Here is a 144,179-nt window from a genome sequence, read left to right as displayed (position 1 = left end):
TAGGCAAAACACAATAAACAGAAAATCACTCCATAGGGAGGAAAAAGGCAATAGCAAAATTACACACAAATCTTCTAACAAAAGAACAACAATCTATGATTAGCTAAAAAAAGGTAAATCACTCACACGGAGGAGACAAGAAACTTTTTACAGAAAGTGCGCTATAAAAAGCTGAGAAAACTACAAACTAAAGCGCTCCAAGAGGAGGGGAAAAAAAGAAGGCAAAGCACTGAAATTAGACACAAAATTCTTGACCAAAAACTTTAACAAACAAAATCACTCTTTCTTAGAGGAAACAAAGAAATCAATAAATAAGGCAAGGCAATACTCAGCAAAACTTGGTACAAGGCTGGAGGCACGTAGCGAGACGATATACTCTGGCACAAGACCAGAGGAAGACCAGACATTTATACACATGAGGGAGGGTGACACAGGTGGGCACAATCAGGCAATCAGGAGAGACATCAGACGAGTGAAACAGGAGGAAGGGCATGTGACCTGAAACGAGAGGGAGAGTCAACCTTTCAAAATAAAACAGGAAATGACAAGTCAACATGAAACCAAACAAAACCCAGACAATACTTCACCCAGGTGTGACAGCATGTGATATTGAATTTATGTGAGTTTTACTTGAATCAGGTATTTTGGTAAGGTTGCGTTGAGTTTAGTTCAGTTGAGTTGAGTTTGAGTTTATTTCGAACATGCAAGCATACAACATGATACATTACAATTTCTAGTGTCTCTTTTCAACATGTTCAAAAAGGAGTAGGAAGAAGCAGAGCTTATTTAATCATACCCCTTTCCTTTTACATAACAGTTGCAAAAACTTTTGTTCACTTCCTGTTCTCAATTTATTCACAATATACTCCATAAGTAATCACAATAAAAATACATAAATACATAATAATTGGTGAAGTAAGTTATATTTCATATGATAGGTAAGATTATTTTGAGAATGAATGAATGGATTAAAAACATTCAGAATGTTTATCATGGTTCTTCTTCTTTGTACTTTGTAAACGCTTTAAGTTTGAAGAGTTTCTTGAAGTGAATCATATTAGTACATTGTTTGATTGTTTTGCCTAATCCATTCCATAATTTAATTCCACATACAGATATACTGAAGGTCTTAAGTGCTGTACGTGCGTACAAATGTTTTAAATTAAATTTTTCTCTAAAATTATATTCCTCCTCTTTTTTTGAGAATAATTGTTGTATATTCTTGGGTAGCAGGTTATAGTTTGCTTTGTGTATAATTTAAGCTGTTTGCAAATTCACTCTGTCGTGGAATTTCAGTATATTTGATTCAATAAATAAAGGATTTGTATCTTCTCTATATCTAACATTACGCATTAATGTAACTGATGTTTTTTGTAACACCGTTAGTGGATGAAGAGTACTTTTGTAATTATTTCCCCATATTTCGACACAGTAACTCAGATATGGTAACACTAGTGAGCAGTAGAGAATATGAAGTGATTTTTGGTCCAGAACATGTTTTGTTTTGTTCAATGTTGATGTGTTTCTTGCTACTTTATGTTGTATATTTTTTTACATGAGCTTTCCAGTTCAATTTATCATCAATCATTATAGCTAGAAATTTGGTTTCATTTACTCTTTCAATTTCTATTCTGTCTATGAACAAAACACTGTTGTATCATCCGCAAATTATACTAACTTGAAATCTTTTGTAATTTTACAAATGTCATTTATATAGAGATTGAATAATTTACGTCCTAGTATTGATCCGTGAGGTACACCACAGGATATATTTAGCATTGTAAAAGTGTGTTCGCCTAGCTTCACGTATTGTTTCCTGTTCGTTACAAAACTTCTTATCCAGTCAGTTTAAGGCTAACCCTCTGATGCCAAATCGTTCTAGTTTTTAGATCAAAATAACGTGATTAATTGTGTCAAATGCTTTAGTTAGATCCATAAACACCGCTGCCGCAAATTTTTTTACTATCTATTGTATTGGTAATTTCTTTTGTAATTTCAATTAAAGCCATTGAAGTTGAAACATTAGCTCTGTATCCATATTGGTTCTCTTTGAGTATTTTATTTGTATTTGTGAAACTCTCTCATCCGTTATTGAACAGTTTTTCAATTATTTGAGAAAATTGTGGAAGTAAAGAAACAAGTCTATAAATTGTAAACTGATGTTTGTCTCAAGTCTTATAAATTGGTGCGACTATAGCTATTTTCATTTTGTTTCGAAATGTACCTTTTTGAAATAATAGGTTATTTATGGTCCTGAGATCTCTTCAATAATATTTTTTTATCGTTTCCATATCATTTCTGTTACAATCAGTTGAAGTCTTAGATTTACATTTTTTCACGATTATAGCTATTTCCTCCTGTGTCACATTACTGAGGAACATGCAGTTGGGATTTCGCTCAATGGTATCATTATAGTCCTCAATTGAAACTGGGTCTAGTATCCTTTTTTCCAATTTTGTTCCAATAATTACAAAGTAAATAAACTACATCCTTTATGTTTTATTTTCCGTCTAAGATGTATTTGGGGTAATATTTTCTAAGATAGCTCTGCTGTAGTGGTTGCTGTTGCCAGAAGCTCTGTGCTCTTGATATATATATATATATATATATATATATATATATATATATATATATATATATATATATATATATATATATATATATATATATAAATATATATATATATTATTATTATTATTATTATTATTATATTTTTTTTTTTCTGCCTTTTGGTCCAGGACCCTTTGGGACTGTGTGACGAGGGGTGGCACTTTTTTGACCTCTGCGGTGCTTTTTTGTCGACTTTTGGATCTGTCTCTCGGAAGCCTTTTGGCAATGGAGACAAGCTGCTGGGTCTCTGCCACACCAGAGTCCGTTTGGAGAGACTGGAGGAGATGAAGATGAGGGGACAGGGCTGCAGAGCTAGCACTGAGCGCCGGCACGGAGAGGCTTTGCGGTGTCTTGGTTGGGTGAGCAGGTGTCGAACACCTCAGTCTCCTTGGACGTATCCTCGCTCATCCATGCGGACTTTTATTTCATTTTATTTGATTTTAATCTTCTATTTTTTTCTCCCATTCCCCCCCACTTGTTTACCTGTATCTCACCTTTGTTGTAAGGGGCGCTAGAAGCCGGCAGACCCGTCAGCGATCCTGTTCTGTCTCCCTGTAATGTTTGTCTGATCTTGAATTGGATTGTGCTGAACATTTTTATTTTCCTGAACGAACTCTCCTGAAGGAATAAATAAAGTACTATCTAATATAATCTAATCCCTCTTTGTGAAATTTTTAATAATGCTATTGAGGATGCCCCATTTTGCTCTAATATTATTTTTGTTCCTGTTCAATAATTCACTGTAATATTCTTTTCTACATGATCGTAGTATGTTTGTTAACTTGTTTTTATACTTGTACTTAATTTACTGCCTTTGTAGTTCTTTGTTCTATATATTTTCTACATAGTGTATTCTTCTTCTTACAAGCATTTTTTAAATCCTTTTGTCATTCATGGTTGATTATTCTTTCTCTGCTTACTACTGAGTTGTTTCCATGGACAATGTTTGTCATAAAGTATTATGAACTAGTTTAAGAAATTTTCATATGCTTCATCAACCTTTTTTTTATTGTACACATTGTCCCAATCTTGCTTTTGTTGCTCAATTTTGGAAAAAATCATTCTCTTCTCTTCTTGTAGTTTCCATCATGTATTGTGAAAACTGGCAGATGATCACTAACGTCGGTTATAAGTAGACCACTTGGAGTGTTATTATCAAAATCATTGGTAAAAATATTATCAATAAGTGTGGCACAGTGTCCTGTGATTCTGCTTGGCTTTGTGATTTTAGGATATAAACTGATGCTGTACATTGTATCAATGAAGTCATCAATAGACTTTTGCTTGTTAGGGTTCAATAAGTCAATATTAAAGTCACCGCATGAGAAAATTATTTTTTTTACCATTGTTATGTAAGTTGCCTTGATCCATTCTTCAAATGTTTCTACACTTGACATAGGTGATCTATATATACAACTGATGAATATGTTTTTGCTTTTTTCTCAACATATTTCAATGGTTATACATTCTAAGATATTATCTATAGCAAATGACATGTTTTTCAGCACTTTGTAGTTCAGGTCCTTCATCACGTACACAGCTACTCCTCCTCCATTGCTGTTGTTTCTGCTGATGTAGTTTATCCCATATCCTTCCCGATCAAAATCTATTCCTTTTTTATCATCAATCCATGTTTCTGTGACAGCGATCACTTTGAAGGGTTCGTTGATGTGTTCCAAAAAGTTATTAATGTTGTTGTAGTTTGCATACAAGCTTCTGCTGTTAAAATGTATAATTGACAATTTGTTATCACATTTAATGTTGCTATTATATTGCTCATCTGTATAATAAAAACAATTATTACTGATGTGGGAGAAAAAAAAAGAAAAAATATGTTTTTTACTTCCATATTTTGTTGTTCAACAATTGTTGATGTTGTTTCAATTATCTCTATAAGTGTAGGTGAATGAAATCCTTAATCTATGTCTTCTTGTTTAGTCGTCCCTTGGAACATAGTGTTGATGAGGAATTTAGGTGTTTGTTTTTCGTCCGAGTCCATTATCATCATTGTTGTGGAAGCTGTGTAAACTTTAAAAATTGTCCAGGTCCTTGATGTCCTGGACAACAAGTACTCTTGCTTCTGCACCTCCATTTAGCTTGATGTAGATTATACAGTTGGAGCTCCAAATTCCCTGGATTTTTCCCTGCTTTAGGTCTACAAATACAAAAAAATGGTTTTACTCATAATGGCAGTATAACTGCCACGCTCAATATGACAGTTATTTAAGCATAATTCCTAAACCACACACGAAAAATGGCTCATAATGCCTGAAATAATGCATCCTTGTATTGTTCTTTGTTTGCCATGGTGCCATACAATTCAACATTTGACTTTACTATGGGGAGTTTTGACGGAGCAGAAACGTGTGAACTTGTTGGGAGTTTCCTCCTCTCCCAGCTCGCTAGCCTCAACCTGAACCTTGGTACTTACCGTGATGACGGACTGGCAGTGTGCCACGCCTCGCCAAGTAGCCGCGAGAATACCAAGAAGCGCATATGCCAAATCTTCAAAGAAAACAGCCTACGGATCATGATTGAAGCCAACAAGCAAACCGTCAACCTCCTCGACGTCACTTTTTTAACCTGAGAAATAACAGCTAACATCCATTCACGAAACCCAATACAACACTCCAATACGTGCACCATGACAGCAACCACCCACCCACCACCACAAAAAGAATACCTACCGGAATTAGTAAAAGGCTATCGATGCTGTCATCCAGCAAAGGTGAATTCGACCAAGCAACCCCCCCGTACCAGAAAGCACTTGATGAAAGCGGATACAACTTCACCCTCACCTACGAACCCACGCCAGGAAACCAACCAAAAAAGAGCAGAAAATGAAACAACAACATTTGGTACAACCCCCCATACAGCAAAAACGTCTCAACTAATATTGGCCACAAGTTCCTCGCTCTGATCGACAAACACTTCCCCAAAGGCAACACCCTAAGAAAAGCATTCAACAAGAACAGCATTAAATTGAGCTACAGCTGTGTGAATAACATACAACAAATCATTTCAAAACACAATAAAACAATTGCAAAAGGACTGGCTGCCCCCAGACCGAAACCAATAAGGAATGCAACTGCCGCAGGAAACCTGATTGCCCTCTCAACGGGGGGTGCTTACAAACATCAGTCGTTTACCAAACAAAGGTAACACGCAAGGACATTAACACATCCGACACGTACGTAGGATTAGATTAGATTAGATTAGATAGTACTTTATTTATTCCGTCTGGAGAGTTCCTTCAGGAAAATTAAAATTTTCAGCACAATCCCATTCAAAGTTTAGAGAAACATTACAGGGAGACAGAACAGGGATTAACCGAAGGAGAAATTAAAGCCAGTTGGAATAATCACAAGCCCTCCTTGCGGAATTCTACAGAACTCAGCAAACGCATTTGGAACCTCAAAGACAATAATGTTGAATATTAAATAACATGGCAAATTCTTGCATCCAGCACACCTTACAACAGTGGTAATAAAAGTTGCAATCCATGCTTAAAAGAGAAACTGTTTATTATATATCACCCAGACCTGTCATACCTCAGCAAGCGCAGTGAAATCATATCAGCATGCCGCAACAGACGGAAACCCCTTCTAGGTAACACATGAGCCAATCACCACACCCCTACGCCTACCTGTACCTACCCACTCTGTGCCCTATATAAACCATTGCATGTGAATGCTTCCATTAAAATCTCCTGACGATTGGGGGAACCCCTCATGAAACAGCTCTGTAGAGATGAAGTAGTCTTGTGATTTTTCCCACTCATACATATTGCGCTCCACCATGGTATTGAGCACTATTCTCTGGATAATCCAAATAAGAAAAAAAAAAAATATAGATATATCCTCGCTCATCCATGCGGACTGGACACTGGCCGAGAGTTGGTTGGCAACCGAGAGTGGAGTCGGCTCTCTTAGTTGCTTTGTTGGGTCTGCTCCTGTCTCTGGCCATGCTCTCTCCACCCCTGCAGACGATGGCGTGGAACACCGCAGAGGCCACCACAGTGTATATGTTTCCTTTACTTTTTATTTATAGCTGTATGTAGACGTGGCTGGTTGTATCAACTCCGCTGCTTTAATGTGTTTCATGTCTTTTTTGTTCATTGATGTTTGATGTTTCCCTCTTACATACATACTTTGGCAATGAGTTGTTTTTTTTTTTGTCCCTTGGCCTCAGTCTGGACCCCTCTCCAGGGGCCCAGGCTTAGACCGTTTTTTTATTTTATTTTATTTTACTTTAATCTTTTATTTTTTTTCTCCCATTCCCCCCACTTGCTTACCTTTATCTCACCTTTTTTGTAAGGAGCGCCGGAAGTTGGCACACCCGTCGGGGATCCTGTTCTGTCTCTCTGTAATGTTTGTCTGATCTTGAATGGGATTGTGCTGAAAATTTTAATTTTCCTTAAGGAACTCTCCTGAAGGAATAACTAAAGTCATTTCTATCTATCTATCTATCTATCTATCTATCTATCTATCTGTCTGTCTGTCTGTCTGTCTGTCTGTCTGTCTGTCTGTCTGTCTGCCTGCCTGCCTGCCTGCCTGCCTGCCTGCCTGCCTGCCTGCCTGCCTGCCCGCCCGCCCGCCCGCCCGCCCGCCCGCCCGCCCGCCCGCCCGCCCGCCCGCCCGCCCGCCCGCCCGCCCGCCCGTCCGTCCGTCCGTCCATCCATCCATCCATCCATCCATCCATCCATCCATCCATCCATCCATCCATCCATCTATCTATCTATCTATCCATCCATCCATCCATCCATCCATCTATCTATCTATCTATCTATCTATCTATCTGCAAAAAGCAGAGACCTAATCCTGCAGCTACCAAATCGGATCCCCTCAACGCCATTGCTGCGCCTTGAAATTCTTTCCATAAAAAAGTTATGAACAGAATCGGTGACAGAGGGCAGCCTTGGGGGAGTCCAACCCTCAATGGAAACGGGTCCAACTTACTGCGGACCAAGCTCTGACACTGATCATACAGGGAGCGTACCGCCACATTCAGACAGTCCGATACCCCATACTCTCTGATTACTCCTCACAGCACTTCCCGGGGGACACGGTCGAATGCCTTCTCCAAGTCCACAAAGCACATTTTGGGCAAACTCCCATGCACACTCAAGGATCCTGCTGAGTGTATAAAGCTGGTCTACCATTCCATGTCCAGGACGAAAACCACACTGTTCGTCCTGGACCTGGGGTTTGACTATTCGGCGTAGCCTCTTCTCCAGTGCACATGAATAGACCTTACCAGGAAGGCTGTGGATGCTTCCACGATAGTTGGAACACACCCTCCGGTCCCCCTTCTTAAAGAGAGGAACCACCAACCCGGTTTGCCAATCCAGAGGTCCAGCCCCCGCTGTCCACGCGATGTTGCAGAGTCTTGTCAACCAAGACAGCCCCACAGCATCCAGAGCCTTAAGGAACTCCGGGCGGATCTCTTCCAACCCCGGGCCCTTGCCGCCAAGGAGCTTTTTAACTATCTCGGCAACCTCAGCCCAAGAAATAGGAGAGCCCACCACAGATTCCCCAGGCAATGCTTCCTCATGGGAAGACGTAAGGTGGGATTGAGCAGGTCTTTGAAGTATTCCCTCCACCGATCCACAACAGCCATCATCAACATACACAGCGTTGACAGTGCACTGCTTCTTCCCCCTTAGGCGGCGGATGGTGGTCCAGAATTTGCATCCGCGACCGCTGAAGCCGCACTTTGCTTGGCCTGTCGGTATCTGTCCGCTGCTTCTACAGTCCCATGAGTCAAAAGGACCCTATAGGGCTCTTTCTTCAGCCTGACGGCATCCCTCACTGCTGGTGTCCACCAGCGGGTTCTAGGATTATCGCCACGAGAGGCACCAACCACCTTGCAGCCACAGCTCCAATCAGCCGCTTCGACAAGAGAGGCACGGAACATGGTCCACTTGGACTCAATGTCCAGCACCTCCCTTGTGACATGTTCAAAGTTCTTCCGAGGGTGTTAATTGAAACTCTCTGACAGGAGACTCTGCTAGGCATTCTCAGCAGACACTCACAATGCATTTGGGCCTGCCATGTCCATCCAGCATCCTCCCCCAACCTTGGAGCTAGATAACCACCAGGCGGTGATCGGTAGAAAGCTCTGCCCTTCCCTTCATCCGAGTGTCCAAACTATGAGGCCGCAAAATCGCAAATCCCATGACACAACTACAAAACCAATCATGGAACTGCGGCTGAGGGTGTCCTAGTGTCAAGTGTCATGTGGACACCCTTATGTTTGAACATTGTGTTTTTTATGGACAATGACAAGCACAAAAGTCATATAACAATGCATCACTTGGGATCAGATCCAAGTGGCCATTTTTCCCATTCACACCTCTTCAGGTTTTACTGTTGTTGCCAACATGAGCGTTGAAGTCCCCCAGCCCAGCAGAACAAGGGAATCACCTGAGGGAGCACTCTGCAGTACTCCCTCAAGGGAATCCAAAAAAAGTGGGTACTCTGAGCTGCTGTTTGGTGCATAAGCACAAACAACAGTCAGGACCCGTCCCCCAACCCGAAGGCGGAGGGAAGCTACCCTCTCGTCTACTGGGTTAAAGTCCAACGTGCAGGCAACAAGAATTGCCACCCCAGCTCGTCGCCTCTCGTTGCTTGCAATGCCAGAGTGAAAGAGAGTCCAGCCCCTCTCGAGAGAACAGGTTCCAGAGCCCTTGCTGTGCGTCAGAGTGAGTCCAACTATATCTAGCCTGAACTTCTCCACCTAGCGCACCAGCTCAGGCTCCTTCCCTCCCACCGAGGTGACGTTCCACGTCCCAAAAGCTAGCTTATGTAGCCGAGGATCGGACCGCCAAGTGCCCTGCCTTCGGCTTCCGCCCAGCTCACACTGCACCCGACCTGTATGACCCCTCCCATGAGTGGTGAGCCCATTGGAGGGGTGACCAACGTTGCCTCTTCGAGCTGAGCCCGGGCGGGCCTCACCAGGTGCTCGCCATCGTGCCCCACCTCTGGGCCTGGCTCCAGAGGGGAGCCACGGTGACGGGCGAGGAAAATTTCCTGTCCTCCATTTGTACTTTTCATAAAGGTCTTTGAACTGCTCTTTGTCTGATCCCTCACCAAGGACCTGTTTTTCTTGAGAGCCCCTACCAGGAGGCATAGAAGCCCCTGGACAACATAGTTCCTAGGATCATTGGGACACGCATACTCCTCTACCACGATCAGGTGGCAGCTCAGAAAGGAGGTCATAGAACCATAACTCCAAAATCAAATATGCAATATCTCTAAACATGCCTTTAATATATTATCTATGTGAGTTTTACTGGAATCAGTTGTAATTGTAAGGTTTGTAATACAAAAATTTGGTTTTACTCACTATGATAGTATACTGTCACACTCAATATGACAGTTATATAAAACATAACTCCTAAACAACACATGCAAAATGGCTAATTATGCGTAAAGAAATGTACCTTTGTGAGTGTTACTAGAAAAAAAATACATTTTGTAAGGTTTGCAAAGGCACAAGTTAGTTTTTTTACTCAATATGGCAGTTTAATCGTCATACTAAATATCAACCAATCAATCAATGTTTACTTATATAGCCCTAAATCACTAGTGTCTCAAAGGGCTGCACAAACCACAACACAAACCAGTACGACATCCTCGGTAGGCCAACATGAGGGCAAGGAAAACTCACACCGAGTGGGACGTCGGTGACAATGATGACTATGAGAACCTTGGAGAGGATTAAAGCAATGGATGTCGAGCGGGTCTAACATGATACTGTGAAAGTTCAATCCATAATAAATCCAACACAGCACCGAGAGTCCCGTTCACAGCGGAGCCAACAGGAAAGCATCCCAAGCGGAGGCGGATCAGCAGCACAGGGATGTCCCAAGCCGATACACAGGCAAGCGGTTCATCCTGGGTCCCGACTCTGGACAGCCAGTACGTCATCCATGGCCATCGGATCGGACCGGACCCCATCCACAAAGGAGAGTGGGACATAGGAGATAAAGAAAAGAAACGGCAGATCAACTGGTCTGAAAAGGGGGTCTATTTAAAAGCTAGAGTATACAAATGAGTTTTAAGATGAGACTTAAATGCTTTTACTGAGGTGGCATCTCGAACTGTTACCAGGAGGGCATTCCAGAGTACTGGAGCCCGAAATGAAAACGTTCTATAGCCCGCAGACTTTTTTGGGGCTTTGGGAATCACTAACAAGCCGGAGTCCTTTGAACGCAGATTTTTTTGCCGGGACATATGGTACAATACAATCGGCAAGATAGGCTGGAGCTAGACCGTGTAGTATTTTATACATAAGTAGTAAAACCTCAAAGTCACATCTTAAGTGCACAGGAAGCCAGTGCAGGTGAGCCAGTATAGGCGTAATATGATCAAACGTTCTTGTTCTTGTCAAAAGTCTAGCAGCCGCATTTTGTACCAACTGTAATCTTTTAATGCTAGACATGGGGAGACCCGAAAATAATACATTACAGTAATCGAGGCAAGACGTAACAAACGCATTGATAATGATCTCAGCGTCTTTAGTGGACAAAACGGAGCAAATTTTAGCGATATTACGGAGATGAAAGAAGGCCGTTTTAGTAACGCTTTTAATGTGTGGCTCAAAGGAGAGAGTTGGAACGAAGATAATACCAAGATTCTTTACCGAGTCACCTTGTTTAATTGTTTGGTTGTCAAATGTTAAAGTTGTATTATTAAATACAGGTCGGTGTCTAGCAGGACCGATAATCAGCGTTTCAGTTTTTTTGCCGTTGAATTGCAAAAAGTTAGCTGACAACCATTGTTTAATTTCAATAAGACACGCCTCCAGCTGACTACAATCCGGCGTGTTGGTCAGCTTTAGGGGCATGTAGAGTTGGGTGTCATCAGCATAACAGTGAAAGCTAACACCGTATTTGTATAGCGGCAGCATGTATATACTGGAGAGTGCGGGGCGAAGGACCGAACCCTGGGGAACTCCACACTTTACCTTAACGTAGTCCGAGGTCACATTGTTATGGGTGACACACCGCATCCTATCAGTAAGATAAGAGATAAACCAAGACAGGGCTAAGTCTGACATACTTATTCGTGTTTTGATACGTTCTAATAAAATATTATGATCGACGGTATCGAAAGCAGCGCTAAGATCGAGGAGCAGCAACATAGATGACGCATCAGAATCCATCGTTAGCAATAGATCATTAGTCATTTTTGCGAGGGCTGTCTCCGTAGAGTGATTTGCCCTGAAACTGGATTGAAAGGTTTCCCGTAGATTGTTTGACGCTAAGTGTTCATTTAGCTGCTCCGCAACATATTTTTCGAGGATTTTTGAAATAAAGGGAAGGTGAAACACCGGTCGGTAGTTTACCACGAGGTCAGGATCGAGGTTAGGTCTTTTAAGGAGAGGATGAATAACCGCTTTTTTGAATGCTAGGGGAACAGTGCCCGAAGAAAGTGATAAGTTTATAATATTTAGCACTGATGGACCTAATAATACAAAAAGCTCCTTGATAAATTTCCCAGGAAGTGGGTCAAGTAAATATGTTGTTTGTTTTATTCCATTTACACGTTGTAACAATTATTTTAATGTTATTTCATCAAAACGAGAGAAACTATTTTGGATATTTGCAGTATCCGCTGTATATACAGTCGGATCTGTGTTAATAGAACCCAGTTGTAGCTGGGGCGCATTGTCTTTAATCTCCTTTCTAATAAATTCAATTTTCTTATTAAAGAACTTCATAAAGTCATCTGCCGAATGGGTGGAGCTACTGGAATGAGTCCCTTGTTGGGTTAGCGAGGCTACTGTACTAAACACAAATTTTGGATCGTTTTTATTAAGGCGGATGAGCTTTGAGTAATAATTAGTTTTAGCTAAGGTAAGCATGCGTTTATAAATTATTAAACTATCACTCCATGCTTGATGGTGCACCTCAAGTTTAGTCATGCACCATTTGCGTTCCAGCTTTCTACATAATAATTTTTAAGCTCTAGTTTCTTCAGTGAACCATGGGGTGAGCCTTTTTGGAGCCTTTTTTAACTTCAGCGGTGCTATACTATCAATTCAATTACACAGGCATTTTTATTGCTTTTTTTCGAATTATCTCAGGAATCTAAGTGCATTACTGTCAAATTGGGTAAAAAAAATAATTTTTGGTTTTGCAAACCTTACCAAATGTTTTTTTCCAGTAAAACTCACAAAGATACATTTTGTTAAGGCATTATTAGACATTTTGCATGTGTATTTTTGGAGTTATGTTTCAAAAACTGTCATATTGAGTGTGACCGTATACTGTCATAATGAGTAAAACCTCATTTTTGTAATTGTGAACCTTTCCAAAATACCTCATATTGGTAAAACTCAGAAAAATTCAATACTACAGGCTTTATTAAACAGATTTGATGTTTGGTTTTGGGGTTATGTTTATAAACATTTCATATTAAGATGACAGTTATACTGTTATATTGAATAAAAAAAAAAAAACTTGTGTCTTTGCAAACCTTACAAAAGATAATTTTTCTAGTACAACTAACAAAGATAAACATAACTAGGCATTTTTAGCCATTTTGCATGTGTTGTTTAGAAATTATGCTTGACTACATTAGTATTGCTTTTTTTGCAATATCTCAGGATTCTAAGAACATGATTTTCATATTGAGTAAAAAACTACTTATTGCATTTGCAAGATTTAAAAATCATGTGTTTCGAGTAAAACTCCCAAAGATGCATTATTTCAGGCATTATTAGCCAATTTTCAAGTGTGGTCTAGAAGTTATGTTTAAATAACCTTCATATTGAGAGTTAGAGCATACAGTCAAATAAGGTAAAACCAATTTTTTGTATTTGCAAACCATAGAAAAACAACCGTTTCTAGTAAAACTCTCATGGATTCAATTACGCCAGGCATTTTTACACATTTTGCACGTTTGGATTAGGAATTATGTTGGAATACATTTTAATTGCTTTTTTCGCATTATCTTAGGATTCTAAGTACATTACTGTCAGATTTGGTAAAAAAATACTTTTTGTTTTTGCAAAACTTACTCATTTTTTTTTCCCGGTAAAACTCACAAATATACATTTCCTCAGGTATTATTAAACATTTTGCATGTGTATATTTGGAGTTATGTTTATAAACCTTTCATATTTAGTATGACAGTTATACTGCTATATTGAATACAAAACTAACTTGTGGCTTTACAAACCTTACAAAATATTATTGTTCCAGTACAACCAACAAAAATAAATATTTCTAGTAATTATCAGCCATTTTTAATGTGTAGTTTAGAAGTTATGTTTGAAAACATTTTTATTGCTTTTTTCGCATTATCTCAGGATTCTAAGAACATTATTGTCATACTGAGTAAAAAAACTACTTTTTGCATTTGCAAGATTTAAAAAGCATATGTTTCGAGTAAAACTCCCAAAGATGCATTATTTCAGGCATTATTAGCCATTTTCCATGTGTGGTTTAGAAGTTATGTTTAAATAACTGTCATATTGAGTGTTACAGTATACAGTCATATTGGGTAAAACCTATTTTTTGTATTTGCAAACCATAGAAAAACAACTGTTTCTAGTCAAATACACATGGATTCAATATCACAGGCATTTTTAGACATTTTGCACGTTTGGATTAGGAATTATGTTGAAATACATTTGTATTGCTTTTTTCGCAATATCTCAGGAACCTTACCAAATGTTTTTTTTTTTCCATTAAAACTCCTCTCTGAGCTGCCACCTTATCGTGGTAGAGGAGTTTGCGTGTTCCAATGATCCTAGGAGCTATGTTGTCCGGGGGCCATAGAGGTCGGGTGCATTGTGAGCTGGGCGGCAGCCGAAAGCACGGCACTTGGTCTGATCCTCAGCTACATAAGCCTAAAATAATGCATCTTCCGGAGTTTTAATCGAATTATATGCTTTTTAAAACTTGCAAATGCAAGAAGTAGTTTTTTACTCGATATGACAATAATGTTCTTAAAATCCTGAGATAATGCGGAAAAAGCAATAAAAATGTATTCTAACATAACTTCTAAACAACACATTCAAAATGGCTACTAATGCTTAGAGATATTTATCTTTGTTAGTTGTACTAGAAAATGTATCTTTTGTAAGGTTTGCAAAGACGCAAATTAGGTTTTTTTTATTCAATACAACATTATAATTGTCATACTAAATATGAAAAGGTTATACACACAACTCCAAAACCAAACATAAAATCTGTCTAATAAAGCCTGTAATATTGAATTTTTGTGAGTTTTACCTGAATCAGGTATTTTGGAAAGGTTCACAATTACAAAAATGAGGTTTTACTCACTATGACAGTATACGGTCACACATTTAATATGAGAGTTTTTGAAACCTACACATGCAAAATGTCTAATAATGCCAGAAGAAATGTATCTTTGAGAGTTTTTCTGAAAAAAAAACTTTTGGTAATGTTTGCAAAACCAAAAAGTAATTTTTTTTACCCAATTTGACAGTAATGTATTTAGAATACTGAGATAATGCGAAAAATGCAATAAAATTCCTAATCCAAACGTGCAAAATGTCTAAAAATGCCTGTGATTTTGAATCCATGTGAGTTTTACTGGAAACAGTTGTTTTTTTATGGTTTGCGAAGTCAAAAATTAGATTTTACTCAATATGACTTTGTACTGTAACACTCAATATGACAGTTATTTAAACATAACTTCTACACCACACATGAACAATGGCTAATAATTCCTGAAATAATGCATCTTTGGGAGTTTTACACGATTCATATGCGTTTTAAAATGTTGGAAATGCAAAAAGTAATTTTTTTCCTCAATATGACAATAATGTTATTAGAATCCTGAGATAATGCAAAAAAAAGCAGTACAGATGTATTCAAACATAACTTCTAAACTATACATGCAAAATGTCTGATGATTCCTAGATATGTTTATCTTTGTTAGTTTTACTAGAAAACATATATTTTGTAAGGTTTGCAAAGACACATGTTAGTTATATTGAATAAAAGTACAAAATATGAAAATTTTATAAAAATAACTCCAAAATCAAACATAAAATCCGTCTAAAAAAGCCTGTAATATTGAATTTATTTGAATATTACCAGGATCAGGTATTTTGGAAAGGTTCACAAATACAAAAATGAGGTTTTACTCATTATGACATTATACGGTCGCACTCTATATTACAGATTTTTAAACATAACTCCAAAATTATACACAAAAATGTCTAATAATTCCTGAAGAAATGTATCTTTGAGAGTTTTACCCATCCATCCATCCATCTTCTTCCGCTTATCCGAGGTCGGGGCGCGGGGGCAGCAGTCTAAGCAGGGAAACCCAGTCTTCCCTCTCCCCAGCCACATCGTCCAGCTCTTCTCAAGGGATCCTGAGGCGTTCCCAGGCCAGCCGGGAGACATAGTCCTCCCAACGTGTCCTGGGTCTTCCCGGTGGCCTCCTACCGGTTGCACGTGCCCTAAACACCTCCCTAGGGAGGCGTTCGGGTGGCATCCTGACCAGATGCCCAAACCACCTCATCTGGCTTCTCTCGATGTGTAGAACCATCGGCTTTACTTTGAACTCCTCTATGATGGCAGAGCTTCTCACCCTATCTCTAAGGGAGAGCCCCGCCACTCGGCGGATGAAACTCATTTCGGCCGCTTGAACCCGTGATCTTGTGCTTTCTGTCGTGACCCAAAGCTCATGATTATAAGTGAGGGTGGGAACGTAGATCGACCGGTAAATTGAGAGCTTTACCTTCCGGGTCGGTTCCTTCTTCACCACAATGGATCGATACAACATACGCATTACTGAAGACGCCGCCTCGATCCGCCTGTCGATATCACGATCCACTCTTCCCCACTCGTGAACAAGACTCCTAGGTATTAAAACTTGTCCAGTTGGGGCCGGGTCTCCTCCCCAACCCGTAGATGGCACTCCAGCCTTTTCCGGGCGAGAACCATGGACTCGGACTTGGAGGTGCTGATTCTCATTCTGGTCGCTTCACACTCAGCCGCGAACCGATCCAATGATAGCTGAAGATCCCGGCTAGATTAAGCCATCAGGACCACATCGTCTGCAAAAAGCAGAGACCTAATCCCGCGGCCACAAAACCGGAACGCCTTAACGCCTTCACTGCACTCAGAAATTCTGTCCATAAAAGTTATGTACAGAATCGGTGACAAAGGACAGACTTGGCGGAGTCCAACCCTCACTGGAAATGTGTCCGACTTACTGCCGGCAATGCAGACCAAGCTTTGACACTGATCGTACAGGGAGCAAACCCCCCCAATAAGACAGTCTTATACCCCATACTCTCTAAACACTCTCCACAGGACTTCCTGAGGGACACGGCCTTCTCCAAGTCCACAAAGCACATGTAGACTGGTTGGGCAAACTCCCATGCACCCTCAAGAACCCTGCCGAGAGTATAGAGCTGGTCCACAGTTCCACGACCAGGACAAAAACCACACTAATCCTCCTAAATCCGAGGTTTGACTATCCGGCGTAGCCTCCTCTCCACTACACCTAAATAAACCTTACTGGGAAGGCTGAGGAGTGTGATCCCACGATAGTTGGAACACACCCTCCGGTCCCCCTTCCCTAAAGAGAGGGACCACCACCCCGGTCTGCCAATCTAAAGGCTCGCCCCCGATTTCTACATGATGCTGCAGAGTCTTGTCAACCAAGAAAGCCCCACAGCATCAAGAGCCTTAAGGAACCCCGGGCGGCTCTCTTCCACCCCCGGGGGCCCTGCCACCAAGGAGCTTTTTAACTACCTCAGCAACCTCAGCCCCAGAAATTGGAGAGCCCACCAAGGAAGACGTGTTGGAGGGATTAAGGAGGTCTTCGAAGTATTCCTTCCACCGATCCACAATATCCGCAGTCGAGGTCAGCAGAGCACCATCCACACCATACACAGTGTTGACAGTGCACTGGTTCCCCTTCCTGAGGCGGCGGAAGGTTGTCCAGAATTGCTTTGAAGCCGTCCGGAAGTCGTTTTCCATGTGTGACAGTCTTGTGTCGCGGGGTTCTTCAGTACCGATGGATCACAAAGGCAGGTCGTCAAGTTTGCCAATTCTTTTAATGTCTTCTCACACAATATTTCTTCTTTTGCTCGTTCACAAATGTATTTTCGTTTTATTTTGTTCTTTTCACAACATTTCCTCTTTTAGTCCGTTCACAAAGTATTTTCCGTCTTATTTTGCTCACTCACAATATTTCTTCTTTTTGTCCGTAAATTCTCTTCCTCCATCAGCCCCTCGTGCGGCCTCTTCAGGCTTTTCAGCCCCGCCCTGCGGTCACCAATGCTGCTAATAAAGAGACAGGTGATTAGATAAGTCGTTCCAGCTCAGGTATCTACTCACCTGCTGGCTCCTGTGCATGCCCCGTCCACAGGCGGCGCGTGAAAACGCCCTGCCTCCCACAGGCCTCCACCGTCAAACTCAGGCCGGGCACCCGTCCGGCCGCGCCGACTCCACCCACCTCTCCCCCCAGGAGGACGAGAGAGGAAGTCCGCCACGGCCATCTGTGATCCCCGGCCTGTGGACCACCCGGAAGTTGTATGGCAGCAATGCGAGGTACCACTGGGTGATCCGCGCGTTGGCATCTTTTATCCGGTGGAGCCACTGGAGCGGATTGTGGTCCGAACGGAGGCTGAAAGCGCGCCCCAGCGGATTGGTCACACACAATATGACAGTGTTTGAAACATAACTCCAAAAATACACATGCAAAATGTCTAAGAATGACTGAAAAAATGTATCTTTGTGAGTTTTACTGGAAAAAAAACTTTGATAAGGTTTGCAAAAACAAAAAGTATTTTATTTACTCATTTTGACAGTAATGTACTTTGAATCCTGAGATAATGCGAAAAAAGCAATAAAAATGTATTTGACATAAATCCTAATCAAAACGTGCAAAATGTCTAATAATGGCTGTGATATTGAGTCCATGTGAGTTTTACTAGATACAGTTGTTTTTCTATGGTTTGCAAATACAAAAATTAAGTTTTACTCAATATGACTGTATACTGTAACCCTCAATATGAAAGTTATTTAAACATAACTCCTACACCACACATGAAAAATGGCTAATAATGCCTGAAATAATGCATTCCATATGCTTTTTTAAATCTTGCAAATGCAAAAATAACTTTTTTACTCAATATGATAATAATGTGCTAAGAATCCTGAGATAATGCGAAAAAAGCAATAAAAATGTATTCAACCATAACTTCCAAACAACACATGGAAAATGACTAATATTGCCTAGAGATATGTATCTTTGTTAGTTGTAATAGAAAAATGATCTTTTGTAAGGTTTGCAAAGACACAAGTTAATTTTTTTATTCAATAAAACAGCATAACTGTCATACTAAATATGAAAGGTTTATAAAAACACAACTCCAAAACCAAACATGAAATCTGTCTAAAAAAAAGCCTGCAATATTAAATTTATGTGGGTTTTACCAGAAATCAGGTATTTTGGAAAGGTTCACAAATACAAAAATTTGGTTTTACTGGCCTCATATTGATCACACTCAATATGATAGTTTTTGAAACATAACTCCAAAAATACACATGCAAAATGTCTAATAATGACTGAAAAAATTAGTATTTGTGAATTTTACTGGAAAAAAAACATTTGGTAAGGCTTGCACAAACAAAAAGTGATTTTTTTTAATGGTAAAATCTGTCTAATAAAGCCTGTCATATTGAATTTTGTGAGTTTTACCAGAATCAGGTGTTTTGGAAAGGTTCACAAATACAAAAAATAGGTTTTACTCACTGTGACAATATACGGTCACACTCAATATGACAGTTTTTGAAACACAGCTCCAAAAATACACATGCAAAATGTCCAATAATGCCTTAAGAAATGTATCTTTGTGTTGTATCTTTGTGAATTTTACTGTAAAAAAACATTTAATAAGGTTTGCAAAAACAAAGAGTAATATTTTACTCAATTTGACAGGAATGTACTTACAATCCTAATATTTTGCGAAAAAAGCAATAAAAATGTATTCCAACATAATTCCTAATCCAAACGTGCAAATTGTCTAAAAATATCTGTGATATTGAATCCTTTCGAGTTTTACTGGAAACAGTCATTTTTTTATGGTTTACAAATACAAAAAATTGGTTTTACTCAATATGACTGTATACTGTAACACTCAATATTACACTTATTTAAATATAACTTCTAAAACAGAAAAGTGGTTAATAATGCCTGAAATAATGCATCTTTGAGAAATTTACTCAAAACATATGGTTTTTTAAATCTTGCAAAAGCAAAAGGTAGTTTTTTAGTCAATGTAACAAAAATGTTCATAGAATCCTGAGATAATGCGAAAAAAGCAATAAAAATCTATTCAAACATACTTCCAAATTACACATGCAAAATGGTTAATAATTCCTAGATATATTTATCTTTGTTAGTTGTACTAGTAAAATTATTATTATTTGTAAGGTATAATTATCATACTAAATATGAAAGGTGTATTAACATAACTCCAAAACCAAACATACAATCAGTCTAATGTAGCCTGTAATATTGAATTTTTGTGAGTTTTACCAGAATCAGGTATTTTGGAAAGGTTCACAAATACAAAAATTATGTTTTACTCACCATGACAGATACGGTCACACTCAATATTACAGTTTTTGAAACAGAACTCCAAAAAAACATATGCAAAATGTCTAATAATGCCTGAAGGAATGTATCTTTGTGAGTTTTACTGGAAAAAAAAACATTTGGTAAGGTTTGCAAAAACAAAAAGTATTTTTTTTACCCAATTTGACATTAATATACTTAGAATCCTGAGATTATGCGAAAAATGCAACAAAAATGTATTCCAACATAATTCCTAATCCAAACGTGCAAAATGTCTAAAAATGCCTGTGACAGTAAATCCATGTAAGTTTTATTAGAAACAGTTGTTCATCTATGGTTTGCAAATATAAAAATAAAGTTTTACTTAAAATGACTGTGTAATTAACACTTCTACACCACACATGAAAAATGGCTAATAATGCCTGAAATATTGCATCTATGGGAGTTTTAAACGAAACATTTGCTTTTTTAAATCTTGCAAATGCAAAAAGTAGTTTTTTCCTGACCTCGACTGCAGCACCATCCACTGTGCACTGCTTCCCCTTTCTGAGGCAGCCGATGGTGGTCCAGAATTGCTTCGAAGCCGTCCGGAAGTCATTTTCCATGGCTTCCCTGAACTCCACCCATGTCCGAGTTTTTGCACCTAATTTTTGTATTTGCAAACCATAGAAAAACAACTGTTTATAATTAAATTAACATGGATTCAATATTGCAGGCATTTTTAGACATTTTGCACTTTTGGATTGGGATTTTTGTTGGAATACATTTTTATTTAATTTTTTACATTATCTCAGGACTAAGTATATAACTGTCAAATTGGGTAACAAAAACAATACTTTTTGTTTTTGCAAACCTTACCAAATGTTTTTTTTCCATTAAAACTCCCAAAATACATTTCTTCAGGCATTATTAGACATTTTACATGTGTATTTTTGGAGTTATGTTTCAAAAACTGTCATATTGAGTGCATGTGACCGTATACTGTCATAGTGAGTAAAACCTTATTTTTGTAATTGTGAACTGATTCTGGTAAAACTCAATATTACAATATTACAGGCTTTATTAGACAGATTTTATGTCTGGTTTTGGAGTTATGTTTATAAACTTTTCATATTAAGATGACAGTTATACTGATAAAAAAAAAAAATTGTGTTTCTGCAAACCTTACAAAATATATTTTTTCTAGTACAACTAACAAAGTTAAATATATCAAGGCATTATTAGCCATTTTGCATGTGCTGTTTAGAATATATGTTTGAATACATTTTTATTGCTTTTTTCGCATGATCTCAGGATTCCAAGAACATTATTGTCATATTTAGTAAAAGGCTACTTTTTTACATTTGCAAGATTTAAAAAGCATATGTTTCGAGTAAAACTCCCAAAGATGCATTATTTCAGGCATTATTAACCATTTTTCACGTGTGGTTTAGAAGTTATGTTTAAATAACTGTCATGTTGAGTGTTCCAGTATACAGTCATATTGAGTAAAACCTATTTTTTGTATTTGCAAACCATAAAAAAACAACTGTTTCTAATAAAACTCACATGGATTCGATATCACAGGCATATTTAGACATTTCGCACGTTTGGGTTAGGAATTAGGTTGGAATACATTTGTATTGCTTTTTTCGCATTATCTCAGGATTCTAATTACATGACTGTCAAATTGGGTAAATAATACTTTTTGTGTTCGCAAACCTTACCAAATGTTTGTTTCCAGTAAAACTCACAAAGATACATTTCTTCAGGCAATATTAGACATTTCGCATGCGTATTTTTGGAGTTATGTTTCAAAAACTGTCAAATTGAGTGTGACCGTTAACTGTCATAGGAAGTAAAACATCATTTTTGTAATTGTGAAGCTTTCCAAAATACCTGATTCTGGTAAAACTCATAAAAATTCAATATTGCAGGCTTTATTAGACATATTTTATGTCTGGTTTTGGAGTTATGTTTATCAACCTTTTATATTAAGATGACATTTATGTTATATTGAATAAAAAAACTACCTTGCGTCTTTGCAAACCTTACAAAATATATTTTTTTAGTACAACTAACAAAGATAAATATATCCAGGCATTATTAACCATTTCACATGTATTGTTTAGAACCTCGGATTCAGGAGGATTAGTGTGGTTTTTGTCCTGGTTGTGGAACTGTGGACCAGCTCTATACTCTCGGCAGGGTTCTTGAGGGTGTTAGGGAGTTTGCCCAACCAGTCTACATGTGCTTTGTGGACTTGGAGAAGGCTGTGTCCCTCGGGAAGTCCTGTGGGGAGTTTTTAGAGAGTATGGGGTATCAGACCATCTGATTCTGTCGGTTTGCTCCCTGTACTATCAGTGTCAGAGCTTGGTCTGCATTGCAGGCAGTAAGTCGGACACGTTTCCAGTGAGGAAGGCTGTCCTTTGTCACCGATTCTGTTCATAACTTTTATGGACAGAATTTCTAGGTGCAGTGAAGGCGTTGAGGGGTTCCGGTTTTGTGGCCTCGGGATTAGGTCTTTGCTTTTTGCAGACGGGATCTTCAGCTATCACTGGATCGGTTTGCGGCTGAGTGTGAAGCGACCGGAATGAGAATTAGCACCTTCAAGTCCGAGTCCATGGTTCTCGCCCGGAAAAGGCTGGAGTGCCATCTACGGGTTGGGGAGGAGACCCGGCCCCAACTGTACAAGTTCTAGTACCTAGGAGTCTTGTTCACGAGTGGGGGAAGAGTGGATCGTGAGATCGACAGACTTCTTCAGTGATCGGTGCGGCGTCTTCAGTAATGCGTATGTTGTATCGATCCGTTGTGGTGAAGAAGGAGCTGAGCCGGAAGGCAAAGCTCTCAATTTACCGGTTGATCTACGTTCCCACCCTCACCTATAATCATGAGCTTTGGGTCATAACAGAAAGGACAAGATCACAGGTTCAAGCGGCCGAAATGAGTTTCCTCCGCCGGGCGGCGGGGCTCTCCCTTAGAGATAGGGTGAAAAGCTCTGCCATCAGAGAGGAGTTCAAAGTTAAGCCAATGCTCCTCCACATCGAGAGAAGCCAGATGAGGTGGTTCGGGTATCTGGTCAGGATGCCACCCGAACGCCTCCCGAGGGAAGTATTTAGGGCATGTCCAACCGGTAGGAGGTCACCCGGAAGACCCAGGACACGTTGGGAAGACTATGTCTCCCGGCTGGCCTGGGAACACCTCAGGATCCCCTAGGAAGAACTGGACGAAGTGGCTGGGGAGAAGGAAGACTGGGTTTCCCTGCTGCTCCCGCGACCCGACCTCGGATAAGCGGGAGAAGATGGATGGATGGATGGATGGATGGATGGATGGATGGATGGATGGATGGATGGATGGATGGATTGATGGATGGATGGGTAAAACTCTCAAAGATACATTTCTTCAGGCAGTATTAGACATTTTGATGTGTATTTTTGGAGTTTTGTTTCAAAAACTGTCATATATAGTGTGACCGTATACTGTCATAATGAGTAAAATCTCATTTTTTTATTTGTGAACCTTTCGAAAATACCTGATCCTGGTGAAATTCATATAAATTCAATATTACAGGCTTTTTAGACTGATTGTATGTTTGATTTTGGAGTTATTTTTTTAAACCTTTTATGTTTAGTTTTTTTGTGCAATATAACTAACATGTGTCTTTGCAAACCATACAAAATATATGTTTTCGAGTACAACTAACAAAGATAAACATATCTAGGAATCATTAGACATTTTGCATGTGTAGTTTAGAAGTTATGTTTGAATACATTGTTATTGCTTTTTTTTTTGCATTATCTCAGGATTCTAATAACATTATTGTCATATTGAGAAAAAAATAACTTTTTGCATTTGCAAGATTTAAAAAAGCATATGAATAATGTAAAACTCCCAAAGAAGCAATATTTCAGGCATTATTAGCTATTGTTCATGTGTGGTGTAGAAGTTATGTTTAAATAACTGTCATATTGAGTAAAATCACATTTTTGAATTCGCAAACCATAGAAAAACAACTGTTTCTAGTAAAACTCACATGGATTCTATATCACAGGCATTTTTAGACATTTTGGGCGTTTGGATTAGGAACTATGTGGTAATACTTTTTTATTGCATTTTTCGCATTGTCTCTGTACACTGAAAAAAAAAACTCATAAGATTTACTTTGAAAAAATTATTGTAAGTATTTGCACACAAATGATTTAAGTAAAATTTAATGCTGCAATATCAAGTAACACTCACTTGCCAGTATCAAGTAAATTGTACTTACCATATAACATAACAGTTGTGAAGATAATAAGTAACAGTTACTTAATTATATCCAAGTTTTGAGTTATATTTATTTAAACAAATTCAGTAAAGTCTACTTGTTTTTCATCGGCAGGAACATCATTTTACTCAAAAGTTTAAGTGAATTTCATATACCATATTTCCTCGAATTGCCGTAAGAGCGCCAATTTTTTAAAATCTCTTCTCACTCCTTTATTTATTTTAGAACCTCTTCTCACTCCTTCGCTTGTCGATGGTGTGCAGGAAGAAGCGAATGCGATTACTAAGACTTTGATAGAATTCATTATGCCGACGCGGCACGGTGGCTGGTTGGGGACTTATGCGCTCCAGCGAGTAATCGCAACCAGTTTGACACCATTCTGTTTAGTGTCTGTGCGCTGTAAGGACGGATGTGTTTCGCTGCTTTTAATATGGTGTGATTGTATTATGAGAGAACTACAGAGTTGACGGGCTATGACGTCACGAGTGTGCGACGGAGCGGGACACAGTGGGAGTGAGATAGAGAGGTGACACGTGTGACTGGGCTAATAAATGTATCCACGTTACAAAGTACAGCTGGTCTCGCGTATTTATTAAGTAACTCGACATGGTGTCAGAAGTCCTGTAGTTAATGTGGAGTGTGAGCCAAGTGTAAAGATAGTTTGGACGCGTCTGTGGAGAAAGAAGTGAAGGACAACATGAGCGAGGGAGACGGAGACGCAGCAGCACCTGCACGACCACCCGATGCGCCGGTGGTTGCCGTGGGACCGTGCGCTACGTTCAACATCCAGCCACCGGAGTCCTTTGACTTTTCAAATCCGCAAGAGTGGGACAAATGGATCCGGAGATTTTAAAGATTTCGCCTTGCAAGTAACCTAAATGCAAGCTCCGAGGACAATCAAGTAAACACATTGATTTATTGTATGGGGGACGAGGTGGATGATATTTTCCATGGGCTAAATTTGACGGCTGCTCAAAGACGTACATACCAGGGAGTGCGCGATGGATTACAATGTTTTTTTGTTGTGAAGAAAAATGTTATCTACGAGCGTGCTAATTTTAACATGCGCAAGCAGAAAGAAGGGGAGAGTGTGGATTCGTTTGTCACTGCACTATATGTGCTGGCGGAGCATTGTAGCTACGGGATGCTACACAATGAACTGATCAGAGATAGACTTGTCGTCGGATTGCAAGACAAGGGGCTGTCTGAACGCATGCAGTTGGACGCGGATCTAACCCTAGATAAAGCCATAAGAATGGCACGACAGAGCGAGGAGGTGAAAAGGCAGCAGTCTACTCTCCGAGGGGACACCACCAGTCAGAGGCAAGTGATGCAAAATCTGTTGATAGAGTGCTCAAGAGCAACTTCAAGTCTGCTAAAAACAAACCTCAATATGTTGATAGCCCAAAGTACAACCCACACAGTATTCAGTACAGCAAGGACAAGGGCGCACAGTCACTGTGTCAAAAGTGTGGCAGCTCTCCATCCCATCAAAAAAGTGACCGTCCTTCTAATGAAGTGAAATGTCATGCATGTGGGAGGAGGGTACATTACAAGTGTGTGTGTAAGTCCAAATCAGTGCATGAAGTTCAAGAGGATGAAGAGGAAATGTTTCTCGGCAGTGTCACGGAGGATGGGGATCCTTGGATGGTCAAAATTGGCATCGATGAGAGCAGTGTGACATTCAAAATCGACACAGGTGCCAATGTGACAGTCCTGCCTCACTCAGTGTTCCAAAACACATACAGAAATGATCCGCCTAGCCTCAGAAAGGCAACAAAGTCACTCCTGGGACCAGGAAGAAATCCCCTCGACGTGGTGGGCGTCGCCAGGTTGCTACTGAGGAGAGGAGATTAGACAGAGAGGGAGGATGTGTATATTGCTCGTCATGTGCATACTGCCCTGCTGGGAAGATCTGTGAGCTGTCGGCCAGGGCTTGTAGCACGCCTAGACAGCGTTACTATGGAAACATTAAAGGAGCACTACCCAAAATTATGCACCGGGCTCGGAGAAGTGCGGCAGCCATATGCCATCAAGCTGAGTCCAGAAGCGGAACCATTCTCACTAAAGACACCGAGGAGGATTCCATTGCCTTTAATGGACAAAGTCAAGCAGGAGCTGTCCCGCATGGAACAACTCGGGGTGATAAGTAGAATTGAGGAGCCAACAGACTGGTGCGCTGGCATAGTGGTGGTGCCCAAGAAGACAGGTGCTGTACGCATATGTGTCGATCTCACAAAACTCAACGAGTCAGTGTGTAGGGAAAAGTTGATTCTGCCATAAGTGGAGGAAACACTAGGAATGCTGGCTGGAGCCAAATATTTTAGTAAGCTGGATGCAAACATGGGGTTTTGGCAAATTCCTCTAACTGCAGATTCAGCAAAACTGACAACATTCGTTACACCCTTCGGGCGCTATTACTTCAGGCGGCTACCGTTTGGCATAGCATCCGCCCCCGAACACTTTCAGAACCGGATGGTGACAGAAGTCACAGAAGGGCTTGAGGGCGTTGTTTGCCACATGGATGACGTGCTAGTGTGGGGCCGAACACAAAAAGAGCATGATGCTCGCCTGCATGCCACACTAGAAAAGATCCAAAAGGCAGGCATCACTTTGAATGTTGATAAGTGCGACCTGTCAAAGTCAGAGGTGACCTTTCTAGGCCACGTGCTCTCCACCAGTGGCATCAGCCCAGACCCAAGTAAAACAGAAGCTGTGAGAAAGATGCAGGAGCCAACAACTGTGACTGAGTTAAGAAGTTGTCTTGGAATGATAAATCACCTTGGGAAGTTTGTGCCGCAGCTGGCTGAGACAAGCCCCTGCGAGATCTCCTGTCGAAAAAGAACTGCTGGGTGTGGGGCGTCGATCAGGCAAGGGCCTTCCAGGATCTAGAGGATGCACTGACGTCTACACCAGTGCTAGCCATGTATGATCCCAACAGAGAGTGCAAAGTATCAGCAGACGCGTCGTCATACGGGTTGGGAGGCGTACTGCTACAAAAATGGGATGAAGAGTGGAGGCCAGTGGCCTACATTAGATAGTTGGATTAGATTAGATAGTTCTTTATTTATTCCGTCAGGAGAGTTCCTTCAGGAAAATTACAATTTTCAGCACAATCCCATTCAAGATCAGACAAACATTACAGGGAGACAGAACAGGATCGCTGACGGGTCTGCCGGCTTCCAGCGGCCCTTACAAAAAAGATGACATACAGGGGGGTGGGGGGAGAAAAAAATAGAAGATTAAAATAAAATGAAAAAAAAAAAAAAAATCGGTCTTAGCCTAGGCCCTGGAGTGGGGGTGCAGACTGAGGCCAAGGGAAAAGAACAACTCATAGCCATAGTACACATCCCTCTTACATGTGTGTAAGAGGGAAACATCAAACATCAAAGAACACAGAGGACATTGAAGACATTAAAGCAGCAGATACAACCAGACACTTCTACATACAGCTATGAATAAAAAGTAAGAGAAACATATCCACTGTGGTGGCCTCTGCGGTGTTCCACGCCATCGTCCGCTGGGGAGGAGGGAGCATGGACAGAGACAGAAGCAGATCCAACAAAGCAACCAAGACAGCCGACTCCACTCTCGGCCAATGTCCAGTCCGCATGGATGAGCGAGGATACGTCCAAGGTGACTGAGGTGTCTGACACCTGCTCACCCAGCCAAGACACCGCGGAGCCTCTCCGTCCCAGCGCTCAGTGCTAGCTCCGCAGCCCTGTACCCTCATCCGCATCTCCTCCAGTCCCTCCAAACAGACTCTGGTGTAGCAGACACCCAGCGGCTGGTCTCCATGGCCAAAAGGCTCCCGGGAGGCAGATCCAGAAGTCCACAAAAAAAGCACCACAGAGGTCACGAAAGTGCCACCCCTTGTCACACAGTCCCAAAGGGTCCCGGACCAAAATGCAAAAAAATATAATAACACATGAAAACAAGAGGGAAACACAAAAGGATGATACAAGAGCACAGAGCTCCTGCCTACAGCAGCCACTACAGCAGCGCCATCTTGGGGAAAAAAAAAAAAAAAAAACGCATGTCGCGGTCTCACACCAACAGAGCAGAGATACGCGCAAGTAGAGAAGGAAGCTTTAGGACTGACCTGGGCCTGTGAGAGGTTTCGCAACTTCCTCATCGGGAAACATTTCCAGATGGAGACGGACCACAAGCCTCTCCTGAGTCTTCTGGGGTCTCAAGCACTGGATGCTCTTCCTCCACGGATCCAACGCTTCAGAATGCGTCTGATGCGCTATTCGTACTCTATATCTCATGTGCAAGGGAAGTGTCTGTGGACAGCTGATACATTGTCACAAGCTCCTGTTAAGAGAGAGGAGACAGCAGCGGACAAAGAGCTGTTTGAAGAAACCAACATATATGTGGACATGGTACTGGAAAACTTACCTGCAAGCGCTGACTACCTGGAGGAGCTGAGAGAGCAGCTGCAGAGAGACAGTGTGTGTGCACAGGTGATGCAGCTGTGTGCTGAAGGCTGGTCAGCACACGGTTCCAAAGAACCAGCACTCAGGCTGTACAGGGCAGAGCAGGCGTCCCTCACAGTTCAAGATGGTGTCTTGCTGAAGGGACACAGGCTTGTCATCCATTCTACAATGAGGAATGATGTACTCGCCAAATTGCATGAAGGACACCAAGGCGTGGTGAAGTGTAGACAGTGGGCACGACAGTCAGTATGGTGGCCCGGGCTGAGCCAGCAGCTAAATGAATTGGTTCTCAACTGCCGAACATGCTGTAAGGAGAGACAGAACCACAGGGAGCCTCTGATGCCGTCACCATACCCGGGGCGACCATGGGAGAAGTTAGGAGCTGATTTATTCATGCTCGGTACCAAGACCTACCTGCTAGTAGTCGACTACATTTCAAGGTACGTGGAGATTGCCTTGCTGACCTCCACAAAGTCAAACGATGTAATCCAACACCTAAAATCCATTTATGCACGTCATGGAATCCCAGATCTCCTCGTTTCGGATGGAGGGCCCCAGTTCTCCGGAGCAGGCTTCGCCGAGTTCGCAGAGTCTAATGGATTCCGTCACGTTACCAGTAGCCCAAGATATCCTCAAGGTAACGCTGAAGCTGAACGTGCAGTACAGACGGTGAAAGGTCTCCTAAAGAAAGCAGACGACCCCTATCTTGCTTTGCTCGCTTACAGGGCTACCCCTCTCGACAATGGGTATAGTCCAGCGCAGCTTCTCATGGGGAAGAGAGTCCGCACAACAGTGCCTATCCTTCCTGCTTTACTAAATCCTGCTCTTCCAGATAGTGAAGCTGTTAGGTTGAAATAAGGGGAGAAGAAGACAAAAGATGCACAACGCTACAACCTGCGGCATCGTGCAATGAACCTTGACAGACTGAATCCGGGAAAGGACGTGTGGATCAAGGACCAAAAGAACGCAGGAGCTATCATTGGACATCACACCACTCCACGATCGTATCTGGTGGAAGGACCCAAGGGGAGCATCAGACGGAACCGTCGTCATCTCATCCCTATGGGATCCTCGCCGGAGCAGAGTGGCAGTGGTACAGCAGAGCCGTTCCTAGGGGGCGTTCCGGAACAACCTTCAGTGGAAACATCGCAGCAGAGTGTTCCAGAACCTCCATCTACTCCTACTCGTAGAACCCGGTCTGGGAGGGCTGTGGTAAGACCAACTAGATTGGATCTATAATTTTGTTTCCTAGAGACATTACAGAGACTCTAATGAAAAAAAAAAGAATGTTACTGTATGTGGAAAAAAACAGAAAAGTGTAATTGGAGCGTTTTGGATATGTTTTATTGTATTGTAAATGTTCAAGTCAGTTGCAGGGCTTAGGTTGAGGATAGTACAGGATTAGTATAGGATGGATGTCTGAGTATTGATATTGAAGTGGATTTTTCCAAGGGTAAAATATGTGTGTGTTGGAGTGTTTGTTACAGGCCCATATAGGAGCACACCTCCCAACCACAAGGCAGAATGATCCTCAACATCTGTTGAATTAATGACAGCCTACCCATTGATTCTACAAAGGGGAACTGTGGTGCGATTGCGTTATGAGAGAACTCGAATCCACAGGCTATGATGTCACGAGTGTGCAACGGAGCGGGATCAAAGTGGGAATGAGATAGAGAGGTGGCACTTGAGCGCCCGGGCTAATAGATTTGACCACGATACAAGGAGTATCTTCACACGCGTATTAATTATTCAACGAAACGCTGTACAGGGGATGGCAATGCATAATTGTTCAACAACCATACCTTTTACACTGACGGTTGTGATATAAATAACTTTAAAATTCTTACTAATATGCGCCACACTCTGTGAACATACACCAAATACATTTCTGATAAACATCGACTCTGTAACACATTATAAACGCAAGATAAGAATTACCCATAATGCCACCTTGCAGTGCTCTCTGAAGTGATCCTAACGGCCGGAGCAGAGCAAGTCGGCCCGAGCCTGTTGTGCTGTGCGCATGCGTCGTCTACCATGCGTTTCAAATCACTAGATTTTCAGAGTAAAGTTTATGTAATATTTTTAGGTTTATGTACGTACAACTATTAAACATTTAAATAGTATGAGGAAACATAAGTAAATCCTACTCTTCCCCCATAATTCATGTATTACGTTAATAAAATGTTTAATTTTACTTGAGAAACTCTAGTTCTTACTGAATGTTAAAAATATTAGGTATAAATTATGACAGTTACTCTAATAGAGTTTACAGCTCCAAAAAGTCACTTTTTTCAGTGTAGAATCCTTAGATATTGCGAAAAAAGCAATAAAAATGTATTCAAACATAACTTCTAAACAACACATCCAAATTGAATAATAATTTCTAGACATATTTATATTTGTTAGTTTGACTAGAAAAAATATATTCCGTAAGGTTTGCAAAGACACAATTTAGTTTTATATTCAATATAACAGTATAACTTTCATACTAAATATCAAAGGTTTATTAACATAACCCCAAAACCAAACATAAAATCTGTCTAATAAAGCCTGTAATATTGAATTTTTGTGAGTTTTAACAGAATCAGGTATTTTGGAAAGGTTCACAAATACAAAAATTAGGTTTTACTCAGTATACGGTCACACTCAATATGACAGTTTTTGAAACATAGCTCTAAAACTACACATGCAAAATGTCTAATAATGCCTCAAGAAAAGTATCTTTGTGAGTTTTACAGCAAAAAACAAAACAAAAACATTTAGTAAGGTTTGCAAAACCAAAGAGTATTTTTTTTTACCCAATTTGACAGTAATGTAATTAGAATCCTAAAATAAAAGGAAAAAAAGCAATACAAATGTATTCCAACATAATTCCTAATCCAAACGTGCAAAATGCATAAACATGCCTGTGATATTGAATCCATTTGAGTTTTATTAGAAACAGTTGTTTTTCTATGGTTTGCAAATATAAAAAATAGGTTTTACCCAATATGACTGTTTACTGTAACTCTCAATATGACAGTTAACTGTAACTCGGGGCGGTTTAGCTCGGTTGGTAGAGCGGCCGTGCCAGCAACTTGAGGGTTGCAGGTTCGATTCCCGCATCCGCCATCCTAGTCACTGCCGTTGTGTCCTTGGGCAAGACACTTTACCCACCTGCTCCCAGTGCCACCCACACTGGTTTGAATGTAACTTAGATATTGGGTTTCACTATGTAAAGCGCTTTGAGTCACTAGAGAAAAAGCGCTATATAAATATAATTCACTTCACATTCACAACTCTCAATATGACAGTTATTTAAACATAACTTCTAATTTACACATGAAAAATGGCTAATAATACCTGAAATAATGCATCTTGGGGACTTTTACTCGAAACATGCTTTTTTAAATCTTGCAAATGCAAAAAGTAGTTTTTTACTCAATATGACAATAAATTTCTTAGAATCCTGAGATTATGCAAAAAAAGCAATACAAATGTATTCAAACATAACTTCTAAAGTACACATGCAAAATGGCTAATAATTCCTAGATATATTTATCTTTGTTATATGTACTAAAAATATATATTTTGTAAGGTTCGCAAAGACACATGTTAGTTTTTTTTAATTCAATATAACAGTATAACTGTCATACCAAATATGAAAGGTTTGTAAACATGACTCCAAGACCAAACGTAAAATCTGTCTATCCATCCATCCATTTTGTACCGCTTATTCCCTTTCGGGGTCGCGGGGGGCGCTGGCGCCTTTCTCAGCTACGATCGGGTGGAAGGCAGGGTACACCCTGGACAAGTCGCCACCTCATCGCAGGGCCAACACAGATAGACAGACAACATTCACACTCACATTCACACACTAGGGCCAATTTAGTGTTGCCAATCAACCTATCCCCAGGTGCATGTCTTTGGAAGTGGGAGGAAGCCGGAGTACCCAGAGGGAACCCACGCATTCACGGGGAGAACATGCAAACTCCACACAGAAAGATCCCGAGCCTGGATTTGAACCCAGGACTGCAGGAACTTCGTATTGTGAGGCAGACGCACTAACCCCTCTCCCACCGTGAAGCCCATCTGTCTAATGAAGCCTGTTATATTTTTGTGAGTTTTACCAGAATCATGTATACTGGAAAGGTTCACAAATACAAAAATTTGTTTTTACTCACCATGACAGTATACGGTCACACTCGATAGGACAGTTTTTGAAACATAACTCCAAAAATACACATGCAAAATGTCTAATAATGCCCGAAGAAATGTATCTTTGTGAGTTTTACGGGAAAAAAACATTCGGTAAGGGTTGCAAAAACAAAAAGTAATTTTCTTACCCAATTTGACAGTAATGTACTTAGAATCCTGAGATAATGCGAAAAATGCAATAAAAATGTGTTCCAATTCCTAATCCAAACGTGAAACATCTCTAAAAATGCCTGTGAATTGAATCCATGTGAGTTTTACTAAAAACAGTTGTTTTTCTATGGTTTGCAAACACAAAAAAATAAGTTTTACTTAATATGACTGTATACTGTAACACTCAATATGACAATTATTTAAACATAACTTCTAAATCACACATGAAAAATGGTTAAAACCTACTCAGTGGCCTGGTAGTTAGAGTGTCCTCCCTGAGATCGGTAGGTTGTGAGTTTAAACCCTGGCCGAGTCTTACCAAAGAGTAGGGGCGCCGCTAGGGATTTTGGGCCCCATGAAAAGAATCTTTACAAGGCCCCCAACATATAATTTCTTCATCATTAGGGGCCTCTCTGAGCCCCCCTCCATCATGGGCCCCTAGAATTAGTCCATTGCAGCCCAGAATGCAAGAATGCCTTTCACAAAATTGTCAGTGTGTGTGTTATCATGGCGGAGTGGTTAAGGCCATGGACTAGAAATCCATTGGGAGGTTCAAAGCTTGCTGGTAATACATCTGTTTTTGAAGGACTACACAACTCGTACATGAGATCACAGCGAGGAGATAGGCAGGTCTGAGCTGTAGTCTTTCCTGTGGTCACATGTTTGAGAAGAAACTAATGAATCACCAAAAATAGTAGTATGTTTGAAGAGGTTTACACATGTCTGTCTAAATAATGATAAACAAGTGGCGCAGTGGGAGAGTGGCCGTGCGCAACCCGAGGGTCCCTGGCTCAAATCCCACCTAGTACCAACCTCGTCACGTCCGTTGTGTCCTGAGCAAGACACTTCACCCTTGCTCCTGATGGGTGCTGGTTGGCGCCTTGCATGGCAGCTCCCTCCATCAGTGTGTGAATGTGTGTGTGAATGGGTAAATGTGGAAGTAATGTCAAAGCGCTTTGAGTACCTTGAAGGTAGAAAAGCGCTATACAAGTACAACCCATTTATCATTAAGACAACGTTCAATTCATGGCAGGTTAAATTGTTTGATCGCCCTTTGCGCAGGCAGCCTGAACATTATACCATGGAAATTGAATGCAGACTGCGCGATAGCCTTTCAAAGAAATGTCTTGACCTTGCTCTGGTCACAATGCTTCTAAAGCAGGGGTCTCAAACTCAATTTTTACCTGGGGGCCACTGGATGCAGAAACTGGGTGAGGCCTAGCCGCAAGAAAAGATTTCTTGAAAAATCTGACATGCACTTTTCAATGAATTTCCCTTCAATGAATGGCTCTACTGCCCTAGCACCATACTTGCCAATCCTCACCATTTACCCGGGAGACTCCTGAATTTCAGTGGACCTCCCGACAATCTAACGGTGCAACCATTCTCCCGAATTTTTTTTCCAATTTTCACCTGGCCAACATTATTAAGGGCTGCCGTGACTGCACTGCCTTCAACGTCCTCTACAATAGTGGTCCTCAACCTTTTTTCAGTAATGTACCCCCTGTCAACATTTTTTTAGTTCAAGTACCCCTTAAATTGTATAACAGTGCAAAATATTGCTCATTTGTATGGGCCTTTCTTGAGCTATTTGGAAAAAAATATATACAAATAACTAAAAAACTTGTTGAAAAATAAACAAGTGATTCAATTATAAATAAAGATTTCTACACATAGACGTAATCATCAACTTAAAGTGTCCTCTTTGGGGATTGAAATAGAGATCCATCTGGATTCATCAACTTCATTCTAAACATTTCTTCACAAAAAAAGGAAATCTTTAACATTAATATTTATGGAAAATGTCTACAAAAAGTCTAGCTGTCAACAATGATTGTTGGATTGTTGTATTATTTTTCCATAGTTTATGAACTTACATTTATCTTTAATTGAAGTATAATTGAACAAATGTATGTGTATTGTATAAAAAATTTATGAATCGCTGCTATTTTTTAGAATGTTTTTATAAAATCTCACTTGTCCCTTGGCATACCTTCAAGTATCTCCAGGGGTCTTCGCACCCTCAAATAAACTACTGCTACGCCATATGTCATCGCGCAACCTTTTATATCAAATAACCAATGTGGCGGCTCTATAATGTGATGAGTGAGACTTGTGCAGAACAACGTCTTCTTCTTCTTCTTCTTTTGTTTTTATGGCGGTTGGCAAGCAACCTTCTGGTGTGCATTACCGCCACCTACTGTAATGGAGTGTGGACCGAGGTGGATCCCCTACTCTATATTCTTTTATTTAACCCAGTGTTTTTTTTAAATATGTGTATATTGCTTTATACCCTATGTTTTCTGAATGCAATCCTAATATACCTCCCACTTCTAACCTAATATTTTCTTTTGCTAACTTATTTTCCAGTATTTCTCTTTCTCTATTATATTTCCTACATTGTATTAAGACATGGTCAACATTTTCTATCTGGTGGCAAAAATCACACAGCCCTGTAGTATGTTTGCCTATCAATTTTAGTGAACTATTTAGATATGTATGGCCTAATCTCATTCTAGTAATAATGTCTTCTTCTTTCCTATTTCTACCCCCTCCTCTCATTACACCTACTTTCCTCTGGACTTTGTAAAACTCTCTACCTTTTGTTTCCTTATTCCAATTATCCTGCCACTTTTTATTGTGTTCTATCTTAATTATGCTCTTCATTTCTTCTTTACTGTGCTTAGTCTCCATGTTTATTTCTGTTTTAGTGGTTGCTTGTTTTGCGTACCTATCAGCTAACTCATTTCCCTCAACTCCTACATGAGCAGGAACCCAGAGAAATGTTACCACACCTCCCGCTTTATTTATCCTGTAGATTGCCTGAACTATTTCATAAACTATATCTAGTCTTGTTTCTGATGTTATGTTTTTTATGCTCGTCAATGCACTGCTGGAGTCCGAGCACACGACTACTTTCCTTGCTTTGTTTTCCTCTATCCAGTTAACTGCCATATAAATTGCTACCAATTCCCCCGTAAAAACAGATAGTTTATCACTAATTATTTTATTTAACGCTATATTTCTCTGTGGGATAACTGCAGCAGCTCCTACTTTACTATTTATGGTTTTTGATGCATCTGTGTATATCATAATATTATCAAAAAACATTTCCTCAATCCATTGTTCTATTTGGTAACTATTTAAATGACTATTCTTCAGTAACTGCATGTCTACCTTTGGGTTGTCATACATCCACGGTGGTATTGCAGGAATTGGTACTGTAGGGCTCACTTTAATATTGTCAATTTGTGTTTTTTTACATATATCTCCTATTATCCACCCAAAACTATTCATTTTTTTCTTCCCTTTTTCTTGGCAATTTAGTAGCACTTGACGGGTTGGATGTCCTTGCTTGGATCCTTTTAAGTTTGCCCAATAAACTGCTGAGAGTTGATCTCTCCTCATGTGCAGAGGTTTTTCATTCATTTCTACTTGTAATGCTGCCACTGAAGTAGATTTAGTAGCTCCACAACATAATCTTAAAGCCTGCGACTGGATCCGGTCTATTTTCTCAAGTAGTGTTTTTGAAGCAGATTGATAAATAATGCATCCGTAGTCGAATTAAAGTGATATATATTGTTTTCAATGTCAACCTATCAGCCCCCCAATCTTTACCCCTCAAAGCCCTCATTATATTTAACACCTTTTTACTTTTCTCCACTATTTTGCTGATGTGGGTTGACCAGTTAATATTTTTATCAAACCATATTCCTAAATATTTAAATACTTGTACCTCTTCTATGTTTTCTCCATAGAGTTTTATTTGGAGCTTGTTTTGTACTTTCCTCTTCGTAAAATGTATGACTTTTGTCTTTCCAACAGAGAATCTTAAACCCCAAGCCGTCCCCCAGTCTTGAACATTATTTACCGCTTTTTGAATCTTCTTTTCTATATGATTTGTATTTCTACCTCTCTTCCACATCACTCCATCATCAGCAAACAATGCCACCTCCACTAACCCTTCCACTTCACTAAAAACTTCATTTTTCATGATGGAAAATAGTACTGGACTTATTATACTCCCTTGTGGGGTCCCATTTTCCACTTCGTATTCTCTGCTATATTCATTCTCTATTTTTTACTAATAATGTTCTACTTGTTAAAAAGTATTTTATCCATCTGTACATTCTTCCTCTAATCCCAATCTTATTTAGTTTCATCAGCAACCCCTGTTTCCACAACATATCATACGCTTTCTCTATGTCAAAAAATACCGCAATTATACTTTCTTTATTTATTTGTCCCTTTCTAATTTCCTCTTCCAGCTGCACTGCTGGGTCATTTGTGCTTCTTGCTTTGCGAAAACCACTTTGGTAGTTTTTTTATAATTTCTTTTGACTCTAAATAATATATTAATCTTTCATTAATCATTTTTTCCATTACTTTGCCCAAATTTGAGGTCAATGCTATCGGCCTATAATTTCCTGCCTCTTCCGGATCTTTCCCTGGCTTGCATATTGGAATTATTACAGCTGTTTTCCACTCATCTGGTAATTTTCCTTCTTCATATATCCTATTATATAATTTCAAGACCACTTCTTTGCCGATGCTACTTACATTTTTGATCATTTGATAACTCACCAGGTCTTTCCCTGGCGTCGTATTTTTAACTTTTTTTAAAATTCGAACCATTTCATCCAAAGAAAATGTCATATCCATAGTGTTGGTAAAACTATTATCGTTGTCTTCCTTCATTTCCTTAATATTTCAACTAATTGTTTCTTCTCTCTTTTGTTTTTCTACATTTCTCAAATTATCATTACTGTGCACTTTAACAAAGGTTTTTGCTAAAAGTTCTGCTTTTTCTTTATTTCCTACCACACTCCGCGTTCCATCTTTCATCACATTATTTTTATGTTCTTTTCTGACCCCTGACATTCTCTTGATCATTCCCCACACTTGGCTTAAAGGAGTAGTTCTATTTAGTGTTTCACAAAAAGTTCTGCAAGGGTGTTTTCTTGTTTTTTTAATAACATACCTTACTCTAGCTTGATGCCTTTTATATTGGATCATGTCTTGGAAATTATGTGTTCTTCTCAGTATTCTAAATGCTCTATTCCGTTCTTGTATTGTATCTGTGCACTCTTGTGTCCACCACGGCACTATCTTCCTTCTTCTCCCTATACTATTCCTTGGTATGCTCTGTTCGGCTGCTTCTATTATGCACTTTGTAATATCTGTATTTAATTGTTCAATATCTTGATTTATATCTACTTCCTTTAAAGTTATGTCGGTAATTTCCCTAAATTTCCCCCAATCACCATGATTATACTTCCATCTTCCTTCTATCCTAGTGCTTTCTGTCCTATGATTTATGTTTATGTGAATGACGATTGGATAGTGATCACTTCCCATTGTGCTGTATTTATTTACTTCCCACTCCACCTTTCCTGCTAACCCTTGTGACACTAGTGTTAAATCTATTGCTGTTTCTTTACCCGTGACGACATCTAACCTTGTTCCCGACCCATCATTCACACACACCAGTTCTTTTTCCTCCAAAAGTGCTTCCAATGTATCCCCATTCCAGTCATCCCTTTCACCCCACATTGTGCTATGTGCATTAAAGTCACCACACCAAATAATATTGCCACTCCAGTGCTCGATTATTGTTTGTAGTTGGTGAATTTCTAATTTCTTGCAGGGATTATAGAAGTTTAGTACTTTGTATCTTTCTTTATTATTCCATACTTCTACTCCTACTATCTCTAGTTCTTGTTTTACTTTTAATATTGAATAATGCATATCTTCCTTAATAAATATGGCAAATCCTCCTCCTTGCCCATCATTCCTATCTTTACGTATCGTTATATATCCTTTTATTATAAAGTTTAATTTTGGCTTCAGCCATGTTTCTTGAATACATATTATATGTGGTTTATTTTTCATATTATTAATATATCCCTTTAATTCCTGTCCATTTGCTATCGAACTTCTGGCATTCCACTGAACAATTAACATGGCGTTGGATTGTGGTAACATGACTCGGTCTCGTCTACTCTCTGTAGCTCACCGTGCACCTGTTCCTAGGATAGTTCTTTTAAATTTAAAAACTTTGCTGCTGCTTTGACAATTATTTTGATTTTCTCAGTCTCGTTTCTAGCCTGTTCTGTACAATTTATTGCGTAAGCCAGGAATACAACTAGTTCGTCCATGGAAATTCCTGTATTTGCTGCCTCTTGTTTTTTATTTTTTGAACTATTTTCACTTCTGTCCTGTTCTGCACTTTCTTGATTTCTTATTTTAACTGCCTCTGCGTATGTAATATTTCTTTCAACTCTGATTTGCTGCACTTCTGTTGCCTGTTTTCTTATGATGCAGCCCCCATACGCTGCTGTGTGATTCCCGCCACAATTACAACACTTGACCTGTTCATTTTCTCCACATTGTCCATATTCATGCTCCCCTCCACACCGTCCACATCTCATCTTAGCATGACACACACTAGCTATGTGCCCATAGCGTTGGCACTTGAAACAACGTACTGGGGTTGGCACATAAGCTCTAACATACAAGCTTAGATACCCAATCATGATTCTCTCTGGTAGGACCTCCTCTGCAAATTGCACTAGCACGGATTTGCTCTCAGTCTTTTCACCGTTCCTAAATGCCATCATTCTTTTCATCATAGTGACAGTTCCTCCTTTTATTTCTCTTTTCAGATCATCTACATTTTCTCCTCTTGGGATTCCTGTCACGACGCCTCTTGCCCCCTTTCGTTCTCCCACTTCGATTTTTTCCGTTATTATTTTGTTGCACAGTTTTTGCAATCGCATTGCTTCGTTCTTTTGTTCTCCATTTTTGCATTTAATCAACAGCCGTCCGTCCCTGAGCACCTTCGCTATCTCCACCTCTCCAATGTCCTTCTTTAATCCTTTAACCAGTGTCATCAAACTAATGTCATTCATATTTTGGTTTGATTCAAATGTATAAATTATCTTATATATATCTACCATAACCCTTTTCCTCTTATCAACCTCTTCATCGTATTCATGCACACTTTTAGCACTCGACTTTCCTTCACACCCTCCTCTCCCCTTCTTTCCTCTATCCCCTCTAGTCCTATCCATTTCCTTTCCTTCACGCCCTCCTCTAGTCCTATCCATTTCCATACTATCCTCATACTCCCCGTCACTATCCCCTTCCATTTCGGTCCAGTCACAAAAACAGGTTATGATCAAACGCCATAACAGATTTAGACACTCTCGACGCCATCAAAAATCCATTCCAAATGTTTGGTAGTTCAGCGCCTCTCCTAAAGGAAGCTTCCACCCCTCGAACGTCTCGTCTCGTCTCGTCTCGTCACGTCACGTCACGTCACGTCACGTCACGTCACGTCACGTCACGTCACACCCAGTGGTTTTGAAAGTCCCGTCTACAGTGTGGCCCCGAACAACGTTGACGGCTGCAAGACGTACTTCTTCAACAGCCGTACAAGTCACAGTGAGGGTGCCGTAGAAACAACTTTAACACTGTTACAAATATGCGCCACACTTTGAACCCACACCAAACAAGAATGACAAACCCTTTTTGGGAGAATTTCTGCACCCTAACACAACTTAAACACAAGAGAACAAATACCCAGAACATCTTGCAAGGCTACATCATACAACACCTCAACCGATGCAAGTAGGGAGGGTGGAGGCGTGGGGGGTTGGTGGTAGGGGTGTGTGTATGTTGTAGCGTCACGGAAGAGTTAGGTCTGCATGGAATTCTGGGTAATTGTTCTGGTGTGTTTCTGTTATGTTACGATGCGGATGTTCTCCCGAAATGTGTTTGTCAGTCTTGTCTGCTGTGGGTTCACAGTCTGGCACACATTTGTAACAGTGTTAAAAGTTTTTTTTTTTTTTTTTTACAGCCACCGTCAGTGTGACTTGTATGGCAGTTGATCAAATATGTCTTGCAACAACAGACATGTCACTCTCCTAGCCATATGCAACATCCAGCTGGGCTGGCACATGTCCAGTCAAAGGTATAGGGGACACAAAAGTCAGTACCTTAAAGGCAGTTCCTCAACATCGCTAATTTCATGATTTCCAACAGGGGCTTTGAGAAATTTATAGTGCTGAAATTTACGGGTCTCCTCGGAAAGTTGGAGATGTGGGCGAGTAAGATGCTGTTAAGAGCTGGTCATATTAAACTTGATGGCCCCACAACATTGTTTTTATTTTTTTTATTATTTTTGTTATTCTTTAAAAATGCATCTAAATTTTACACATAGCAAACTCATCTTGCGGGCCTGATACAGACTGTTTGCGGGCCTGATCCGGCCTGCGGGCCACATGTTTGACATCTCTTATTTAAACAGTATTATTATTATATGAGACTGCTCAGAAGGCTTCACGGTGGCAGAGGGGTCAGTGCGTCTGCCTCACAATACGAAGATCCTGAATTGTCACGGTTCAATCTCGGGCTCTTTCTGTGTGGAGTTTGCATGTCCTCCCCGTGAATGCGTGGGTTCCCTCCGGGTACTCTGGCTTCCTCCCACTTCCAAAGACATGCACCTGGGTGGGGATAGGTTAATTGGCAACACTAAATTAGCCCTAGTGTGTGAATGTGAGTGTGAATGTTGTCTGTCTATCTATGTTGGCCCTGCGATGAGGTGGTGACTTGACCAGTGTGTACCCTGCCTTCCGCCCGATTGTAGCTGAGATAGGCACCAGTGCCCCCCGCAATCCCAAAGGGAATAAGCGGTAGGAAATGGATGGATGGAGGCTGGTCCGAAAAAAAAATTGGAAATACAAAAACCATTGATTTTAGATAATTTAGAAAAAAAACATTGTTGAGTATATTACTAAAATATTAGATGTATTACTTATAATAATAAAAACAAATACCAGGTCAGGCAGACCAATATCTGACTCAGGGAACCGGACACCCCTCCGACGAAGTAGTCTTGTGATTTTTCCCACACCTACATATTGCGCTCTACCACGGTATCGAGCACTATTCTCTGGATAATCCAATCAAGATATATATATATATATATATATATATATATATATATATATATATATATATATATATATACATACATATATGCACACATACGAATACACATATATACATATACATACATACACATGCATACATACATACACACAGATACACACATATTCATATACGTACACATATATATGCACAAACATACACACATACATACACATGTATACATACATACACACATAAATATTAACATACATAAATATATACATACATTTACACGCATACATATACATACATACCCACACATGCACATACGCACATACATATACACATCTATGAACACACACATACTTGTAACCATACATGCACACCCATATACGTACTTACACACATTTGCATCCATTCACACACACACACACACACACACACGCACACGCACACGCACACGCACACGCACACACGCACAAATATCTATACGACAACAAATCCATACACATGTCGGAGGGACAGCAATGAAGTCCAGGCATCCACTGCCCACTGAGAACTAGCCGAACCCCCAAGCCCCACAGGTCCGGTTGCGTACCCACGCCACCCAGGGACAACCCCCAAAAAGCCTAGCCCAGACAATGGTGTGAAACCGGCCGCACAATATTAAATTGTCATATCAAAGCGTGGGCTGCATAATAACGTCTCGCGGGCCGCAAACTGCCCGCGGGCCGCATGTTTGAGACCCCTGTTCTAAATTAACCATTTACCCAGTAAAAAATATTATTACTTTGAAGACCCTTCCACATGCCTGTTTTAATTGATCATTTTTTTTTTCCAAAATGGCGCTGTGGCTGTAGTGGCTGCTGTTGGCAGGAGCTCTGTGCTCTTGTGTCATCCTTTTGTGTTTCCCTCTTGTTTTCATGTGTTATTATATTTTTTTGCTTTTTGGTCCAGGACCCTTTGGGACTGTGTGACAAGGGGTGGCACTTTCGTGACCTCTGTGGTGCTGTTTTTGGGGACTTCTGGATCTACCTCCCAGGAGCCTTTTGGCCATGGAGACCAGCTGCTGGGTGTCTGCCACAGTTTGGAGGGACTGGAGGAGATGCGGATGAGGTGACAGGGCTGCGGAGCTAGCACTGAGCACCGGGACGGAGAGGCTTCGCGGTGTCTTGGCTGGGTGAGCAGGTGTCAGACACTTCAGTCACCTTGGACGTATCCTCGCTCATCCATGCGGACTGGACACTGGCCGAGAGTGTCTTGGTTGCTTTGTTGGGTCTGCTCCTGTCTCTGGCCATGCTCCCTCCACCCCAGCGGACAATGGCGTGGAACACCGCAGAGGTCACCACAGTGGATATGTTTCATTTACTTTTTATTCATAGCTGTATTTCGAAGTGTCCGGTTGTATCTGCTGCTTTAATGTCTTTAATGTCCTCTGTGTTCTTTGATGTTTGATGTTTCCCTCTTACACACATGCAAGAGGGATGTGTACTATGGCTATGAGTTGTTGTTTTTTTTTCCTTGGCCTCAGTCTGCACCCCCTCTCCAGGGCCCAGACTAACACCGATTTTTTTTATTTTATTTTAATCTTCAATCCCCCCCCTTTTTTTACCCGTATCTCATCTTTTTTGTAAGGGGCGCTGGAAGCCGGCAGATCCGTCAGCGATCCCGTTCTGTCTCCCTGTAATGTTTGTCTGATCTTGAATGGGATTGTGCTGAATATTTGAATTTTCCTGAAGGAACTCTCCTGACGGAATGAATAAAGTACTATCTAATCTAATCTATCTAATCTAATCTAATCTAATTTCACACAACGCCATGACCGCCACAATCAGACAATCTGATACTCCATATTCTCTGAGCACTCCCCACAGGACTTCCCGGGGAACACGGTGGAATGCTTTCTCTAAGTCCACAGAGCACATGTAGACTGGTTGGGCAAACTCCCATGCACACTCATGGACCCTGCCGAGAGTATAGAACTGGTCTACCATTCTATGACCAGGACGAAAACCACACTGTTCTTCCTGGACCTGAGATTCGATTATCCGGCATAGCCTGTTCTCCAGTCCACATGAATAGACCTTACCGGGAGGGCCGAGGAGTGTGATCCCACAGTGGTTGGAACACACCCTCCAGTTCCCCTTCTTAAAGAGAGGAACCACCTCACAGGTCTACCAATCCAGAGGTACTGCCCTCGATGTCCACGCGATGTTGCAGAGTCTGGCCTTGCTGCCGGGGAGATTTTTAACTACTTTGGCAACCTCAGGCCCGTAAAAAGGAGAGCCCACCACCGATTCCCAGGAACTGCTTCGTCATATGAAGACGCGTTGGTGGGATTGAGCAAGTCTTTGAAGTATTCACTGATTCACTGATCCACAACAGCCGCAGTAGAGGTCAAAAGCACACCGTCCTCACCATACAAGGCGTTGACAGTGCACTGCTTCTCCCCCCTTAGGCGGCAGATGTTGGTCCAGAATTTGCCTCCTCGACCGCTGAAGACGCACTTTGCTTGGCCTGTTGGTACCTGTCCGCTGCCTCTGGAGTCTCATGAGCCAAAAGGACGCGATAGGGCTCTTTTTTCAGCTTGACGGCATCCCTCACTGCTGGTGTCCACCAGCGGGTTCTAAGATTACTGCCGCGGTCACAGTTCGAATCAGTCGCCTCGACAATAGAGGCACGGAACATGGTCCACTCAATGTCCAACACCTCTCTCGTGACATATTCAAAGTTTTTCCGGGGGTGTTAATTGAAACTCTCTGACAAGAGACTCTGCTCGGCGTTCCCAGCAGACACTCACAATGCGTTTAGGCCTGCCATGTCAGTCCGGCATCCTCCCTTCCATGTGAGTTTTACTAAAAACAGTTGTTTTTCCATTGTTTGCAAATACAAACATTAGGTTTTACTCAATATGACTGTATACTGTAACATTCAATATGACAGTTATTTAAACATAACTCGTAAACCACACATGAAAAATGGCTAATAATGCCTGAAATAATGCATATTTGGGAGTTTTACTCGAAACATATGCTTTTTTGAATCTTGCAAATGCAAAACATAGTTTTTCTTTTTTACTCAACATGACAATAATGTTTTTAGAATCCTGAGATAATGCGAAAAAAGCAATACAAATGTATTCAAACAGAACTTCTAAACAACACATTGAAAATGGCTAATAATGCCTAGAGATATTTATCCTTGTCAGTTGTACTAGAAAAATGATCTTTTTTAAGGTTCACAAAGACACAAGGTAGTTTTTTTATTCAATATTACAGTATAATTGTCATACTCTCTGAGCTGCCACCTTATCGTGGTAGAGGAGTTTGCGTGTCCCAATGTTCCTAAGAGATATGTTGTCCGGGGGCATAAAGCCCCCTGGCAGGGTCTCCCAAGACAAACAGGTCGTATGTGAGGGATCAGACAAAGAGCAGCTCGAAGACCAATATGAAGAAGACAAAGCATGGACCCAGATTTTCCTCGCCCGGACGCGGGTCACCGGGGCCCCCCACTGGAGGCAGGCCCGGAGGTGGGGCACGATAGCGAGCGCCTGGTGGCCGAGCCTATTCCCATGGGGCTCTGCCAGGCACAGCCCAAATAGGCGACGTGGGTTACCCCTCCAATGGGCTCACCACCCATTGCAAGGGCCAGAGAGGTCGGGTGCGATGTGAGCTGGGCGGAAGCCGAAGGCAGGGCACTTGGCGGTCCGATCCTCGCCTACAGAAGCAAGCTCTTGGGACGTGGAACGTCACCTCACTGGGGGGGAATGAGCCTGACCTAGTGCGCAAAGTGGAGAAGTTCCGGCTGGATATAGTTGGACTCACTTCGACGCACAGCAAGGGCTCTGGAACTACTTCTCTCGAGAGGGGCTGGACTCTCTTCCACTCTGGCGTTGCTGGCAGTGAGAGGCGACGGGCTGGGGGGGGAATATCTTGTTTCCCCCCGGCTCAAACCCTAAACGTTGGAGTTCAACCCACTGGACGAAAAGGTAGCCTCCCTCCGCCTTCGGGTGGGGGGACGGGTCCTGACTGTTGTTTGTGCTTACGCAGCAAACAGCAGTTTCAGAGTACCTCCCCTTTTTGGGTACATTCGAGGGAGTACTGGAGAGTGCTACCCCGGGTAATTCCCTTGTCCTACTGGGGGGCTTCAACGCTCATGTTGGCAATGACAGTAAAACCTGGAGAGGCGTGATTGGGAAGAATGGCCGCCCGGATCTGAACCCGAGTGGTGTTTTGTTATTGGACTTTTGTGCTCGTCACAGATTGTCCATAACAAACACCATGTTCAAACATAAGGGTGTCCATATGTGCACTTGGCACCAGGACACCCTGGGCCGCAGATCTATGATCAACTTTGTAGTTGTGTCATCGGATGTGCGGCCTCATGTTTTGGACACTCGGGTGAAAAGAGGGGCGGAGCTTTCTACCGATCACCACCTGGTGGTGAGTTGGCTGCGATGGTGGGGGAGGATGCCGGACAGACCTGGCAGGCCCAAACGCATTGTGAGGGTCTGCTGGGAACGTCTGAAAGAGTTTCCTGTCAGAGAGAGTTTCAATTCCCACTTCCGGAAAAACTTTGAACATGTCACGATGGATGTGCGGGACATTGAGTCCGAGTGGACCATGTTCCGCACCTTTATTTTCGAGGCAGCTGATTGGAGCTGTGGCCGCAAGGTAGTTGATGCCTGTCGTGGCAGTAATCCGAGAACCCGTTGGTGGACACCAGCGGTGAGGGATGCCGTCAAGCTGCAGAAAGAGTCATATCGGGTTCTTTAGGCTCATAAGACTGCGGAGGCAGCAGACAGATACCGACAGGCCAAGCGGTGTGCAGCTTCAGTGGTCGCGGAGGCAAAAACTTGGACATGGGAGGCGTTCGGGGAAGCCATGGAAAAGAACTTCCAGACAGCTTCAAAGGGATTCTGGACCACCATTCGTCGCCTCACAAAGGGGAAGCAGTGCACTGTCAACACCGTGTATGGTGTGGACGGTGCTCTGCTGACCTCTACTGCGGATGTTGTGGATAGGTGGAAGGATTACTTCGAAGACCTCCTTAATCCCACTAACACGTCTTCCTATGAAGACGCAGTGCCTAGGGAAACTGTGGTGGGATCTCCAATTTCTAGGGCTGAGGTTGCTGAGGTAGTTAAAAAGCTCCACGGTGCCAAGGCCCCCGGGGTTGGAAGAGACCCGCCCGGAGTTCCTCAAGGCTCTGAAAGCTGTGGGGCTGTCTTGGTTGACAAGACTCTGCAGCATCGCGTGGATATCGGGGGCAGTACTCCTGGATTGGCCGACCAATCTTTAAGAATTGGGACCGGGGGGTGTGTTCAATCTATTGTGGGATCACACTCCTCAGCCTTCCTGGTCAGGTTTATTTAGGTGTATTGGAGAAGAGGCTGGTCAGATTCAGGAGAAACAGTGTGGTTTTCGTCCTGGTCGTGGAACTGTGGACCAGCTCTATACTCGTGGCTGGGTTCTTGAGGGTGCATGGGAGTTTGCCCAACCAGTCTACATGTGCTTTGTGGACTTGGAGAAGGCCGTGTCCCTCGGGAAGTCCTGTGGGGAGTGTTTAGAGAGTATGGGGTATAAGACTGTCTTATTGCGGCGGTTTGCTCCCTGTACGATCAATGTCAAAGCTTGGTCTGCATTGCCGGCAGTAAGTCGGACACATTTCCAGTGAGGGTTGGACTCCGCCAAGTCTGTCCTTTGTCACCGATTCTGTTCATAACTTTTATGGACAGAATTTCTAGGTGCAGTGAAGGCGTTTAGGGGTTCCGGTTTTGTGGCCTCGGGATTAGATATCTGCTTTTTGCAGACAATGTGGTCCTGATGGCTTCATCTAGCCGGGATCTTCAGCTATCATTGGATCGGTTCGCAGCTGAGTGTGAAGCGACCGGAATGAGAATCAGCACCTCCAAGTCTGAGTCCATAGTTCTCGCTCGGAAAAGGCTGGAGTGCCATCTACGGGTTGGGGAGGAGACCCGGCCCCAACTGGAGGAGTTCAAGTTCCTAGGAGTCTTGTTTACGAGTGGGGGAAGAGTTGATCATGAGATCGACAGGCGGATCGGTGCGGCGTCTTCAGTAATGCGTATGTTGTATTGATCCGTTGTGGTAAAGAAGGAGCTGAGCCGGAAGGCAAAGCTCTCAATTTACCGGTTGTTCTCGTTCCCACCCTCACCTATAACCATGAGCGGGTCATGACAGAAAGGACAAGATCACGGGTTCAAGCGGCCGAAATGAGTTTCCTCCGCTGGGTGGCGGGGCTCTCCCTTGGAGATAGGGTGAGAAGCTCTGCCATCAGAGAGGAGTTCAAAGTAAAGCCGATGCTTCTCCACATCAAGAGAAGCCAGATGAGGTGGTTCGGGCATCTGGTCAGGATGCCACCCGAACGCCTCCCTAGGGGGGTGTTTAGGGTACGTGCAAACAGTAGGAGGCCACCGTGAAGACCCAGGACATGTTGGGAAGACAATGTCTCCCGGTTGGCCTGGGAACGCCTCAGGATCCCCTGGGAAGAGCTGGACGAAGTGGCTGGGGAGAGGGAAGAGTGGGTTTCCCTGCTTAGGTTGCTGCCCCCGCGACCCGACCTCGGATAAGCGGAAGAAGATGGATGGAATGATGGATGGATGGATGGAGGAAACTCTCAAAGATACATTTCTTCAGGCATTATTAGACATATTGATGTGTATTTTTGGAGTTATGTTTCAAAAACGGTCATATAGAGTGTGACCGTATACTGTCATTATGAGTAAAACCTCTTTTTTGTATTTGTGAACCTTTCCAAAATACCTGATCCTGGTAATATTCAAATTAGTTCAATATTACAGGCTTTTTTAGACTGGTTGTATGTTTGATTTTGGAGTTATTTTTATAAACCTTTCATATTTAGTTTTTTTATTCAATATAACTAACATGTGTCTTTGCAAACCTTACAAAATATATTTTTTCTAGTACAACTAACAAAGATAAACATATCCAGCTTTATTAGACATTTTGCTTGTGTAGTTTAGAAGTTATGTTTGAATACATTTTTATTGCTTTTTTCGCATTATCTCAGGATTCAATAACATTATTGCCATATTGAGGAAAAACCTTACTTTTTGTATTTGCAAGATTTAAAAAATCATATGAATTGTGTAAAACTCACAAAGATGCAATATTTCAGGCATGATTAGCCATTGTTCATGTGTGGTGTAGAAGTTATGTTTAAATAACTGTCATATTTCCTCGTCACGTCCGTTGTCTCCTGAGCAAGATACTTCACCCTTCCTCCTGATGGGTGCTGGTTGGCGCCTTGCATGGCAGCTCCCTCCATCAGTGTGTGAATGTGTGTGTGAATGGGTAAATGTGGAAGTAGTGTCAAAGCGCTTTGAGTACCTTGAAGGTAGAAAAGCGCTATACAAGTACAACCCATTTATCATTTATCATATTGAGTGTTACAGTACAAAGCCATATTGACTAAAATCTATTTTTTGAATTTGCAAATCATGAAAAAAACAACTGTTTCTAGTAAAACTCACATGGATTGAAGATCACAAGAATTTTTCGAGATTTTGCACGTTTTGATTAGGAATTATGTTGTAATCCTTTTTTTATTGTATTTTTCGCATTATCTCAGTATTCTAAATACATTACTGTCAAATTGGGTAAAAAAAAAAACTTTTGTTTTTGCAAACCTTACCAAATGTTTTTTTTCCAGTAAAACTCTCAAAGATATATTTTTTTCTGGCATTATTAGACATTTTGCATGTGTATTAAATGTGTGACCGTATACTGTCATAGTGAGTAAAACCTCATTTTTGTAATTGCAAACCTTTCTAAAATACCTGATTCTGCTAAAACTGACACAATTTTTATATCACAGACTTTATTAGAAAGATTTTATGTTTGGTTTTGGAGTTGTGTTTATAACCCTCTCATATTTAGTATGACAGTTATACTGTTGTATTGAATAAAAAAAAATAATTTGCGTCTTTGCAAACCCTACAAAAAATACATTTTCTAGTGCAACTAACACAGATAAATATCTTCAAGCATTAGAAGCCATTTTGAATTTGTTGTTTAGAAGTTATGTTTGAATACATTTTTATTGCTTTTTTCGCATTATCTCAGGATTCTAAGAACAATATTGTCATATCGGGTAAAAAAAACACTTTTTGCATTTGCAAGTTTTAAAAAGCATATAATTCGAGTAAAACTCCGAAATATGCATTATTTCAGGCTTATGTTGCTGTCAGACCAAGTGCCCTGCCTTCGGCTGCCGCCCAGCTCACAATGCACCCGATCTCTATGGCCCCTCCTATGAGTGGTGATCCCATTGGAGGGATGACCAACATTATCTCTTCAGGCTGTGCCCGGCCAGGCCCCATGTGGACAGGTGCTCCCCATCATGCCCCAACTCCGGGCCTGGCTCCAGAGTAGGGCCCCGGTGACCGGCATCCGGGCGAGGGAAATCTGAGTCTACTTTGCTGTACATCCATAATATTCTTCGAGCTGCTCTTTGTCTGATTCCTCACCTAGGACATGTTTGTCTTGGGAAACCCTATCAGGGGGTATGAAAGCCCCCTGACAACATAGCTCCTAGGATCATTGGAACACGCAAACTCCTCTACCACGATAAGGTGGCAGCTCAGAGAGGATTTTTTACCGGAAAAAAAAAACTTTTGGTAAGGTTTGCAAAAAAAAATTTAATTTTTTCCTCAATTTTACAGGAATGTACTTACAATCCTAAGATATTGCGAAAAAAGCAATACAAATGTACAGTATTTCAACATAATTCCTAATCCAAACGTGCAAAATGTCTAAAAATGCCTGTGATATTGAATCCATGTGAATTTGACTAGAAACAGTTGTTTTTCTATGGTTTGCAAATAAAAAAAATAGGTTTTACCCGATATGACTGTATACTGTAACACTCAATATGACAGTTGTTTAAACATAACTTCTAAGCCACACATGAAAAATGGCTAATAATGCCTGAAATAATGCATCTTTGGGAGTTTTACTTGAAACATATGCTTTTTAAATCTTGCAAATGCAAAAAGTAGTTTTTTACTCAATATGAAAATAATGTTCTTAGAATCCTGAGTTATTGCGAAAAAAGCAATAATAATGTATTCAAACCTAACTTCTTAACAGCACATGCAAAATGGCTAATAATGCCTAGTTATGTTTATCTTTGACAGTTGTACTAGAAAAAAATATCTTTTGTAAGGTTTGCAAAGACATAAGTTAGTTGTTTTATTCAATATAACAGTATAACTGTCATCTTAATATGAAAGGTGTATAAACATAACTCCTCCAAAACAAAAACATCAAATCTGTATAATAAAGACTGTATTATTGAATTGTTGTGAGTTCTACCAAAATCAGGTATTTTGGAAAGATTCACAATTACAAAAATGAGGTTTTACTCACTATGACAGTTCACGGTCACACTCAATATGACAGTTTTTGAACTATAACTCCAAATAACACATGCAAAATGTCTAATAATCCCTGAAGAAATGTATCTTTGTGAGCTGTACTGAAAAAAAACATTTGGTAAGGTTTGCAAAAACAAAAAGACAAAAAGTAATTTTTTACCCAATTTGACAGTAATGTACTTAGAATCCTGAGATAATGCAAAAAAAAGGAATAAGAATGTATTCCAACATAATTCCTAATTCAAATGGGCAAAATGTCTAAAAATGCCCATGATATTGAATACATGTAAGTTTTACTAGAAACAGTTGTTTTTCTATGGTTTGCAAATACAAAAAATAGGTTTTACCCAATTTGACTGTATACTGTAACACTCAATATGACAGTTATTCAAACATAACTTCTAAACCACACATGAAAAATGGCTGATAATGCCTGAAATAATGCATCTTTGGGAGTTTTACTCGAAATATATGCTTTTTAAATCTTGTAAATGCAAAAAGTAGTTTTTTTTTACATAATACATTTTACATAATGTTCTTTGAATCCTGAGATAATGCAAAAAAAAAAAAAGCAATAGAACTGTATTTAAACATAACTTCTAAACCACACATAAAAATGGATGATAATTACTAGAAATATTTATCTTTGTTAATTGTACTAGAACAAATATATTTCGTAAGGTTTGTAAAGTCACAAGTAAGTTTTGTATTCAATATAACAGTTTAACTGTCATACTAAATATGAAAGGTTTATAAACACAACTCCAAAAATACACATGCTAAATGTTTAATAATACCTGAAACATTTTTACTGGAAAAAAAACATTTAGTAATTTTTGCAAAAACAAAAAGTACTTTTTTTACCCATTTTGACAATAATGTACTTAGAATCCTGAGATTGTGCGAAAAAGAAACAATTGAAGGTATTCCAACATAATTCCTAATCCAAAGGTGCAAAATGTATAAAAATGCCTGTGATAATGAATCCATGTGAGTTTTATTAGATACAGTTGTTTTTCAATGGTTTGCAAATACAAAAAATTGGTTTTACCTAATTTGACTGTATACTGTAACATTCAATATGATGGGGTTTGAAACATAACTTCAAAACCACAAGTGAAAAATGGCTAATAATGCCTGAAATAATGCATCTTTGGGAGTTTTACTCGAAACATATGATTTTTAAATCTTGCAAATGCAAAAAGTAGTTTTTTACTCTATGAAAATAATGTACTTAGAATCCTGAGATATTGCAAAAAAAAGCAATAACAATGTATTGAAGCCTAATTTCTAAACAACACATGCAAAATGGCTAATAATGCCTGGACTTGTTTATCTTTGTTAGTTGTACTAGAAAAATTATCTTGTTTTTTTTTATACAATAAAACAGTATAACTGTCATCTTAATATGAAATGTTTATAAATATAACTCCAAAACCAAACATAACATCTGTTTAATAAAGCCTGTAGTATTACATTTTCGTGAGGTTTACCAAAATCAGGTATTTTGGAAAGGTTCACAACTACAAAAATGAGGTTTTACTCAGTATGACAGCATACAGTCACACTCAATATGACAGTTTTTGACCTATAACTCCAAAAATACACATGCAAAATGTCTAATAATGCCTGAAGAAATGTATCTTTGTGAATTTTACTGAAAAAAAAACATTTGGTAAGGTTTGCAAAAACAAAAAGTAATTTTTAACCCAATTTGACAGTAATGTACTTAGAATCCTGAGATAATGCGAAAAAAGCAATAAAAATGTATTCCAACATAATTGCTAATCCAAACGTGCAAAATGTCTAGAAATGCCTGTGATATTGAATCCATGTGAGTTTTACTAGAAACAGTTGTTTTTCTATGGTTTGCAATTACCCAAAATAGGTTTTACCCAATTTGACTGTAAACTGTAACACTCAATATGAAGGTTATTCAAACATAACTTCTAAACCACACATGAAAAATGGCTAATAATGCCTGAAATAATGCATCTTTGGGAGTTTTACTCGAAACCTCCATCCATCCATCCATCCATTTTCTACCGCTTATTCCCTTTCGGGGTCGCGGGGGCACTGGCGCCTATCTAAGCTACAATCGGGCGGAAGGCAGGGTACACCCTAGACAAGTCGCCACCTCATCGCAGGGCCAACACATTTGCTTTTAAAATCTTGCAAATGAAAAAAGTTTTTTTTTTTTTTCAATATGACAATAATGTTCTTAGAATCCTGAGATACTGTGAAAAAAGCAATACAAATGTTTTCAAACATAACTTCTAAACTACACATACAAAATGGCTGATAAATACTATAAATATTTATTTTTGTTAGTTGTACTAGAACAAATATATTTTGTAAGGTTTGAAAAGCCACAAGTTAGTTTTGTATTCAATATAACAGTATAACTGTCATACTAAATATGAAAGGTTTATAACCATAACACCAGAAATGCACATGCAAAATATATAATAATGCCTGAGGAAATGTATTTTTATGAGTTTTACTGGAAAAAAACATTTAGTAAGTTTTGCAAAAACAAAAATGATTTTTTTACCCAATTTGACTGTAATGTACTTAGAATCCCGAGATAATGCAAAAAAGGAATTAAAATGTATTCAAACATAATTCCTAATCCAAACGTGCAAAATGTCTAAAAATGCCTGTGATATTGAATCCATGTGAGTTTTACTAGAAACAGTTGTTTTTCCATGGTGTGCAAATACAAAAAATAGGTTTTACCCAATTTGACTGTGTACTGTTACACTAAATATGACAGTTATTTAAATATAACTTCCAAACCACACGTGAAAAATGGCTATTAATGCCTGAAATAATGCATCTTTGGGAGTTTAACTCAAAACATATGCTTTTTAAGTAATACGAAAAATGCAATAATAATGTATTCAAACATATCTTCTAAACAATACCTGCAAAATTGCTAATAATGCCTGGATATATTTAACATTGTTAGTTTTACTAGAAAAAATATATTTTGTAAGGTTTGCAGGGACATAAGTTAGTTTTTTAAAATTCAATATAACAGTATAACTGTCATCTCAATATGAAAGGTTTATAAAAATAACTCCAAAACCAGACATAAAATCTGTCCAATAAAGCCTGTAATATTGTAATATTGAGTTTTACCAGAATCAGTTGACAATTACAAAAATAAGGTTTTACTCACGATGACAGTATACTATCACACTCAATACGACAGTTTTTGAAACATAACTCCAAAAATACCCATGCAAAATGTCTAATAATGCCTGAAGAAATGTATCTTTTTGAGTTTTAATGGGAAAAAAAACAATTGGTAAGGTTTGCAAAAACAAATTTTTTTTTTTTTTACCCAATTTGACAGTTATGTTCTTAGAATCCTGAGATAATGTGAAAAATGCAATAAAAATTAATTCCAACATAATTCCTAATCCAAATGCAATATGTCTAAAAATGCCTGTGATATTGAATCCATGTAAGTTTGATTAGAAACAGTTGTTTTTCTATGGTTTGCAGATACATAAATTTGGTTTTAGTCAATATGACTGTGTACTGTATCATTCAATATGCCTGTGATATTGAATCCATGTGAGATTTATTGTTTTTCAATGGTTTACAAACACAAAAAAATTAGTTTTACCTAATATGACTGTATACTGTAACACTCAATATGACAATTATTTAAACATAACTTCTACACCACACATGAAAAATGGCTAATAATACCTGAAATATTGCATCTTTGGGAGTTTTACACGAAACATATGCTCTCTTAAATCTTGCTAATGCGAAAAGTATTTTTTTTCCTCAACATGACAATAATGTTCTTCATATACTGAGATAATGCGCAAAAAGCAATACAAATGTTTTCCTTATGTAGCGGAGGATCAGACCACCAACTGCCCTGCCTTCGGCTGCCGCCCAGTTTGCAATGCACCCCACCTCTATGGCCCCATTCTATGAGTGGTGATCCCATTGAAGGGATGACCCACATTGACTCTTCATGGGGACAGGCCCTGCCATCAGGCGCTTGCCATCGTGCTCCAACTCCGGGCGTGGCTCCAGAGCAAGGCCCCGGTGACCGGCGTCCGGGCGAGTGAAATCTAAGTCTACTTTGCTGTACATCCATAGAATTCTTCGAGCTGCTCTTTATCCGATCCCTCACCTAGGACCTGTTTGTCTTGGGAGACCCTATCAGGGGGCATGAAAGCCCCCAGACAACATAGCTCCTAGTCATTTTGAGTAAAACCTCATTTTTGTATTTGCAAACCATAGAAAAACAACTGTTTCTAATAAAACTTACATGAGTATGAGTATGAGTTTATTTCGAACATGCAAGCATACAACATGATACATCACAATTTTCAGTTTCTCTTTTCAACATGTTCGAAAAGGAGTAGGAAGAAGCAGAGCTTATTTAATCCTACCCCTTTTCCTTTACATAACAGTTGCTAAAAACTTTTGTTCACTTCCTGTTCTCAATGTCTTCTCTTCACAATATACTCCATAAGTAATTAAATATAAATAAATAAATAAATAATTGTTGAAGTTTTATTCCATACGATGAGATAAGTAAGATTATTTTGAGAATGAAAGAATGTGAATGGGTGAATACATTCAGAATGTTTATCATGATTCTTCTTTTTTGTACATTGTCTACACTTTAAGTTTAAAGAGTTTCTTGATGTGGATCATATTAGTACATTGTTTGATTGATTTGCTTAATCCATTCCATAGTTTGATTCCACATACAGATGTACTGAAGGTCTTAAGTGTTGTACGTGCGTACAAATGTTTTAAGTTCCATTTTTCTTCAAGATTTTATTTCTCCTCTTATGTTGAGAAGAGTTGTATATTCTTGGGTAGCAGGTTGTTTGAATACATTTTTATTGCTTTTTTCGCATTATCTCAGGATTCTAAGAACATTATTGTTATATTGAGTAAAAAAGTCACTTTTCATTTGCAAGATTTAAAAAAGCATATGTTTTGAGTAAAACTCCCAAAGATGCATTATTTCAGGCATAAATAGCCATTTTTCATGTGTGGTTTAGAAGTTATGTTTAAATAACTGTCATATTAAGTGTTACAGTATACAGTCATATTAAGTGAAACCTATTTTTTGTGCTTGCAAACCATAGAAAAACAACTGTTTCTAGTAAAACTCACATGGATTCAATATCACAGGCAATGTTAGACATTTTGCACATTTGGATTAGAAATTATGTTGAAATACATTTTTATTGCATTTTTCACATTATCTCAGGATTCTAAGTACATTACTGTCACATTTTGTATAAAAAAAAATAACTTTTTGTTTTTGCAAACCTTACCAAATGTTTTTTTCCAGTAAAACTTCTCTTTGAGCTGCCACCTTATCGTGGTAGAGGAGTTTGCGTGTCCCAATGATCCTAGGAGCTATGTTGTCTGGGGGCTTTCATGCCCCCTGGTAGGGTCTCCCAAGACGAATAGGTCCTTGGTTGAGGGATCAGACAAAGAGCATCTCGAAGACCTTTTTGGATGTATAGCAAAGTGGACTTAGATTTCCCTCGCCCGGACGCGGGTCGCCGGGGCCCAAAAAAGCACTTCATTTTCTCTACTGCTCACTATTGTTACCATATTTGAGTTACTTTGTATAAATATGGGGAAATAATTACAAAAGTACACTTCGTTCACAAACAGTATTACAAAAAAGATCAGTTAGAGTAATACATAATGTTGAATATAGAGAACATACAAACCCTTTATTTATTGAATCAAAGATCCTGAAATTCCTCGACGTAGTGGATTTGCATACTGCTAAAATTATACACAAAGCAAACTACACTGAAAAAAGTGACTTATTGGTGCTGTAAACTCTATTAGAGTAACTGTCATAATTTATACCTAGTATTTTTAACATTCGTTAAGAACTAGAGTTTCTTTAGTAAAATTAAACATTTTATTAACGTAATACATGAATTATGGGGCAAGAGTATGTTTTACTTATGTTTCCTCATACTATTTAAATGTTTAATAGTTGTACGTACATAAACTTCAAAATATTACATAAACTTTACTCTGAAAATCTTATTGTTTTGAAACGCATGCACGACGACGCATGCGCACAGCACAACAGGCTCTGGCCGACTGGCTCTTCTCCGGCCTTTAGAATCACTTCAAAGAGCACTGCAAGGTGGCATTATGGGTAATTCTTATCTTGCGTTTATGATGTGTTACAGAGTCGATGTTCTCCAGTGATGTGTTTGGTGTGGGTTCACAGAGTTTGGCGCATATTAGTAAGAATGTTAAAGTTGTTTATATCACAACCGTCAGTGTAAAAGGTATGGGTGTTGACTAAGTATGCAGTGCAATCTCGTGTGACAAGGAGCGAAACGCATGCGCTCTACCGGCATGCAGACCATATTGTATAAAAGTGTGTGTGGTGTTTTGCTGTAGAGCAGTGTTCCCCAACCACCTGGCCGCAGCTTCTGAATAATTTTGTATCACAGTTTTTCTCATTACACTCAGTTTTATACTACATGTCATTAATACTGGGCATGGGTGAGAAGTGGTTTTAAAATTATTAGCGCCCCAGTGGCTTTTCAAGGTAATACGGTATATAAAATTGACTTAAAGTTTTGAGTAAAATGATGTTCCTGCTGATGAAAAACAAGTAGACTTTACCTAATTTGTTTAAATAAATATAACTTAAAACCTGGATGTAATAAGTAACTTACTTAATATCTTCACAACTGTTATGTTATATGGTGAGTAGAATTTACTCAATACTGGCAAGTGAGTGTTACTTGATATTGCAGCATTACATTTTACTTAAATCATTTGCGTGCAAATACTTATAATTACTTTTTCAAGTAAATATTATGAGTTATTTTTTCAGTGAACAACCTGCTACCCAAAAATATACAACAACTCTTCTCAACAAAAGTGGACAAATGTAATCTTAGAGAAAAATGTAACTTCAAACATTTGTATGCACGTACAACACTTAAGACCTTCAGTACATCTGTATGTGGAATCAAACTATGGAATGGATTAAGTAAAGCAATCAAACAATGTACTAATATGATCCACTTCAAGAAACTCTTCAAACTTAAAGTGTTTACAAAGTACAAAAAAAAAGAATCATGATAAACATTGTGAATGTATTCACCCATTCACATTCTTTCATTCTCAAAATAATCTTACTTATCTCATCGTGTGGAATAAAACTTCAACAATTATTCATTTATTTTTATTTAATTACTTATGGAGTATATTGTGAAGACATTGAGAACAGGAAGTGAACAAAAGATTTAGCAACTGTTATGTAAAAGAAAAGGGGTAGTATAGGTAGTATAAGCTCTGCTTCTTCCTACTCCTTTTCGAACATGTTGAAAACGGAAACTGAAAATTGTGATGTATCATGTTGTATGCTTACATGTTCGAAATAAACTCATACTCATACTCTATTCGAGTAAGTTTTATTAGAAAGAGTTGTTTTTCTATGGTTTGCAAATACAAAAATTAGGTTTTACTCAATATGACTGGGAGCTATGTTGTCTGGGGGCTTTCATGCCTCCTGATAGGGTCTGCCAAGACAATCAGGTCCAAGGTGAGGGATCAGATAAACAGCAGCTCGAAGAATTCTATGGATGTACAGCAAAGTAGACTTAGATTTCCCTCGCCCGGACGCCGGTCACCGGGGCCCTGCTCTGGGGCACGATGGCAAGCGCCTGGTGGCCGGGCCTGTCCCCATGGGCACAGCCTGAAGAGTCAATGTGGGTCATCCCTTTAATGGCATCACCACTTATAGGAGGGGCCATAGAGGTCGGGTGCATTGTGAGCTGGATGGCATGCAGCCGAAGGCAGGGCAGTTGTTGGTTTGATCCTCCGCTACATAAGGGTTAGGGTTAACCCTAACCCTAACCCTAACCTCTTGGGACGGGGGAAACGTCCCCTCACTGGGGGGGGGGCAGGAGCCTGAGCTAGTGCGCGAGGTAGAGAAGTTCCGGAATTATTTAGTCGGACTCAACTCGACGCACAACAAGGGCTCTGGAACAAGTTCTCTCGAGAGGGACTGGAATCTCTTCCACACTGGTGTTGCACGCAGTGAGAGGTGACGAGCTTGGATGGCAATTCTTGTAGTCCCCGGCTACTCGGGTGAAGAGAGGAGCATCTGGTAATGAGTTGGCTGCGATGGTGCGGGAGGATGCCGGACAGACCTGGCAGGCCCAAATGCATTGTGAGGGTCTGCTGCGAACGTCTGGCAGAGCCTCCTGTCAGGAAGAGTTTTAATTCCCACCTCCGGAAGAACTTTGAACATTAAAGTAAAGTACCAATGATTGTCACACACATACTAGATGAGGCGAAATTATTCTCTGCATTTGACCAATGACCCTTGATCACCCCCTGGGAGGTGAGGGGAGCAGTGGGCATTAGCGGTCTCGCGCCCGGGAATCATTTTATGGTGATTAAACCCCCAATTCCAACCCTTGATGCTAAGTGCCAAGCAGGGAGGTAATGGGTCCCATTTTTATATAGTCTTTGGCAGGGGCGCCGAAAAGGGGGGTAAAGGAGACAGATTCTAGGGGCCCATGATGGAGGGGGGCCCAGAGAGGCCCCTAATGATTATGAAATTATATGAAATTATGTGTGTGGGGCCCTGTAAAGATTCTTTTCATGGGGCCCAAAATCCTAATAGCCGCCTGGTCTTTGAAATGACTCGGCCGAGGTTTGAACTCACAACCTATCGATCTCAGGAGGGACACTCCAACCACTAGGATACTGGGTAGGTATTAGCCAGTTTTCATGTGTGGTCTAGAAATGATGTTTGACTAATTGTCATATTGAGTGTTACAGTATACAGTCATATTTAGTAAAACGTATTTGTTTGTTTGCAAACCATAGAAAAACAACTGTTTCTAATAAAACTCACATGGATTCAATTCACAGGCATTTTTAGAGATTGTGCACGTTTAGATTAGGAATTAAGTTGGAATACATTTTTATTGCATTTTTCACATTATCTCAGGATGGTAAGTAAAATACCGTCAAATTGGGTAAAAAAATTACTTTTTGTTTTTGCAAACCTTACCAAATGTTATTTTCCCGTAAAACTCCCAAAGATGCATTTCTTCGGGCATTATTAGACATTTTGCATGTGTATTTTTGGAGTTATGTTTCAAAAACTGTCATATTGAGTGTGCCCGTATACTGTCATGGTGAGTAAAACTTGATTTTTATATTTGGAAACCTTTCCAGAATACCTGATTCTGTTAAAACTCACAAAAATTCAATATAACAGGCTTTATTAGACAGATTTTACGTTTGGTTTTGGAGTTATGTTTATAAACCTTTCATATTTGGTATGACAGATATACTGTTATATTGAATAAAAAAAACTAACATGTGTCTTTGCAAACCTTACAAAATATATTTTTTTAGTACATATAACAAAGATAAATATATCTAGGAATTATTAGCCATTTTGCATTTTACTTTAGAAGTTATGTTTGAATAAATTTGTATTGCTTTTTTTTTGTATTATCTCAGGATTCTAACAACATTATTGTCATATAGAGTAAAAAACTACTTTTTGCATTTGCAGGATTTAATAAAGCATATGTTTCGAGTAAAACTCCCAAAGATGCATTATTTCAGGTACTTTTAGCCATTTTTCTTGTGTAGTTTAGAAGTTATGTTTAAATAATTGTCATATTGAGTGTTACAGTATACAGTCATATTAGGTAAAACAATTTTTTTGTGTTTGTAAACCATAGAAAAACAATAAATCTCACATGGATTCAATATCACAGGCATTTTTAGACATTTGGCACGTTTGGATTAGGAAGTATAATGGAATACATTTGTATTGTTTTTTTTTGCTTTATTTTGGGATTCTAAATATATTACTGTCAAATTGGGTAAAAAAAAAATACTTTTTGTTTTTGCAAACCTTACCAAATGTTTTTTTTTTTTTTTTTTTGCAGTACAACTCACAAAGATACTTTTCTTCAGGCATTATTAGACATTTTGAATGTGTATTTTTAGAGCTATGTTTCAAAAACTGTCATATTGAGTGTGACCGTATACTGTTATAGTGAGTAAAATACCTTATTCTGGTAAAATTCACAAAAATTCAATATTACAGGCTTTATTAGACCTATTTTATGTTTGGTTTTGGAGTTTTGTTAATAAACCTTTCATATTTAGTATGAAAGTTATACTGTTATATTAAATGATAAATGGGCTGTACTTGTATAGCGCTTTTCTACCTTCAAGGTACTCAAAGCGCTTTGACATTACCTCCACATTTACCCATTCACACATACATTCACACACTGATGGAGGGAGCTGCCATGCAAGGCGCCAACCAGCACCCATCAGGAGCAAGGGTGAAGTGTCTTGCTCAGGACACAACGGACGTGACGAGGTTGGTACTAGGTGGGAATTGAACCAGGGACGCTCGGGTTGCGCACGGCCACTCCCCCACTGCGCCACGCATATAATAATAATAATAATAATTGAATATAAAACTTACTTGTGACTTTGCAAACCTTACGGAATTTATTTTTTCTAGTAAAACTAACAAATATAACTATCTCTAGGCATTATTAGCCAATTTGGATGTGTTGTTTAGAAAATATGTTTGAATACATTTGCATTGCTTTTTTCGCAATATCTCAGGATTCTAAGAACATTATTGTCATATTGAGTAAAAAAAACTACTGTTTGCATTTGCAAGATGTAAAAAAGCATATGTTTCGATTAAAACTCCCAAAGATAAGTTTTTTCAGGTATTATTAAGTTAAAGTTAAAGTACCAATGATTGTCACACACACACGAGGTGTGCCGAACTTTGTCCTCTGCATTTGACCAATCCCCTTGATCACCCCATGGGAGGTGAGGGAAGCAGTGGGCAGCAGCGGTGCCGCGCTTACGGTAATTTAACCCCCAATTCCAACCCTTGATGCTAAGTGCCAAGCGGGAAGGTAATGGGTCCCATTTTTATATAGTCTTTGGTATGACTCTGCCGGGGTTTGAAATCACAACCTACCGATCTCCGGGCGGACACTGTAATACCTACCTTAGTAGGTATTAGCCATTTTTCATGTGTGGTTTGGAAGTTATTTTTAAGTAACTGTCATATTGAATGTTACAGTACACAGTCGTATTGAGTAAAACCTATTTTTTGTGTTTGCAAACAATATAAAAACAATTGTTTCTAGTAAAACTCACATGGATTCAATTTAACAGGCATTTTTAGACATTTAGCACGTTTGGACTAGGAATTATGTTGGAAGAAATTTTTATTACTTTTTTCACATTATCCCAGGATTCTAAGTACATTAATGTCAAATTGGGTAAAAAAAACAAAAAACTTTTTGTTTTTGCAAACCTTAACGATTTTTTTTTTTCCTGGTAAAACTCACGAAGATACATTTCTTCAGGCATTATTAGATATTTTGCATGTGTATTTTTGGAGTAATGTTTCAAAAACTGTCGTATTGAGTGTGACCATATACTGTCATAGTGAGTAAAACCTAATTTTTGTATTTGTGAACCTTGCCAAAATACCAGATTCCGGTAAAACTCATACAATTCAATATTACAGGCTTCATTAGACATATTTTATGTTTGGTTTGGAGTTATGTTTTTAAACCTTTCATATTTAGTAAGACAGTTAACTGTTATATTGAATAAAAAAAACTAACTTGTGTCTTTGCAAACCTTACAAAATATAATGTTTCTAGTACAACTAACAAAGATAAATATATGTAGGAATTATTAGCAAATTTGCATGTAAAATAAGCTATGTTTGAATACATTTGTATTGCTTGTTTCGTATCATCTCAGGATTCTAAGTGTCACAGTCAGTCTGTCTGTTTTTCTCTGTGTGTCTTTGGGAGAGTGGGCGTGTTTTGGGCGTAGGCTTGGCTCCAGCTCTCAGCCTGACACAGCTGATCCCAGCACCCTAATCACTCACCCGCCTGCCATTAACTCATCACCTGCAGCCTACAAATGTTTGGACTCCACTTGGCGTGATTGCCAGATCGTTTCACCTTGCTACACGTGGTAACGCTTCTCGCCAGTTTGTCGTAGAATTCTAGCAACTTTGATAATCTTGCAAACCTGCTATTTTTTGTGTTTTTTTGCTCCTCATCTTACCCGTGTTTTTTCCTCTGCCTTCGGTTCCCTATTTGCCGTGTGTGCCTGCCTGCTAGCCTCGGCCTGCTAGCCTCGGCCTGCTAGCCTCGGCCTGCTAGCCTCGGCCTGCTAGCCTCGGCCTGCTAGCCACAGCCTGCTAGCCACAGCCTGCTCTCCTGGACTGCAAAGCCTAGGACTACAAGCTGCCTCCTTTTCCCTCAGGTTTTATTAATAATAACCCTTGAACACTATTTCAGCTTGTCTTTACTGCATTTGGGTCCACCTGTTTTACCCCCCCTGTGACACTAAGAACATTATTGTTATATTGAGTAAAAAAAAAATACTTTTTGTATTTGCAAGATTTAAAAAAGTGTATGTTTTGAGTAAAACTCCTAAAGATGCATTATTTCAGGCATTATTAGCCATTTTTCACGTGTGGTTTAGAAGTTATGTTTAAATAACTGTCATTTTGAGTGTTACAATATACAGTCATATTGAGTAAAACCTATTTTTTGTGTTTGCAAACCATAGAAAAACAAATGTTTCTAGTTAAACTCACATGGATTCAATATCACAGGCATTTTTTGACTTTTTGCACATTTGGATTAGGAATTATGTTGAAATACATTTTTATTGCATTTTTCACATTATCTCAGGATTCTAAGTACATTGCTTTCAAATTGGGTAACAAATCAAATTTTGTTTTTGCTACCCTCTTGTCCACTGGGTTGAACTCCTGAGTAAAGGCTATGAGGCGGGGGGGGGGCTACAAGAATTGTCACCCAGGCTCGTCACGTCTCTGTGTGTGCAACGCCAGTGTTGAAGAGCGTCCAGTCCCTCTTGAGAAAATTGGTTCCACAGCCCTTGCTCTGCGTCGAGCTTAATCCGACTATATCCAGCCGAAACTTCTCTACCTCGTGCACTAACTCAGGCTCCTTCGCCCCAAGTAAGGTGAATTTCCACGTCCCAAGAGCTAGCTTATGTAGCGGAGGATCAGACCGCCAAGTGCCGTGCCTTCGGCTGCCGCCCTGCTCACAATGCAACAGGCCTCGAGTGGTGAGCCCATTGGAGGGATGACCCACGTTGCCTCTTCGGGCTGTGCATGGGGACAGGCCCGGCCACCAGGCGCTCGCCATCGTGCCCCACATCCGGGCCTGGCTCCAGACAGGGCCCCGGTGACCCGAGTCCGGGCAAGGGAAATCTAAGTCCACTTTGCTGCATATCCATACAAGTCTTTGAGCTGCTTTTTGTCTGATCCATCACCTAGGACCTGTTTGTCTTGGGAAAAATGTATATTTGTGAGTTTTACTGCAAAAAAAAATAAATTTGGTAAGGTTTGCAAAAACAAATAATTTTTTACCCAATTTGACAGTAATGTACTAAGAATCCTGAGATAATGCAAAAAAAGCAATAAAAATGTATTCCCACATAATTGCTAATCCAAACGTGCAAAATGTCTAAAAATGCCTGTTATTGATTCTATGAGTTTTATTAGTAACAGTTGTTTATCTATGGTTTGCAAGTACGAAAAAAATAGGTTTTACCCAATTTGACTGTATACTGTAACACTCAATATGAAGGTTATTCAAACATAACTTCTAAACCACACATGAAAAATGGCTAATGCCTGAAATAATGCGTCTTTGGGAGTTTTACTCAAAACATATGCTTTTTAAATCTTGCAAAAGCAAAAAGTAGTTTGTTTTCTCAATATGACAATGTTCTTAGAATCCTGAGATAATGCGAAAAAAGCAATAAAAAATGTTTCAAACATAACTTCTAAACTACCCATAAAAAATGGCGGATAATTAATAAAAATATTTATCTTTGTTAGTTGTACTAGAAAAAATATCTTTTGTAAGGTTTGCAAAGACACAAGTTGTTTTTTTTAATTCAATTTTACAGTATAACTGTCATCTTAATATGAAATGTTTATAAACATAACTCCTAAACCAATCTTCAAATCTGTCTAATAAAGCCTGTAGTATTAAATGTTTATGAGTTTTACCAAAATCAGGTATTTTGGAAAGGTTCACAATTAGAAAAATTAGGTTTTACTCACTGTGACAGTATACAATATATGACAGTTTTTGAACTATAACTCCAAAAATACAAATGCAAAATGTCAATGCCTGAAGAAATGTATCTTTTTGAGTTTTACTAAAAAAAAAACTGTGGAGAGCCGACCGCGGGCTGAGACAGCCTTGGCCAAGAGGGAGGCCAGGAGGCGGGGCATGCGGTGGCGAGGAGAGGCGTGACGCATGCGGAGCTGCACGAGAGCGGCAATTTCTGTCAGGTGTGGACAACACACACCTGCTCACAATCTCTCCATCTGCTGCGAGATCATAAGAGGCGAAGGGGGCATGATCAGCAGGCAGTACGGAGGAGGAACCCCCGGCAACGACACGAGCGACGAGAGACCTAAGAAGACATGAGCCCCCGCGGAAGACGCAACACCCGGCCACCGAAAGGTGCGCAAAGACCAGCAGCCAAGGGCGCGCTAGAAAGTGGCGCGCCCGATTGGGACACAAAGATGACATTTATTGAAATAATAAATGTATGTCAACCCTGCTACGAGGTGTCGTGCGTCCATGGTCCTGGCAACCCACACGGTGATGGCGGGAAGTCTGTCACAAAAACATTTGGTAAGGTTTGCAAAAACAAAAAAATAATTTTTTACCCAATTTGACAGTAATGTACTTAGAATCCTGAGACAATGCGAAAAAAGCAATAAAAATGTATTCCAACATAATTCCTAATCCAAAGGTGCAAAATGTCTAAAAATGCCTGTGATATTGAATCCATATGAGTTTTACTAGAAACAGGTGTTTTCTATAGTTTGCAAACACCAAAAATAGGTTTAACCCAATTTTACTGTATACTGTAACACTAATATGAAGGTTATTTAAACATAACTTCTAAACCACACATGAAAAATGGCTAATAATGGCTGAAATGAATCTTTGGGAGTTTTATTTGAAACATATGCTTTTTAAATCTTGCAAAGGCAAGAAGTGTTTTTTTCAGTCAATATGACAATGTTCTTAGAATCCTGAGAAAATTCAAAAAAAGCAATAAATGTATTTAAACATAACTTCTAAACTACATGTGAAAAAAAGCAAATTTCTAAATTTTAATCTTTGTTGGTTATACTAAAACAAATATATTTTGTAAGGTTCGTAAAGCCACAAGTTTTGTATTCAATATAACTATAACTGTCATACTAAATATGAAAGGTTTATAAACATAACTCCAAAAATACACATGCAAAATGTCTATTATTGCCTGAGGAAATGTATATTTGTGAGTTTTATTGGAAAAAAACATTTAGTAAGTTTTGCAAAAACAAAAAGTAATGTTACCCAATTTGACAGTAATGTACTTAGAATCCTGAGATAATGCGAAAAAAGCAATAAAAATGTATTCCAACATAATTCCTAATCCAAATGTGCAAAATGTCTAAAAATGCCTGTGAAATGGAATCCATGTGAGTTTTACTAGGAACAGTTGTTTTTCTATGGTTTGCAAATACAAAAAATAGGTTTTACCCAATATGACTGTATATATAGTCATATTGGGTAAAATCTAATCAAAACCTATTCAAATAACTGTTATATTGGGTGTTACAGTATACTGTAACACTCAATATGCAGGTTACTCAAACATAACTTCTAAACCACACATGAAAAATGGCTAATAATGCCTGAAAAAATGCATCTTTGGGAGTTTTACTCGAAAATTATGCTTTTTAAATCTTGCATATGCAAAAAGTAGTTTTTATACTCATGACAATAATGTTCTTAGAATCCTGAAAAAATGCGAAAAAAGCATTAAAAATGTTTTCAAACATAACTTCTAAACTACACATAAAAAATGGCTGATAATTACTAGAAATATTTATCTTTGTTAGTTTTACTAGAACAAATATATTTTGTAATGTTTGTAAAGCCACAAGTTTGTTTTGTATTTAATATAACAGTATAACTGTCATACGAAATTTGAAAGGTTTATAAACATGACTCCAAAAATTCCCATGCAAAATGTCTAATAATGCCTGAGGAAATGTATATTTGTGAGTTTTACTGGGAAAAACATTTAGTAAGTTTTGCAAAAACAAAAATCAATTTTTTACCCAATTTGACAGTAATGTTCTTAGAATCCTGAGGTAATGCAAAAAAAAAAAAAAAAAAAACACTTGAAATCTATCCCAACATAATTCCTAATCCAAACGTGCAAAATGTCTAAAAAAGCTTGTGATATTGAATACATGTGAGTTTTACTAGAAACAGGGTTTTTTCTATTGTTTGCAAATACAAAAAATAGGTTTTATCCAATTTAACTGTATATAGTAACATTCAATATGAAGGTTATTGAAACATAACTTCTAAACCACACATGAAAAATGTGTGGTTTAGAAGTTAATGCCTGAAATAATGCAACTTAGGGAGTTTTACACAAAACATATGATTTTATATCTTGCAAATGCAAAAAGTTATTTTTTACTCAATATGAAAATATTATTCTTAGAATCCTGAGATATTTCGAAAAAAGCAATAATGTATTCAAGCATATTTTCTAAAAAACACATGCAAAATGGCTAATAATGCCTAGATATGTTAATCAATCAATCAATGTTTACTTATATAGCCCTAAATCACTAGTGTCTCAAAGGGCTGCACAAAGCACCACGACATCCTCGGTAGGCCCACATAAGGGCAAGGAAAACTCACACCCAGTGGGACATCGGTGACAATGACTATGAGAACCTTGGAGAGGAGGAAAGCAATGGAGGTCGAGCGGGTCTAACATGATACTGTGAAAGTTCAATCCATAATGGATCCAACACAGTCTCGAGAGTCCAGTCCAAAGTGGATCCAACACAGCAGCGAGAGTCCCGTTCACAGCGGAGCCAGCAGGAAACCATCCCAACCGGAGGCGGGTCAGCAGCGCAGAGATGTCCCCAGCCGATACACAGGCAAGCAGTACATGGCCATCGGACCGGACCCCCTCCACAAGGGAGATTGGGACATAGAAGAAAAAGAAAAGAAACGGCAGATCAACTGGTCTAAAAAGGGAGTCTATTTAAAGGCTAGAGTATACAAATGAGTTTTAAGGTGAGACTTAAATGCTTCTACTGAGGTGGCATCTCAAACTGTTACCGGGAGGGCATTCCAGAGTACTGGAGCCCGAACGGAAAACGCTCTATAGCCCGCAGACTTTTTTTGAGCTCTAGGAATCACTAATAAGCCGGAGTCTTTTGAACGCAGATTTCTTGCCGGGACATACGGTACAATACAATCGGCAAGATAGGCTGGAGCTAGACCGTGTAGTATTTTATACGTAAGTAGTAAAACCTTAAAGTCACATCTTAAGTGCACAGGAAGCCAGTGCAGGTGAGCCAGTACAGGCGTAATATGATCAAACTTTCTTGTTCTTGTCAAAAGTCTAGCAGCCGCATTTTGTACCAACTGTAATCTTTTAATGCTAGACATGGGGAGACCCGAAAATAATACGTTACAGTAATCGAGACGAGACGTAACAAACGCATGGATAATGATCTCAGCGTCTTTAGTGGACAAAATGGAGCGAATTTTAGCGATATTACGGAGATGAAAGAAGGCCGTTTTAGTAACGCTTTTAATGTGTGACTCAAAGGAGAGAGTTGGGTCGAAGATAATACCCAGATTTTTTACATAGTCACCTTGTTTTATTATTTGGTTGTCAAATGTTAAAGTTCTATTATTAAATAGAGGTTGGTGTCTAGCAGGACCGATAATCAGCATTTCCGTTTTTTTTTTTTTTTGGCATTAAGTTGCAAAAAGTTAGCGGACATCCATTGTTTAATTTCATTAAGACACGCTTCCAACTGACTACAGTCCGGCGTGTTGGTCAGCTTTAGGGGCATGTAGAGTTGGGTGTCATCAGCATAACAGTGAAAGCTAATACCGTATTTGCGTACGACGTCAGCCAGCGGCAGCATGTAGATGCTGAAGAGTACAGGGCCAAGGACCGAACCCTGGGGAACTCCACACGTTACCTTAACATAGTCCGAGGTCACACTGTTATAGGAGACGCACTGCATCCTATCAGTAAGATAAGAGTTAAACCATGACAGGGCTGAGTCTGACATACCAATTCGTATTTTGATACGCTCTAATAAAATATTATGATCGACGGTATCGAAAGCAGCGCTAAGATCGAGGAGCAGCAACATAGATGACGCATCAGAGTCCATCGTTAGCAATAGATCATTAGTCAATTTTGCGAGGGCTGTCTCAGTCGAGTGATTTGCCCTGAAACCGGATTGAAAGGTTTCACATAGATTGTTAAACGCTAAGTGCTCATTTAGCTGCTCTGCAACAATTTTTTCGAGGATTTTCGAAATAAAGGGAAGGTGAGACACCGGTCGGTAGTTTACCATGAGGTCAAGATCGAGGTTAGGTCTTTTAAGGAGAGGATGAATAACCGCTTTTTTGAATGCAACGGGAACAGTGCCCGAGTAAAGTGATAAGTTTATAATATTTAGCACTGATGGACCTAATAATACAAAAAGCTCCTTGATAAGTTTCCCAGGAAGTGGGTCAAGTAAACATGTTGTTTGTTTTATTCCATTTACACATTGTAACAATCCTTCTAATGTTATTTCATCAAAACGAGAGAAACTATTTTGGATATTTGCAGTATCCGCCGTATATACAATCGTATCTGTGTTACTATAACCCAGTTGTAGCTGGGACGCATTGTCTTTAATCTCCTTTCTAATAAGTTCAATTTTCTTATTAAAGAACTTCATAAAGTCATCTGCCGAATGGGTGGAGCTACTGGAAGGAGTCCCTTGTTGGGTTAGCGATGCTACTGTACTAAACAAAAATTTTGGATCGTTTTTATTAATGCGGATGAGATTTGAGTAATAATTAGTTTTAGCTAAGGTAAGCATGGGTTTATAAGTTATTAAACTATCACTCCATGCTTGATGGTGCACCTCAAGTTTAGTCGTGCGCCATTTGCGTTCCAGCTTTCTACATAATAATTTCTGAGCTCTAGTTTCCTCAGTAAACCATGGCTTATGCCTTTTTGGAGCCTTTTTTAACTTCAGCGGTGCTATACTATCAATGGTTTAGCGCAGGGCGTTGTTAAAGTTGTTAGTGAGGTTATCAATAGAGCCCACATACTTTGGGAACGGTGCCATTACCGAGGGCAGTAGGTCCGCAAGAGTCGTCGTTGTGGCAGCATTAATGTTGCGGCTGCTATAGCAGTTATTATAATTATTAGCTTGCAGAACATGAGTCTGAACTTCGAATTTTATAAGGTAATGATCGGACATTACTTTAGTATACGGGAGTATCATAACTTTGGAAACGGTGATACCTCTGACAAGCACTAGGTCTATCGTATTACCGCTGCGATGCGTCGGTTCATTTATTATTTGTGTAAGACCACAGCTATCAATTATAGTCTGGAGCGCCACGCACGGTGGGTCCAATGGGGTATTCATATGGATATTAAAGTCCCCCATTATAATTATATTATCGGCGTGCGTCACTAGATCAGCAACAAACTCTGAGAATTCACTAATAAAGTCCGAATAGGGCCCTGGGGGGCGGTAGATAACGGCCAGCCACAGAGGCAGAGGTGTGGCAGACTTCATAGAAAGCACCTCAAACGATTTATATTTATTATTTAAGTTAGGACTAAAGTTAAAGTTTTCGTTGTATATTAGTGCGACACCCCCTCCCCTTTTGAGGTGACGGGCAATATGCGCATTCGTATAGTTAGGAGGGGATGCCTCATTTATCGCAAAAAAGTCGTCTGGTTTAAGCGAGGTTTCGCTAAGACCGATGACGTTAAGGTTGTTGTCTCTAATGACCACATTGACTAATAACGTTTTGGGAGACAACGATCTGATGTTTAGAAAGTCCATATTATAAGTAGTGGGCTGTTTTAAGGAGTTGTTGATAAAATTATCCGTAGTAGCAATATTAATAATGTTGCGTTTATTATGCGTAGTGTACTTAAAATAATTACGACCATATCTAGGAATTGATATGACGGGAATTTTCAGATTGTCTACTTGGCGCTGCGATAAACTGAACGCATCATAATTTGCCACCTCAGTAGAACGCATGTTTAACTCTGACGTAGTCATAGACACAGTAGAAAAAACATTTTGTGAGTTGTGTATTATTCTACGAAAATTGCTATGTGTACAGGGATCATCCAGCCTGGCGCTGGCTAGTTCTAACTTAACTGACTCCATACCCAGGCTAGCAGGCTCTGTAATTGCCTGTGACCGGGCTTGCTCTAGTGCAGTTAGTCAAATGTGGCTCAATGCGAAGTCTATGTTCCGAGACAAGAGGATAGCGGCTTCCTGGTTAGGGTGAAGGCCGTCTCTCCTCAGCAAGCCAGGTTTGCCCCAGAAAGAGGGCCAATTATCAATAAACGTAAATCCCTGTTGTCTGCAGAAGCTATCCAGCCACTTGTTAAGAGAGACTAATCTGCTATATCTCTCTTTTAACTTTTAAACCACACATGCAAAAGGGCTAATAATGCCTGAAATAATGCATATTTGGGAGTTTTACTCGAAACATGCTTTTTAAATCTTGCTAATGCAAAAAGTAGGGTTTTTCTTACTCAATATGACACTAATGTTCTTAGAATCCTGAGATAATGCGAAAAAAGCAATAAAAAATGTATTCAAACATAACTTCTAAACTACACACAAAAAAAGGGCTGATAATTACTAAAAAGATTTATCTTTGTTAGTTGTACTAGAACAAATATATTTTGTAAGGTCTGTAAAGCCACAAGTTAGTTTTGTATTCAATATAACGGTATAACTGTCTTACTAAATATGAAATGTTTATAAACATAACTCCAAAAATACACATGCAAAATAACTAATAATGCCTGAGGAAATGTATATTTGTGAGTTTTACTGAAAAAAAAACAACATTTAGTAAGTTTTGCAAAAACAAAAAGTAATTTTTTTTACCCAATTTGACAGTTATGTACTTACAATCCTGAGATAATGCAGAAAAAACAATAAAAATGTATTCCAACCTAATTCCTTATCCAAACGTGCAAAATGTCTAAAAATGCCTGTGATATTGAATCCATGTGAGTTTTACTAGAAACAGTTGTTTTTCTATGGTTTGCAAATACAAAAAATAGGTTTTACCCAATATGACTGTATATATGAAGTCATATTGGGTAAAACCTAATCGAAACCTATTTAAATAACTGTCATATTGAGTGTTACAGTATACCGTAACACTCAATATGACAGTTATTTAAACATAACTTTTAAACCACTCGTAAAAATTGACTAATAATGCCTGAAATAATGCATCTTTGGGAGTTTTACTCGAAACATATGCTTTTTAAATAATACGAAAAAAGCAATAGTAATGTATTCAAACTTATCTTCTAAACAATATATGCAAAATGGCTAATATTGCCTTGATATATTTAACTTTTTTAGTTTTACTAGAAAAAATATATTTGTTAAGGTTTGCAGGGAAACAAGTTATTTTTTTTAAATTCAATATAACAGTATAACTGCCATCTTAATATGAAAGGTTTATAAACATAACTCCAAAACCAGACATAAAATCTGTCTAATAAAGCCTGTAATATTGTATTATTGAGTTTTACCAGAATCAGTTCACAATTACAAAAATAAGGTTTTACTCACTATGACAGTACATGATCACACTCAATATGACAGTTTTTGAGACATAACTCCAAAAATAACCGTGCAAATGTCTAATAATGCCTGAAAAAAATTTATCTTTGAGTTTCAATGGGAAAAAAAACATTTGTGAAAACAAAAAGTATTTTTTTTTACCCAATTAAACAGTTATGTACTTAGAATTCTGAGATAATGTGAAAAATACAATAAAAATGTATTCCAACATACTTCCTAATCCAAATGCAAAATGTCTAAAAATGCCTGTGATATCGAATCCATGTAAGTTTGATTAGAAACATTTGTTTTTCTATGGTTTGCAAATTCAAAAATAAGGTTTTACTCAATATGACTGTGTACTGTAACATTCAATATGACAGTTATTTAAACATAACTTCTACACCACACATGAGAAATGGCTAATAATGCCTGAAATATGGCATCTTTGGGAGTTTTACACGAAACATATGCTTTTTTAAATCTTGCTAATGCAAAAATTACTTTTTTCCTCAATATGACAATAATGTTCCTAATATCCTGAGATAATGCGAAAAAAGAAATAAAAATGTTTTTCTTATGTAGCGGAGGATCAGACCACCAACTGCCCTGCCTTCGGCTGCCGCCCAGCTCAGAATGCACCTGACCTCTATGGCCCCTCCTATGAGTGGTGATCCCATTGGAGGGATGACCAACATTGACTCTTCAGGCTGTGCCCGGCCGGGCCCCATGGGGACAAGCCCTGCCACCAGGCGCTTGCCATCGTGCCCCAACTCCGGGCCTGGCTCCAGAGCATGGCCCTGGTGACCTGCGTCCGGGCGAGGGAAATCTAAGTCTACTTTGCTGTACATCCATAAAATTATTCGAGCTGCTCTTTTTCTGATCCCTCACCTCGGACCTGTTTGTCTAGGGAGACCCTATCAGGGGGCAAGAAAGCCCCCAGACAACTTATCTCCCAGTCATATTGATTAAAACCTAATTTTTGTATTTGCAAACCATAGAAAAACAACTGTTTCTAATAAAACTTACATGAGTATGAGTTTATTTCGAACATGCAAGCATACAACTTGATACATCACAATTTTCAGTTTCTCTTTTAAACATGTTCGAAAAGGAGCAGGAAGAAGCAGAGTTTATTAAATACTACCCCTTTTCTTTTACATAACTGTTGCTAAAACTTTTGTTCACTTCCTGTTCTGAATGTCTTCACAATATACTCCATACGTAATTAATTATAAATACATAAACAGTTGTTGAAGTTTTATTCCATACTTAGATAAGTAAGATTATTTTGAGAATGTGAATGGGTGAATAAATTCAGAATGTTTATCATGATTCTTCTTTTTTGTACTTTGTCAACACTTTAAATTTAAAGGGTTTCTTGATATGGATTATATTAGTACATTGATTGCTTTGCTTAATCCATTTCATAGTTTGATTCCACATACAGATGTACTGAAGGTCTTAAGTGTTCTACGTGCGTACAAATGTTTTAAGTTCCATTGTTCTCCAAGATAACAATTTTCCTCTTATGTTGAGAAGAGTTGTTGTATATTCTTGGGTAGCAGGTAATTTACTCAATCTTTTCTGCAACATCGCGTGGACATCAGGGGCGGTACCTCTGGATTGGCAGACTGGTGAGGTGGTTCCTCTCTTTAAGAAGGGGAACCGGAGGGTGTGTTCCAACTACTGTGGGATCATACTTCTCAGTCTTCCCGGTAAGGTCTATTCATGTGGACTGGAGAAGAGGCTATACCGTATTATCGAATCTCAGGTCCAGGAAGAACAGTGGTTTTCGTCCTGGTCAAAGAATGGTAGACCAGTTCTATACTCTCGGCAGGGTACTTGAGTGTGCATTGGAGTTTGCCCAACCAGTCTACATGTGCTTTGTGGACTTGGAGAAAACATTCCACCGTGTCCCCCGGGAAGTCCTGTGGGGAGTGCTCAGAGAGTATGGAGTATCAGACTATCTGATTCTGGCGGTCATGGCGTTGTGGGAAATTGATCAATTTAAAGAGGCATGTGGAAAGCTCTTCAACGTATTGATATTTTTTACTGGGTAGATGGTTACTTTAGAACAGGGGCCTCAAACATGCGGCCCGCGGGCCATTTGAAGCCCACGACACGTTATTATGCAGCCCACGCTTTTTTATGACAATTTAATACTGTGTGGCCCACACGTCCTACATGTACAGCGTCATACTCGCCCACTTCCCCAACATTCCCCGGGAAATGTCCAAATCTCTGAAGTACATTTCCCTCAAGAACATCTACTGACTGTCATGAGATTATTAACAATAAAGGGGTTCCATAATGACATTGTCATTGGTGCCCACTACACCCTTAAATGACCATTTACAAGCACAGTTGTAGGTTACATATGGGTGTGGGGGGCTCAGGTTTGCTGTTGCAAGACATATTTGTTCAACAGCCATACAAGTCACACTGACGGTGGCCGTAAAAAAAAACGTTTAACACTGTTACAAATGTGGGCCAGACTGTGAACCCACACCAAACAAGACTGATAAACACATTTCGGGAGAACATCCGCATCGTAACATAACAGAAACACACCAGAACAACTACCCAGAATTCCATGCAGACCTAACTCTTCCGTGACGCCACAACATACACACACCCTTACCACTAACCCCCCAAGCCTCCACCCTCCCTACTTGCGTCGGTTGAGGTGTTGTATGATGTGGCCTTGCAAAGTGTTCTGGGTATTTATTCTCTCGTGTTTAAGTTGTGTTAGGGTGTGGAAATTCTCCCAAAAAGGGTTTATCATTCTTGTTTGGTGTTTAAAGTGTGGCGCATATTTGTAACAGTGTTAAAGTTGTTTCTACAACACCCTCACTGTGACTTGTACGGCTGTTGAACAATTACGTCTTGCAGCCATTAAAGTTGTACTGCAAAAGTCTAACGCAACATGTTGGAGAACCGCGACGATATATATGTGAAATAATAGCATGCGCGGATAACATTTAGTGTAACAGAAATTTAGTTGAGGGAGCGAGGATCACTGTAGGTACTTGAAGATATACCAAGGGACAAGCGGGATTTAATAAAAAAACATTCTAAAAAACTGCAGGATTTCGCAAATCTTTTATACAAAACACATACATATATTAAATTACACCTTAATGAAGAATGAATATAAGTTAATAAACTACGGAAAAATAATATAACAATCAACTATCCATTATTGTCAGCTGGACTTTTTGTGGACATTTTCCATAAGTATTAATGTTAAAAAGTTCTTTTTTTTGTAAAGAAATGTTTATGATGAAGTTGATGAATCCGGATGGATCTCTATTACTATCCCCAAAGAGGGCACTTTATATTGATAATTACGTTTATGTGTAGGAATCTTTATTCATAATTGAATCACTTGTTTATTTTTCAAGAAGTTGTTTAGTTATTTTTATATATATTTTTTCCGATTAGCTCAAGAAAGGCCAATACAAATGAGCAATATTTTGCACTGTTATACAATTTAGGGGGTACTTGAACTAAAAAAAATGTTGACAGGGGGTACATCACTGAAAAAAGTTTGAGGACCACTATTGTAGACGTTGTCACGGCAGCCCTTAATAATGTCGGCCGGGTGAAAATTGGGAAAAAATTCGGGAGAATGGTTGCACTGGTAGATTGTAGGGAAGTGCACTGAAATTCAGGAGTTTCCCGGAAAAATGGCGAGGGTTGGCAAGTATGGTGCTAGGGCGGGGAAGCCATTCATTGAAGGTGAATTCATTAAAAAGTGCATGTCAGATTTTTCAAGAAACATATAACATATGTTCTAATCCAAACGTGCAAAATGTCTAAAACTAACTGTGATATTGAATACATGTGAGTTTTACTAGATACAGTTGTTTTTCTATGGTTTGCAAATACAAAAATTAGGTTTTACTCAATATGACTGTATACTGTGACACTCAATATGACAGTTATTGAAACATAACTCCTACACCACACATGAAAAATGGCTAATAATGCCTGAAATAATGCATCTTTGGGAGTTTTATTCGAAACATATGCTTTTTTAAATCTTGCAAATGCAAAAAGTAGTTTTTTACTCAATATGACACTAATGTTCTTGGAATCCTGAGATAATGCGAAAAAAGCAATACATATGTATTCAAACATAACTTCTAAACAACACATGCAAAATGGCTAATAATGCCTAGAGATGTGTATTTTTGTTAGTTGTACTAGAAAAGGATATTTTGTAAGGTTCACAAAGACAAAAGTTTGTCTTTTTTATTCAAAATAACAGTGTATTTGTCATACTAAATATGAAAGGTTTATAAATATAACTCCAAAACCAAACATTAATTCATCTTAAAAAGCCTTTAATATTGAATTTATGTGAGTTTTACCAGAATCAGGTATTTTGGAAAGAATCACAAATACAAAAATTAGGTTTTACTGGCCTCATATTGGTCACACTCAAAATGACAGTTTTTGAAACATAACTCCAAAATTACACATGCAAATTTTCTAATAATGCCTGAAGAAATGCATGTTTGAGAGTTTTCCTTCATCCATCCATCCATCCATCATCTTCCGCTTATCCGAGGTCGGGTCGCGGGGGCAACAGCCTAAGCAGGGAAACCCAGACTTCCCTCTCCCCAGCCACTTCGTCTAGCTCTTCCCGGGGGATCCCGAGGCGTTCCCAGGCCAGCCGGGAGACATAGTCTTCCCAACGTGTCCTGGGTCTTCCCCGTGGCCTCCTACCGGTTGGACGTGCCCTAAACACCTCCCTAGGGAGGCGTTCGGGTGGCATCCTGACCAGATGCCCGAACCACCTCATCTGGCTCCTCTCGATGTGAAGGAGCAGCGGCTTTACTTTGAGTTCCTCCCGGATGGCAGAGCTTCTCACCCTATCTCTAAGGGAGAGCCCCGCCACACGGCGGAGGAAACTCATTTCGGCCGCTTGTACCCGTGATCTTATCCTTTCGGTCATGACCCAAAGCTCATGACCATAGGTGAGGATGGGAACGTAGATTGACCGGTAAATTGAGAGCTTTGCCTTCCGGCTCAGCTCCTTCTTCACCACAACGGACCGGTACAACGTCCGCATTACTGAAGACGCCGCACCGATCCGCCTGTCGATCTCACGATCCACTCTTCCCTCACTCGTGAACAAGACTCCTAGGTACTTGAACTCCTCCACTTGGGGCAGGGTCCCCTCCCCAACCCGGAGATGGCACTCCACCCTTTTCCGGGCGAGAACCATGGACTCGGACTTGGAGGTGCTGATTCTCATTCCGGTCGCTTCACACTCGGCTGCGAACCGATCCAGCGAGAGCTGAAGATCCCGGTCAGATGAAGCCATCAGGACCACATCATCTGCAAAAAGCAGAGACCTAATCCTGCGGTTATCAAACCGGAACCCCTCAACGCCTTGACTGCGCCTAGAAATTCTGTCCATAAAAGTTATGAACAGAATCGGTGACAAAGGACAGCCTTGGCGGAGTCCAACCCTCACTGGAAATGTGTTCGACTTACTGCCGGCAATGCGGACCAAGCTCTGGCACTGATCGTACAGGGAACGGACCGCCACAATAAGACAGTCCGATACCCCATACTCTCTGAGCACTCCCCACAGGACTTCCCGAGGGACACGGTCGAATGCCTTCTCCAAGTCCACAAAGCACATGTAGACTGGTTGGGCAAACTCCCATGCACCCTCAAGAACCCTGCCGAGAGTATAGAGCTGGTCCACAGTTCCACGACCAGGACGAAAACCACACTGTTCCTCCTGAATCCGAGGTTCGACTATCCGACGTAGCCTCCTCTCCAGTACACCTGAATAAACCTTACCGGGAAGGCTGAGGAGTGTGATCCCACGATAGTTGGAACACACCCTCCGGTCCCCCTTCTTAAAGAGAGGAACCACCACCCCGGTCTGCCAATCCAGACGTACCGCCCCCGATGTCCACGCGATGCTGCAAAGTCTTGTCAACCAAGACAGCCCCACAGCATCCAGAGCCTTAAGGAACTCCGGGCGGATCTCGTCCACCCCTGGGGCCTTGCCACCGAGGAGCTTTTTAACTACCTCAGCGACCTCAGCCCCAGAAATAGGTGAGTCCACCACAGATTCCCCAGGCACTGCTTCCTCATAGGAAGACGTGTTGGTGGGATTGAGGAGGTCTTCGAAGTATTCCTTCCACCTATCCACAACATCCGCAGTCGAGGTCAGCAGAACACCATCCGCACCACACACGGTGTTGATAGTGCACTGTTTCCCCTTCCTGAGGCGGCGGACGGTGGTCCAGAATCGCTTCGAAGCCGTCCGGAAGTCGTTTTCCATGGCTTCCCCGAACTCTTCCCATGTCCGAGTTTTTGCCTCCGCGACCGCTGAAGCTGCACACCGCTTGGCCTGTCGGTACCTGTCCACTGCCTCCGGAGTCCTATGAGCCAAAAGGACCCGATAGGACTCCTTCTTCAGCTTGACGGCATCCCTCACCGCTGGTGTCCACCAAGGGGTTTTAGGATTGCCGCCCCGACAGGCACCAACTACCTTGCGGCCACAGCTCCGATCTGCCGCCTCGACAATAGAGGTGCGGAACATGGTCCACTTGGACTCAATGTCCAGCACCTCCCTCGTGACATGTTCAAAGTTCTTCCGGAGGTGGGAATTGAAACTTTGTCTGACAGGAGACTCTGCCAGACGTTCCCAGCAGACCCTCACAATGCGTTTGGGCCTCCCAGGTCTGTCCGGCATCCTCCCCCACCATCGCAGCCAACTCACCACCAGGTGGTGATCGGTAGAAAGCTCCGCCCCTCTCTTCACCCGAGTGTCCATAACATGAGGCCGCAAATCCGATGACACAACTACAAAGTCGATCATGGAACTGCGGCCTAGGGTGTCCTGGTGCCAAGTGCACATATGGACACCCTTATGCTTGAACATGGTGTTTGTTATGGACAATCCGTGACGAGCACAAAAGTCCAATAACAAAACACCACTCGGGTTCAGATCCGGGCGGCCATTCTTCCCAATCACGCCTCTCCAGGTTTCACTGTCGTTGCCAACGTGAGCGTTGAAGTCTCCCAGTAGGACAAGGGAATCACCCGGGGGAGCACTTTCCAGTACTCCCTCGAGCGTTCCCAAAAAGGGTGGGTACTCTGAACTGCTGTTTGGTGCATAAGCACAAACAACAGTCAGGACCCGTCCCCCCACCCGAAGGCGGAGGGAGGCTACCCTTTCGTCCACCGGGTTGAACTCCAGCGTACAGGCTTTGAGCCGGGGGGAAACAAGAATTGCCACCCCAGCCCGTCGCCTCTCACTGCCGGCAACGCCAGAGTGGAAGAGGGTCCAATCCCTCTCGAGAGAAGTGGTTCCAGAGCCCTTGCTGTGCGTCGAAGTGAGTCCGACTATATCCAGCCGGAATTTCTCGACTTCGCGCACTAGCTCAGGCTCTTTCCCCCCCAGTGACGTGACGTTCCACGTCCCAAGAGCTAGCTTCTGTAGCCGAGGATCGGACCGCCAAGTGCCCTGCCTTCGGCTGTCGCCCAGCTCACAATGCACCCGACCTCTATGGCCCCTGCTATGGGTGGTGAGCCCATTGGAGGGGTGACCCACGTTGCCTCTTCGGGCTGTGCCCGGCCGGGCCCCATGGGAACAGGCCCGGCCACCAGGCGCTCGCCATCGTGCCCCACCTCCGGGCCTGGCTCCAGAGGGGGGCCCCGGTGACCCGCGTCCGGGCGAGGGAAATCTGGGTCCATGATGTTTCTTCTTCATAAAGGTCTTCGAGCTGCTCTTTGTCTGATCCCTCACCTAGAACCTGTTTGCCTTGGGAGACCCTACCAGGGGGCTTTATGCCCCCGGACAACATAGCTCCTAGGATCATTGGGACACGCAAACTCCTCTACCACGATAAGGTTGCAGCTCAGAGAGGAGGAGAGAGAGTTTTCCTGAAAAAAAAAAAAACATTTGGTAAGGTTTGCAAAAACAAATTTTCATTTTTTACTCAATTTGATGGTAATGTACTTAGAATCCTGAGATAATGCGAAAAAAGCAATAAAAATGTATTCCAACATAATTCCTAATCCAAACGTGCAAAATGTCTAAAAATGCCTGTGATATTGAATACATGTGAGTTTTACTAGATACAGTTGTTTTTCTCTGGTTTGCAAATACAAAAATTAGGTTTTACTCAATATGACTGTATACTGTAACACTCAATATGACAGTTATTTAAACATGACTCCTACACCACACATGAAAAATGGCTAATAATGCCTAAAATAATGCATCTTCTGGAGTTTTACTCGAAACATATGCTTTTTTAAATCTTGCAAATGCAAAAAGTAGTTTTTTTCCTCAATATGACAATAATGTTCTTAGAATCCTGAGATAATACGAAAAAAAGCAATACAAATGTATTGAAACATAACTTCTAAACAGCACATGCAAAATGGCTAATAATGCCTAGAGATATGTATTTTGGTTAGTTGCACAAGAAAAATGACATTTTGTAAGGTTCACAAAGACAAAAGTTTGTTTTTTTATTCAATATAACAGTGTCACTGTCATACTAAATATGAAAGGTTTTTAATCATATCTCCAAAACCAAACATTAATTTGTCTTAAAAAGCCTTTAATATTGAATTTATGTGAATTTTACCAGAATTTGGTATTTTGGAAAGAATCACAAATACAAAAATTTGGTTTTACTGGCCTCATATTGGTCACAGTCAAAATGACAGTTTTTGAAAAATAACTCCAAAAATACACATGCAAAATGTCTAATAATGCCTGAAAAAATGCATCTTTGAGAGGTTTCCTGAAAAAAAAAAAAAACATTTGGTAAGGTTTGCAAGAACAAAAAGTAATGTTTTACTCAATGTCACAGTAATGTATTTAGAATCCTGAGATAATGCGAAAAAAGCAATAAAAATGTATTCAAACATATTTCCTAATCCAAACGTGCAAAATGTCTAAAAATGCCTGTGATATTGAATACATGTGAGTTTTACTAGATACAGTTGTTTTTTTCTGGTTTGCCAATACAAAAATGAGGTTTTACTCAATATGACTGTATACTGTAACACTAAATATGGCAGTTATTTAAACATAACTCCTAAACTACAAATGAAAAATGGCTAATAATGCCTGAACTAATGCATCTTCTGGAGTTTTACTCGAAACATATGCTTATTTAAATGTTGCAAATGCAAAATGTATTTTTTTACTCAATATGACTATTATGTTCTTGAAAACTGAGATAATGCTAAAAAAGCAATAAAATTGTATTCAAATATAAGTTCTAAACAACACATGCAAAATGGCTAATAATGCCTAAATATATGTATTTTTGTTAGTTGTACTAGAAAAATGATGTTTTGTAAGGTTTGCAAAGACAAAAATTAGTTTTTTATTCAATATAACAGTATAACTGTCATACTAAATATGAAAGGTTTATAATCATAACTCCAAAACCAAACATGAACTTTCTCTAAGAAAAACCTGTAATATTGAATTTATGTGAGTTTTAGCAGAATCAGTTATTTTGGAAAGGTTCACAAATACAGAAATTATGTTTTACTGGCTTCATATTGATCACACTCAAAATGACAATTTTGAGACATAACTTCAAAAATATGTGTCACGATCCGGTATGCGGATCGTTTATTGTTTTGCCGCTTATATGTCTTTGTTCATGTTTAGTTCTGGACTCTGCCGATTCCTTGTGTTTGAGCACTTCCCCGTTTGTTTAGTCACCATGGCAACGTTTTGTGCTCCTCCTCACGGGCTCCTGTCACACCTGTTGTTGATTATCATTTGTGTATTTAAGCCCACCTGATTCCTCAGTTCGTCCTCGGTCCATTACTTGCTTTTCGCAACACGTCACGTTTTGTATCCTTCTGCCCTCGATTATTTTGTGCTAAGTTCCGCCTTAGCTTCACGTGCGTGTGGCACGTCGTTTAATGTTTTCTGTTTCCTGCTACGTTTTTAGCATTAGCTTTCCGTGCATTGGCACGCGCTTTGTTTTTCTCCTTTTTTTGCACCAGTGTTCTTTTGTTTTATTATATTAAAACATATTCTTACCTGCAATCCTGCTGACTGGTAGTGTGTGCATCCACGAAGTGGCAACTCCGCGCAACAAGTGCGCCGAACACGTGACAGAATGGACCGAGCTAAAAGCCACTTCGCACTCCTCCAGCCCCAGCCAGAACAGGTGTTCCTCTCCGATGAGGAAAAATCGGAGATCTTCTGGGAGCTCCGAGCAGACTCTTGTCCATGGGAGAGCGAGGACGACATTGAGCTGCCGGAAGAGGATCTCCCAGCCGAAGCAGTGGTGGCCTGGGAGCTATTCATGGCGGGGATAGCGGACGCGGAGGAACGCTTTCGCTCCCAGTCTCAAGCCACCCCGACATTCCCCTCAGCGCGCTGCACGCCGCGCGGTGACGTCACACCACCCAGGAGGAGAGGACTCCAGCGGCGACCAGGCGCCGCGCAGGGTCGTGCACAAAAGGAGTGCAGGACTTTCCCCTCAGCAGCGACTGCCAGGTGCTTTCCATGTGGCTTTTCCTCCCCGGCACCTGCTGTAAATCTGCCTGAGGGACGCGTGCGACGCACAAGGCCAGGTGCCGCGCAGGGGCATGCACAAAAGGAGTGCAGGACTTTCCCCTCAGCAGCGACCTCCAGGTGCTTTCCATGTGGCTTTTCTTCCCCGGCACCTGCTGTAAATCTGCCTGAGGGACGCGTGCGGCGCACACGCACAAGGCCAGCTCCCAGGCTTCCAAGCGCCCACCCTCCCATGCCCTCGAGTGCCTCCAAGCTCGCACAAACCCCCCCCCCCCACCAACTCCATCTGGCATCTGGAATCTGCTTCCTGAGGGGGGGGGCAAGGCTGATGGCGTGTCAGTGGCACAGGCGGACCTCCTTCCGTTGAGGTTGCTGCCTGCCTTGCCGCTGGCTCCGCCCGCGTCAACAGACAAGCCACCTGCCCCAGTGCCAGCACCACGTCAACCTCCAACGCCAAGTCCACGGCTAAGGCTAATCCCAGTACCGGCACCACGCCAACCTCCCACGCCGGCGCCACGCCAACCTCCCACGCCGGCGCCACGCCAACCTCCCACGCCGGCACCACGCCAACCTCCCACGCCGGCACCACGCCAACCTCCCACGCCGGCACCACGCCGGGCTCGACCTCAAGGTCCAAGTGTATGCCGGCCTCCGAGTCCAAGTCCAGGTGCAAGCCGGCCTCCGAGTTCAAGTCCAGGTGCAAGCCGGCCTCCGAGTCCAAGTCCAGGTGCAAGCCGGCCTCCGAGTCCAAGTCCAGGTGCAAGCCGGCCTCCGAGTCCAAGTCCAGGTGCAAGCCGGCCTCCGAGTCCAAGTCCAGGTGCAAGCCGGCCTCCGAGTCCAAGTCCAGGTGCAAGCCGGCCTCCGAGTCCAAGTCCAGGTGCAAGCCGGCCTCCGAGTCCAAGTCCAGGTGCAAGCCGGCCTCCGAGTCCAAGTCCAGGTGCAAGCCGGCCTCCGAGTCCAAGTCCAGGTGCAAGCCGGCCTCCGAGTCCAAGTCCAGGTGCAAGCCGGCCTCCGAGTCCAAGTCCAGGTGCAAGCCGGCCTCCGAGTCCAAGTCCAGGTGCAAGCCGGCCTCCGAGTCCAAGTCCAGGTGCAAGCCGGCCTCCGAGTCCAAGTCCAGGTGCAAGCCGGCCTCCGAGTCCAAGTCCAGGTGCAAGCCGGCCTCCGAGTCCAAGTCCAGGTGCAAGCCGGCCTCCGAGTCCAAGTCCAGGTGCAAGCCGGCCTCCGAGTCCAAGTCCAGGTGCAAGCCGGCCTCCGAGTCCAAGTCCAGGTGCAAGCCGGCCTCCGAGTCCAAGTCCAGGTGCAAGCCGGCCTCCGAGTCCAAGTCCAGGTGCAAGCCGGCCTCCGAGTCCAAGTCCAGGTGCAAGCCGGCCTCCGAGTCCAAGTCCAGGTGCAAGCCGGCCTCCGAGTCCAAGTCCAGGTGCAAGCCGGCCTCCGAGTCCAAGTCCAGGTGCAAGCCGGCCTCCGAGTCCAAGTCCAGGTGCAAGCCGGCCTCCGAGTCCAAGTCCAGGTGCAAGCCGGCCTCCGAGTCCAAGTCCAGGTGCAAGCCGGCCTCCGAGTCCAAGTCCAGGTGCAAGCCGGCCTCCGAGTCCGAGTCCAAGCCGGCCTCCGAGTCCGAGTCCAAGCCGGCCTCCGAGTCCGAGTCCAAGCCGGCCTCCGAGTCCGAGTCCAAGCCGGCCTCCGAGTCCGAGTCCAAGCCGGCCTCCGAGTCCGAGTCCAAGCCGGCCTCCGAGTCCGAGTCCAAGCCGACGTCCAAGCGGGCTTCCAAGTCCAAGCCGACGTCCAAGCGGGCCTCCAAGTCCAAGCCGACGTCCAAGCGGGCCTCCAAGTCCAAGCCGACGTCCGAGCGGGCCTCCAAGTCCAAGCCGACGTCCAAGCGGGCCTCCAAGTCCAAGCCGACGTCCAAGCGGGCCTCCAAGTCCAAGCCGACGTCCAACCGGGCCTCCAAGTCCAAGCCGACGTCCAAGCGGGCCTCCAAGTCCAAGCCGACGTCCAAGCGGGCCTCCAAGTCCAAGCCGACGTCCAAGCGGGCCTCCAAGTCCAAGCCGACGTCCGAGTCGACGTCGATGTCGACGCCGGGGTCCACGCCGAGCATCAGGTCCGGAACCGCGCCGGGCGCATCTCCCTCCACGTCGGATGTGGGTGTGGCCGTGCCCAGGTCGTCCTCCTCGCAGGGCGCTTCCACCTCCAGGGGTGTGGCCGTACCCCGGGCGTTCTCCTCAGCGGGTGCTTCCACCCCCACGCCGGCCACGGTGGTGGCCCTTCCCAGGGCGTCCTCCCCGCAGGACGCGCCCTGGCCCTCGTCAGCCACGGATGTGGCCTCTGCGGGCCCGCCCGCCTAGACTTTTGTGGTGGCGGCGTCCCACCCGCCGCCGCAGCCTGTGGTGTCCTTGGTGGAGTCAAGGATGCAGGACTTGTCAACCCTCCACCTGGTCCTTCCTCCGCCCTCCCTACTCTTTTGGACTGTCTAGTTGTGGGGGGGCTTTGTACTTCGGGATTTTTGGGGCATCTGGGATCTGCCCCTTGGGGGAGGGGTAGTGTCACGATCCGGTATGCGGATCGTTTATTGTTTTGCCGCTTATATGTCTTTGTTCATGTTTAGTTCTGGACTCTGCCGATTCCTTGTGTTTGAGCACTTCCCCGTTTGTTTAGTCACCATGGCAACGTTTTGTGCTCCTCCTCACGGGCTCCTGTCACACCTGTTGTTGATTATCATTTGTGTATTTAAGCCCACCTGATTCCTCAGTTCGTCCTCGGTCCATTACTTGCTTTTCGCAACACGTCACGTTTTGTATCCTTCTGCCCTCGATTATTTTGTGCTAAGTTCCGCCTTAGCTTCACGTGCGTGTGGCACGTCGTTTAATGTTTTCTGTTTCCTGCTACGTTTTTAGCATTAGCTTTCCGTGCATTGGCACGCGCTTTGTTTTTCTCCTTTTTTTGCACCAGTGTTCTTTTGTTTTATTATATTAAAACATATTCTTACCTGCAATCCTGCTGACTGGTAGTGTGTGCATCCACGAAGTGGCAACTCCGCGCAACAAGTGCGCCGAACACGTGACAATATGCATGCAAAATGCCTGAAGAAATGTATCTTTGAGAGTTTTCCTGGAAAAAAAAACATTTGGTAAGGTTTGCAAAAACAAAAAGTAATGTTTTACTAAATTTGACAGTAGTGTACTTAGAATCCTGAGATAATGCGAAAAAAACAATAAAAATGTATTCAAACATAACTTCTAAATAACACACTAATAATGCCTGGAGATGTGTATTTTTGTTAGTTGTACTAGAAAAATGATGTTTTGTAAGGTTCACAAAGACACAAGTTAGTTTTTGTATTCAATATAATAGTGTAACTGTCATACTAGATATGAAAGGTTTATAATCATTACTCCAAAACCAAACATTAATTTGTCTTAAAAAGCCTTTAATATTGAATTTATGTGAGTTTTACCAGAATCAGGTATTTTGGAAAGAATCTCAAATACAAAAATTTGTCTTTACCGGCCTCATATTGGTCACACTCAAAATGACAGTTTTTGAAACATAACTCCAAAAATACACATGCAAAATGTCTAATAATGCCTGAAGAAATGCATCTTTGAGAGTTTTCCTGAAAAAAAAAAAACATTTGGTAAGGTTTGCAAAAACAAATTTTGACACAAGTTAGTTTTTTTATTCAATTTAACAGTGTAACTGTCATCCTAAATATGAAAGGTTTATAATCATAATTCCAAAACCAAATGTGAAATTTGTCTTAAAAAGCCTTTAATATTGAATTTATGTGAGTTTTAGCAGAATCAGGTATTTTGGAAAGAATCACAAATACAAATATTAGATTTTACTGTCCTCATATTGGTCACACTCAAAATGACAGTTTTTGAAACATAACTCCAAAAATACACATGCAACATGTCTAATAATGCCCAAAGAAAAGCATCTTCGAGAGTTTTCCAGAAAAAAAACATTTCGTAAGGTTTGCAAAAACAAAATTTGATTTGTTACTCAATTTGACAGTAATGTACTTAGAATCCTGAGATAATGCGAAAAAAGCAATAAAAATGTATTCAAACATAATTCCTAATCCAAACGTGCAAAATGTCTAAAAATGCCTGTGATATTGAATACATGTGAGTTTTACTAGATACAGTTGTTTTTCAATGGTTTGCAAATACAAAAATGAGGTTTTACTCAATATAACTGTATACTGTAACACTCAATATGACAGTTATTTAAACATAACTCCTACACCACACATGAAAATAATGCCTGAAATAATGCATCTTTGGGAGTTTTACTCGAAACATATGCTTTTTTTAAATCTTGCAAATGCAAAAAGTTGTTTTTTACTCAATATGACTATAATAGTCTTAGAATCCTGAGATAATGCGAAAAAAGCAATAAAAATGTATTCAAACATAACGTCTAAACAACACATGCAAAATGGCTAATAATGCCTACAGATATGTTTTTTTGTTAGTTGTACTAGAAAAATGATCTTTTGTAAGGTTTGCAAAGACACAAGATAGTTTTTTTATTCAATATAACAGTGTAACTGTCATACTAAATATGAAAGGTTTATAATCATAACTCCAAAACCAAATATGAAATTTGTCTTAAAAAGCCTTTAATATTGAATGTATGTGAGTTTTAGCAGAATCAGGTATTTTGGAAAGAATCACAAATACAAATATTAGATTTTACTGGCCTCATATTGGTTACACTCAAAATGACAGTTTTTGAAACATAACTCCAAAAATACACATGCAAAATGTCTAATAATGCCCGAAGAAAAGCATCTTCGAGAGTTTTCCAGAAAAAAAACATTTGGTAAGGTTTGCAAAAACAAAATTTGATTTGTTACTCAATTTGTTAGTAATGTACTTAGAATCCTGAGATAATGCGAAAAAATCAATAAAAATGTATTCAAACATAATTCCTAATCCAAACGTGCAAAATGTCTAAAAATGCCTGTGATATTGAATACATGTGAGTTTTACTAGATACAGTTGTTTTTCAATGGTTTGCAAATAAAAAAATGAGGTTTTACTCAATATGACTGTATACTGTAACACTCAATATGACAGTTATTTAAACATAACTCCTACACCACACATGAAAAATAGCTAATAATGCCTGAAATAATGCATCTTTGGGAGTTTTACTCGAAACATATGCTTTTTTAAATCTTGCAAATGCAAAAAGTAGTTTTTTACTCAATATGACTATAATAGTCTTAGAATCCTGAGATAATGCGAAAAAAGCAATAAAAATGTATTCAAACATAACTTCTAAAAAACAAATGCAAAATGGCTAATAATGCCTAGAGATATGTATTTTGGTTAGTTGTACTAGAAAAATTATCTTTTGTAAGGTTTGCAAAGACACAAGTTAGTTTTTTTTCCAATATAACAGTGTAACTGTCATACTAAATATGAAAGGTTTATAATCATAATTCCAAAACCAAATGTGAAATTTGTCTTAAAAAGCCTTTAATATTGAATTTATGTGAGTTTTAGCAGAATCAGGTATTTTGGAAAGAATCACAAATACAAATATTAGATTTTACTGGCCTCATATTGGTCACACTCAAAATGACAGTTTTTGAAACATAACTCCAAAAATACACATGCAAAATGTCTAATAATGCCCAAAGAAAAGCATCTTCGAGTGTTTTCCAGAAAAAAAAACATTTGGTAAGGTTTGCAAAAACAAAATTTGATTTGTTACTCAATTTGTTAGTTATGTACTTAGAATCCTGAGATAATGCGAAAAAAGCAATAAAAATTGTCAAACATAATTCCTAATCCAAACGTGCAAAATGTCTAAAAATGCCTGTGATATTGAATACATGTGAGTTTTACTAGATACAGTAGTTTTTCAATGGTTTGCAAATACAAAAATGAGGTTTTACTCAATATGACTGTATACTGTAACACTCAATATGGCAGTTATTTAAACATAACTCCTACACCACACATGAAAAATGGCTAATAATGCCTGAAATAATGCATCTTTGGGAGTTTTACTCGAAACATATGCTTTTTTAAATCTTGCAAATGCAAAAAGTTGTTTTTTTACTCAATATGACTATAATAGTCTTAGAATCCTGAGATAATGCGAAAAAAGCAATACAAATTTATTCAACATAACTTCTAAACAACAAATGCAAAATGGCTAATGATGCCTAGAGATATGTATTTTGGTTAGTTGTACTAGAAAAATGATCTTTTGTAAGGTTTGCAAAGACACAAGTTAGTTTTTTTTATTCAATATAACAGTGTAACTGTCATACTAAATATGAAAGGTTTATAATCATAACTCCAAAACCAAATATGACATTTGTCTTAAAAAGCCTTTAATATTGAATTAATGTAAGTTTTAGCAGAATCAGGTATTTTGGAAAGAATCACAAAAACAAATATTAGATTTTACTGGCCTCATATTGGTCACACTCAAAATGACAGTTTTTGAAACATAACTCCACAAATACACATGCAAAATGTCTAATAATGCCTGAAGAAATGCATCTTCGAGAGTTTTCCAGAAAAAAAACATTTGGTAAGGTTTGCAAAAACAAAATTTGATTTGTTACTCAATTTGACAGTAATGTACTTAGAATCCTGAGATAATGCGAAAAAAGCAATAAAAATGTATTCAAACATAATTCCTAATCCAAACGTGCAAATAGTCTAAAAATGCCTGTGATATTGAATACATGTGAGTTTTACTAGATACAGTTGTTTTTCAATGGTTTGCAAATCCAAAAATGAGGTTTTACTCAATATGACTGTATACTGTAACACTCAATATGACAGTTATTTAAACATAACTCCTACACCACACATGAAAAATGGCTAATAATGCCCGAAATAATGCATCTTTGGGAGTTTTACTCGAAACATATGCTTTTTTAAATCTTGCAAATGCAAAAAGTTGTTTTTTTACTCAATATGACTATAATAGTCTTAGAATCCTGAGATATATGTTGGAATACATTTTTATTGCTTTTTTCGCATTATCTCAGGATTCTAAGTACATTACTGTTGAATTGAGTAAAACATAACTTTTTGTTCTTGCAAACCTTACCAAATGTTTTTTTTTTTCAGGAAAACTCTAAAAGATGCATTTCTTCAGGCGTTATTAGACATTTTGCATGTGTATTTTTGGAGTTATGTTTCAACAACTGTCATTTTGAGTGTGACCAATATGAGGCTAGTAAAACCTTACTTTTGTATTTGGGATTCTTTCCAAAATACCCGATTCTGGTATAACTCACATTAATCCAATATTAAAGGCTTTTTAAGACGAATTAATGTTTGGTTTTGGAGTTATATTTATAAACTTTTCATATTTAGTATGACAATTACACTGTTATTTTGAATAAAAAAACTAACTTGTGTCTTTGTGAACCTTACAAAATATCATTTTTCTAGTACAACTAAGCAAAATACACAACTATAGGAATTATTAGACATTTTGCATGTGTTGTTTAGAAGCTATGTTTGAATACATTTGTATTGCTTTTTTCGCATTATCTCAGGATTCTAAGAACATTATTGTCATATTGAGTAAAAAACTACTTTTTGCATTTGCAAGATTTAAAAAAGCATATGTTTCGAGTAAAACTCCCAAAGATGCATTATTTCAGGCATTATTATTCATTTTTCATGTGTGGTGTAGGAGTTATGTTTAAATAACTGTCATATTGAGTGTTACAGTATACAGTCATATAGAGTAAAACCTAATTTTTGTATTTGCAAACCATTGAACAACAACTGTATGGTAAAACTCACATGTATTCAATATCACAGGCATTTTTAGACATTTTGCACGTTTGGATTAGGAAATATGTTGGAATACATTTTTATTGCTTTTTTCGCATTATCTCAGGATTCTAAGTACATTACTGTGACATTGAGTAAAGCATTACTTTTTGTTCTTGCAAACCTTACCAAATGTTTTTTTTTTTCAGGAAAACTCTCAAAGATGCATTTCTTCAGATATTATTAGACATTTTGCATGTGTATTTTTGGAGTTATGTTTCAAAAACTGTCATTTTGAATGTGACCAATATGAGGCCAGTAAAACCTAATTTTTGTATTTGTGATTCTTTCCAAAATACCCGATTCTGGTAAAACTCACATAAATTCAATATTAAAGGCTTTTTAAGACAAATTAATGTTTGGTTTTGGAGTTATGATTATAAACCTTTCATATTTAGTATGACAGTTACGCTGTTATATTGAAAAAAAAACAACCAATTTGTGTCTTTGCAAACCTTACCAAAGATAATTTTTCTAGTACAACTAACCAAAATACATATCTCTAGGCATTATTAGCCATTTTGCATTTGTTGTTTAGAAGTTATGTTTGAATACCTTTTTATTGCTTTTTTCACATTATCTCAGGATTCTAAGACTATTATAGTCATATTGAGTAAAAAACTTATTTTTGCATTTGCAAGATTTAAAAAAGCATATGTTTCAAGTAAAACTCCCAAAGATGCATTATTTCAGGCATTATTAGCTATTTTTCATGTGTGGTGTAGGAGTTATGTTTAAATAACTGTCATATTGAGTGTTACAGTATACAGTCATATTGAGTAAAACCTCATTTTTGTATTTGCAAACCATAGAAAAACAACTGTATCTAGTAAAACTCACATGTATTCAATATCACAGGCATTTTTAGACATTTTATACGTTTGGATTAGGAATTATGTTTGAATACATTTTTATTGCTTTTTTCGCATTATCTCAGGATCCTAAGTACAGTACTGTCAAATTGAGTAACAAATCAAATTTTGTTTTTGCAAACCTTACCAGATGTTTTTTTTTTCAGGAAAACTCTCGAAGATGCATTTCTTCAGGCATTATTAGACATTTTGCATGTGTATTTTTGGAATTATGTTTCAAAAACTGTCATTTTGAGTGTGACCAATTTGAGGCCAGTAAAACCTAATATTTGTATTTGTGATTCTTTCCAAAATACCTGATTCTGCTAAAACTCACATAAATTCAATATTAGAGTTTTTTAAAGACAAATTTCATATTTGGTTTTGGAGTTATGATTATAAACCTTTCATATTTAGTATGACAGTTACACTGTTATATTGAATAAAAAAACTAACTTGTGTCATTGCAAACCTTACAAAAGATCATTTTTCTAGTACAACTAACCAAAATACATATCTCTAGGCATTATTAGCCATTTCGCATGTGTTGTTTAGAAGTTATGTTTGAATACATTTTTATTGCTTTTTTCGCATTATCTCAGGATTCTAAGTACATTACTGTCAAATTGAGTAACAAATCAAATTTTGTTTTTGCAAACCTTACCAAATGTTTTTTTTTCAGGAAAACTCTCGAAGATGCATTTCTTCAGGCATTATTAGACATTTTGCATGTGTATTTTTGGAGTTATGTTTCAAAAACTGTCATTTTGAGTGTGACCAATATGAGGCCAGTAAAATCTAATATTTGTATTTGTGATTCTTTCCAAAATACCTTATTCTGCTAAAACTTACATAAATTAAATATTAAAGGCTTTTTAAGACAGATTTCATATTTGGTTTTGGAGGTATGATTATAAACCTTTCATATTTAGTATGACAGTTACACTGTTATATTGAATAAAAAAACTAACTTGTGTCATTGCAAACCTTACAAAAGATCATTTTTCTAGTACAAATAACAAAAAAACATATCTCTAGGCATTATTAGCCATTTTGCATGTGTTGTTTAGAAGTTATGTTTGAATACATTTTTATTGCTTTTTTCGCATTATCTCAGGATTCTAAGTACATTACTGTCAAATTGAGTAACACATCAAATTTTGTTTTTGCAAACCTTACCAGATGTTTTTTTTTTCAGGAAAACTCTCGAAGATGCATTTCTTCAGGCATTATTAGACATTTTGCATGTGTATTTTTGGAGTTATGTTTCAAAAACTGTAATTTTGAGTGTGACCAATATGAGGCCAGTAAAACCTAATATTTGTATTTGTGATTCTTTCCAAAATACCTGATTCTGCTAAAACTTACATAAATTCAATATTAAAGGCTTTTTAAGACAAATGTCATATTTGGTTTTGGAGTTATGATTATAAACCTTTCATATTTAGTATGACAGTTACACTGTTATATTGAAAAAAAAAAACAACTAACTTGTGTCTTTGCAAACCTTACAAAAGATCATTTTTCTAGTACAACTAACCAAAATACATAACTCTAGGCATTATTAGCCATTTTGCATTTGTTGTTTAGAAGTTATGTTTGAATACCTTTTTATTGCTTTTTTCACATTATCTCAGGATTTTAAGACTATTATAGTCATATTGAGTAAAAAACTTCTTTTTGCATTTGCAAGATTTAAAAAAGCATATGTTTCAAGTAAAACTCCCAAAGATGTATTATTTCAGGCATTATTAGCTATTTTTCATGTGTGGTGTAGGAGTTATGTTTAAATAACTGTCATATTGAGTGTTACAGTATACAGTCATATTGAGTAAAACCTCATTTTTGTATTTGCAAACCATAGAAAAACAACTGTATCTAGTAAAACTCACATGTATTCAATATCACAGGCATTTTTAGACATTTTTCACGTTTGGATTAGGAATTATGTTTGAATACATTTTTATTGCTTTTTTCGCATTATCTCAGGATTCTAAGTACATTACTGTCAAACTGAGTAACGAATCAAATTTTGTTTTTGCAAACCTTACCAGATGTTTTTTTTTTTTCAGGAAAACTCTCGAAGATGCATTTCTTCAGGCATTATTAGACATTTTGCATGTTTATTTTTGGAGTTATGTTTTAAAAACTTTCATTTTGAGTGTGACCAATATGAGGCCAGTAAAATCTAATATTTGTATTTGTGATTCTTTCCAAAATACCTGATTCTGCTTAAACTTACATAAATTCAATATTAAAGGCTTTTTAAGACAAATGTCATATTTGGTTTTGGAGTTATGATTATAAACCTTTCATATTTAGTATGACATTTACACTGTTATATTGGAAAAAAAACAACTAACTTGTGTCTTTGCAAACCTTACAAAAGATCATTTTTCTAGTACAACTGACCAAAATACATATCTCTAGGCATTATTAGCCATTTTGCATTTGTTGTTTACAAGTTATGTTTGAATACCTTTTTATTGCTTTTTTCACATTATCTCAGGATTCTAAGACTATTATAGTCATATTGAGTAAAAAACTTCTTTTTGCATTTGCAAGATTTAAAAAAGCATATGTTTCAAGTAAAACTCCCAAAGATGCATTATTTCAGGCATTATTAGCTATTTTTCATGTGTGGTGTAGGAGTTATGTTTAAATAACTGTCATATTGAGTGTTACAGTATACAGTCATATTGAGTAAAACCTCATTTTTGTATTTGCAAACCATAGAAAAACAACTGTATCTAGTAAAACTCACATGTATTCAATATCACAGGCATTTTTAGACATTTTGCACGTTTGGATTAGGAATTATGTTTGAATACATTTTTATTGCTTTTTTCGCATTATCTCAGGATTCTAAGTACATTACTGTCAAATTGAGTAACAAATAACATTTTGTTTTTGCAAACCTTACCAAATGTTTTTTTTCTGGAAAACTCTCGAAGATGCATTTCTTCAGGCATTATTAGACATTTTGCATGTGTATTTTTGGAGTTATGTTTCAAAAACTGTCATTTTGAGTGTGACCAATATGAGGCCAGTAAAATCTAATATTTGTATTTTTGATTCTTTCCAAAATACCTGATTCTGCTAAAACTCACATAAATTCAATATTAAAGGCTTTTTAAGACAAATTTCATATTTGGTTTTGGAGTTATGATTAGAAACCTTTCATATTTAGTATGACAGTTACACTGTTATATTGAATAAAAAAACTAACTTGTGTCTTTGCAAACCTTACAAAAGATCATTTTTCTAGTACAACTAACAAAAAAACATATCTCTATGCATTATTAGCCATTTTGCATGTGTTGTTTAGAAGTTATGTTTGAATACATTTTTATTGCTTTTTTCGCATTATCTCAGGATTCTAAGACTATTATAGTCATATTGAGTAAAAAACAACTTTTTGCATTTGCAAGATTTAAAAAAGCATATGGTTCGAGTAAAACACCCAAAGATGCATTATTTCAGGCATTATTAGCCATTTTTCATGTGTGGTGTAGGAGTTATGTTTAAATAACTGTCATATTGAGTGTTACAGTATACAGTCATATTGAGTAAAACCTCATTTTTGGATTTGCAAACCATTGAAAAACAACTGTATATAGTAAAACTCACATGTATTCAATATCACAGGCATTTTTAAACATTTTGCACGTTTGGATTAGGAATTATGTTTGAATACATTTTTATTGCTTTTTTCGCATTATCTCAGGATTCTAAGTACATTACTGTCAAATTGAGTAACAAATCAAATTTTGTTTTTGCAAACCTTACCAGATGATTTTTTTTTCAGGAAAACTCTCAAAGATGCATTTCTTCAGGCATTATTAGACATTTTGCATGTGTATTTTTGGAGTTATGTTTCAAAAACTGTCATTTTGAGTGTGACCAATATGAGGCCAGTAAAATCTAATATTTGTATTTGTGATTCTTTCCAAAATACCTGATTCTGGTAAAACTTACATAAATTCAATATTAAAGGATTTTTAAGACACATGTCATATTTGGTTTTGGCGTTATGATTATAAACCTTTCATATTTAGTATGACAGTTACACTGTTATATTGAAAAAAAACAACTAACTTGTGTCTTTGCAAACCTTACAAAAGATCATTTTTCTAGTACAACTAACCAAAATACATATCTCCAGGCATTATTAGCCATTTTGCATTTGTTGTTTAGAAGTTATGTTTGAATACCTTTTTATTGCTTTTTTCACATTATCTCAGGATTCTAAGACTATTATAGTCATATTGAGTAAAAAACTTCTTTTTGCATTTGCAAGATTTAAAAAAGCATATGTTTCAAGTAAAACTCCCAAAGATGCATTATTTCAGGCATTATTAGCTATTTTTCATGTGTGGTGTTGGAGTTATGTTTAAATAACTGTCATATTGAGTGTTACAGTATACAGTCATATTGAGTAAAACCTCATTTTTGTATTTGCAAACCATTGAAAAACAACTGTATCTAGTAAAACGTACATGTATTCAATATCACAGGCATTTTTAGACATTTTTCACGTTTGGATTAGGAATTATGTTTGAATACATTTTTATTGCTTTTTTCGCATTATGTCAGGATTCTAAGTACATTACTGTCAAACTGAGTAACGAATCGAATTTTGTTTTTGCAAACCTTACGAGATGTTTTTTTTTTTTTTCAGGAAAACTCTCGAAGATGCATTTCTTCAGGCATTATTAGACATTTTGCATGTGTATTTTTGGAGTTATGTTTTAAAAACTGTCATTTTGAGTGTGACCAATATGAGGCCAGTAAAATCTAATATTTGTATTTGTGATTCTTTCCAAAATACCTGATTCTGCTAAAACTTACATAAATTCAATATTAAAGGCTTTTTAAGACAAATGTCATATTTGGTTTTGGAGTTATGATTATAAACCTTTCATATTTAGTATGACAGTTACACTGTTATATTGGAAAAAAAACTAACTTGTGTCTTTGCAAACCTTACAAAAGATAATTTTTCTAGTACAACTAACCAAAATACATATCTCTAGGCATTATTAGCCATTTTGCATTTGTTTTTTAGAAGTTATGTTTGAATACATTTTTATTGCTTTTTTCGCATTATCTCAGGATTCTAAGACTATTATAGTCATATTGAGTAAAAAACTTCTTTTTGCATTTGCAAGATTTAAAAAAGCATATGTTTCAAGTAAAACTCCCAAAGATGCATTATTTCAGGCATTATTAGCTATTTTTCATGTGTGGTGTAGGAGTTAAGTTTAAATAACTGTCATATTGAGTGTTACAGTATACAGTCATATTGAGTAAAACCTCATTTTTGTATTTGCAAACCATAGAAAAACAACTGTATCTAGTAAAACTCACATGTATTCAATATCACAGGCATTTTTAGACATTTTGCACGTTTGGATTAGGAATTATGTTTGAATACATTTTTATTGCTTTTTTCGCATTATCTCAGGATTCTAAGTACATTACTGTCAAATTGAGTAACAAATAAAATTTTGTTTTTGCAAACCTTACCAAATGTTTTTTTTCTGGAAAACTCTCAAAGATGCATTTCTTCAGGCATTATTAGACATTTTGCATGTGTATTTTTGGAGTTATGTTTCAAAAACTGTCATTTTGAGTGTGACCAATATGAGGCCAGTAAAATCTAATATTTGTATTTTTGATTCTTTCCAAAATACCTGATTCTGCTAAAACTCACATAAATTCAATATTAACGGCTTTTTAAGACAAATTTCATATTTGGTTTTGGAGTTATGATTAGAAACCTTTCATATTTAGTATGACAGTTACACTGTTATATTGAATAAAAAAACTAACTTGTGTCTTTGCAAACCTTACAAAAGATCATTTTTCTAGTACAACTAACAAAAAAACATATCTCTATGCATTATTAGCCATTTTGCATGTGTTGTTTAGAAGTTATGTTTGAATACATTTTTATTGCTTTTTTCGCATTATCTCAGGATTCTAAGACTATTATAGTCATATTGAGTAAAAAACAACTTTTTGCATTTGCAAGATTTAAAAAAGCATATGTTTCGAGTAAAACACCCAAAGATGCATTATTTCAGGCATTATTAGCCATTTTTCATGTGTGGTGTAGGAGTTATGTTTAAATAACTGTCATATTGAGTGTTACAGTATACAGTCATATTGAGTAAAACCTCATTTTTGGATTTGCAAACCATTGAAAAACAACTGTATATAGTAAAACTCACATGTATTCAATATCACAGGCATTTTTAAACATTTTGCACGTTTGGATTAGGAATTATGTTTGAATACATTTTTATTGCTTTTTTCGCATTATCTCAGGATTCTAAGAACATTACTGTCAAATTGAGTAACAAATCAAATTTTGTTTTTGTAAACCTTACCAGATGATTTTTTTTTCAGGAAAACTCTCAAAGATGCATTTCTTCAGGCATTATTAGACATTTTGCATGTGTATTTTTGGAGTTATGTTTCAAAAACTGTCATTTTGAGTGTGACCAATATGAGGCCAGTAAAATCTAATATTTGTATTTGTGATTCTTTCCAAAATACCTGATTCTGCTAAAACTTACATAAATTCAATATTAAAGGATTTTTAAGACACATGTCATATTTGGTTTTGGCGTTATGATTATAAACCTTTCATATTTAGTATGACAGTTACACTGTTATATTGAAAAAAAAAACTAACGTGTGTCTTTGCAAACCTTACAAAAGATCATTTTTCTAGTACAACTAACCAAAATACATATCTCCAGGCATTATTAGCCATTTTGCATTTGTTGTTTAGAAGTTATGTTTGAATACCTTTTTATTGCTTTTTTCACATTATCTCAGGATTCTAAGACTATTATAGTCATATTGAGTAAAAAACTTCTTTTTGCATTTGCAAGATTTAAAAAAGCATATGTTTCAAGCAAAACTCCCAAAGATGCATTATTTCAGGCATTATTAGCTATTTTTCATGTGTGGTGTAGGAGTTATGTTTAAATAACTGTCATATTGAGTGTTACAGTATACAGTCATATTGAGTAAAACCTCATTTTTGTATTTGCAAACCATTGAAAAACAACTGTATCTAGTAAAACTCACATGTATTCAATATCACAGGCATTTTTAGACATTTTGCACGTTTGGATTAGGAATTATGTTTGAATACATTTTATTGCTTTTTCGCATTATCTCAGGATTCTAAGTACATTACTGTCAAATTGAGTAACAAATCAAATTTTGTTTTTGCAAACCTTACCAGATGTTTTTTTTTTTTCAGGAAAACTCTCGAAGATTCATTTCTTCAGGCATTATTAGACATTTTGCATGTGTATTTTTGGAGTTATGTTTCAAAAACTGTCATTTTGAGTGTGACCAATCTGAGGCCAGTACAATCTAATATTTGTATTTGTGATTCTTTCCAAAATACCTGATTCTGCTAAAACTCACATAAATTCAATATTAGATTTTTTTTAAGACAAATTTCATATTTGGTTTTGGAGTTATGATTATAAACCTTTCATATTTAGTATGACAGTTACACTGTTATATTGAATAAAAAAACTAACTTGTGTCTTTGCAAACCTTACAAAAGATCATTTTTCTAGTACAACTAACAAAAAAACATATCTCTAGGCATTATTAGCCATTTTGCATGTGTTGTTTAGAAGTTATGTTTGAATACATTTTTATTGCTTTTTTCGCATTATCTCAGGATTCTAAGACTATAATAGTCATATTGAGTAAAAAAACTACTTTTTGCATTTGCAAGATTTAAAAAAGCATATGTTTCGAGTAAAACTCCCAAAGATGCATTATTTCAGGCATTATTAGCCATTTTTCATGTGTGGTGTAGGAGTTATGTTTAAATAACTGTCATATTGAGTGTTACAGTATACAGTCATATTGAGTAAAACCTCATTTTTGTATTTGCAAACCATTAAAAAACAACTGTATCTAGTAAAACTCACATGTATTCAATATCACAGGCATTTTTAGACATTTTGCACGTTTGGATTAGGAATTATGTTTGAATACATTTTTATTGCTTTTTTCGCATTATCTCAGGATTCTAAGTACATTACTGTCAAATTGAGTAACAAATCAAATTTTGTTTTTGCAAACCTTACCAAATGTTTTTTTTCTGGAAAACTCTCGAAGATGCATTTCTTCAGGCATTATTAGACATTTTGCATGTGTATTTTTGGAGTTATGTTTCAAAAACTGTCATTTTGAGTGTGACCAATATGAGGCCAGTAAAATCTAATATTTGTATTTGTGATTCTTTCCAAAATACCTTATTCTGCTAAAACTCACTTAAATTCAATATTAAAGGCTTTTTAAGACAAATTTCATATTTGGTTTTGGAGTTATGATTATGAACCTTTCATATTTAGTATGACTGTTACACTGTTATATTGAATAAAAAAAACTAACTTGTGTCTTTGCAAACCTTACAAAAGATCATTTTTCTAGTACAACTAACAAAAAAACATATCTCTAGGCATTATTAGCCATTTTGCATGTGTTGTTTAGAAGTTATGTTTGAATACATTTTTATTGCTTTTTTCGCATTATCTCAGGATTCTAAGACTATTATAGTCATATTGGGTAAAAAACAACTTTTTGCATTTGCAAGATTTAAAAAAGCATATGTTTCGAGTAAAACTCCCGAAGATGCATTATTTCAGGCATTATTAGCCATTTTTCATGTGTGGTGTAGGAGTTATGTTTAAATAACAGTCATATTGAGTGTTACAGTATACAGTCATATTGAGTAAAACCTCATTTTTGTATTTGCAAACCATTGAAAAACAACTGTATCTAGTAAAACTTACATGTATTCAATATCACAGGCATTTTTAGACATTTTGCACGTTTGGATTAGGAATTATTTTTGAATACATTTTTATTGCTTTTTTCGCATTATCTCAGGATTCTAAGTACATTACTGTCAAATTGAGTAACAAATCAAATTTTGTTTTTGCAAACCTTACCAGATGTTTTTTTTTTTTCAGGAAAACTCTCGAAGATGCATTTCTTCAGGCATTATTAGACATTTTGCATGTGTATTTTTGGAGTTATGTTTCAAAAACTGTCATTTTGAGTGTGACCAATATGAGGCCAGTAAAATCTAATATTTGTATTTGTGATTCTTTCCAAAATACCTGATTCTGCTAAAACTTACATAAATTCAATATTAAAGGATTTTTAAGACAAATGTCATATTTGGTTTTGGAGTTATGATTATAAACCTGTCATATTTAGTATGACAGTTACACTGTTATATTGAAAAAAAACAACTAACTTGTGTCTTTGCAAACCTTACAAAAGATCCTGTTTCTAGTACAACTAACCAAAATACATATCTCTAGGCATTATTAGCAATTTTGCATTTGTTGTTTAGAAGTTATGTTTGAATACCTTTTTATTGCTTTTTTCACATTATCTCAGGATTCTAAGACCCTTATAGTCATATTGAGTAAAAAACTACTTTTTGCATTTGCAAGATTTAAAAAAGCATATGTTTCAAGTAAAACTCCCAAAGATGCATTATTTCAGGCATTATTAGCTATTTTTCATGTGTGGTGTAGGAGTTATGTTTAAATAACTGTCATATTGAGTGTTACAGTATACAGTCATATTGAGTAAAACCTCATTTTTGTATTTGCAAACCATTGAAAAACAACTGTATCTAGTAAAACTCACATTTATTCAATATCACAGGCATTTTTAGACATTTTGCACGTTTGGATTAGGAATTATGTTGGAATACATTTGTATTGCTTTTTTCGCATTATCTCAGGATTCTAAGTACATTACTGTCAAATTGAGTAACAAATCAAATTTTGTTTTTGCAAACCCTACCAAATTTTTTTTTTTCAGGAAAACTCTCGAAGATATATTTCTTCAGGCATTATTAGACGTTTTGCATGTGTATTTTTGGAGTTATGTTTCAAAAACTGTCATTTTGAGTGTGACCAATATGAGGCCAGTAAAACCTAATATTTGTATTTGTGATTCCTTCCAAAATACCTGATTCTGCTAAAACTTACATAAATTCAATATTAAAGGCTTTTTAAGACAAATGTCATATTTGGTTTTGGAGTTATGATTATAAACCTTTCATATTTAGTATGACAGTTACACTGTTATATTGAAAAAAAAACAACTAACTTGTGTCTTTGCAAACTTTACAAAAGATCATTTTTCTAGTACAACCAACCAAAATACATATCTCTAGGCATTATTAGCCATTTTGCATTTGTTGTTTACAAGTTATGTTTGAATACCTTTTTATTGCTTTTTTCACATTATCTCAGGATTCTAAGACTATTATAGTCATATTGAGTAAAAAACTACTTTTTGCATTTGCAAGATTTAAAAAAGCATAAGTTTCAAGTAAAACTCCCAAGGATGCATTATTTCAGGCATTATTAGCTATTTTTCATGTGTGGTGTAGGAGTTATGTTTAAATAACTGTCATATTGAGTGTTACAGTATACAGTCATATTGAGTAAAACCTCATTTTTGTATTTGCAAACCATAGAAAAACAACTGTATCTAGTAAAACTCACATGTATTCAATACCACAGGCATTTTTAGACATTTTGCACGTTTGGATTAGGAATTATGTTTGAATACATTTTTATTGCTTTTTTCGCATTATCTCAGGATTCTAAGTACATTACTGTCAAATTGAGTAACAAATCAAATTTTGTTTTTGCAAACCTTACCATATGTTTTTTTTTTTCAGGAAAACTCTCGAAGATGCATTTCTTCAGGCATTATTAGACATTTTGCATGTGTATTTTTGGAGTTATGTTTCAAAAACTGTCATTTTGAGTGTGACCAATATGAGGCCAGTAAAATCTAATATTTGTATTTGTGATTCTTTCCAAAATACCTGATTCTGCAAAAACTTACATAAATTCAATATTAAAGGCTTTTTAAGACAAATGTCATATTTGGTTTTGGAGTTATGATTATAAACCTTTCATATTTAGTATGACAGTTACACTGTTATATTGAATAAAAAAAACTAACTTGTGTCTTTGCAAACCTCACAAAAGATCATTTTTCTAGTACAACTAACCAAAATACATATCTCTAGGCATTATTAGCCATTTTGCATGTGTTGTTTAGAAGTTATGTTTGAATACATTTTTATTGCTTTTTTCGCATTATCTCAGGATTCTAAGACTATAATAGTCATATTGAGTAAAAAACTACTTTTTGCATTTGCAAGATTTAAAAAAGCATATGTTTCGAGTAAAACTCCCAAAGATGCATTATTTCAGGCATTATTAGCCATTTTTCATGTGTGGTGTAGGAGTTATGTTTAAACAACTGTCATATTGAGTGTTACAGTATACAGTCATATTGAGTAAAACCTCATTTTTGTATTTGCAAACCATTGAAAAACAACTGTATCTAGTAAAACTCACATGTATTCAATATCACAGGCATTTTTAGACATTTTGCACGTTTGGATTAGGAATTATGTTTGAATACATTTTTATTTCTTTTTTCGCATTATCTCAGGATTCTAAGTACATTACTGTCAAATTGAGTAACAAATCAAATTTTGTTTTTGCAAACCTTACCAGATGTTTTTTTTTTTTCGGGAAAACTCTCGAAGATGCATTTCTTCAGGCATTATTAGACATTTTGCATGTGTATTTTTGGAGTTATGTTTCAAAAACTGTCATTTTGAGTGTGACCAATATGAGGCCAGTAAAATCTAATATTTGTATTTGTGATTCTTTCCAAAATACCTGATTCTGCTAAAACTTACATAAATTCAATATTAAAGGATTTTTAAGACAAATGTCATATTTGGTTTTGGAGTTATGATTATAAACCTTTCATATTTAGTATGACAGTTACACTGTTATATTGAGAAAAAAAAACTAACTTGTGTCTTTGCAAACCTTACAAAAGATCATTTTTATAGTACAACTAACCAAAATACATATCTCTAGGCATTATTAGCCATTTTGCATTTGTTGTTTACAAGTTATGTTTGAATACCTTTTTATTGCTTTTTTCACATTATCTCAGGATTCTAAGACTATTATAGTCATATTGAGTAAAAAACTTCTTTTTGCATTTGCAAGATTTAAAAAAGCATATGTTTCAAGCAAAACTCCCAAAGATGCATTATTTCAGGCATTATTAGCTATTTTTCATGTGTGGTGTAGGAGTTATGTTTAAATAACTGTCATATTGAGTGTTACAGTATACAGTCATATTGAGTAAAACCTCATTTTTGTATTTGCAAACCATAGAAAAACAACTGTATCTAGTAAAACTCACATGTATTCAATATCACAGGCATTTTTAGACATTTTGCACGTTTGGATTATGAATTATGTTTGAATACATTTTATTGCTTTTTCGCATTATCTCAGGATTCTAAGTACATTACTGTCAAATTGAGTAACAAATCAAATTTTGTTTTTGCAAACCTTACCAGATGTTTTTTTTTTTCCAGGAAAACTCTCGAAGATGCATTTCTTCAGGCATTATTAGACATTTTGCATGTGTATTTTTGGAGTTATGTTTCAAAAACTGTCATTTTGAGTGTGACCAATCTGAGGACAGTAAAATCTAATATTTGTATTTGTGATTCTTTCCAAAATACCTGATTCTGCTAAAACTCACATAAATTCAATATTAGATTTTTTTTAAGACAAATTTCATATTTGGTTTTGGAGTTATGATTATAAACCTTTCATATTTAGTATGACAGTTACACTGTTATATTGAATAAAAAAACTAACTTGTGTCTTTGCAAACCTTACAAAAGATCATTTTTCTAGTACAACTAACAAAAAAACATATCTCTAGGCATTATTAGCCATTTTGCATGTGTTGTTTAGAACTTATGTTTGAATACATTTTTATTGCTTTTTTCGCATTATCTCAGGATTCTAAGACTATAATAGTCATATTGAGTAAAAAAACTACTTTTTGCATTTGCAAGATTTAAAAAAGCATATGTTTCGAGTAAAACTCCCAAAGATGCATTATTTCAGGCATTATTAGCCATTTTTCATGTGTGGTGTAGGAGTTATGTTTAAATAACTGTCATATTGAGTGTTACAGTATACAGTCATATTGAGTAAAACCTCATTTTTGTATTTGCAAACCATTAAAAAACAACTGTATCTAGTAAAACTCACATGTATTCAATATCACAGGCATTTTTAGACATTTTGCACGTTTGGATTAGGAATTATGTTTGAATACATTTTTATTGCTTTTTTCGCATTATCTCAGGATTCTAAGTACATTACTGTCAAATTGAGTAACAAATCAAATTTTGTTTTTGCAAACCTTACCAAATGTTTTTTTTCTGGAAAACTCTCGAAGATGCATTTCTTCAGGCATTATTAGACATTTTGCATGTGTATTTTTGGAGTTATGTTTCAAAAACTGTCATTTTGAGTGTGACCAATATGAGGCCAGTAAAATCTAATATTTGTATTTGTGATTCTTTCCAAAATACCTTATTCTGCTAAAACTCACTTAAATTCAATATTAAAGGCTTTTCAAGACAAATTTCATATTTGGTTTTGGAGTTATGATTATAAACCTTTCATATTTAGTATGACTGTTACACTGTTATATTGAATAAAAAAAACTAACTTGTGTCTTTGCAAACCTTACAAAAGATCATTTTTCTAGTACAACTAACAAAAAAACATATCTCTAGGCATTATTAGCCATTTTGCATGTGTTGTTTAGAAGTTATGTTTGAATACATTTTTATTGCTTTTTTCGCATTATCTCAGGATTCTAAGACTATTATAGTCATATTGAGTAAAAAACAACTTTTTGCATTTGCAAGATTTAAAAAAGCATATGTTTCGAGTAAAACTCCCGAAGATGCATTATTTCAGGCATTATTAGCCATTTTTCATGTGTGGTGTAGGAGTTATGTTTAAATAACAGTCATATTGAGTGTTACAGTATACAGTCATATTGAGTAAAACCTCATTTTTGTATTTGCAAACCATTGAAAAACAACTGTATCTAGTAAAACTTACATGTATTCAATATCACAGGCATTTTTAGACATTTTGCACGTTTGGATTAGGAATTATTTTTGAATACATTTGTATTGCTTTTTTCGCATTATCTCAGGATTCTAAGTACATTACTGTCAAATTGAGTAACAAATCAAATGTTGTTTTTGCAAACCTTACCAGATGTTTTTTTTTTCAGGAAAACTCTCGAAGATATATTTCTTCAGGCATTATTAGACATTTTGCATATGTATTTTTGGAGTTACGTTTAAAAAACTGTAATTTTGAGTGTGACCAATATGAGGCCAGTAAAACCTAATATTTGTATTTGTGATTCTTTCCAAAATACCTTATTCTGCTAAAACTTACATAAATTCAATATTAAAGGCTTTTTAAGACAAATGTCATATTTGGTTTTGGAGTTATGATTATAAACCTTTCATATTTAGTATGACAGTTACACTGTTATATTGAATAAAAAAACTAACTTGTGTCTTTGCAAACCTTACAAAAGATCATTTTTCTAGTACAACTAACCAAAATACATGTCTCTAGGCATTATTAGCCATTTTGCATTTGTTGTTTAGAAGTTATGTTTGAATACATTTTTATTGCTTTTTTCACATTATCTCAGGATTCTCAGACTATTATAGTCATATTGAGTAAAAAACAACTTTTTGCATTTGCAAGATTTAAAAAAGCATATGTTTCAAGTAAAACTCCCAAAGATGCATTATTTCAGGCATTATTAGCTATTTTTCATGTGTGGTGTAGGAGTTATGTTTAAATAACTGTCATATTGAGTGTTACAGTATACAGTCATATTGAGTAAAACCTCATTTTTGTATTTGCAAACCATTGAAAAACAAATGTATCTAGTAAAACTCACATGTATTCAATATCACAGGCATTTTTAGACATTTTGCACGTTTGGATTAGGAATTATGTTGGAATACATTTGTATTGCTTTTTTCGCATTATCTCAGGATTCTAAGTACATTACTGTCAAATTGAGGAACAAATCAAATTTTGTTTTTGCAAACCTTACCACATTTTTTTTTTTTCAGGAAAACTCTCGAAGATATATTTCTTCAGGCATTATTAGACGTTTTGCATGTGTATTTTTGGAGTTATGTTTCAAAAACTGTCATTTTGAGTGTGACCAATATGAGGCCAGTAAAACCTAATATTTGTATTTGTGATTCCTTCCAAAATACCTGATTCTGCTAAAACTTACATAAATTCAATATTAAAGGCTTTTTAAGACAAATGTCATATTTGGTTTTGGAGTTATGAATATAAACCTTTCATATTTAGTATGACAGTTACACTGTTATATTGAAAAAAAAAACAACTAACTTGTGTCTTTGCAAACTTTACAAAAGATCATTTTTCTAGTACAACCAACCAAAATACATATCTCTAGGCATTATTAGCCATTTTGCATTTGTTGTTTAGAAGTTATGTTTGAATACCTTTTTATTGCTTTTTTCACATTATCTCAGGATTCTAAGACTATTATAGTCATATTGAGTAAAAAACTTCTTTTTGCATTTGCAAGATTTAAAAAAGCATATGTTTCAAGTAAAACTCCCAAAGATGCATTATTTCAGGCATTATTAGCTATTTTTCATGTGTGGTGTAGGAGTTATGTTTAAATAACTGTCATATTGAGTGTTACAGTATACAGTCATATTGAGTAAAACCTCATTTTTGTATTTGCAAACCATTGAAAAACAAATGTATCTAGTAAAACTCACATGTATTCAATATCACAGGCATTTTTAGACATTTTGCACGTTTGGATTAGGAATTATGTTTGAATACATTTTTATTGCTTTTTTCGCATTATCTCAGGATTCTAAGTACATTACTGTCAAATTGAGTAACAAATCAAATTTTGTTTTTGCAAACCTTGCCAAATTTTTTTTTTCAAGAAAACTCTCGAAGATATATTTCTTCAGGCATTATTAGACATTTTGCATGTGTATTTTTGGAGTTATGTTTCAAAAACTTTCATTTTGAGTGTGACCAATATGAGGCCAGTAAAATCTAATATTTGTATTTGTGATTCCTTCCAAAATACCTGATTCTGCTAAAACTTACATAAATTCAATATTAAAGGCTTTTTAAGACAAATTTCATATTTGGTTTTGGAGTTATGATTATAAACCTTTCATATTTAGTATGACAGTTACACAGTTATATTGAATAAAAAAAAACTAACTTGTGTCTTTGCAAACCTTACAAAATATATTTTTTCTAGTACAACTAACAAAAAAACATATCTCTAGGCATTATTAGCCATTTTGCATGTGTTGTTTAGAAGTTATGTTTGAATGCATTTTTATTGCTTTTTTCGCATTATCTCAGGATTCTAAGACTATTATAGTCATATTGAGTAAAAAACTACTTTTTGCATTTGCAAGATTTAAAAAAGCATTTGTTTCAAGTAAAACTCCCAAAGATGCATTATTTCAGGCATTATTAGCCATTTTTCATGTGTGGTGTAGGAGTTATGTTTAAATAACTGTCATATTGAGTGTTACAGTATACAGTCATATTGAGTAAAACCTCATTTTTGTATTTGCAAACCATTTAAAAACAACTGTATCTAGTAAAACTCACATGTATTCAATATCACAGGCATTTTTAGACATTTTGCACGTTTGGATTAGGATTTATGTTTGAATACATTTGTATTGCTTTTATCGCATTATCTCAGGATTCTAAGTACATTACTGTCAAATTGAGTAACAAATCAAATTTTGTTTTTGCAAACCTTACCAAATGTTTTTTTTTCAGGAAAACTCTCGAAGATGCATTTCTTCAGGCATTATTAGACATTTTGCATGTGTATTTTTGGAGTTATGTTTCAAAAACTGTCATTTTGAGTGTGACCAATATGAGGCCAGTAAAATCTAATATTTGTATTTGTGATTATTTCCAAAATACCTGATTCTGCTAAAACTTACATAAATTCAATATTAAAGGCTTTTTAAGACAAATGTCATATTTGGTTTTGGAGTTATGATTATAAACCTTTCATATTTAGTATGACAGTTACACTGTTATATTGAATAAAAAAACTAACTTGTGTCTTTGCAAACCTTACAAAAGATCATTGTTCTAGTACAACTAACAAAAAAACATATCTCTAGGCATTATTAGACATTTTGCATGTGTATTTTTGGAGTTATGTTTCAAAAACTGTCATTTTGAGTGGACCAATATGAGACCAGTAAAATCTAATATTTTTATTTGTGATTCTTTCCAAAATACCTTATTCTGCTAAAACTTACATAAATTCAATATTAAAGGCTTTTTAAGACAGATTTCATATTTGGTTTTGGAGTTATGATTATAAACCTTTCATATTTAGTATGACAGTTACACTGTTATATTGAATAAAAAAACTAACTTTTGTCTTTGCAAACCTTACAAAAGATCATTTTTCTAGTACAACTAACAAAAAAACATTTCTCTAGGCATTATTAGCCATTTTGCATGTGTTGTTTAGAAGTTATGTTTGAATACATTTTTATTGCTTTTTTCGCATTATCTCAGGATTCTAAGACTATTATAGTCATATTGAGTAAAAAACTACTTTTTGCATTTGCAAGATTTAAAAAAGCATTTGTTTCGAGTAAAACTCCCAAAGATGCATTATTTCAGGCATTATTAGCCATTTTTCATTTGTGGTGTAGGAGTTATGTTTAAATAAGTGTCATTTAGAGTGTTACAGTATACAGTCATATTGAGTAAAACCTCATTTTTGTATTTGCAAACCATTGAAAAACAACTGTATCTAGTGAAACTCACATGTATTCAATATCACAGGCATTTTTAGACATTTTGCACGTTTGGATTAGGAATTATGTTTGAATACATTTGTATTGCTTTTTTCGCATTATCTCAGGATTCTAAGTACATTACTGTCGAATTGAGTAACAAATCAAATTTTGTTTTTGCAAACCTTACCAACTTTTTTTTTTCTGGAAAACTCTCGAAGATGCATTTCTTCAGGCATTATTAGACATTTTGCATGTGTATTTTTGGAGTTATGTTTCAAAAACTGTCATTTTGAGTGTGACCAATATGAGGCCAGTAAAATCTAATATTTGTATTTGTGATTCTTTCCAAAATACCTGATTCTGCTAAAACTTACATAAATTTAATATTAAAGGCTTTTTAAGACAAATTTCATATTTGGTTTTGGAGTTATAATTATAAACCTTTCATATTTAGTATGACAGTTACACTGTTATATTGAATAAAAAAACTAACTTGTGTCTTTGCAAACCTTACAAAAGATCATTGTTCTAGTACAACTAACAAAAAAACATATCTCTAGGCATTATTAGACATTTTGCATGTGTATTTTTGGAGTTATGTTTCAAAAACTGTCATTTTGAGTGGACCAATATGAGACCAGTAAAATCTAATATTTTTATTTGTGATTCTTTCCAAAATACCTTATTCTGCTAAAACTTACATAAATTTAATATTAAAGGCTTTTTAAGACAAATTTCATATTTGGTTTTGGAGTTATAATTATAAACCTTTCATATTTAGTATGACAGTTACACAGTTATATTGAATAAAAAAAACTTACTTGTGTCTTTGCAAACCTTACAAAAGATCATTTTTCTAGTACAACTAACAAAAAAACATATCTCTAGGCATTATTAGCCATTTTGCATGTGTTGTTTAGAAGTTATGTTTGAATACATTTTTATTGCTTTTTTCGCATTATCTCAGGATTCTAAGACTATTATAGTCATATTGAGTAAAAAACTACTTTTTGCATTTGCAAGATTTAAAAAAGCATTTGTTTCGAGTAAAACTCCCAAAGATGCATTATTTCAGGCATTATTAGCCATTTTTCATGTGTGGTGTAGGAGTTATGTTTAAATAACTGTTTTATTGAGTGTTACAGTATACAGTCATATTGAGTAAAACCTCATTTTTGTATTTGCAAACCATTGAAAAACAACTGTATCTAGTAAAACTCACATGTATTCAATATCACAGGCATTTTTAGACATTTTGCACGTTTGGATTAGGAATTATGTTTGAATACATTTGTATTGCTTTTTTCGCATTATCTCAGGATTCTAAGTACATTACTGTCAAATTGAGTAACAAATCAAATGTTGTTTTTGCAAACCTTACCAGATGTTTTTTTTTTCAGGAAAACTCTCGAAGATATATTTCTTCAGGCATTATTAGACATTTTGCATGTGTATTTTTGGAGTTACGTTTAAAAAACTGTAATTTTGAGTGTGACCAATATGAGGCCAGTAAAACCTAATATTTGTATTTGTGATTCTTTCCAAAATCCCTGATTCTGCAAAAACTTACATAAATTCAATATTAAAGGCTTTTTAAGACAAATGTCATATTTGGTTTTGGAGTTATGATTATAAACCTTTCATATTTAGTATGACAGTTACACTGTTATATTGAATAAAAAAAAACTAACTTGTGTCTTTGCAAACCTTACAAAAGATCATTTTTCTAGTACAACTAACAAAAATACATATCTCTAGGCATTATTAGCCATTTTGCATGTGTTGTTTAGAAGTTATGTTTGAATACATTTTTATTGCTTTTTTCGCATTATCTCAGGATTCTAAGACTATTATAGTCATATTGAGTAAAAAAACAACTTTTTGCATTTGCAAGATTTAAAGAAGCATATGTTTCGAGTAAAACTCCCAAAGATGCATTATTTCAGGCATTATTAGCCATTTTTCATGTGTGGTGTAGGAGTTATGTTTAAATAACTGTCATATTGAGTGTTACAGTATACAGTCATATTGAGTAAATCCTCATTTTTGTATTTGCAAACCATTGAAAAACAACTGTATCTAGTAAAACTCACATGTATTCAATATCACAGGCATTTTTAGACATTTTGCATGTTTTGAGTAGGAATTATGTTTGAATACATTTTTATTGCTTTTTTCGCATTATCTCAGGATTCTAAGTACATTACTGTCAAATTGAGTAACAAATCAAATTTTGTTTTTGCAAACCTTACCAAATGTTTTTTTTCTGGAAAACTCTCAAAGATGCATTTCTTCAGGCATTATTAGACATTTTGCATGTGTATTTTTGGAGTTATGCTTCAAAAACTGTCATTTTGAGTGTGACCAATATGAGGCCAGTAAAATCTAATATTTGTATTTGTGATTCTTTCCAAAATACCTGATTCTGCTAAAACTCACATAAATTCAATATTAAAGGCTTTTTAAGACAAATTTCATATTTGGTTTTGGAGTTATGATTATAAACCTTTCATATTTAGTATGACAGTTACACTGTTATATTGAAAAAAAAAACAACTAACTTGTGTCTTTGCAAACCTTACAAAAGATCATTTTTCTAGTACAACTAACAAAAAAACATATCTCTAGGCATTATTAGCCATTTTGCATGTGTTGTTTAGAAGTTATGTTTGAATACATTTTTATTGCTTTTTTCGCATTATCTCAGGATTCTAAGACTATTATAGTCATATTGAGTAAAAAACTACTTTTTGCATTTGCAAGATTTAAAAAAGCATTTGTTTTGAGTAAAACTCCCAAAGATGCATTATTTCAGGCATTATTAGCCATTTTTCATGTGTGGTGTAGGAGTTATGTTTAAATAACTGTCATATTGAGTGTTACAGTATACAGTCATATTGAGTAAAACCTCAGTTTTGTATTTGCAAACCATTGAAAAACAACTGTATCTAGTAAAACTCACATGTATTCAATATCACAGGCATTTTTAGACATTTTGCACGTTTGGATTAGGAATTATGTTTGAATACATTTGTATTGCTTTTTTACGCATTATCTCAGGATTCTAAGTACATTACTGTCAAATTGAGTAACAAATCAAATTTTGTTTTTGCAAACCTTACCAAATGTTTTTTTTCTGGAAAACTCTCAAAGATGCATTTCTTCAGGCATTATTAGACATTTTGCATGTGAATTTTTGGAGTTATGTTTCAAAAACTGTCATTTTGAGTGTGACCAATATGAGGCCAGTAAAATCTAATATTTGTATTTGTGATTCTTTCCAAAATACCTGATTCTGTTAAAACTCACATAAATTCAATATTAAAGGCTTTTTTAAGACAAATTTCATATTTGGTTTTGGAGTTATAATTATAAACCTTTCATATTTAGTATGACAGTTACACAGTTATATTGAATAAAAAAAACTAACTTGTGTCTTTGCAAACCTTACAAAAGATCATTTTTCTAGTACAACTAACAAAAAAACATATCTCTAGGCATTATTAGCCATTTTGCATGTGTTGTTTAGAAGTTATGCTTGAATACATTTTTATTGCTTTTTTCGCATTATCTCAGGATTCTAAGACTATTATAGTCATATTGAGTAAAAAACTACTTTTTGCATTTGCAAGATTTAAAAAAGCATTTGTTTCGAGTAAAACTCCCAAAGATGCATTATTTCAGGCATTATTAGCCATTTTTCATGTGTGGTGTAGGAGTTATGTTTAAATAACTGTTTTATTGAGTGTTACAGTATACAGTCATATTGAGTAAAACCTCATTTTTGTATTTGCAAACCATTGAAAAACAACTGTATCTAGTAAAACTCACATGTATTCAATATCACAGGCATTTTTAGACATTTTGCACGTTTGGATTAGGAATTATGTTTGAATACATTTGTGTTGCTTTGTTCGCATTATCTCAGGATTCTAAGTACATTACTGTCAAATTGAGTAACAAATCAAATTTTGTTTTTGCAAACCTTACCAGATGTTTTTTTTTTCAGGAAAACTCTCGAAGATATATTTCTTCAGGCATTATTAGACATTTTGCATGTGTATTTTTGGAGTTACGTTTCAAAAACTGTAATTTTGAGTGTGACCAATATGAGGCCAGTAAAACCTAATATTTGTATTTGTGATTCTTTCCAAAATCCCTGATTCTGCAAAAACTTACATAAATTGAATATTAAAGGCTTTTTAAGACAAATGTCATATTTGGTTTTGGAGTTATGATTATAAACCTTTCATATTTAGTATGACAGTTACACTGTTATATTGAATTAAAAAAACTAACTTGTGTCTTTGCAAACCTTACAAAAGATCATTTTTCTAGTACAACTAACAAAAATACATATCTCTAGGCATTATTAGCCATTTTGCATGTGTTGTTTAGAAGTTATGTTTGAATATATTTTTATTGCTTTTTTCGCATTATCTCAGGATTCTAAGACTATTATAGTCATATTGAGTAAAAAACTACTTTTTGCATTTGCAAGATTTAAAAAAGCATATGTTTCGAGTAAAACTCCCAAAGATGCATTATTTCAGGCATTATTAGCCATTTTTCATGTGTGGTGTAGGAGTTATGTTTAAATAACTGTTTTATTGAGTGTTACAGTATACAGTCATATTGAGTAAAACCTCATTTTTGTATTTGCAAACCATAGAAAAACAACTGTATCTAGTAAAACTCACATGGATTCAATATCACAGGCATTTTTAGACATTTTGCACGTTTGGATTAGGAATTACGTTTGAATACATTTTTATTGCTTTTTTCGCATTATCTCAGGATTCTAAGTACATTACTGTCAAATTGAGTAACAAATCATATGTTGTTTTTGCAAACCTTACCAAATGTTTTTTTTTTCAGGAAAACTCTCGAAGATGCATTTCTTCAGGCATTATTAGACATTTTGCATGTGTATTTTTGGAGTTATGTTTCAAAAACTGTCATTTTGAGTGTGACCAATATGAGGCCAGTAAAATCTAATATTTGTATTTGTGATTCTTTCCAAAATACCTGATTCTGCTAAAACGTACATACATTTAATATTAAAGGCTTTTTAAGACAAATGTCATATTTGGTTTTGGAGTTATGATTATAAACCTTTCATATTTAGTATGACAGTTATACTGTTATATTGAATAAAAAAAACTAACTTGTGTCTTTGCAAACCTTACAAAAGATCATTTTTCTAGTACAACTAACCAAAATACATATCTCTAGGCATTATTAGCCATTTTGCATTTGTTGTTTAGAAGTTATGTTTGAATACATTTTTATTGCTTTTTTCGCATTATCTCAGGATTCTAAGACTATTATAGTCATATTGAGTAAAAAAACAACTTTTTGCATTTGCAAGATTTAAAGAAGCATATGTTTCGAGTAAAACTCCCAAAGATGCATTATTTCAGGCATTATTAGCCATTTTTCATGTGTGGTGTAGGAGTTATGTTTAAATAACTGTCATATTGAGTGTTACAGTATACAGTCATATTGAGTAAATCCTCATTTTTGTATTTGCAAACCATTGAAAAACAACTGTATCTAGTAAAACTCACATGTATTCAATATCACAGGCATTTTTAGACATTTTGCATGTTTGGATTAGGAATTATGTTTGAATACATTTTTATTGCTTTTTTCGCATTATCTCAGGATTCTAAGTACATTACTGTCAAATTGAGTAACAAATCAAATTTTGTTTTTGCAAACCTTACCAAATGTTTTTTTTCTGGAAAACTCTCAAAGATGCATTTCTTCAGGCATTATTAGACATTTTGCATGTGTATTTTTGGAGTTATGTTTCAAAAACTGTCATTTTGAGTGTGACCAATATGAGGCCAGTAAAATCTAATATTTGTATTTGTGATTCTTTCCAAAATACCTGATTCTGCTAAAACTCACATAAATTCAATATTAAAGGCTTTTTAAGACAAATTTCATATTTGGTTTTGGAGTTATGATTATAAACCTTTCATATTTAGTATGACAGTTACACTGTTATATTGAAAAAAAAACAACTAACTTGTGTCTTTGCAAACCTTACAAAAGATCATTTTTCTAGTACAACTAACAAAAAAACATATCTCTAGGCATTATTAGCCATTTTGCATGTGTTGTTTAGAAGTTATGTTTGAATACATTTTTATTGCTTTTTTTGCCTTATCTCAGGATTCTAAGACTATTATAGTCATATTGAGTAAAAAACTACTTTTTGCATTTGCAAGATTTAAAAAAGCATTTGTTTTGAGTAAAACTCCCAAAGATGCATTATTTCAGGCATTATTAGCCATTTTTCATGTGTGGTGTAGGAGTTATGTTTAAATAACTGTCATATTGAGTGTTACAGTATACAGTCATATTGAGTAAAACCTCATTTTTGTATTTGCAAACCATTGAAAAACAACTGTATCTAGTAAAACTCACATGTATTCAATATCACAGGCATTTTTAGACATTTTGCACGTTTGGATTAGGAATTATGTTTGAATACATTTGTATTGCTTTTTTCGCATTATCTCAGGATTCTAAGTACATTACTGTCAAATTGAGTAACAAATCAAATTTTGTTTTTGCAAACCTTACCAGATGTTTTTTTTTTTCAGGAAAACTCTCGAAGATATATTTCTTCAGGCATTATTAGACATTTTGCATGTGTATTTTTGGAGTTATGTTTCAAAAACTGTCATTTTGAGTGTGACCAATATGAGGCCAGTAAAACCTAATATTTGTATTTGTGATTCTTTCCAAAATCCCTGATTCTGCAAAAACTTATATAAATTCAATATTAAAGGCTTTTTAAGACAAATGTCATATTTGGTTTTGGAGTTATGATTATAAACCTTTCATATTTAGTATGACAGTTGCACTGTTATATTGAATAAAAAAACTAACTTGTGTCTTTGCAAACCTTACAAAAGATCATTTTTCTAGTACAACTAATAAAAAAACATGTCTCTAGGCATTATTAGCCATTTTGCATTTGTTGTTTAGAAGTTATGTTTGAATACCTTTTTATTGCTTTTTTCACATTATCTCAGGATTCTCAGACTATTATAGTCATATTGAGTAAAAAACTACTTTTTGCATTTGCAAGATTTAAAAAAGCATATGTTTCAAGTAAAACTCCCAAAGATGCATTATTTCAGGCATTATTAGCTATTTTTCATGTGTGGTGTAGGAGTTATGTTTAAATAACTGTCATATTGAGTGTTACAGTGCTACATCCAGCGGCCTGTGAAGCAGCGGAGTCTAGTAGCAGCGGGGGCCGTCTACGGAGCAGACGCCAGCGGTGTGATCGGAAACGCGGATGTCGAGCGGGGCTAAAAACAAAGCAGAAGGCCAATCCCCACAGAACACCACTTCCCTCCACCCTGAAGACGGATTTAAATAAAGGATGCGAGACTACTGGTCTGGGTAAGGAGTCAGTTAAATTAGAACACGTTTTTTCTGCTTTGAGTGTTTCAGAGTTGGACATGTGTTTTACTGAGGTGGCTAACTATGATGCGTGCAGTTTATCAAAGCAACAAACAAACAATCGGAAAATCCCTGTTACTGAGGAGGCTAACCATGATGTGTGCAGTTTATCAAAGCAACAATCAAACAATCGGAACATTCCCGTCGTATCAATTCCTAGATATGGTCGTAATTATACTGAATGCACTGGGCATAATAAACACAACATTATTAATATTGCTACTACGGATAATTTGATCAAAAATTCCCTAAAACAGCCCACTACCTATAATATAGGTTTTTTAAACATAAGATCATTGTCTCCCAAAACGTTGTTAGTTAATGATATCATCAGAGACAACAATCTTAACGTCATCGGTCTCAGTGAAACCTGGCTTAAACCAAACGACTTTTTTGCGCTAAATGAGGCATGTCCTCCTAACTTTACACATGCGCATATTGCCCGTCCGCTTAAAAGGGGTGGGGGGGTCGCACTAATATACAATGAAAATTTTAACCTTAGTCCTAACATAAATAATAAATATAAATCGTTTGAGGTGCTTACTATGAGGTCTGTCACACCGCTGCCTCTACACCTGGCTGTTATCTACCGCCCCCCAGGGCCCTGTTCGGACTTTATCAATGAATTCTCAGAGTTCGTTGCTGATCTAGTGACACACGCCGATAATATAATCATAATGGGGGACTTTAATATCCATATGAATACCCCATCGGACCCACCGTGCGTAGCGCTCCAGACTATAATTGATAGCTGTGGTCTCACACAAATAATAAATGAACCCACGCATCGCAACGGTAATACGATAGACCTAGTGCTTGTCAGGGGTATCACCGCTTCCAAAGTTACGATACTCCCGTATACTAAAGTATTGTCCGATCATTACCTTATAAAATTCGAGGTTCAGACGCATGTTCGTCAAACTAATAATAATAATAACTGCTATAGCAGCCGCAACATTAATACGGCCACAACGACAACTCTTGCTGACCTACTGCCCTCGGTAATGGCACCATTCCCAAAGTATGTGGGCTCTATTGATAACCTCACTAACAACTTTAACGACGCCCTGCGCGAAACCATTGATAACATAGCACCGCTAAAGTTAAAAAAGGCTCCAAAAAAGCGCACCCCGTGGTTTACAGAAGAAACTAGAGCTCAGAAATTATTATGCAGAAAGCTGGAACGCAAATGGCGCACAACTAAACTTGAGGTGCACCATCAAGCATTTAGTGATGGTTTAATAACTTATAAACGCATGCTTACCTTAGCTAAAGCTAATTATTACTCAAATCTCATCCACCGTAATAAAAACGATCCTAAATTTTTGTTTAGTACGGTAGCATCGCTAACCCAACAAGGGACTCCTTCCAGTAGCTCCACCCACTCAGCTGATGACTTTATGCAATTCTTTAGTAAGAAAATTGAAGTCATTAGAAAGGAGATTAAAGACAATGCGTCCCAGCTACAACGGGGTTCTATTAACACTGACACGATTGTATATACGGCGGATACTGCCCTCCAAAATAGTTTCTCTCGTTTTGAGGAAATAACATTAGAGGAATTGTTACAACGTGTAAATGGAATAAAACAAACAACATGTTTACTTGACCCTCTTCCTGGGAAACTGATCAAGGAGCTCTTTGTATTATTAGGTCCATCAGTGCTAAATATTATAAACTTATCACTTTCCTCGGGCACTGTTCTCCTAGCATTCAAAAAAGCGGTTATTCATCCTCTTCTTAAAAGACCTAACCTCGATCCTGACCTCATGGTAAACTACCGACCGGTGTCTCACCTTCCCTTTATTTCAAAAATCCTCGAAAAAATTGTTGCGGAGCAGTTAAATGAACACTTAGCGTCTAACAATCTATGTGAAACCTTTCAATCCGGTTTCAGGGCAAATCACTCGACGGAGACAGCCCTCGCAAAAATGACTAATGATCTATTGCTAACGATGGATTCTGATGCGTCATCTATGTTGCTGCTCCTCGATCTTAGCGCTGCTTTCGATACTGTCGATCATAATATTTTATTAGAACGTATCAAAACACGAATTGGTATGTCAGACTTAGCCCTGTCTTGGTTTAACTCTTACCTTACTGATAGGATGCAGTGTGTCTCCCATAACAATGTGACCTCGGACTACGTTAAGGTAACGTGTGGAGTTCCCCAGGGTTCGGTCCTTGGCCCTGCACTCTTCAGCATCTACATGCTGCCGCTAGGTGACATCATACGCAAATACGGTGTTAGCTTTCACTGTTATGCTGATGACACCCAACTCTACATGCCCCTAAAGCTGACCAACACGCCGGATTGTAGTCAGCTGGAGGCGTGTCTTAATGAAATTAAACAATGGATGTCCGCTAACTTTTTGCAACTCAACGCCCAAAAAACGGAAATGCTCATTATCGGTCCTGCTAGACACCGAACTCTATTTAATAATACAACTCTAACATTTGACAACCAAACAATTAAACAAGGCGACACGGTAAAGAATCTGGGTATTATCTTCGACCCAACTCTCTCCTTTGAGGCACACATTAAAAGCGTTACTAAAACGGCCTTCTTTCATCTCCGCAATATCGCTAAAATTCGCTCCATTCTGTCCACTAAAGACGCTGAGATCATTATCCATGCGTTTGTTACGTCTCGCCTCGATTACTGTAACGTATTATTTTTGGGTCTCCCCATGTCTAGCATTAAAAGATTACAGTTGGTACAAAATGCGGCTGCTAGACTTTTGACAAGAACAAGAAAGTTTGATCACATTACGCCTGTACTGGCTCACCTGCACTGGCTTCCTGTGCACTTAAGATGTGACTTTAAGGTTTTACTACTTACGTATAAAATACGACACGGTCTAGCTCCATCCTATCTTGCCGATTGTCCCGGCAAGAAATCTGCGTTCAAAGGACTCCGGCTTATTAGTGATCCGCAAAGCCCAAAAAAAGTCTGCGGGCTGTAGAGCTTTTTCATTTCGGGCTCCAGTACTCTGGAATGCCCTCCCGGTAACAGTTCGAGATGCTACCTCAGTAGAAGCATTTAAGTCTCACCTTAAAACTCATTTGTATGCTCTAGCCTTTAAATAGACTCCCTTTTCAGACCAGTTGATCTGCCGTTTTTTTTCTTTTTCTTCTATGTCCCACTCTCCTTTGTGGAGGGAGTCCGGTCCGATCCGGTGGCCATGTACTGCTCGCCTGTGTATCGGCTGGGGACATCTCTGCGCTGCTGATCAGCCTCCTCTTGGGATGGTTTCCTGCTGGCTCCGCTGTGAACGGGACTCTCGCTGCTGTGTTGGATCCGCTTTGGACTGGAGTCTCGCGACTGTGTTGGATCCATTATGGATTGATCTTTCACAGTATCATGTTCTCATAGTCATCATTGTCACCGACGTCCCACTGGGTCATTATTGTCACCGATGTCCCACTGGGTGTGAGTTTTCCTTGCCCTTATGTGGGCCTACCGAGGATGTCGTAGTGGTTTGTGCAGCCCTTTTAGACACTAGTGATTTAGGGCTATATAAGTAAACATTGATTGATTGATTGATACAGTATACAGTCATATCGAGTAAAACCTCATTTTTGTATTTGCAAACCATAGAAAAACAACTGTATCTAGTAAAACTCACATGTATTCAATATCACAGGCATTTTTAGACATTTTGCACGTTTGGATTAGGAATTATGTTTGAATACATTTTTATTGCTTTTTTCGCATTATCTCAGGATTCTAAGTACATTACTGTCAAATTGAGTAACAAATCAAATTTTGTTTTTGCAAACCTTACCAGATGTTTTTTTTTTTCAGGAAAACTCTCGAAGATGCATTTCTTCAGGCATTATTAGACATTTTGCATGTGTATTTTTGGAGTTATGTTTCAAAAACTGTCATTTTGAGTGTGACCAATATGAGTTCAGTAAAATCTAATATTTGTATTTGTGATTCTTTCCAAAATACCTGATTCTGCTAAAACTCACATAAATTCAATATTAAAGGCTTTTTAAGACAAATTTCATATTTGGTTTTGGAGTTATGATTATAAACCTTTCATATTTAGTATGACAGTTGCACTGTTATGTTGAATAAAAAAACTAACTTGTGTCTTTGCAAACCTTACAAAAGATCATTTTTCTAGTACAACTAATAAAAAAACATATCTCTAGGCATTATTAGCCATTTTGCATGTGTTTCTTAGGAGTTATGTTTGAATACATTTGTATTGCTTTTTTCGCATTACCTCAGGATTCTAAGACTATTATAGTCATATTGAGTAAAAAACTACTTTTTGCATTTGCAAGATTTAAAAAAGCATATGTTTCGAGTAAAACTCCCAAAGATGCATTATTTCAGGCATTATTAGCGATTTTTCATGTGTGGTGTAGGAGTTATGTTTAAATAACTGTCATATTGAGTGTTACAGTATACAGTCATATTGAGTAAAACCTCATTTTTGTATTTGCAAACCATTGAAAAACAACTGTATCTAGTAAAACTCACATGTATTCAATATCACAGGCATTTTTAGACATTTTGCACGTTTGGATTAGGAATTATGTTTGAATACATTGTTATTGCTTTTTTCGCATTATCTCAGGATTCTAAGTACATTACTGTCAAATTGAGTAACAAATCAAATTTTGTTTTTGCAAATTTTACCAAATGTTTTTTTTTTCAGGAAAACTCTCGAAGATATATTTTTTCAGGCATTATTAAACATTTTGCATGTGTATTTTTGGAGTTATGTTTCAAAAACTGTCATTTTGAGTGTGACCAATATGAGGCCAGTAAAATCTAATATTTATATTTGTGATTCTTTCCAAAATACCTTATTCTGCTAAAACTTACATAAATTCAATATTAAAGGCTTTTTAAGACAGATTTCATATTTGGTTTTGGAGTTATGATTATAAACCTTTCATATTTAGTATGACAGTTACACTGTTATATTGAAAAAAAAACTAACTTGTGTCTTTGCAAACCTTACAAAAGATCATTTTTCTAGTACAACTAACAAAAAAACATATCTCTAGGCATTATTAGCCATTTTGCATGTGTTGTTTAGAAGTTATGTTTGATTACATTTTTATTGCTTTTTTCGCATTATCTCAGGATTCTAAGACTATTACAGTCATATTGAGTAAAAAACTACTTTTTGCATTTGCAAGATTTAAAAAAGCATACGTTTCGAGTAAAACTCCCAAAGATGCATTATTTCAGGCATTATTAGCCATTTTTCATGTTTGGTGTAGGAGTTATGTTTAAATAACTGTCATATTGAGTGTTACAGTATACAGTCATATTGAGTAAAACCTCATTTTTGTATTTGCAAACCATTGAAAAACAACTGTATCTAGTAAAACTCACATGCATTCAATATCACAGGCATTTTTAGACATTTTGCACGTTTGGATTAGGAATTATGTTTGAATACATTTTTATTGCTTTTTTCGCATTATCTCAGGATTCTAAGTACATTACTGTCAAATTGAGTAACAAATCAAATTTTGTTTTTGCAAACCTTACCAAATGTTTTTTTTTTTTAGGAAAACTCTCGAAGATGCATTTCTTCAGGCATTATTAGACATTTTGCATGTGTATTTTTGGAGTTATGTTTCAAAAACTGTCATTTTGAGTGTGACCAATATGAGGCCAGTAAAATCTAATATTTGTATTTGTGATTCTTTCCAAAATACTTGATTTTGGTAAAACTTACATAAATTCAATATTAAAGGCTTTTTAAGACAAATGTCATATTTGGTTTTGGAGTTATGATTATAAACCTTTCATATTTAGTATGACAGTTACACTGTTATATTGAATAAAAAAACTAACTTGTGTCTTTGCAAACCTTACAAAAGATCATTTTTCTAGTACAACTAACAAAAAAACATATCTCTAGCTATCATTAGCCATTTTGCATGTGTTGTTTAGAAGTTATGTTTGAATACATTTTTATTGCTTTTTTCGCATTATCTCAGGATTCCAAGAACATTATTGTCATATTGAATAAAACAACCATTTTTTGCATTGCAAAGATTTAAAAAAGCATATGTTTCGAGTAAAACTCCCAAAGATGCATTATTTCAGGCATTATTAGCCATGTGTGGTGTAGGAGTTATGTTTAAATAACTGTCATATTGAGTGTTACAGTATACAGTCATATTGAGTAAAACCTCATTTTTGATTTTGCAAACCATAGAAAATAAACTGTATCTAGTAAAACTCACATGGATTCAATATCACAGGCATTTTTAGACATTTTGCACGTTTGGATTAGGAATTATGTTGGAATACATTTTTTTTGCTCTTTTTGCATTATCTCAGGATTTTAAGTACATGACTGTCAAATTGGGTAAAATATTTATTTTTGTTTTTGCAACCCTTACAAAATGTTTTTTTATCCAGTAAAACTCACAAAGATACATTTCTTCAGGCATTTTTTTGTAATTTTGCATGTGTATTTTTGGAGATAGAGTTCAAAAACTGTCTTATTGAGTGTGACCAATGTGAGGCAAGTAAAACAAAATTGTTGTATTTGTGAACCTTTCCAAAATACTTAATTCAGGTAAAACTCACATAAAGTCAACATTACAGGCTTTTTTAGACAGATTTCATGTTTGGTTTTGGAGTTATGTTTATTAACCTTTCATATTTAGTATGACAGTTTTACTGTTATATTGAATAAAAAAAACTAACTTTTATCTTTGCAAACACTGTAGAAATCAATTTTGTAAAAAAACGGTCATTTACTGGCAGCTACGGCTGCCAAACAAAAACCATAAAACTAAAGTAAAACATTGTAAACCAAATAATGATCAAAAATATTATATTTACAGATATTTTCATGAAACGTTTTGGGGTGAAATATCATAATTTTACAGATTTTTACTAAATTATTAAGATCAACCACCTTTAATAAAGTGACGATGCAAACAGTTCTGCACAAAAATACCTTTATTCTAAAGAGTTTTTCCAAATTATTACGATCAACCACCTTTAGTGAAGTGACAATGCTGGCGGTTCCTCAGAAAAATACCATTGTTTTACAGATTTTTTCTGAATAGTTAGGATCAGGGGTGTCTCATTGACTTTAGTGGGGGGCCACTGGATGCAGGAACTTGATGCAAAGTGGATTCACCTTGCATGAATGGCTACCCCACCCTAGCAACATACTTACTGATCCTACCATTTCACTGTGAGAATTTTACTGACCCTCATGTAGGATTGACCCAAAGTCTGGCCGGGTGACTTTTTATACGCTCATTCACCAAATCATTAGCATGCCTACTGATGAGTGTGATGTGCACGGTATTGTCATGCATGTGATAGTGACTGCAAGACATACTTGGTCAACAGCCACACAGGTCACACTGCTGGTGGCTGTACAAACAACTTTAACACTGTTACAAATATGCACCACACTGTGAATCCACATCGAACAAGAATGATAAACACATTTCAGGAAAACATCCTCACTGTAACAAAACATAAAAACAACATAACATAACAAATACCCACAAACCCATGCAGCGCTGACTCTTCCGGGCTACACCCCTGCTACCACCCAACCCCGCGCCCCAAAACATCACCACCCCCCTCCGTGCGTTGGTTGAGCTGGGCGGGGTTAGGTGGTGGGGGTGTATATTGTAACACATGGAATACTGGGTATTGTTTCTGTTGTGTTAATGTTGTGTTACGGTGAAGATGTTCTCCTGAAATGTGTTTGTCATTCTTGTTTGATGTGGCTCCACAATGTGGCGCATATTTGTAACACTGTTAAAGTTGTTTGTACGGCCACCGTCAGTGTGATCTGTAAGGCTATTGACTGTTGATTAAGTATGTCTTGCAGTCACTCATGTATGTCATATTACAGGGAAAAAAATGTAAATGTTAGTTTGAGCATAAACCTTTTATAAGAGGCTACATATATTTTTCTCATTGAATGTGAAAATACACATAAATATTAAAAAAAAATAATTTACCTTAAAATTACATTAACATTACAAAACATTTCTTTTTGTTTTTGCAACCCTTACAAAATGTTTTTTTTTATCCAGTAAAACTCACAAAGATACATTTCTTCAGGCATTTTTTTGTAATTTTGCATGTGTATTTTTGGAGATAGGGTTCAAAAACTGTCTTATTGAGTGTGACCAATGTGAGGCCAGTAAAACCAAATTTTTGTATTTGTGAACCTTTCCAAAATACCTAAATCAGGTAAAACTCACATAAAGTCAATATTACAGGCTTTTTTAGACAGATTTCATGTTTGGTTTTGGAGTTATGTTTATTAACCTTTCATATTTAGTATGACAGTTTTACTGTTATATTAAATACAAAAAACTAACTTTTATCTTTGCAAACACTGTAAAAATAAATTTTGTAAAAAAACGGTCATTTACTGGCAGCGACGGCTGCCAAACAAAAACCATAAAACTAAAGTAAAACATTGTTAACCAAATAATGATCAAAAATATTATATTTACAGAAATTTTCATGAAACGTTTTGGGGTGAAATATCGTAATTTTACAGATTTTTACTAAATTATTAAGATCAACTACCTTTAATAAAGTGACGATGCAAACAGTTCTGCAGAAAAATACCTTTATTCTAAAGAGTTTTTCCAAATTATTACGATCAACCACCTTTAGTGAAGTGACAATGCTGGCGATTCCACAGAAAAATACCATTGTTTAACAGATTTTTTCTGAATTGTTGGATCAGGGGTGTCTCATTGACTTTAGCGGGGGGCCACTGGATGCAGGAAACTGATACAAAGTGGGTTAACCTTGCATGAATGGCTATCCCACCCTAGCGACATACTTACCATTCCTATCATTTCACCACGAGAATTTCACTGACCCTCATATAGGGTTGACTCAAAGTTTGGCCGGGCGAATATGACACGTAATACCGTGGTGGGTTTTATTGAATGCTCATTCATCAAATCATCAGCGTTTCAATTGAGGCATGTGATGAGCACGGTTTCGTCGTTCATTTGGAAAGTGACTGCAAAATATACTTGGTCAACAGCCACACAGGTCACACTGACGGTGGCTGTACAAACAACTTTAACACTGTTACAAATATGCACCACACTGTGAACCCACATCGAACAAGAATGATAAACACATTTCAGGAAAACATCCTCACTGTAATAAAACATAAAAACAACATAACAAATACCCAGAAGCCCAAGCAGCGCTGACTCTTCCGGGCTACAATCCCGCTACCACCCAACCCCGTGCCCCAAAACATCACCGCCCCCCTCCGTGCGTTGGTTGAGCTGGGCGGGGTTAGGTGGTGGGGGTGTATATTGTAACACATGGAATTCTAGGAATTGTTTCTGTTGTGTTAATGTTGTGTTACGGTGACGATGTTCTCCTGAAATGTGTTTGTCAGTCTTGATTGATGTGGCTCCACAGTGTGGCGCATATTTGTAACATTGTTAAAGTTGTTTGTACGGCCACCGTCAGTATGATCTGTACGGCTGTTGACTGTTGATTAAGAATTTCTTGCAGTATTTCATGTACGTCATATTACAGTTTGAGCATACACCTTTTATAAGAGGCTACATATATTTTTCGACTTGAATGTGAATATACACATAAATATTGAAAACATTTGATTTACCTTAAAATTACATATACAACTGTTAGATTGTTAGTATGAACAAATACTTTCATATAACAAGCTACATATTTAATTAAAGTTAATTACTGTAATTTTACATGAAATTGAAAGTAATTTGAGAAAACAGAAAATAATATGTATAAATAATTTGGTATTTTTCTGTAAAAAAAATAGGAATATACATAGTTTGTCATTACTGGCATATTACTTAAAATAACAGGCGTTTTTTTAATTTACAGATAATGTCTTCAATTCTACAGATTTATAACCTATTTAAAAAAATTGAAAAATTATAGTAGAAATTTAGAGTAAACTAACCATACAAATAGGATTTTGTTTTCCAAGTGAGCCCTACAAAATATCATTTTTCTACTACAACTAACAAAGATACATATCTCTAGGAATTATTAACCGTTTTGCATGTGTTGTTTAAAAGTTATGTTTGAAAACTTTTGTATTGCTTTTTCGCATTATCTCAGGATTCTAAGACTATTATAGTCATATTGAGTAAAAAATACTTTTTGCATTTGCAAGATTTAAAAAAGCATATGTTCCGAGTAAAACTCCCAAAGATGCATTATTTTAGGCGTTATTAGCCATTTTTCATGTGTGGTGTAGGAGTTATGTTTAAATAACTGTCATATTGAGTGTTACAGTATACAGTCATATTGAGTAAAACCTCATTTTTGTATTTGCAAACCATTGAAAAACAACTGTATCTAAACTCACATGTATTCAATATCACATGCATTTTTTGACATTTTGCACGTTTGGATTAGGAATTATGTTTGAATTCATTTTTATTGCTTTTTTCGCATTATCTCAGGATTCTAAGTACATTACTGTCAAATTGAGTAACAAATCAAATTTTGTTTTTGCAAACCTTACCAAATGTTTTTTTTTTTCAGGAAAACTCTCGAAGATGCATTTCTTCAGGCATTATTAGACATTTTGCATGTGTATTTTTGGAGTTATGTTTCAAAAACTGTCATTTTGAGTGTGACCAATATGAGACCAGTAAAATTTGATTGAATATTTGTATTTGTGATTCTTTCCAAAATACCTTATTCTGCTAAAACTTACATAAATTCAATATTAAAGTCTTTTTAAGACAGATTTCATATTTGGTTTTGGAGTTATGATTATAAAGCTTTCATATTTAGTATGACAGTTACACTGTTATATTGAATTAAAAAACTAACTTTTGTCTTTGCAAACCTTACAAAAGATCATTTTTCTAGTACAACTAACAAAAAAACATATCTCTAGGTATTATTATTAGCCATTTTGCATGTGTTGTTTAGAAGTTATGTTTGAATACATTTTTATTGCTTTTTTCGCATTATCTCAGGATTCTAAGTTTATTATAGTCATATTGAGTAAAAAACAACTTTTTGCATTTGCAATATTTAAAAAAGCATATGTTTCGAGTAAAACTCCCAAAGATGCATTATTTCAGGCATTATTAGCCATTTTTCATGTGTGGTGTAGGAGTTATGTTTAAATAACTGTCATATTGAGTGTTACAGTATACAGTTATATTGAGTAAAACCTCATTTTTGTATTTGCAAACCATCGAAAAACAACTGTATCTAGTAAAACTCACATGTATTCAATATCACAGGCATTTTTAGACATTTTGCACGTTTGGATTAGGAATTATGTTTGAATACATTTTTATTGCTTTTTTCGCATTATCTCAGGATTCTAAGTACATTACTGTCAAATTGAGTAACAAATCAAATTTTGTTTTTGCAAACCTTACCAAATGTTTTTTTTTCAGGAAAACTCTCGAAGATGCATTTCTTCAGGCATTATTAGACATTTTGCATGTGTATTTTTGGAGTTATGTTTAAAAAGCTGTCATTTTGAGTGTGACCAATATGAGACCAGTAAAATCTAATATTTGTATTTGTGATTCTTTCCAAAATACCTTATTCTGCTAAAACTTACATAAATTCAATATTAAAGGCTTTTTAAGACGGATTTCATATTTGGTTTTGGAGTTATGATTATAAACCTTTCATATTTAGTATGACAGTTACACTGTTATATTGAATAAAAAAACTAACTTTTGTCTTTGCAAACCTTACAAAATATCATTTTTCTAGTACAACTAACCAAAATACATATCTCTAGGCATTATTAGCCATTTTGCATGTGTTGTTTAGAAGTTATGTTTGAATACATTTTTATTGCTTTTTTCGCATTATCTCAGGATTCTAAGACTATTATAGTCATATTGAGTAAAAAACTACTTTTTGCATTTGCAAAATTTAAAAAAGCATTTGTTTCGAGTAAAACTCCCAAATATGCATTGTTTCAGGCATTATTAGCCATTTTTTATGTGTGGTGTAGGAGTTATGTTTAAATAACTGTTTTATTGAGTGTTACATTATACAGTCATATTGAGTAAAACCTCATTTTTGTATTTGCAAACCATAGAAAAACAACTGTATCTAGTAAAACTCACATGTATTCAATATCACAGGCATTTTTAGACATTTTGCACGTTTGGATTAGGAATTATGTTTGAATACATTTTTATTGTTTTTTCGCATTATCTCAGGATTCTAAGTACATTACTGTCAAATTGAGTAACAAATCAAATTATTTTTTGCAAACCTTACCAGATAATTTTTTTTTTCTGGAAAACTCTCAAAGATATATTTCTTCAGGCATTATTAGACATTTTGCATGTGTATTTTTGGAGTTATGTTTCAAAAACTGTCATTTTGAGTGTGACCAATATGAGGCCAGTAAAATCTAATATTTGTATTTGTGATTCTTTTCAAAATACCTGATTCTGCTAAAACTCACATAAATTCAATATTAAAGGCTTTTTAAGACAAATGTCATATTTGGTTTTGGAGTTATGATTATAAACCTTTCATATTTAGTATGACAGTTACACTGTTATATTGAATAAAAAAACTAACTTGTGTCTTTGCAAACCTTACAAAAGATCCTTTTTCTAGTACAACTAACAAAAATACATATCTCTAGGCATTATTAGCCATTTTGCATGTGTTGTTTAGAAGTTATGTTTGAATACATTTTTATTGCTTTTTTCGCATTATCTCAGGATTCTAAGACTATTATAGTCATATTGAGTAAAAAACTACTTTTTGCATTTGCAAGATTTAAAAAAGCATATGTTTCGAGTAAAACTCCCAAAGATGCATTATTTCAGGCATTATTAGCCATTTTTCATGTGTGGTGTAGGAATTATGTTTAAATAACTGTTTTATTGAGTGTTACAGTATACAGTCATATTGAGTAAAACCTCATTTTTGTATTTTCAAACCAGAGAAAAACAACTGTATCTAGTAAAACTCACATGTATTCAATATCACAGGCATTTTTAGACATTTTGCACGTTTGGATTAGGAATTATGTTTGAATACATTTTTATTGCTTTTTTCGCATTATCTCAGGATTCTAAGTACATTACTGTCAAATTGAGTAACAAATCAAATTTTGTTTTTGCAAACCTTACCAGATGTTTTTTTTTTCAGGAAAACTCTCGAAGATGCATTTCTTCAGGCATTATTAGACATTTTGCATGTGTATTTTTGGAGTTATGTTTCAAAAACTGTCATTTTGAGTGTGACCAATATGAGGCCAGTAAAATCTAATATTTGTATTTGTGATTATTTCCAAAATACCTGATTCTGCTAAAACTTACATAAATTCAATATTAAAGGCTTTTTAAGACAAATGTCATATTTGGTTTTGGAGTTATGTTTCAAAAACTGTCATTTTGAGTGTGACCAATATGAGGCCACTAAAATCTAATATTTGTATTTGTGATTCTTTCCAAAATACCTTATTCTGCTAAAACTCACATAAATTCAATATTAAAGGCTTTTTAAGACAAATTTCATATTTGGTTTTGGAGTTATGATTATAAACCTTTCATATTTAGTATGACAGTTACACTGTTATATTGAATAAAAAAAACTAACTTGTGTCTTTGCAAACCTTAAAAAAGATCATTTTTCTAGTACAACTAACAAAAAAACATATCTCTAGGCATTATTAGCCATTTTGCATGTGTTGTTTAGAAGTTATGTTTGAATACATTTTTATTGCTTTTTTCGCATTATCTCAGGATTCTAAGACTATTATAGTCATATTGAGTAAAAAACTACTTTTTGCATTTGCAAGATTTAAAAAAGCATATGTTTCGAGTAAAACTCCCAAAGATGCATTATTTCAGGCATTATTAGCCATTTTTCATGTGTGGTGTAGGAATTATGTTTAAATAACTGTTTTATTGAGTGTTACAGTATACAGTCATATTGAGTAAAACCTCATTTTTGTATTTGCAAACCATAGAAAAACAACTGTATCTAGTAAAACTCACATGTATTCAATATCACAGGCATTTTTAGACATTTTGCACGTTTGGAATAGGAATTATGTTTGAATACATTTTTATTGCTTTTTTCGCATTATCTCAGGATTCTAAGTACATTACTGTCAAATTGAGTAACAAATCAAATTTTGTTTTTGCAAACCTTACCAAATGTTTTTTTTTCAGGAAAACTCTCGAAGATGCATTTCTTCAGGCATTATTAGACATTTTGCATGTGTATTTTTGGAGTTATGTTTCAAAAACTGTCATTTTGAGTGTGACCAATATGAGGCCAGTAAAATCTAATATTTGTATTTGTGATTCTTTCCAAAATACTTGATTTTGGTAAAACTTACATAAATTCAATATTAAAGGCTTTTTAAGACAAATGTCATATTTGGTTTTGGAGTTATGATTATAAACCTTTCATATTTAGTATGACAGTTACACTGTTATATTGAATAAAAAAACTAACTTGTGTCTTTGCAAACCTTACAAAAGATCATTTTTCTAGTACAACTAACAAAAAAACATATCTCTAGCTATCATTAGCCATTTTGCATGTGTTGTTTAGAAGTTATGTTTGAATACATTTTTATTGCTTTTTTCGCATTATCTCAGGATTCCAAGAACATTATTGTCATATTGAATAAAACAACCATTTTTTGCATTGCAAAGATTTAAAAAAGCATATGTTTCGAGTAAAACTCCCAAAGATGCATTATTTCAGGCATTATTAGCCATGTGTGGTGTAGGAGTTATGTTTAAATAACTGTCATATTGAGTGTTACAGTATACAGTCATATTGAGTAAAACCTCATTTTTGATTTTGCAAACCATAGAAAATAAACTGTATCTAGTAAAACTCACATGGATTCAATATCACAGGCATTTTTAGACATTTTGCACGTTTGGATTAGGAATTATGTTGGAATACATTTTTTTTGCTCTTTTTGCATTATCTCAGGATTTTAAGTACATGACTGTCAAATTGGGTAAAATATTTATTTTTGTTTTTGCAACCCTTACAAAATGTTTTTTTATCCAGTAAAACTCACAAAGATACATTTCTTCAGGCATTTTTTTGTAATTTTGCATGTGTATTTTTGGAGATAGAGTTCAAAAACTGTCTTATTGAGTGTGACCAATGTGAGGCAAGTAAAACAAAATTGTTGTATTTGTGAACCTTTCCAAAATACTTAATTCAGGTAAAACTCACATAAAGTCAACATTACAGGCTTTTTTAGACAGATTTCATGTTTGGTTTTGGAGTTATGTTTATTAACCTTTCATATTTAGTATGACAGTTTTACTGTTATATTGAATAAAAAAAACTAACTTTTATCTTTGCAAACACTGTAGAAATCAATTTTGTAAAAAAACGGTCATTTACTGGCAGCTACGGCTGCCAAACAAAAACCATAAAACTAAAGTAAAACATTGTAAACCAAATAATGATCAAAAATATTATATTTACAGATATTTTCATGAAACGTTTTGGGGTGAAATATCATAATTTTACAGATTTTTACTAAATTATTAAGATCAACCACCTTTAATAAAGTGACGATGCAAACAGTTCTGCACAAAAATACCTTTATTCTAAAGAGTTTTTCCAAATTATTACGATCAACCACCTTTAGTGAAGTGACAATGCTGGCGGTTCCTCAGAAAAATACCATTGTTTTACAGATTTTTTCTGAATAGTTAGGATCAGGGGTGTCTCATTGACTTTAGTGGGGGGCCACTGGATGCAGGAACTTGATGCAAAGTGGATTCACCTTGCATGAATGGCTACCCCACCCTAGCAACATACTTACTGATCCTACCATTTCACTGTGAGAATTTTACTGACCCTCATGTAGGATTGACCCAAAGTCTGGCCGGGTGACTTTTTATACGCTCATTCACCAAATCATTAGCATGCCTACTGATGAGTGTGATGTGCACGGTATTGTCATGCATGTGATAGTGACTGCAAGACATACTTGGTCAACAGCCACACAGGTCACACTGCTGGTGGCTGTACAAACAACTTTAACACTGTTACAAATATGCACCACACTGTGAATCCACATCGAACAAGAATGATAAACACATTTCAGGAAAACATCCTCACTGTAACAAAACATAAAAACAACATAACATAACAAATACCCACAAACCCATGCAGCGCTGACTCTTCCGGGCTACACCCCTGCTACCACCCAACCCCGCGCCCCAAAACATCACCACCCCCCTCCGTGCGTTGGTTGAGCTGGGCGGGGTTAGGTGGTGGGGGTGTATATTGTAACACATGGAATACTGGGTATTGTTTCTGTTGTGTTAATGTTGTGTTACGGTGAAGATGTTCTCCTGAAATGTGTTTGTCATTCTTGTTTGATGTGGCTCCACAATGTGGCGCATATTTGTAACACTGTTAAAGTTGTTTGTACGGCCACCGTCAGTGTGATCTGTAAGGCTATTGACTGTTGATTAAGTATGTCTTGCAGTCACTCATGTATGTCATATTACAGGGAAAAAAATGTAAATGTTAGTTTGAGCATAAACCTTTTATAAGAGGCTACATATATTTTTCTCATTGAATGTGAAAATACACATAAATATTAAAAAAAAATAATTTACCTTAAAATTACATTAACATTACAAAACATTTCTTTTTGTTTTTGCAACCCTTACAAAATGTTTTTTTTTATCCAGTAAAACTCACAAAGATACATTTCTTCAGGCATTTTTTTGTAATTTTGCATGTGTATTTTTGGAGATAGGGTTCAAAAACTGTCTTATTGAGTGTGACCAATGTGAGGCCAGTAAAACCAAATTTTTGTATTTGTGAACCTTTCCAAAATACCTAAATCAGGTAAAACTCACATAAAGTCAATATTACAGGCTTTTTTAGACAGATTTCATGTTTGGTTTTGGAGTTATGTTTATTAACCTTTCATATTTAGTATGACAGTTTTACTGTTATATTAAATACAAAAAACTAACTTTTATCTTTGCAAACACTGTAAAAATAAATTTTGTAAAAAAACGGTCATTTACTGGCAGCGACGGCTGCCAAACAAAAACCATAAAACTAAAGTAAAACATTGTTAACCAAATAATGATCAAAAATATTATATTTACAGAAATTTTCATGAAACGTTTTGGGGTGAAATATCGTAATTTTACAGATTTTTACTAAATTATTAAGATCAACTACCTTTAATAAAGTGACGATGCAAACAGTTCTGCAGAAAAATACCTTTATTCTAAAGAGTTTTTCCAAATTATTACGATCAACCACCTTTAGTGAAGTGACAATGCTGGCGATTCCACAGAAAAATACCATTGTTTAACAGATTTTTTCTGAATTGTTGGATCAGGGGTGTCTCATTGACTTTAGCGGGGGGCCACTGGATGCAGGAAACTGATACAAAGTGGGTTAACCTTGCATGAATGGCTATCCCACCCTAGCGACATACTTACCATTCCTATCATTTCACCACGAGAATTTCACTGACCCTCATATAGGGTTGACTCAAAGTTTGGCCGGGCGAATATGACACGTAATACCGTGGTGGGTTTTATTGAATGCTCATTCATCAAATCATCAGCGTTTCAATTGAGGCATGTGATGAGCACGGTTTCGTCGTTCATTTGGAAAGTGACTGCAAAATATACTTGGTCAACAGCCACACAGGTCACACTGACGGTGGCTGTACAAACAACTTTAACACTGTTACAAATATGCACCACACTGTGAACCCACATCGAACAAGAATGATAAACACATTTCAGGAAAACATCCTCACTGTAATAAAACATAAAAACAACATAACAAATACCCAGAAGCCCAAGCAGCGCTGACTCTTCCGGGCTACAATCCCGCTACCACCCAACCCCGTGCCCCAAAACATCACCGCCCCCCTCCGTGCGTTGGTTGAGCTGGGCGGGGTTAGGTGGTGGGGGTGTATATTGTAACACATGGAATTCTAGGAATTGTTTCTGTTGTGTTAATGTTGTGTTACGGTGACGATGTTCTCCTGAAATGTGTTTGTCAGTCTTGATTGATGTGGCTCCACAGTGTGGCGCATATTTGTAACATTGTTAAAGTTGTTTGTACGGCCACCGTCAGTATGATCTGTACGGCTGTTGACTGTTGATTAAGAATTTCTTGCAGTATTTCATGTACGTCATATTACAGTTTGAGCATACACCTTTTATAAGAGGCTACATATATTTTTCGACTTGAATGTGAATATACACATAAATATTGAAAACATTTGATTTACCTTAAAATTACATATACAACTGTTAGATTGTTAGTATGAACAAATACTTTCATATAACAAGCTACATATTTAATTAAAGTTAATTACTGTAATTTTACATGAAATTGAAAGTAATTTGAGAAAACAGAAAATAATATGTATAAATAATTTGGTATTTTTCTGTAAAAAAAATAGGAATATACATAGTTTGTCATTACTGGCATATTACTTAAAATAACAGGCGTTTTTTTAATTTACAGATAATGTCTTCAATTCTACAGATTTATAACCTATTTAAAAAAATTGAAAAATTATAGTAGAAATTTAGAGTAAACTAACCATACAAATAGGATTTTGTTTTCCAAGTGAGCCCTACAAAATATCATTTTTCTACTACAACTAACAAAGATACATATCTCTAGGAATTATTAACCGTTTTGCATGTGTTGTTTAAAAGTTATGTTTGAAAACTTTTGTATTGCTTTTTCGCATTATCTCAGGATTCTAAGACTATTATAGTCATATTGAGTAAAAAATACTTTTTGCATTTGCAAGATTTAAAAAAGCATATGTTCCGAGTAAAACTCCCAAAGATGCATTATTTTAGGCGTTATTAGCCATTTTTCATGTGTGGTGTAGGAGTTATGTTTAAATAACTGTCATATTGAGTGTTACAGTATACAGTCATATTGAGTAAAACCTCATTTTTGTATTTGCAAACCATTGAAAAACAACTGTATCTAGTAAAACTCACATGTATTCAATATCACATGCATTTTTTGACATTTTGCACGTTTGGATTAGGAATTATGTTTGAATTCATTTTTATTGCTTTTTTCGCATTATCTCAGGATTCTAAGTACATTACTGTCAAATTGAGTAACAAATCAAATTTTGTTTTTGCAAACCTTACCAAATGTTTTTTTTTTTCAGGAAAACTCTCGAAGATGCATTTCTTCAGGCATTATTAGACATTTTGCATGTGTATTTTTGGAGTTATGTTTCAAAAACTGTCATTTTGAGTGTGACCAATATGAGACCAGTAAAATTTGATTGAATATTTGTATTTGTGATTCTTTCCAAAATACCTTATTCTGCTAAAACTTACATAAATTCAATATTAAAGTCTTTTTAAGACAGATTTCATATTTGGTTTTGGAGTTATGATTATAAAGCTTTCATATTTAGTATGACAGTTACACTGTTATATTGAATTAAAAAACTAACTTTTGTCTTTGCAAACCTTACAAAAGATCATTTTTCTAGTACAACTAACAAAAAAACATATCTCTAGGTATTATTATTAGCCATTTTGCATGTGTTGTTTAGAAGTTATGTTTGAATACATTTTTATTGCTTTTTTCGCATTATCTCAGGATTCTAAGTTTATTATAGTCATATTGAGTAAAAAACAACTTTTTGCATTTGCAATATTTAAAAAAGCATATGTTTCGAGTAAAACTCCCAAAGATGCATTATTTCAGGCATTATTAGCCATTTTTCATGTGTGGTGTAGGAGTTATGTTTAAATAACTGTCATATTGAGTGTTACAGTATACAGTTATATTGAGTAAAACCTCATTTTTGTATTTGCAAACCATCGAAAAACAACTGTATCTAGTAAAACTCACATGTATTCAATATCACAGGCATTTTTAGACATTTTGCACGTTTGGATTAGGAATTATGTTTGAATACATTTTTATTGCTTTTTTCGCATTATCTCAGGATTCTAAGTACATTACTGTCAAATTGAGTAACAAATCAAATTTTGTTTTTGCAAACCTTACCAAATGTTTTTTTTTCAGGAAAACTCTCGAAGATGCATTTCTTCAGGCATTATTAGACATTTTGCATGTGTATTTTTGGAGTTATGTTTAAAAAGCTGTCATTTTGAGTGTGACCAATATGAGACCAGTAAAATCTAATATTTGTATTTGTGATTCTTTCCAAAATACCTTATTCTGCTAAAACTTACATAAATTCAATATTAAAGGCTTTTTAAGACGGATTTCATATTTGGTTTTGGAGTTATGATTATAAACCTTTCATATTTAGTATGACAGTTACACTGTTATATTGAATAAAAAAACTAACTTTTGTCTTTGCAAACCTTACAAAATATCATTTTTCTAGTACAACTAACCAAAATACATATCTCTAGGCATTATTAGCCATTTTGCATGTGTTGTTTAGAAGTTATGTTTGAATACATTTTTATTGCTTTTTTCGCATTATCTCAGGATTCTAAGACTATTATAGTCATATTGAGTAAAAAACTACTTTTTGCATTTGCAAGATTTAAAAAAGCATTTGTTTCGAGTAAAACTCCCAAATATGCATTGTTTCAGGCATTATTAGCCATTTTTTATGTGTGGTGTAGGAGTTATGTTTAAATAACTGTTTTATTGAGTGTTACATTATACAGTCATATTGAGTAAAACCTCATTTTTGTATTTGCAAACCATAGAAAAACAACTGTATCTAGTAAAACTCACATGTATTCAATATCACAGGCATTTTTAGACATTTTGCACGTTTGGATTAGGAATTATGTTTGAATACATTTTTATTGTTTTTTCGCATTATCTCAGGATTCTAAGTACATTACTGTCAAATTGAGTAACAAATCAAATTATTTTTTGCAAACCTTACCAGATAATTTTTTTTTTCTGGAAAACTCTCAAAGATATATTTCTTCAGGCATTATTAGACATTTTGCATGTGTATTTTTGGAGTTATGTTTCAAAAACTGTCATTTTGAGTGTGACCAATATGAGGCCAGTAAAATCTAATATTTGTATTTGTGATTCTTTTCAAAATACCTGATTCTGCTAAAACTCACATAAATTCAATATTAAAGGCTTTTTAAGACAAATGTCATATTTGGTTTTGGAGTTATGATTATAAACCTTTCATATTTAGTATGACAGTTACACTGTTATATTGAATAAAAAAACTAACTTGTGTCTTTGCAAACCTTACAAAAGATCCTTTTTCTAGTACAACTAACAAAAATACATATCTCTAGGCATTATTAGCCATTTTGCATGTGTTGTTTAGAAGTTATGTTTGAATACATTTTTATTGCTTTTTTCGCATTATCTCAGGATTCTAAGACTATTATAGTCATATTGAGTAAAAAACTACTTTTTGCATTTGCAAGATTTAAAAAAGCATATGTTTCGAGTAAAACTCCCAAAGATGCATTATTTCAGGCATTATTAGCCATTTTTCATGTGTGGTGTAGGAATTATGTTTAAATAACTGTTTTATTGAGTGTTACAGTATACAGTCATATTGAGTAAAACCTCATTTTTGTATTTTCAAACCAGAGAAAAACAACTGTATCTAGTAAAACTCACATGTATTCAATATCACAGGCATTTTTAGACATTTTGCACGTTTGGATTAGGAATTATGTTTGAATACATTTTTATTGCTTTTTTCGCATTATCTCAGGATTCTAAGTACATTACTGTCAAATTGAGTAACAAATCAAATTTTGTTTTTGCAAACCTTACCAGATGTTTTTTTTTTCAGGAAAACTCTCGAAGATGCATTTCTTCAGGCATTATTAGACATTTTGCATGTGTATTTTTGGAGTTATGTTTCAAAAACTGTCATTTTGAGTGTGACCAATATGAGGCCAGTAAAATCTAATATTTGTATTTGTGATTATTTCCAAAATACCTGATTCTGCTAAAACTTACATAAATTCAATATTAAAGGCTTTTTAAGACAAATGTCATATTTGGTTTTGGAGTTATGTTTCAAAAACTGTCATTTTGAGTGTGACCAATATGAGGCCACTAAAATCTAATATTTGTATTTGTGATTCTTTCCAAAATACCTTATTCTGCTAAAACTCACATAAATTCAATATTAAAGGCTTTTTAAGACAAATTTCATATTTGGTTTTGGAGTTATGATTATAAACCTTTCATATTTAGTATGACAGTTACACTGTTATATTGAATAAAAAAAACTAACTTGTGTCTTTGCAAACCTTAAAAAAGATCATTTTTCTAGTACAACTAACAAAAAAACATATCTCTAGGCATTATTAGCCATTTTGCATGTGTTGTTTAGAAGTTATGTTTGAATACATTTTTATTGCTTTTTTCGCATTATCTCAGGATTCTAAGACTATTATAGTCATATTGAGTAAAAAACTACTTTTTGCATTTGCAAGATTTAAAAAAGCATATGTTTCGAGTAAAACTCCCAAAGATGCATTATTTCAGGCATTATTAGCCATTTTTCATGTGTGGTGTAGGAATTATGTTTAAATAACTGTTTTATTGAGTGTTACAGTATACAGTCATATTGAGTAAAACCTCATTTTTGTATTTGCAAACCATAGAAAAACAACTGTATCTAGTAAAACTCACATGTATTCAATATCACAGGCATTTTTAGACATTTTGCACGTTTGGAATAGGAATTATGTTTGAATACATTTTTATTGCTTTTTTCGCATTATCTCAGGATTCTAAGTACATTACTGTCAAATTGAGTAACAAATCAAATTTTGTTTTTGCAAACCTTACCAAATGTTTTTTTTTCAGGAAAACTCTCGAATATGCATTTCTTCAGGCATTATTAGACATTTTGCATGTGTATTTTTGGAGTTATGTTTCAAAAACTGTCATTTTGAGTGTGACCAATATGAGGCCAGTAAAATCTAATATTTGTGTTTGTGATTCTTTCCAAAATACCTGATTTCGCTAAAACTCACATAAATTCAATATTAAAGGCTTTTTAAGACAAATTTCATATTTGGTTTTGGAGTTATGATTATAAACCTTTCATATTTAGTATGACAGTTGCACTGTTATATTGAATAAAAAAACTAACTTGTGTCTTTGCAAACCTTACAAAAGATCATTTTTCTAGTACAACTAACAAAAAAACATATCTCTAGGCATTATTAGCCATTTTGCATGTGTTGTTTAGAAGTTATGTTTGAATACATTTTTATTGCTTTTTTCGCATTACCTCAGGATTGTAAGACTATTATAGTCATATTGAGTAAAAAACTACTTTTTGCATTTGCAAGATTTAAAAAAGCATATGTTTCGAGTAAAACTCCCAAAGATGCATTATTTCAGGCATTATTAGCCATTTTTCATGTGTGGTGTAGGATTTATGTTTAAATAACTGTCATATTGAGTGTTACAGTATACAGTTATATTGAGTAAAACCTCATTTTTGTATTTGCAAACCATTGAAAAACAACTGTATCTAGTAAAACTCACATGTATTCAATATCACAGGCATTTTTAGACATTTTGCACGTTTGGATTATGAATTATGTTTGAATACATTTTTATTGCTTTTTTCGCATTATCTCAGAATTCTAAGTACATTACTGTCAAATTGAGTAACAAATCAAATTTTGTTTTTGCAAACCTTACCAAATGTTTTTTTTCTGGAAAACTCTCGAAGATGCATTTCTTCAGGCATTATTAGACATTTTGCATGTGTATTTTTGGAGTTATGTTTCAAAAACTGTCATTTTGAGTGTGACCAATATGAGTTCAGTAAAATCTAATATTTGTATTTGTGATTCTTTCCAAAATACCTGATTCTGCTAAAACTCACATAAATTCAATATTAAAGGCTTTTTAAGACAAATTTCATATTTGGTTTTGGAGTTATGATTATAAACCTTTCATATTTAGTATGACAGTTGCACTGTTATGTTGAATAAAAAAACTAACTTGTGTCTTTGCAAACCTTACAAAAGATCATTTTTCTAGTACAACTAACAAAAAAACATATCTCTAGGCATTATTAGCCATTTTGCATGAGTTGTTTAGAAGTTATGTTTGAATACATTTTTATTGCTTTTTTCGCATTATCTCAGGATTCTAAGACTATTATAGTCATATTGAGTAAAAAACAACTTTTTGCATTTGCAAGATTTAAAAAAGCATTTGTTTCGAGTAAAACTCCCACAGATGCATTATTTCAGGCATTATTAGCCATTTTTCATGTGTGGTGTAGGAGTTATGTTTAAATAACTGTCATATTGAGTGTTACAGTATACAGTCATATTGAGTAAAACCTCATTTTTGTATTTGCAAACCATTGAAAAACAACTGTATCTAGTAAAACTCACATGTATTCAATATCACAGGCATTTTTAGACATTTTGCACGTTTGGATTAGGAATTATGTTTGAATACATTTTTATTGCTTTTTTCGCATTATCTCAGGATTCTAAGTACATTACTGTCAAATTGAGTAACAAATCAAATTTTGTTTTTGCAAACCTTACCAAATGTTTTTTTTTCTGGAAAACTCTCGAAGATGCATTTCTTCAGGCATTATTAGACATTTTGCATGTGTATTTTTGGAGTTATGTTTCAAAAACTGTCATTTTGAGTGTGACCAATATGAGGCCAGTACAATCTAATATTTGTAATTGTGATTCTTTCCAAAATACCTTATTCTGCTAAAACTCACATAAATTCAATATCAAAGACTTTTTAAGACAAATTTCATATTTGGTTTTGGAGTTATGATTATAAACCTTTCATATTTAGGATGACAGTTACACTGTTAAATTGAATAAAAAAACTAACTCGTGTCTTTGCAAACCTTACAAAAGATCATTTTTCTGGTACAACTAACAAAAAAACATATCTCTAGGCATTATTAGCCATTTTGCATGTGTTGTTTAGAAGTTATGTTTGAATACATTTTTATTGCTTTTTTCGCATTATCTCAGGATTCTAAGACTATTATAGTCATATTGAGTAAAAAACAACTTTTTGCATTTGCAAGATTTAAAAAAGCACATGTTTCGAGTAAAACTCCCACGGATGCATTATTTCAGGCATTATTAGCCATTTTTCATGTGTGGTGGAGGAGTTATGTTTAAATAACTGTCATATTGAGTGTTACAGTATACAGTCATATTGAGTAAAACCTCATTTTTGTATTTGAAAACCATTGAAAAACAACTGTATCTAGTAAAACTCACATGTATTCAATATCACAGGCATTTTTAGACATTTTGCACGTTTGGATTAGGAATTATGTTTGAATACATTTGTATTGCTTTTTTCGCATTATCTCAGGATTCTAAGTACATTACTGTCAAATTGAGTAACAAATCAAATTTTGTTTTTGCAAACCTTACCAAATGTTTTTTTTTCTGGAAAACTCTCGAAGATGCATTTCTTCAGGCATTATTAGACATTTTGCATGTGTATTTTTGGAGTTATGTTTCAAAAACTGTCATTTTGAGTGTGACCAATATGAGGCCAGTACAATCTAATATTTGTAATTGTGATTCTTTCCAAAATACCTTATTCTGCTAAAACTCACATAAATTCAATATCAAAGACTTTTTAAGACAAATTTCATATTTGGTTTTGGAGTTATGATTATAAACCTTTCATATTTAGGATGACAGTTACACTGTTAAATTGAATAAAAAAACTAACTCGTGTCTTTGCAAACCTTACAAAAGATCATTTTTCTAGTACAACTAACAAAAAAACATATCTCTAGGCATTATTAGCCATTTTGCATGTGTTGTTTAGAAGTTATGTTTGAATACATTTGTATTGCTTTTTTCGCATTATCTCAGGATTCTAAGACTATTATAGTCATATTGAGTAAAAAACAACTTTTTGCATTTGCAAGATTTAAAAAAGCATATGTTTCGAGTAAAACTCCCACGGATGCATTATTTCAGGCATTATTAGCCATTTTTCATGTGTGGTGGAGGAGTTATGTTTAAATAACTGTCATATTGAGTGTTACAGTATACAGTCATATTGAGTAAAACCTCATTTTTGTATTTGCAAACCATCGAAAAACAACTGTATCTAGTAAAACTCACATGTATTCAATATCACAGGCATTTTTAGACATTTTGCACGTTTGGATTAGGAACTATGTTTGAATACATTTTATTGCTTTTTTCGCATTATCTCAGGATTCTAAGTACATTACTGTCAAATTGAGTAACAAATCAAATTTTG

Source organism: Nerophis ophidion, linkage group LG14, assembly GCF_033978795.1.
Source record: "Nerophis ophidion isolate RoL-2023_Sa linkage group LG14, RoL_Noph_v1.0, whole genome shotgun sequence".
In the NCBI taxonomy this organism is placed as follows: domain Eukaryota; kingdom Metazoa; phylum Chordata; class Actinopteri; order Syngnathiformes; family Syngnathidae; genus Nerophis; species Nerophis ophidion.
Note: the sequence above shows the minus strand (reverse complement) of the source record.